This window comes from Cynocephalus volans, chromosome 2, assembly GCF_027409185.1.
Source record: "Cynocephalus volans isolate mCynVol1 chromosome 2, mCynVol1.pri, whole genome shotgun sequence".
NCBI classification, from domain to species: domain Eukaryota; kingdom Metazoa; phylum Chordata; class Mammalia; order Dermoptera; family Cynocephalidae; genus Cynocephalus; species Cynocephalus volans.
In genome coordinates, this window is record NC_084461.1 from 95587890 (window position 1) to 95732068 (window position 144179).

The 144179-nt window shown below is 36.2% G+C and overlaps 1 protein-coding gene and 1 pseudogene across 1 annotated transcript; one reads left to right on the plus strand and one right to left on the minus strand.

Annotated features, from left to right (window-relative positions):
* Nucleotides 1-3547: 3547 nt before the first annotated feature.
* On the minus strand, nt 3548-69775 carry PJA2 (praja ring finger ubiquitin ligase 2). Its single transcript, XM_063086763.1, has 10 exons — nt 69630-69775; nt 48271-48388; nt 46522-46722; nt 44061-45114; nt 34446-34631; nt 25498-25683; nt 19596-19707; nt 10646-10760; nt 9909-10030; nt 3548-6200 (listed from the first exon to the last, which is right to left on the minus strand). Exons 2-10 carry the CDS (start codon nt 48299-48301, stop codon nt 6075-6077), a joined length of 2133 nt encoding a protein of 710 aa, XP_062942833.1. The 5' UTR covers nt 48302-48388; nt 69630-69775; the 3' UTR covers nt 3548-6074.
* Nucleotides 69776-131008: 61233 nt separating this feature from the next.
* Nucleotides 131009-131119, plus strand: LOC134371240 (U2 spliceosomal RNA; annotated as a pseudogene).
* Nucleotides 131120-144179: the final 13060 nt, after the last annotated feature.

Sequence of the window (144179 nt, forward strand, 5' to 3'; positions counted from 1 at the left end):
CATTAAGCACTTGGATAGCAGCTCAGGTTATGCAAATATTTGTTGAGTTTGGTGAAGGTATTTTTTAGCAGATTCAGGGAGGATGCCAGTTTGACATGTCCTAATGTACTGTTTTCATAAGCTCACTAATTTATTTTTAAAAATTTAAACATTTTCTTTCAGGTGCTATTTACTCATTAAGATGTGGCTTGTAACCAAGGAGTTTACTTGTGAATAGCTTCATCACTATCCAGTCGAGGCTAGAGCTTGCTTTCCAGATAAGGTCGGTTTGTAAGCTCCCCATCCCCAACTTCATCTGCTTTAAATATTAATTTAAACTAAAATAAAAACGCTTACATTCTGGAATGGCAGCAAACCTAGTATGCTTCAATACCAGGGTTGGGGGATCCTTGGTCCAAGTCAAGAGGAGGAATTATTTGTTGAAGCTAAACACCAGTCAGTATAATGGTACATAGTGAAGCCCCTTATAACAATTGTCTCTAACACTTGCATTCTTTCAACAAGAAAATAGGACTAGACAAACAGAACTAGGGCATAGCTTAAATGGCTAGAAAGAACTTAAAATGGCATTTAAGGGCTGAAATCAAAAGGAAAGCCTCTGTCAAATCTATTACCACTGATGCAATAAGTTGGGGGTATAGGTTTTCTACTCTTTGGAACGCTGGCAAATGTGGAGGGCAAACATCCATGGCTTCTTGAGGAAGAAACTTTAGAAAAGGATAGTGCAAGTCTCTTGCAGTGTCTGCATTACTCACGTCTCACTGAAGAAACAATAAGATGCTACACACCCCTCAGGCCAGAGACAGCCTCTGCAGAATAATCTGAGGATCTCAGATTATCAGGCAAAGGTAGGAAGTTCTCATCAGATCTTATCCATGATTAAAAAACTTCACTAACCAGGACCACATTAGAATTTTGGTCAGTGGTACAAAAATGTCTCTTTATAAAACCTTAGCAAAATAATATGGCAAGGAAAGACAAAATTTTTTTAGAGTTTTGAACAGACCCCATTTTTTCCCATTTAAAAATTCAGACTGCATCTCAAACTACTTATATAACACTGATTGGATAGGCTGCTCCCACCCAGGAAATGGCATGAAGTAGAAAGAACCCTCAGGGTCTTAAGAACCAGAGCTCTTTTACCATCCCTGGGACTCAATTTTTTTTTTTTTTTTTGTAAAGTTGGGACAATACAACCAATACTGATTCATTACAAAGATTAGCTAAGACTGAGAATGTAACACAATGCCTAATATTTAGTAAACATTTCATAAATAGGAACCTATTGTTATTACGTAAAAATGCATTTTTTAAAATGAATCTTAAGAAGAAATGCTGTTTATAATCAAAGGAAAAGAAATCACGGTGGCTAGCAGAACTTCTCTTGCTGACAGTGAATGGCTAAGAGATAGTATTTTCCTAAAATAGTAAGATAAAGACCTCCTCCCCATCGATTTTCACTATAAAAACCGTATACTGACTATAACCTAAAAATATAACATGGAATAAATTGCCACCTATCTTTATTAGTGTGTTAGGCCTTTAGCCTTTTAGTAAAATTTTAAAAATTAAATTTTATTTTGATTTAATAAAGTTCCCCTGTCAAATTCTCTGCACTACTGAGAGGTGATTAAGACGCTTTTAAGATTTTTATCTGAAATGTTCACCAATCTCCAAAACATAGTGCTAAATACAATGATGGAAACCAAGCACAACGTATTTCCCCATGACTATGCACATCAACAAATTTTTTTTTCAAACCTTTACCCATGCACAAACAGTAATACTAAACCTGTAATTTAGATGAATTATTTTTAGAGGAAGCAGAAGCAGAGCGATTGACTTGTCAAAGTCAAGTTATTTCAAATACCACAATTTTTGAGAGGGTCAAGGGTAGATTCAAAAAATTATCCAAACGAGCTTGACATTGATTACTTATCAAATTCTAAGGCAGATAATTAAACAGATAGCATGTGAACAGTTAGAGAAGGAGATAGTATGGTTTTACTAAGAATGAGGCATTTCCAGCTGACTTCATTTCCTGTCTTCATTTACTATACTAGCAAATTAGACTGCTTCCAAAGACAGTATATCTGATTGTCTGCCAAACATGACAAAATTTTTAGGAAAGATAAAGAAATAGGGGCACGTGAAGTGATTGGTAGTTGCATCAACAACTGTACCCAAAGTACTAATTAATGGATCAGTCACCTGGAGGGCAGTCCACAGTGGCATTCTGAAAATGGTCTGTATTCCATCCTGTTTGAGTCAATATTTACAATAACTTGGACAAAGCCACTCAATACCAAAGGTATGCTTTATCAAAATTGGAACACAGGCTAAAAGGAAGAATCAGATTCACAAGAACCTTTACAAGTTAAATTTAGTAAGAATGAATGTTGTCTTTCAATGAGGTTAAGAAGAAATTGTATAAATAAAGATCAGGAGTGGACTTGGCTTATCAACAATGCCTGTGAAGTTCAGCAAGACAAAACAATGTGTTACACTTGCCTAACAATGAGGGTAGTAATAACAACATATACCAATCACATGGGAATTATACCAGCTGTATGAGAGTCACATTGAAATTGGTAATAATGTCCCTGAACCCTGCTCTAATTAGACAACAGAACTGTGCTTAGTTCTGAGCAATGTACTTTAAGAGAGGGATCAAGAGCCAACCCCAGGATGGTCTGGAATAGATATCATGTAAGACTTCAGAAAACTGTCATGCCTGATAGAAGATATGAAGAGATGGCCACACAGAAGAGTTAGGACTTACCTGTCTAGTTTCACATGTGTGCTATTTACAGAAAAATCTGGGTGACACTCTTCTAACAATGAAATCCATCCCTTGAAGGAGTGCCAAGTGGCTTCACCCAGTAGTGGTTGAAAACTATGATGCAATTATAAAAGGATTTTGATACTGCAGTAGAGGTGTTACCACTGCTGTTTCTAGCTCTAAGACTGTATGTTTCTAGTATATGCTTAATCTATTAGGGGAGAATCAGTATTCTAAACTTTCTAAAGCATCTAAACAAAACATTAGTTTTTGTCTAATTTAATGTGAGCATAATAATCTATCAGCACCCAACTGACCCCTCTGAAATGAATGAGGTCTGTGAACTCTGGAAACCACAGGAATCTTCCTAAGCAGTTAGATTTGATAATAGTGCCAGGCCTGATTTGGAGAAAGCCACTGAAGTGAAGTGGGCCCCCTTCCTGGAACTTTGAGGGTTTCTTCAGTCCTGAGTCAGTATGGAAGCCAGGCTCTGCTGAAACTACAAGATTGTTAAGAGAGGGCAACAAGGACTAACTACTCCTTCGGAGCCCCATCAGCAGCATAAGTCCATTAGCAGAAGTCCATAACTTCTATATGGCTCTCTGTAGGGCCTGCTTAGATCACAGTTCAAAGACTATAAAATCATATGCTCAGGAGCCTATTCTAGACTTCCTTAATAGCTGTTTCCTTTGCCATTACCTCTAAATCCTTTAGGGGTTACATTACAGAAGTGATATGATTATATAATTAAATATTAGAAATGACCACCGAGTATATCCTGTTTATTGTTTATGATTTACATGGAAAATGATGGGCTGAGGTTGTAAAACAATAAACCAATCATTACATTTAGACCTGGGCTTTTGAAAACTTGCATTCCATTCCAACAGTTTATATATTCAACAGCTTATATATAACAGATCACAAATAATCTTAAGAATTAGTTAGCTTAGAGATAAACAATTAAGAAACACAAAAGAAAACCATGTGGATCTATCTTTAAATATCAGCATTCATATAACACAAAATAGGAAAATGTTTAAAAAAATAAAATTATTAGGTCATCGCAACATAAAATAGAGAAATAAGGTAAATGACATTTATTAATATTCATACTTATGTCTAATTTACCTTCATATATTCTTAACTTTTTCAAAATGATCCAAGATATGATCAAATAATATTTTGGTGTCTGAACTTGTCAGCCTCAGCTTCTACCAGCTTGTAACCATGAAAATCCTAAAACCTCAATTTTCTTTTTTGTTTAAGCTGACTTTTTAATTCTGCTTCTCTCCTTTATAGCAGCTGTTTAAGATAGTAGGGAGCCAAGAATGAAGGACAATAACAGATGGAAAGCAAAAAGTACAACAGCTATCTTAAGTTCAGCTCTCAACATTGCTGGTTAAGTTTGGAACCAAAGCCTCTTAACAACTGGCAGAGATAATAAGCTACATTTTAACAGGCAAGGAAGAAATATTTTCTTTGGGACAGCTGCTATCCAGGAGGAAAAAAACCAAGGTCTAATACTGTCTAAATATAATGTGTGGCTGATTACAGAAAAACCTGTAGCAATGTGAATTTAACCAGTGTCACAACTGATCAATATTACTTAAGAGGAAACAAAAAAAATCACACTAGCCACGAATATCCACAATATACACATGAGAATTAATTTTAATCTGATCTGACTCCTCGACACTAACTGATCATCAGTGAAATATGGTATGGAAAGATCACAGAGTAGAAAACAAGCAAAGATTAGTTTATACAACAGTGACTATATACATCAGAAGGAAAACATGCTAGTTAATGCAACATTAAGGCCTGAATGTAAGCATTTCCAAAGTCACAGAAGCCCCAAAGAACCCCTAAATTACAAGTTCTTCACATTACATGCATGCAATGTTCACTTTTGTTTTACCCATAAAAGGATACACAGTATTTTGCTGTAAATACCAGACACATTTACAATATATGCAAAAATTAGAATGCAAGTGTTATGTTCCTTATATTTAAGCCTCAAATGTGCCAACAGTGAAAATTAATTTAATTTTAAGGATGGAAAAAAGAGAATATAAATACTTAGAAAAATTACACAAATAAAATGTAATTCTGCATTTGGGCAGCCATATAAATATTCCTTTTGTGTGTCCAAACTAAATTACTGATGGACCACTTGGAGGGATGTACATTCACTATATGCTTTACAATTTTACTTGCTCAAATGTGATATTCTAACAGCCATCAGAACGATATCTAGTGCTGATATCAAATCACATCTGTAAGTGAACTATTACACCCCTGGTTCTACATATTTGTCTACCATGTGTGATCATCTAAAGGAGAAGCTGTGCAATCTTAGTTTGGCGTTATATAATTACAAAGATGACCCTGCACGAGTTTCCAGACTTTTCAAAATATTTCAGAACCAAAATTACCTTAAAGTAACTGTATCTGCTACTTATTAAACAAGAGTGCCATAAGTGTTCTGGACCTTCAAGTATAATTTTAACCAAGTAGAAACAGGTTTGATAAGAGCTCAGAAAAGGTTTCATAAGGCCATCTAATTCATCTAGTGTACCAAGTACACCAGATTTTTCATATGCTTTTCAAACCTTACTTTAAGCACATTCACTGTTTTATTAAATAATTTATTTACTACCTATTTCAGGGGCATGAAATTTAAGATTTAAAAATTTTGTTATGTTCTGGCCAAAATTTTAGCTTTTGTTTGGCATTCCAAAAAGTCCTAATCATAAACAAGATGGAAAACTAGACACCTTTCTCAATAACTTCTCGGTATTATGAACCAAGAGGTTATTTGATGTAGCAAAAGCAAAGGGACCAGTGAAGAAGCATGCTTTAGAATTCATTTTATTTCCAATGAAACCAAATTTTACTACTGTTGTGACCACAGTCTTCACATTTGATGCAAATAGGTAAGCTTAATTATAATCACTTAGTGGCAGTACTTTAGACAAAACCAATATGTGTGCCACAAAGGTGATTATGTCTTCTGGAGAGAGTTAACTGATAAGCTTGATTTTACAATTAATGCCAACATATTCAACTAAAGAAAATGGATGCACTGCTTCAACATTCAGCTTGAAAATGTTTAGTACTTTCTGCAAACCTAAATTTAGTTTAGAAAGGTTAATATCCTCTTTCTAAACTATGGAATATACTACATATAGCATTTTTAATATATTTATATATAATTATTTGCACATCAGAGTTAGAAGGAATTTTCAGATTTACTTTGATAGACTGATCTCATTTCAGCTGTTAAGGTTTAGGGGGCTTCTGCAGTAGTGTCATCTGAAGGTGGGGCATCAGGATCAGGCTCGGAGGAAGCAGCTGCAGAAGCTTCGATAACTGCAGGTGGGAAATGACGGCGGCACACAGGGCATGTTCCCGACTGGAGGGAGAAAGGCATGTTAATAGCCTTAATAGCCACCAGACACATCTTAACTACCATACACCATACAACTGTCTTAATAAAGAAAAAACAGTATCGTTATCCTAGTAACAAATCAAGTATCTTAAAAACAAAAACCAAATAAAATTCCAAACCCATACAACACAGAAAGATAAAGTTTAGTGCTCTTTCCTCTGCATCCCAATCAGACTCTAATTTCTATAAGGGTAAACAATGCCTCTTAATCCTGTTTGTACCCTTAAAGTCATTCATCTTTCATTGAGTGAGTGTTAATTAAGAGCCTCCACATTTGGCACTGGTCCTGCGGGAGAGGATGAGCAAACAATCAAGGTGCATGTCCTCATGGAGGTCAGAGTTTAGCACAACAATGACCTGACTTGAATTACTGTTATTTAATCTCTCATGCACATATCAGAGAAACCAGAGACCTACTTAATTGACATACTTATTTCACCAAATTTCCCCCTGCCCAGGACCTTCCTCATATAAGCTAAAGCCTCACTTTAGTGTAGCACAGATATGTCAAAGCAGGTGGACCTCAGACCTTCTTTACAAGGAAAGTGATTCCTTTCCAAAGAGAGATGGACAGTTAGGTGCCTTCTAAATGACAAAACAAATCAACCACAGACCTGGGAAGGAAGGTGGGAAGGGGGAAGCAGTTATATTGGGAGTTCAATATTTTAGGACCAATGGAAGATGATAGAGATATGTCATGAGAAGATAGATTATCCCCTTGCAAATCTGGTCTTTTTCTCAAGGAGATTTCCTTGACAGAAAGGAGGCTGAAGAGATCATGCTGGTGAAGCTTACAAAAAACTATATCTTGGGAACCTTTTCCCTAGAGAAAACCAGCTTACACTAAGCTGTTTCCTGACAGGAAAGAGACTGAAGAGATTGTTACTTTGGGTTATAGCAAAGTCAAGTACAATTCAAGGCTGTACAACATATATAACATTTACAATTACAGAACTCAATTCAGCATTTACTGTACACTCACCATACCGATTAGGTATGAGGGCAGCCTTAGTCAACCACATACTTGCTGTGTATCAATCGTTGGGAAATAGGAATAAGGACAGCAATATGTTCTAGAGTTATTGTAAGGATTAAATGGGAAAGTACATATGAATCATCCAGCAAGTGCCTGACACACAGCAGGGACACAAAACACTGGATCCTTCTTAAGTCCCTGAAACTATTGTTAAGAATTTAAAGAAAGGCCACATTAAGGACAGAAAAGGGAGAATTTAAACTGGATCTATTTAGGTAATTGAATCTTACAGATAGTATAGGAAAAGATTACACCAGGCTTCATAAGCAGATGCACAGAAACAAGAGTAAATATACAGAAGAGCGAATCTGAAGCGATAGGTCAGGGACTAGATCACAGAAGGCCCGGAAAGCCAAGGTAGAAACTTCAAACTATTCCACAGATGACTGGAAGTGTCTCTTTTTCTTGTGTAAGAAGGGAAGTAACATGATCAGAGCTACATTTTAGAAAAAACCTTTACAGGAGGTAAGGAGATGAAGTAGGTAACTACTATGGTAGTTAAGTCAACAAGGGTTGAAGGCCTGATGTAAAGAAGTGGAAATGAAATGAGGGAATAAACCTCAGAACAGGTATAAACAAAAATTGTAGTAACCCCTACATCTACTACTACCACCACCACCACCATCACCATGTATAGGCACTGAAACTTCTTTTCTACTTAATTCTAACTTAACTGCTACTTTTCCTGCACTATGTGTTTATTATGTGTGAGGCACTATATTAAATTCATTATGGATTATCTACTTCAACCTTTACAAAAACCCTAGAGGTGGATATATTGTATGGTACAGCCATCTAGGATGAGCAACATAATGCCAAATAAACAGCTTAAGAAAAATCACCTAGAATACTATTACCCAAATCATGTTTTGTGAAAGGGGAGAGATCAAATAACTCAGAATCCAGAATTACACCTTAATCCAGAATGACAGGGAGTCTCAGGAGACTTGAGACACACATGATCTCTATGCAGGCAATACTCATCAAACAGCAATTGTGTGGGTACATGTTGTTTATTGAAGACTGCTGGCTGGTCTTTATAACTCGTATCATAAATTAAGTCTGTATTTGTGATTTCATTATTAATAAAATAAAAACCTCTCTAATTTCTAATAACAGCTTTGATCTGATAAGATTTTCTTAACATGCACTGGGTACTCACTATCTGCCATGCACTGTGGGTTATCTCATTTAATTTTCATGTTATGTGATACATATATGATCACCAGTATCATTTAACAAATGACATAAAGTTAAAAAGAAAAACAACAAAAAAAATCCAGCAGTAATCAACTACACAACTTTAGACCTTAACTCAAATGAGCATTTTATCTCATAAATATTTTTATGTGTTCTACTAACTAATTCTAAAAGTATTCTAGAATAGTTCACTAAAAATAATGGATAAGTTTAACGTAGTCACAATTAGAATCCTAAAGTATATTCTTTCTTGGGAAGGAAGCAAATAGATAAAATAATTTTAAAGTTGAAAAAGAAATAAACCGCCCAAGAATAAGTATGAAAAATAACAGGCAAAGAAAAAATATAGCATAGTCCTCTTAAAAAAAAAAAATTAAAAAAAACCTCAATCTCACAAATGCAAATGGGAAAAAGTGTGATGTATACACTCCTAGACAGAAATCCTGGTTATGGGAGGAGGGCAGGAGGAGTAGTGAGAAAGAAAGAGGAATTGAGAAGAAGTACGGAAACAAAAGATTGCAGTAAATGGAAAAATATGCAAGTAATGTTTTGTAAAAGTAGACTATAAAACTACATGCAAATTGAATATGCATACAGACATAAAATAGAAGCTAAATCAAAAACTAAATGATGTATTTGATTTCATAAAGAAAATGACCTATTCTACATTGGATTTTAGAGATTTTAAATAGAGTTTTGAGAAGGATGTAATGGCTGTAGGGGAGGAGGAACAGTAAAGAAAGGAAAGGAAAGAAGGGTGGAGGAAAAGGGAGTAGGTTATAGGGAAAAAAGGAAGCTGTAATCACAAGTACATTAGTTGGGAAAGTGATGAGTGAATTCCTACCGACCTGGATGGTAAATATTCTTTATGCAAAAATAAAGTTCACAGAGAAGATTTAACTAAAACTCTTTCTTTTATTTAAATAACTCAAATATACTTAAAAATTATGGGGTAAATATTTAAGGACAGTATACATGTATAAAAACTGGAATAAGAGGTACTAAATATCTCTCATATGCATTTTCAGGAGCACCAACCCATGGTAGTAGAATACCTGTACACTGTTTCAGTACTCTGAGTAGTGCCAAAGGCCTCTGCTTGAGATACTTTTGAAAAACAACAGATTTCAGGGTTGTGATTAAAGATCTAATTGGCTTTATTATAAAATAATTTTTCAGACATTTAGTCATTTCCAAGAATGATTAGAAGTATGTTAAATAGTTATCGTTCTCTATGTTTAGACAATGTTAGTAAAGTAAAATAGTTCCATATTATCCCTAATCTGTAATCATTAAAGGCAACCAGTTTTTAATGCTAAATTACCAAGTGTTACAGATATGTAGCTAAATAAAATAGGCTTAAATGACACTATTATTGTTAACTTGTAGGAGAATCTATTAAGTATTAATTTAAAAAATGTAAATCTAAAACTCACCTTTTGTAACCAAATTGATACGCAAGGTTTGTGAAAGAAATGGTGACAGGGCAACTCTGTTGCTATATCATCCTTAATATACTCACTGCAACAAATTGGACAGCACTGCTCCTGACCAATAGCTGAAAAGAACAAATATTTAGATCTATAAATCACATAAAACTCAACTTTGATAAAATTGAAAATCAACATATTAACTCCTAGGTGATACCTATTAAAGACAAAAGAACTAGACTTTTTTTTTGGTAACTACATCAGAGATAAGTTAGTATTTATTTTAATATGCAAAAGGTTTGCTAAGCAAATCTGGGGACTACAGAGGAATGTTTAACTTAGAGAATGAGCTTTCTAAAAACAATTAGCAGGTGCCATTTGTGAATTAAGGTGCCATTCAATTGGGCCATACCCCCAGGCTTAGTCCTCACCTCCTGCTCTTCTCTAAAGAACCAGACTTTTAATCAACTACCTGACAAGCACGTTTCTGTCTAATACACAACTTGGAATTTAACAGACACTGCTTTTTGTAGAAAAGCTGACTGGGGAAACTGATTGTTGTTTCAGCCTATCACTTGATAAATTAAAAATATTCTACTAGGTGAAAGTTCGTCAGCTCTCTGGTTTCTATGGAAAATCTAACGAATTTCTAGTAGTCAAATACTTCACCCTTCTAGGTATGTTGATGATATACTTAAATATGAAACGTGTCATTTGACATTTGAGATCAACTTTGCCCTTACCAGTGTGATCTTCAAGAACAAGGGTCTCTGGAAGACCATCAATGCTTTCCTTACTGGCTGGTGGATTCGCCACCTCAACATCCACTGCAAGAGACTCTAAATGTGCCAGGGCAGTCTGAAAATGAAAAGTTACAGTTCTTTGTTAGTTAATAATTTAAAACAGTAACAGCAAACTATTTTTAAGATACTTCCAAAGTTATATCCACCATTATACTTTCCTGTTAGTTTCTTTTGCTTCAGTCCTTTCCCCCTTTTGCCCCCTTCCAAAAGGAACCACACCATCACCATGAGACCAAAACATCAAGCACGCATGCACGTGCACACACACACACGCACACACACAAAGCCCTACTTCTCACAAGTAAAACAAAAATCTATCTTGTCTCAATTATCAACTACTTGCCCATCATATATATATTTTCAGAGGAGTGGTTACCTCTTCCAACTTATGAGTTCCAACTGAGTTCATATTGTGGGATCAACAATATGAAATAAAGTAAACACCTTACAAACGTTCACTTCATGGGAGAGAAAGTGTAGCTAGGGTCACTAGATGTTCAAGGTATGGAAGCAAATAATGCACTCCTGAATGGCTATATCTACTACTGGCACAGAATCAGAACACCCACACTACCAGCTCACCAGTACGGTCATGCGCCACATAATGACATTTAGGTCAACAACAGACTGCATATACTAGTAGTGGCCCAGGTGTGCAGTAGGCTATACCACCTACGTTTGTGTAAGTTTACTCTACGCTGTTTGCACAACAGCGAAATCCCCAACAATTCATTCCTCAGAACATATCCCTGTCGTTATGTGATACACTGTACTAGGTTATCTGAGTTGTGAACTTCACTTAGGGGTTCAAATGTTTGCATAAAGTTAGTTCTAACAAGGATTGAAAGAACATCAGATCACATGACTATCTATAGTATGAGCCATTCTCATCCCTTCTGGTTCCTCTTAGACTAGAACAGCAGGGAGGACTTTCATCTTTTTGTCTGCCACTTGCACAATTACATGCTCTTAGTGTACACGCTGCTTCCTCTGAGTGCCACTTTCTGTCCATCCTTTAGGTCCTATCAGTTCCTCAGGGATGGGGTAAGTCCCGTCTCTTCCATGAAGCCTCTGTCAGTGGTCTCAGACCACACTGGTATCTTCCTTCTGGACTGCTACTGTACTCAAATAATTAGTATTATATGGTTTAATAATTACTGGTTATTATTATATTCAAATTATAACATCATAAGACCACAGAGCTATGAAAAACCTTAGCATTATGCTTCTTTGTTGAGAAGAAAAAGTTGAAACAGATTTGACAGCTATCAGAACTGGGCCTCCCCTCCTGGTGGGAATGCAAAATGGTATAGCTCCTGTATGGCAATTCCTCAAAAAATTAAAAATAGAATTATCATGTACTCCAACAACTCCACTTCTGGGTATATACCCAAAAGAACTGAAAAAAGGAACTCAAATGGACATCTGTACATCCATGTTCACTGCAGCATTATTCACAAAAGCCAAAAGTTGGGAGCAACCCAAGTGTTCATTGACGGATGAATGAATAAACAAAATGTGGTATACACATAAAATGAAGTATTATTCAGCCTTGAAAAGGAAGGAAATTGAAACACATGCTACAAAATGGATGAACCTTGAAGATATTATGCTAAGGAAAATAAGTCAGTCACAGAAGAATAAATACCATATAATTCCTCTTATATGAGGTACCTAAAGCAGTCAAATTCGTAGAGACAGAAAGTAGAATGGTGGTTGCCAGGGGTAGGGGAGAGGGGAAAACGAGGAGTTATCGCTCCTAACAGTGTGAATATACTACACTTAATGATACTGAACTGTACATTTAAAAATGGTTAAAACAGTAAATTTTACATTATGTTTATCTTGCTACAATAAAAACCAAACAAACAAGCTGGGCTTCCCATGTAGGAGAATTCTGCATGACAGCTAACATGGTGTTCTTCTGGATGGCAAACATAATCTTTAATATATGCCTACGGTTCTAGTATAGTTATTTCCAAAAAGGGTTTGAGATGACTTACAATAGAGGACAGGGCCAAGTCCAAAGTAAAATCAAGACTAAAAAAGGAAAAAGCAAACAGGTTCACCATAAGTTTTTTTTTTTTTCACCATAAGTTAATAAACATAGTTAATAATATTGAAAATCAAATTTGACTCTAGATTTGTAGAGAGACATATTTTTCAAAAAGAGGAAAAATAACTGAATTATTGCCTCTCAGCTCCAAATCCACATTTTATTTTTGCTCTGTGAAAACAGATCTGGGCCTTTTAAATATTTTTCCTTTGTCAGCTAGCATGATCTTAAGCTTTCTCAGTCGAGGGTACTGGAGAGACATTGCAGGAAGAAAGGACTTTACTTCATAGTTCCCTTGGGCTTGCTCAGCGGGCCCCTACAGTATGTGAGGCTTCCCTAAGCACAGATGGCTTTTCCAGCACCAGGCTCTTTCAGTGTGGGTCGCTTCTCCAGTGCCTGGCTCCTCCAGTGTGGCGCCTTCTCCAGCATCAGGCTCCTCCAGTGTGGGTGGCTTCTAGTGCCTAGCTCCTATACTGTGGGTTGGCTTCTCTAGCACCTGACTCCTCCCTTGTGGGTGGCTTCTCCACCGCCTGGCTCCTGAAGCATACGCAGCTTCTCCAGTGCCTGGCAACTGCAGTTCAACGTGGCCAGCAGCTTCTTCTGGCATTCATCTTGGATGGTTTTGTAGCAGAATGCTTCCAGTTGGTCCTCCCTGTGAACAGTTTCTCTGGTCCCCCAGAGGGCAGATTTCCAGCAAGTCCTGCCAGCATAGTGCCATAAACACTTCTCTATGAGCCACAGCTGTGTCTTTCCTAACAAGGTCAGGATCTCAGCCCTGGGTGGGGAAGTGGAGTACTCTATCTCAGCCCTAAAGCTGTTCCTTAAATCTGCTATTCCTATATTCTTTAGAGGTTCCCTTTACTTCCTACTAGCCAAACCTTTGTTATTCTAATCTCCTGTTGTAGTTAATATTTTTATTAAACTCTCCCTTTTCAAATTATTGTGATTGAGCCCAGACTGATGCAGAATTGGTATGAGTGGTCCCTGGAGTGGACCTGCAAGAATAGGATTTGGGGATTGCTTTGGTTGGACCTCTGGGCTTGAGCTCAGTGCTAAGGTCCTTGTCAATGGGAATGGGATGCTATTAATCCATGCCTGCAGTGGCATCACAATTACTCAAGCTATCCCTGTGGTTGACTGTGATCAAGTGCTAACTAAAGCACATGTCTTGGGAGCCCAGGTAGCTGCTGCACTTGACCTTAAGATAGTAATGATCTGACTATAAAAACTGTGGTGTGGGATGGATTATTTTGAGTGCCCTTGTGCACTTACAGAGAAAATTACAAACTCAGGTCTGTTAACTTTCGGCTCAAGACACCAGTATGAGAACGAGAGAGCTTTCATGACAGCCTTAAAAGTAGCTCTTATTTCTACAAATCAAACAAAGTTTAATGGTGTGGACTGCTAAATTAAAATGTGAATTGAATTCTCAGTCTTGTCAAATTTCTCGAAAGTTATAGCACTGATTGGTTAAAGAATGAGATTATGAAACTTGAAATGGGGACATCTGGTTTAAATAGTATGAAACTGATGATCTTGAATCCCCAAGTCTCTCTGAGCCTCCTCTGACCACTGGAAGTAGTTTGCCCTCCACAGACTAGGGTCCCACTGCTTGAAAACCCTGTGATAATCTCACTTGCAGTGTGCATCTCTTAATACTTCCATGCCTACCACTATATTTACCAGAAAACTATAGCAGCCAAAAAAAGGAAGGACAATTAAGGACACAAACTCTTCAGTAATGTAGGTTTGGGTTACTCTACCATGTAAAGAATCCTAACCAGCTGAGGTTCTGGCTGAGAGCAAAGAAAATATGGAATGGATCATGAAAGAAGGAAGGCAGAGCTGTCAGTTACAGCCTTGTGACCAAATACATAAAAAAGAACTAGCAGCTTTGCATATTTTCTATTTGCTTGTTTTATGTATGTGTTTATGAGTACATGTTAACCATTTTCTTTTTCTCTCGCCTTCCCACTTCCATTTCATATAACAGTTGCTAGAAGTTAACTTCATAATCTAGTCTTTACATAAGAGAATATTCAGTGTGACTGTGACTGAATTTGTGGAATAATTTGTGAAGCTAGTGATAGATACAATGATTCTTGGGAATATACATCTGCTCATTCAGGAGAAATGGTGAAAACTTCATTTGTAACAATAGCTATATCTTATTAGGTAGAAATGTAGTTGTATTGTTGGATGGGAGTTCAAATGTGGGTAGAAAGGTGTATATGGAAGCCAAGTCGTTAAAGGCATGGACTGTTCCAGTTATTGAGCTCAACTCCAAATTCAATATTTTTGTCTGCTCTGTGAAAATCTGGGCCATTTAAACATTTCCCCTTCTAACAGCTGGCAAGATGTTATAAGCTTTGTTCACAAGGATGCTAAAGAGACTCTGCAGGATGAAAAGAGTTTTGCTTCTGATCCCAGTGTGCTTGCTTGACAGGCTTCTGTGCATTCCATGGCTTCCTCTAGCACTAGACTCCCACAGCACACACCGCTTCTTCAGAGGCCAGCTCTTGTAATGCAAGCGGCCAGCATCACAACTGTCCAGGATCCGCCTTGGACAGTTCTGTAGCAGAGTACTTCCAGTTACATATCTCTCTATGAATAGCTTTCCCTGGTACCCTGGAGGGCTGATTTCCAGCAAGTTCTGCCAGCATAGCATCACAGTGACTTCTCTGGCATCTAGTGAGCCACAGCTGTGCCACTTCTATCAAGGTCTGGATCTCAGCCCTGGGGATGAGTGGGGACTCTTCCTTGGGTGTTCTATCTTGGGTAGCTGCTCCTTATATGTGCTTTTCCTATACTCTTCAGAATTATCTTTATTTCTTACTAGTTAATCCCTTGCTACTCTAATCTCTCATTATAGTTAATAATTCTTTATATTAGACTTTCCCATCAGGAGACAGGAAATGGAAGGTAAGATCCTGTTACCTGTCCTTTTCTTTCTCACATAAGTATAATCATGAATCTCTTCCAATTCCCTATGTACTTCTCAAGATACACCCTGCTTGCAAGAACTCATCTGTGCTACACATAAACAAAAAAGAAGGGATACTATTTATAATAACTTCCATTTGGGGAGGTTATTCCAGGCCAACTATGTTTTGATACATATTTGTCTCAATGGGTTCATTATCCCTTTCTGTATGATTACTTGTACATTTGCAGTGCTAATAGATCCTGAAATTTCATGTATGTAAAAATAATTTATTGCCTTGTAAGATGATCTGGGATACTTAAAAGCAACAAGAGAAAAAAGAGACCATTTTATAGCCACTGCTATGAAAATATATAAAACTATAAAATCTATTTATACTTTTAAGCAGTACAATATATTCTCAAGTCAGTACAAGTATCAGAAAGACAACTAAATAAATAGTCTAAATAACTCAATCTGGAATATATCTAGGTTTAAAATAGTATAATCCTTTGTCAGCACAAAATTTAGTTTCTAAAGAATGAAACAGAATTTAGTTTCTCAAGAATGAAGATTTATAACAAATGATCTAATACTGATCTTGAATGATGACCACTGAATCCAGATTTGCTGGATGATTGCCACTTGGCTGACTGCTGATGTGAGAATAACTAAGAATATAGCCATTTACTTAGAGCCACTACACCAGATATTTTGTTAAATGCTTCAACAATAATCCAGGAGGTAGATGTTATTATTCCCACTTTGTAGATGAGGAACCTGAAGCACAGAGAGGTTAAGTGAATCATCCAAGGTCACACAGCCTAACTATCTAATTTAGAGCCCATTCTCTTAACCTCCATGTATTACCTTTCTAGTGTCTACATCTCAATGTATATGAGGTGATCTTGTGAATATGTAAAGACTTTTCAAGGGGCTCATGGGTGTGGACACTCTTAGGGGAATAAATTTCAATTAACTTTCTTAATTAATAATTCCTCAAATTGTTCTACGTAAGAATGTACCTGCAGTCAAAATATCATGTGGTTTTCTGTTCCCACTTTTTTTTTATACTCACTTGTCTCCCACTTTATAAATGAAAGCATACATTTTACCCATTCAGAGGGGCAATCTGAAGTACTGGTGTAAACTGAACTCTAATGACTGAATAACAAATCTTTTTCGGTGGCTTCCAATCCTTTGCTTTCGAAAAAATTGAAGGAAGATATAAACAACTTGTTAAGTTGATGTAATTTTTGGCAAATATCTCAGAAGAACTGAGTGACAATGCTACGATAAACTCCTATCCCTATCAATTTATTTATGTGAACAAGGTTTCTCAAGCTTACATTCAAAAAGATGAAAAACAGAAATAAAATTTATGCTGAAATGTGTCTCATTCTAGGAATAAATAAAATTCACTCATGAAGTAACTGGGAAGGGAAAAAGCCTCCATCTCATTGAGATGATTTACAGTAAAATTTTATTTTATGAATACTTATCAAAATTTATAATAATTTATCTTTGATCAATCGAATACTATTAATTGTAACAATTTAAACCAATTTTTTACATTAGAAATTTTAAATATTTTTCTTAAAAAAAAGTATGATAAGGTAAGCAATACCACTTAGATTTGTGTTAAAGCATTTTATTTTGTCAACATAAACATGTACAAGAGAATATGTTTTTCAAAATTTAGGAGAAAGAAAACTTTAGTATTACTGTTTTAAAAAGTTAAAGATGTTCTATATTTTACCCTGTCCTCACTCAAATTTGAGACTCAGATGTGAGGCAAATGCGTATCACAGATATTTGCACCAAAAGTCATTACCTGAAAAGAAAGATCAGTCTAGTATTGAACAAGTAACAGAAATGAAAGCAACTACTTCCAAAAAGGTACAGGGCTGCTTGAGAAACAAACAATAAAAGCACACAGTTATTATTTGCTTTTGTTTCAGTAACATATGTTAGTGTTAAATCTAAAAAGAAAAACCATAAATTATGTCAGTTTCATTTTTCAAAATGATTAAATACAAGTAAATGCATACTAGACATGAAAAAATAAAGATTTTTGGACAGTAATAGGAAGATGGAACTGTATGGATTCTCTAGGGATGAAAAGTCTCAATCAAATTCAAATAAAATAAAGCAGAGCACTAAAATATGAGGAAGCTATTAAGCTGTGAAGAAAGGAGACCCAAAGCCATTAATCAGAGGCAGAAGGATAGATGGATGAGAATAATTTTAAAAGTGGTAGTGGTACTGGGTTCCCTCTTAGCAAAAGCAAACAAGTCATGGGACTGTAAGTTCCCTGGATGTACTGTGATCTTGCCTCTTGTCTTTGTTCATTCTGCTAGTGCGTTTACCTGGCATAACCTCCCATGACCAATCTTTCTGGCTCTTCTTTCAAGATGCCAATCAAATGTCACATTACCTATTAGTAATGAGTAATAAAACTTATTTTATTCAGCACTTCTTTTTTAAGGTATCTCCCTGTTGCAGGAAATCATAAACCACGAGCATAAAAATGGAAGACTGTTCAAGCATTGTGAAACCAGACTGAGAACAGATGTACTCCACTGTAGTCACTCAAAAGTTATTTACCTCAGGAAGTCAGTGATCCTTAATCTTTCCATATTATGTCTCTGATGCAAGTTATCATGCTGTACCATTATTTTGTATGTATCAGGGTTTGGCAAGGCAGGTTAAATAATCTGGCAAAAATCCTAAGTGTATCCTGTCTCTTGATGTTCTTTCTGATTTTTTTCCTACTATATAGTATTTCTGCTATGGTCACGTTGAGTAAAACATGTATCATAAAGCATAATTGAGAGCAATGATCTCCACGGAAGATTACCCACATATAAAAAAGTAATGTCAAAGCAGAACTAACGTTAAGTGTGTGCGTACATGTGTAAATGGATAGGCATCTATCTTCTATCTACTGTCTATTTTATCAATCTAAACTGGACTTTCTAATCTCAGAAAATTTTAACATAAAATGCTCCTGAACATTCTCTTGATTAATTTTTGTTCTCTCACCTTTCACTCACTCATTAGTTATTATTGTTCCTGTACTTTGAAAATCATCTTGGAAATGGGGATTTAAAAGAAAGACTTCTGGAGCTGGCCTGTGGCTCACTTGGGAGAGTGTGGTGCTGATAACAACAAGGCCACGGGTTTGGATCCCTATATAGGGATGGTTGGTTAGCTCACTTGGGAGAGCGTGGTGCTGACAACACCAAGCCAAGGGTTAAGATCCCCTTACCAGACATCTTTAAAAAAAAAAAGACTTCTTATAATAAAATCCACTAGGTGCAGTGGAAGTTCCCAAACTTGCAAATACTAGGGCTTTTGACCTCAGGCAAATACATTTAAGAACAAGTGTTTCTGTTTTAGTAAAATAATGAAAAGAAGTCAAGAAAAAGTTAGGCAACAAATGTGCCACATTTATTAAAGTGTGTATGTGTGTGAGGAAGAGAGGGAGCAAAATTCCTAACTGTATTAGGCAGCAAGATAGTATTTAGAAGCCATGAGAACAAAAGAAAGTGACTTGTAAGATACCCTTATAGATTTTCAATTTCATTTCACAGAGATGCTTACCTGTGTATGTGTGTGTGTATAAACTATTTAGACTCTCATACCTACATAATTCAATAGAGGGAAAAAGAGTATTTTCCAAATGTAACCAAATTTTTTTCCATTCTGAAGTAAAAAGTGAGTCAAACTGGCAGGACGAAAAGTAACATATACACATACTGGTGACAATCACTATTCAGTAATTTATGAAAAAACTATTCAACTTTTCTTAAGAGTACAGTAATTTAAAAAACACTTTAAACCTTTAAATTATATAATTTTGTATCCCATCAACTTATATATGAGCATTATTAGCATTAATAACATACCTCCATAGCCTGGGCTAAGCGTTCTTCTAGTGCCATGTAGGTGAGGAACTGAGGATCCACATAAGAAATAGCTTCAGCAACTCCTAGTCCATCTGCAAAGCCATCAAACAGGCTGGGGAAAAAAAACCACACACACACACACACACACACAACAACAACAACAACAACAACGATTTGAAAAATCACAACCATGATTTGGGAAATCTTATGCTGAGGACATAAGTATATTAGCATACTGATAAGCCAAGAAACATACTGTGAGCAGAAAAGTTTTAAAACGTTTTAACATAAACCTTGCAGGGTGAGGGGCAGGAGGAACCCAACAGAAATGATAAGTTGAAATACCACCACCTAACCCGATATGCTGCCACACTCCGCACAAAGTTTGTAGAAAAATTCTCTTCTGTCTTTAGTTCTAACTCTGAGGACTGCTTAAAGGTAATACTTTTTTCCCACCCAATTCTTTTCCATATATTTGCTCTTTTGTTTATTTTAGTTTCCATCTGAATATAGATGAGAATACAATTCAAAAATTACTACACTTATTTTAATTTTATCATTAGTCAAAACCTCTTTTTCTTCTCTCACTTTGTATTACTTAATTACTTTCGGTTTAAACATATTTTATTTTCTTAAGCCTTTCTAATTAATCTCTCTTCTCTTCTGAGAATTAGGCCTCCTCCATTATTATAAAGCTTGAAATCTATTTAGCTCCTAACTGCTCACTTTTATTATTTTTTTTCCTAAAGGACTGTAAGCCCTTTGAAGAAAAATATGTCTCACTTGGGTCCTAACCTCCTTCCTCCATCCCTAGACATAGACAGATTCCTCCTTTTCCTCTAGTCTTGGAAATACTAAGCATTTGAAAATTTGGAAACCCTAAGTACGTCCCCAGTCTTATTCTCTCTAATCTTACTCCTTTGGAAATTACATTCAAGCCCATTTCTTCAATTATCCTCTCTGCAGGTAATTCCTAAATCTCCACTTAATTCCAAACTCTCCCTGGGGCTCTTAACCTACATTCCTAGTTGTCTGTGGGGCACTTTGCAGAGATGTACTCTCACTACTTCATAAATCCAAGATCTCCAAAGCTGAGCTTATTTTGTTTAAAGGCAAACTTCAGTTGACTTCCAAATCTTAGCAGAATTTGAGTATCACACTCAGAAATATCCATAGTTATACAAGCTAGCTCAAAAATTGTTTTGATGTCAACCCATGTGCCATCATTAAAATTACAAATCTATTGCCAAAAGACACACAAGTGATTCTTATGAAATATGTATCACAGCTTAGTATGTATTTGGAAATCAGCAAACATCACATGGTACACAGGAACAGACATTCTCATACAACCATAGATTTTAGAATTAGAATTAATACTAAGAATTACTGAATCCACCCACTCTTGCAATACTGGGACTCCTTCATCTAGCAGTGAGATGTGCTGTAAAGAGGAAGAGCCCTGTTGGTGGGATTGTAAATCAGTACATCCACTTTGGAAAACAGTATGGAAGTTTCTCAAACTACAGATTGATCTTCTATACGATCCAGCAATCCCACTTCTGGGTATATACCCAATGGAATGGAAATCATCATGTCAAAGGGATACCTGCACTCCCATGTTCATCACAGTTCTGTTTACAATAGCCAAGATATGGAACCAACTTAAATGTCCATCAATGGATGACTGGATAAGGAAAATATGGAATATATATAACCATGGAATACTACTCTGCTATAAAAAAGAATGAAATTCTCCCATTTGCAACAATATGGATGAGCTTGGAGAAACTTACATTGAATGAAATAAGCAAAGCACAGAGGGAAAAATACCACATGTACTCACTTATAAATGGGAGCTAAGAGAGAAAGAAGGAAGGAAAGACCACAGTGGTGTATTGGACTTCCAGGGAGAGAACATACCTAGGGATACAAAGTGGATGGGGGAAAGGGGCCGGGGAGGGAGGTCGGGGATAAGTGGGTGGGGGGTATGGGGTATAATCGCAATTTGTAGTAATGGGCATGCTGCCAGTATGGATCTGGCCATCACATCTTGGGCACGAGTGGTGACAATCAGCTTTGTATCTCATGAATATTCAAAATCAATAAAAAAAATTGTACTATGCAAAAAAAAAAAAAAAGGAAGAGCCCTGAGTCAGACAGGGATTTAACTGAGTCATACGTAGTCAAACAACTTGAAAAAATTATTTAACTGAGACTCTATTTCTTCATCTATAAAACAAATTAAATGAGCAGATGCACAAAAGTGCCTGGCACAGACAATAGCACCATAGTAATAAGTCGAGAAACAGTAAAAACATTCCCTCCATGCAGAAAATACACTGCTTTCTATGGTGGTATGTGCCAGTGTGGGACAGCTCTACTAGAAGCTTAAAACTTATGTAAAGTAAGCATTCCTACTTAGAACTTTACCCTGTTGCTGCAGTTCTGCCTGGTGAAGCAATACAAACTACGTCCACCTTCTCTTTGCAGAAAAACTCTTCAAACAGTTGAAGTCAGTTATCTCCTAGTAGTTCTTTTCCTTGGGCTAAACAAACCTAGACACTCAAAGTATGATATCTGGCTGTAATCTGGCCACTGCAGAATAATCAGTTAATGTTAAAAATTCTAATATTCATTTGGCAATCACCATGGCATTAATTGTTTCAGACAAGAAGCACTAATGGATGCTAAAACTAGTGGATGGAACTTTAATAGTTTGAGAACAGGTTATTTACAGTCTCAAAGTATCTTCCCATTAGATGACTATTGATTATAAAGGGAAAAATGGCAACCATACAGGGAAGAAATCTGAAAGATTAGCTGAATGATCAGAATCAATATCACCGATAGGATAATGTGACACTATGTGCCTTCTGATGTGTACTGAGAAGGACAAAACATCACTTCTATGATGTTTCTGTTAAAAATTCGTAACTTAAATCTATTTATGATATCAGACAAATACAACTTAAGGGCTATTCTACAGAATAAATGGCATGTACTTTTAAAAGATGTCAGAGTTACAAAAGATGAAAAAAGACTGAGGAAATATCCAGATTAAAAGAGAGTAAAGAAACATGTTAACTAAATGCAATGAGTGGTCCTGGATTGGACCAGAAAAAAATTTCTCTAAAGGCAGTGGTGAGACAACTATAGACATTTGAATAAGGTCTGTAGATTAGATAACAGTACTAAATCAGTGTTAATTTCCTGACTTCAACAATTTTACTGTGTTACATAAGAAAATGTCCTTGCTTTTAGAAGTTCATACTAGAACATTTACAGGTAAAGGGGCATCAGTATCTGCAACTTACTCTTAAGTGGGTCAGGAAAAACCTCAGCATAAATACAGGGAGAGAAAGAAAGAAAGACGCAAACAAAAAGAAGAAGGGATTTTAAAATGTTAACATTCAAGGATTCTTAATGAAGAATATATGAGAATTCTTTGTGCTATTTTTGCCACTTTTCTGTAAGTCTGAAATTATTTCACAATAATTCTATTATTAAGCCATAATTATGTCCACATGTAATTAACTTCTCACAACCTTATTAGGCTAAGAATTATAACCCTAATTTCTTTTAGGAAGAGAGAGAGGTTAAGGAGTTATCAAAGAATAAATAAATGGTAGAGTTGGGATTTGTCTAAATCTAAAAGCCACGTTTTCTCTATATCGCTTCCTACCACCCCAACTTGACACTCTCTGGGTATTTTGCAACACTTCTACAACTTCAATCAATATGAACAAACAAACAAGATTAATAGAGGACTTTTCCCCATTTTCCTTTAAACTAAAGTAAGGAACCAAAAGACTATTTTTTTTCTAAGTAGTGGCGAAACAAATACCATGTGCTAAAGTTTGACTTGACAGACAAGAATTGCTGCTGTTCGCCATGGCTTTTCTCTTTAGTTGTCAAGATGACATGCTATTTTAATATGAAAATGAAACCATATTTTCATCTTATCAACATTTAGCCACTACCACATAAATAAATATAGTATCACACAAGCAAATAAGGAGGTGCTGACCTATCTAGATTCAAAAGAACAACACTCAAAAATTGTCTTAAAAATCAATGCTAAAATGCTTTCCATATTAAACTAATTTGAAGCTCCACAAATTTGGGGACCATCAATAATGTCTCTAAAACCTAACACAACAGTCACATCCAGAAAGATAATCAGTGAATTAGAACCTAAAAGTTTTCAATTTTAAGTTAAAAGTATATTCAATAAAGACTTCTATTATTCCTTCAAAATTTTTATGCTGAACAATTTTTTTAAAAGTTCTTTGGAAATATGTATCAAGATCCTAAAATACCACATATTTCACCAATGCCACCTCTAATAATCTGTCCTAAAGGAATAGCCAGAAGTACAGAACAAGTTTTATGGGGAGGAAAAATAGTTCACCACACTATTTCAATAGGTAAATAATCTGTTAAATCTTAGTAATGGAGCTGAAAAAAAATTACTTTTACAGAATCTTGAAAACTTACAACAGAAAAATTCCCTCATAAGAAACCATAATTGCCACCCAACATGCATAAATAATGCTAAACAGATGACTCTTTCATCTGCTGATCATTTCGAGAAATTATTTTGCACAATGGAGACAGAAAACTTTAGAATTAATAAAGAGCACAGTAAGAAGGTAACTGGGAGACACAAGAGAAGGAGCATCAAGAAGGAAAAAAAGAAAGCATCTAGGTCAGCAAGACTGGGATGAGGTGGAGCCACTGATCCTCCATAATGTTCGGGAAACCATGAAATGGGATTTGCAGAACAGGAATGCTTAAGGTGGAATTATAAATTGCGTGGCTGTGATGAAACCGCACTTCTAATTCCACAAAATGACTGATGAAAGTCTGCTCTGTAGACATGATTTTTTCCCCCCTAGGGAATAAGAACAGAAAAGCGTAAGGAAGATTTCAAGAAGATGCTGAGTTTCTTGTCTGGAACAATCTGGAGGAGTACAATGAAGTAGCTAGCACACACAGAACGAGAAACTGAAGACACAAAGGAGGCCTTAAAAGCATAAGCTAGAAACCTGCAGAAATATCAGGGGATATGAATGAGTTTTCCTTATCTTTATTGTTCTAAATTTTCTGTAATAGAATTTTAACTGGAAAAACAAGACAAATTCTTATAAATATATTTGTGCAGAGAAGGAAACAAAGGTAAATACATCAACCCATTTATTCCCAGAAAATGTAACAAAAAGGGATCAGTTAGGCAAACACGCTTTCTACATCTCAATAATTAGCTGCTTCCAAAGCTCTACTGTATCCTTGAAAGATAAGCTCAACTTTATAAACCAAAATAGTTAAATTCTGAGCACTGTTTCATAAGGTGTAACAATGCTATAATCCACTTCATTTATATACCTCTTTTATTTGAGGCTCACTATTCTGTCAGCATAAAATAAATTTAGTACTTCCAACATCTCTGGAAAGGTAGAATTTTATCCTCTGTATTTTACGTAGAGAAAAGAAAAAGGAAGGATAGTGAAGGAAAACTGTATTCCTATGATTCTTCTGATTCAATCACGGTTTTTTTAATTCTTGAAGTAGTATTCATTAAGTGCTACATAGCATATAAAGCAAAAAAAAAAAAAAAAAAAAAAATCAGAAAAAAAACCCCAAAAGTGTATAAATAACTAGGATATAAGGTGAGCTTCAAGAGAGCAAAAGGTCAAAGAAGGAAGAGGTCACTAACTAGAATTAGGAAAGCGTCCACATAGGAAGTGACACCTGAAATGAGCTTTGAAGAAGAGGAAGACTAACAGGTGGGAAAATCAGAAAATTTCTTAGATATCAGATTTAATTTTCATAACCTAGAATCATAAATGAATTCTGTTCAATGAGCAATTAAACACTCTAATAACATTGCGCTACATACCTCCAGTCCACATCTAAGTCTTCACTGACACTGGAGTCATCCTCAAGGTTATTGTTACCATCCAACATGAAAGCTTCTGGCTGTGCAAATTCATTGGCAGGTTCATTTCCCTCATCACTGCTGCTCTCGTTGACTTCATTGTACTGTAACCAAGGTATTTCTCCCTCTTCCAAGGATGTCTGTTCCCTAATATACACAGTTTAAAGGAAGAAAAAACATTATTTTAAAACACATCATAACATTTTTCTTTAAAAAATTCTATTTATTGCACGTAGACTCTGTACTCCTTGAGTTCTAAGCTCTTGGTACTTTTATGATTCTAAAAAAAACTGCTTTCCTTAACTGAAAAATTATTTTAAAAGGAAGTAAATAGGGAGATATGTACATACAAATAGTTCTTAATTACATAGGAACATATTTTTTTGATTAATAAATTACCTATGCTCCTATTATTTCCTCTTTTTGCAAGAGAAAAATAAGAAAAATCCACCCTAGACAATTTGAATTTTTAAAGACCGCTCTTGAGTAACTTCCCTTCACAGTTAAAATAAAATCCAAATTCCTCAACCTGGCCTACAAATCCCTGTGTATTAACTGCTTTCTCTTCATCCCACTCCTCCAACATCATCTCTCACCACTCTTACCCTTGTCTACTATGCTCCCACTCTTCTTTCTATTTTTGGAACACATGGAAATCATTTCCACTCTGGGGCCATTTCTTCTATCTAAAATGTTCTTTCACCAGATTTTTACAATGCTACACCCTTCTTGATACTCATGTCAGATTACAAGTCACCTCCTCAGTTTAAGCAGATTTCCAGTTATTGACTACCACATCACTCTGCTTATTAAATTATAGAACTTATTTTTATTTAATGTTTTCTTATTTGTTTATTGTCAGTCTACTCCCACTAGAACATAAGCTCACAGGAACAGGGATAGACAAATCAATGGTACAGATCAATACAATGAAGAGCTAAAGGAAGTATTTCAAAACAGGAGGAAAAGGACGAGTCAATAAATGGCACTGGGACAAGTGGGTATCCACCTGGAGGCAGGCAAGTGAAATCCTTATGTCATTATTTGAGCTTAAATAAATTAAATAAATTTCAGCTATACTTTTTTGAAATGTATGTGCACATGCACCCCATGCCCCCAAAACAATAAAAGTACTGGAAAAATCATGAGAGAAAATTTTACAGAAATCTCAGTGTCATTTTAAGCATGATGCAAAACCTTAAAGCCATAGACAAACAGACTGATAAATTTCACAACGTACAAATTAAACAAAACATTCATAAAAATGCCAAAACACCAAAAAATTTGAACACAAAGCTAAAATTCAAAAAAATTAATTATAACGAGTGACAAAAGGCATTTTCTTAAAAAAACCCAGAAGCTTAAAATATAAAAGGCAAACCAGTAAGAAAAATATCAACACATAGCAATGGAAAGAAGCAAATGATACAATTAGTTGACAGAAAAGGAAATTCAAATAGCTCTTAAAAAGAGATGCTCTACCTCATTTATAATAAATTAAAACAGTCAAATACCACTTTTCAACTATTGACAAAAATTTTAAGAATCTGGTAATACTCTACTGTGTTGGTGAAGCTTTGGAGAAAGGTAATTCATATGGTATTGGTAAGAAAGTAAATGATATAACTTTAGCAGAGAATCTTGGCAATATCTATAGAATAAGTATGTGCACATTCACTGACCTAGTGATTCTGCTTCTAGATATTTTTCCTAAAAATGTATGTACAAATGTACAATGTTTTCTTCACAGCATTGCTTATCATAGCCAAAACTGTAAAACAATTTAAATGTTCACCAAAAGAAATTGACCTATGTAGTATTATATAGATTTTTCAAAAAATGAAGAAACTACATAAATGAATATGAAACAATCTTAAAAAATAGATCTATAAGCAAAAAAACCCAAAACCACACAACAAAACCACAACAAAACACCAAAAACAAAGGCAACATATACACAGTATATCTGTATAATTTGCTACAAATTGTATTTTAAAAAGTGAAGAGAAATGTATAAGCATATATAACTTTATATGCATAGACTATCTTTAAAAGCCCACAAAAGAAATTGGTTACAAAGATTTTTAGCCAGTCTTTTCATACCGTCTCAGGTCACTTTTCATCATGTGTATGAATCCCTATCTTGAATATGTTTGTAATTTTATCTGTTTATCAAGAGAAGTTCAAACAGAAATAGCTATCCCAGCAAAAATTTTCTGGCAATTTATTAAATATTTCTAAAGCATTAAAACCTGTATCATTAAAAAGTAAATCTGCATTCACTCTTACTAATATTTAAGAAATCATCTCTTTAATGCAAAGAACAACAATGAAATGAATTCTTTCAGTTATGTAAGTCATGTGACCAATCATTAAGAAGTCACACAGTTGTTTGCACATTTAGCCTAAATATAACTAAAGCAAATAAATGTTTAACAGAATTTTAACAAATGTTAAAACCTTGAAGATTTTCTTACTTTCCTTGGTTCTTTTCTACCTTTGGTAAAAGCTCTATTTGTAGTATCTGGACAACTCAAGAATTTTGAAAATGTACTAATTTGTTCTTATTTTTTATTCTTATTTCTGCTCCATCCCAGATATTAGGAATTTTTTCCTGCTAGATTTAATTAGCCTGTCGGCATTATGCTTTTGACATCCAGTGTACCCCATCATTCTGAACAGAATACATTATTCTGCATCATTCTGAATGCAAAATATACCAACTGGAAGGAGATTTGTGGATCTCCACATATCTTGGCAATATGAAAACTACCTTATTAAATAAATAGTCTCAGTCGCTGTTGGAAAATAACATCTACGTTGGAGAAATGTATATGTAATCACAGATTTACCAAAACAAGACTGCTAGCTCTAAGAACACGTCTAAGGAGAAAAAAATATGAGAGTAAAACTATAATTTGGCATTACAGTAATGCAAAGGACTAATTTTGAAAAATTTGACTTCTTAAATTATCAACTTTCTAAACTGCAATGAATTGAACCAAAATTAATTTAGGAATTTATCAATAAGAATAAAATACCTTTTAATATATTAAAAAGGTTAATATTAGAGCATAGTCTTGGCAAAGTTGAATTTTAGTTTAAGTCTTAAGATAAAGATCTGTTATATAACAATTTACATATTTCAACTTTAAGAGCAGCTCTAAATAGAATTCTATTTATATTTGTTAAAATTAAACTTTGAAGGGTAAAAAACATGCATATGTGAAAAAGATGTAGACAATGTCCACATGTAAGAATGAATGAATTCTTAATAATAAATTACTAAATCAATGAATTCTAATAAAATTAACAGTATCTTCTTATACTAAACCCATAAATGTTTAAGTAATTTCTGGTCCTAAACTATACTTAGGAATAACAGGTTTATAAGACTTCACATCTAGTATGGCCAGTATAGTAAAATCAGAGAAAGAAGCACAACAAAATATGAGTATTTTGATAAATTTTAATTTCTAATACTGGTATATAAAGAGAGTGGATGTTTTCCTTTTGTGCCTAATTAGATAGAAAGAAATATTAAGCCCAAAATGGAGTAAAAACATAAAATCAAATAAAAATTCCTATGGAAAAGGTCTTTGTTCACACGTTAATGAGACACTGGTGCACTGTATTGTAACTCATCTGGTAACTCACTTGTCTCTCCCACTAAACTGGGAACTCTACAGGGCATACAGTGGTGTCACTGTAGCCCTACCTTCTATAACAGTGCTTGGCACATAATATGTACCTTCTGTACATGTGTTGTAAATGTAATAATAAATCCTGGAAAAATAGCTTTTAAAAAGCAAGTAATTTACTGATGAAGCCTAGAAAAGTCGCTGGAAATTTTTATTTCTAACAAAACATACTTTACATTTGTTTTTTTCCATTATTTAGAAAACACAACTCAGTTACTCTGTACTTCAGATACATTAACATAAAACTCGATTAAATCTATTGATGGAAAAATTGGGTAACAAATATATCTTAACTTTTTTTAATCTCAAAAAAGAATAAAACTAAAATAAAAAATCATTCTGAGTCTAAACAATTTATAACGTATCTTTAATACTCCTTTACTACATAAGAAATTCTTGATTATATATTTCACTTAAGCATTTGATTCAGTCTGTAACGATTCATTATAAGTTATAGAAAGAGAAAATAAGTAGGATATGGCATATGCTTTCAACATGTTACATAAAGTACCTGCATATTCCTACCATTTAACACAAAATTTACTAGGCTAGAAGAATGATACTGTGTGGGATCAGAGTTGGCTTGACAGTATAAAATATCTTTTACTTCGGGTAGCTAACAACAGAAAACAAACATCCTTATGGGAATGGAAGGCTATAATTTAGGTTTAAATGCTTCAAAAACCTCAAAAATATTTAGAGCAACTTGCTTCTCTTCCTTTTGTATCTTTTTTGCCTTTTATTATTTTCCTATTGTGCCATGCTAAGACCTCCACTACAATGGTATAGAAATGATATTTTTATCATATATGAGTTTTTATCACATATATGAGGTCTTGAATATTACTGAATGATTTTTTAAAATGCATCTATAGAATCTATAACATGGATTTTCTCCTGTATTCTGCTAATGTGGTGAATGACGTTTACAGATGTTCTATGTGAAACTACCTTCACATTTCTGGAATACTCACACCAGTAACCAAGTTTTCTCTTTTTAAAAAAAATACACCTAACAAATTCAGATTTCCAACAATTTCATTTAACATTCTGACACCTATTTTAATGAATGAAATAGGCTCCTAATTTTCTTCACATACTCTTTTGGAAACAGGGTTATATTGGCCTTATAGAATGACCTGGAGAAATAGCTCTTTTTCTTTTCTCTGGAAGAATTTATGTAAGAGTGGTATGACTCTTGAAAGTTTACTGAAATAGAATTCAGCTCTAAAACCATCTGGATCAGTTGATTCTTCCATGGGAAAATCTTAAAACATTGATTCCATATCTGTAATAGTTATAGGATTATTAAAACTTCCTACTTGTTCTTGAATGAGTTTTGGTAAATTCTATTTTTCTAGAAATTTGTCAATTTCTTATAAGTTTTCAAATTTATCAGCACAAAGTTTATAGTACACTTTTTAGCCTACCCAATCTTTGTATTTGTAGTTGTATCTATCTTTGTATTTCAGTATTATTTACTTGTGCCTTGTCTTTATCTTCTTTTTTCCTATCCAAATGGATTGTCTATTTTTTTAATCTTTTCTAAGTATCAACTTCTGTCTTCTTTGCTCTTCTCTATTTTAACTGTTTTCTAATTCACTGATTTTCACTCTTATCTGTCCAAATTCTAATTTTTATCTCCTTTTATTTTCTGTTTATTCTAATATTCCTTTTCTATCTTAAGTTAAATTTATAGCTTCTCCATTTTCAGCTTTTCTTCTTTCCTAACATAAATATTTATGACCATAAATTTCCCTTTAAATACCAATTTCATGGTACCCCACAGACTGTGACTGGTGGTACTTTCATTACCATTGGGTTGTAAGCTTTTAAAAATTTCTACTATGATTTGTCCTACTGGCTATTTACAAGGATGGCTAATTTAAAGTGCATGCTTTTGTTAAAAACTTATATTTTTGCTATTTATTTCTAACTTAATTGCATTATGGTTAGAGAATACAGTCTGCAGGATATCAATTCTTTGAAAGGTGTTAATCTGTGCTTTGTAATCTAGTACATGTTTAGTTTTTGTAACTGTTCCTTATGTACTTGTGTATTATACAGGAGGCAGTCTTTATTAAACTATGCTTCACTGAGCTCAAATCAACTAAAGACAGACTAATTTTTTAATTCCATGAATTATTAGTAATTGAGATAGGTATATACAAATTTCCTAATATGACAGTAAATTTGTCAATTTTCTCAAATTTTGATTTATATATTTTGAGTCTATTGCATTAGGTGCATTCAAGTTTAGAACTGCTATATTTCACTGGTAAATTAGACTTGTTACCATTACATACTGACTCTTTCTGCCTAATAATGTCTTTTAGTTTAATGTTAATATAACTGTTCCAGTTTTCTTTTAGTTAATAATTGCCTGAAATATCATTTTCTAACATTTTATTTTCAACCTTTCTGTATACTTACGCTTTAACTGCTTTTTGCAAACAGCATTTTTTTTTTTTTTTTTTTTTTTAAAAGATGACCGGTAAGGGGATCTCAACCCTTGGCTTGGTGTTGTCAGCACCACGCTCAGCCAGTGAGCAAACCGGCCATCCCTATATAGGATCCGAACCCGTGGCCTTGGTGTTATCAGCACCGCACTCTACCGAGTGAGCCATGGGCCGGCCTGCAAACAGCATTTTTAAAAAAAAAAAAAAATCCAACTGATAAGCTTTGTCTTTCATAAGCCAAGATTACTCAATCTATATTTGTTGTGATTATTAACATATAAGACTTGTTCCTATATCCTACCTTTTTAATCTTCATTTTTTCCCTCTTTTTCTGTGCTTTCTTCCTTTCTCACCTTTTTCAGGGGGGATTGATTTTAAATGCTCTTTTTCCATGTCTTAATTCCTGTTTTCCACTGCACATATTTCTAGTACACATATTTTATATTTATTCTTGTAGTGGTTATCTTTGAAATATCACCACACAAATTTAACTTAGATCAAGAGTTAATTAACATTCCAATCCTCTTCAAAACAATACACTTCAACTCTGATCTTCCTCCGTCAATGTAAATGCTATTGCTGTCCAGTGTTTTAGTTCTATTTCCCTACCCCTCACTTTTTTTTTTTTAAACAAATTACCAGGTTGTACTACTGTAAGGTATCAATGCAAGTAGTTGATTACATACCAAATGTGTTTTGTTTATTCTCCTGTATCTCTGTATCTAAGTATAAGCAGGGACATTTCCCTTACACTTGCAAGTCATATTCAAGTGCCTACTGACCATCTATATTGCACATCTAACTGGCATGTAAAACTTCCAAAATGAGTTTCTACTTCCCATTCCTCTCCCCAGACTTCCCCATCTCAGCAAATGACATTAACATCCACGCAATGCTTAAGCCAAAAACCCAAGTCATGATTGATTTCTCAGTCTCCTTCATCTCACACCCAATCTATCCTATTATTTATATTTTCAAAATATTCTCAAACCTGTTTACTTTTCTTAATCCTTACTACTACCCACTAGTCCAACAGCCTTACTTCCCCCACTTTTTTAAACTTTTGTCCCTTTCCAATTCAATCTCCACAAAGCATCCAGAGCCATCCTTCAAAAATGTGTATCAGAACAGTTATTTCTACACGTAAAAATCTGCTTTCTGAATAAATTTCAGATGTTCTCATATGGCCTGCATAGTCTGGTTCCTGCCTACTGTCTCACATCACTCTTCATTCTTTATGTTTCAACCCCGCCACCTTCATATAATGCCAAACCCTTTCCTTTTTAATACCTCTGCTCTTACCTTTCCTTTTGCCTATTAAGCTCCTCTTCAACCATTAATTTTTATCTTTTAGATCTCAGCTCAAGTGTCAATTTCTAAGAGACATCCTCCCTGACCATTCTCATTAATGTAGGTCTCTCAGTTACTTCTATCACATTACTGTTTTATTCCCTTTGTAGTAATTATCCCAGTATGTAATTTATTGTTTATATCTTATTTATTATTTGCCTTTCTTACTACAATTAAGCTTCGTGAGGGAATCTTATTTGTCTTGTTCACTGATATAATCCCAAGATCTAACACAATACCTGACACACAGTAAATGCTCAATAAGTATCTGCTGAATGAAGACTTACTATCACAAATGACATATAAAATATTTATTAATACACAGTAAACTAAGTAATAATCATTACAGGCAATCGAACATAAAATTATGGAGAGGGGAAAAAGAGCCAACTCAACCTACTACTGTCAGAAAACAATTATGTTTGTGAATTTCTTTCTTTATAGATTTTCTATATATCTTATTACTAGATTTTTTTATAGAATTAATCTCAAGCTGGAAATGTCTATACTTTGAGAAATACAAATTTTAATATTAGTCAAGGCTGAAAGTTTTTTTCTCTAAAAAGGGACAAATCATTATGATCATTTCCACTGATGCTGAAAAGACTTTAATAAAACGCAACAAACATTCTTGTTAGAAACACATAAAATAATAAAAGGTAGATATTTACTTAGCGTGATTTAAAAAAAAAATTGTGTGTGTGTGTGTGTGTGTGAAATCACCGAAAAGTCAGAATCATTCTCACTGGGGAAATCAGAATAAGGGTCAGTAAACTACAAGCCACAGGTTATTTCCAGCCTGCCACCATGTTTGTAAATAAAATTTTGTAACAGTGATTGGCACACAAAGCTTAAAATATTTATTATCTGGCCCTTAACAGTGTAAGTTTGACAACCCCTATACTAGAGCATTCCCACTGAAGTCAGAAAAAGACAAAGATGTTTACCATTAATCACTGATGTTCTGGTGATATCATCTAATGCAATTAGACGAGAATACTAAAACTACTTTTGCAACTAACTGCCTCCATTTCTATGAATGATACTGATTTCCCTCTTGAGGCTGCCATTTCTCCTTTATTATTATCTCACTGTACAGCAATGTCAGCTCTAATACACTCATTCCCAACTCAACAAAAATGACATTTTAATGCCCAAGTTTTCTTTATAAAGCAAAGTGGAAGAATGCATTGTATCTCAATACAAGACAATGAAATTATCAGTATTTTCAATGTAATTGTTCTTTTAAAAATACTAAAAGCATAATGAAAAAATCAGTGGGGCCAAGTGGTCCTACACAGGGCTTACAAATGCAATTAATAGCATACCCAACATCTGAATGTATACCATTCCTGTACAATACACATTAAAATAAAATAAATTTCACTGTTAAACATACCCTTCCTGAAGAGATAATTCCTGGTTTTCTTCTTCAGGGCCACTGCTATCACTCTGTAGCTCAGGTTCATTCTCATCTTTTCCTGGCAGAGTCTCCCAGCTTTCATCACTGGAGGACTGATCTTTTTCTGTACCAGAAAATCGATGCGCTAAAGAAGCAGACCATTCCCCATCACTGCATTCTGAACTGCAAATTAGAACAGAAATAAAAGAAACCATCTTAATGTTGTCATTTTTATCATTTGGAACGTTAACCAGTCATCATAGTACAGAACAGACTGCTGGTATGTTCACATGCTTTGTCAGTTGATAAACATTTTTAAAAAAAAATACAGAAATAAATAGACCCAGCAGAATTAACTCTTTCAAATGAATATGGCATATGGTAAATTATGGAATACTATTTTTTCTTTCACTAAAGTACATAATTCCATGGTATCTAGAAATAGTCTTGTCATATTTTAGACATATTTCTAAATACAGTTTGGTAATCATAAATGCTATCTGGAATAACAGATTTATTGCTCACCTGACCTGATTAAAACAACTTTATAATTACATATTGACAACTAATGTCATATCCTATATGAATAAATTTCCACCATTACCATGTAGTAAAAGCTTAACTGTTTTTCTCCTTCCCTTTTCACACAAAAAAACTTTTATAAGAGGAATATCCAAATTCATAAAATGCAGCATTGACAAATCTTTGCTGAAGTCCTTAGGACTGTGAACACAAAATATGTATCAGTTCAAGAAAATATTTGGATAAGGGAACTTTTAAAAGATGGGATTAACTAAGAACTTCAAAAAATTACTTTTAGTTATTTAACTACTCTTACTTTTTAAAGAACTAGTCATTTTATACTACCAAAGGCTAAAACATGACTTGTCAATGTTGAAAGTAAGTTTAAATGCCCTTCCCAACCATATCAACCATTCTGGTCAAGAATCTCCTTAAAGATTTCCCTTCGTTCACTTGATTTTGGGAAAAGAAAAATTAAGTAACTTTAGTTTACATTTTTCAAAAGAAGTGATAATTGGTAGGAAATTACATTTTCCCAATGATTATATTATGTTATTAATATCTAGTTAATGAGTCCCTTATATCATAGACAGATGAACTCAAGAAATGAAGATGCTATTAAACAGCAGCACAGCACTAATCTGAGTTCTGACAGATTTAATAGAAGCAAAAAAATAAAATCAACTTCCAATTTTTGGTAAACAATGGGCACAAATATCCAGAAGGAAAGCAATATCCAGAAGGAAAGCCGAGGCACAGCAACTAAAAGGTGCCTAAAAGTTGGGTATGAACCAAAGCTGCTTGTATTTTGTAAAATTTTCTGCGATCCAAAGAATAATCTAAGATCAAGTAAAACATTTCTGGACGTATACATAGGTGTCAAAACTTATATAGTGTATACTTTTGTAAGTAATACACGGGAGACAGTTTTAAAGGAGCTTATTGAGCTAAGTTTCCTTGGCTTGAAGGTTCTCAAATTGAAAGCTAAAATATCAACTTCTATTTTGATATGTCTATAACAATTAGGGTAAGACTTCTCTAAATTTGTGGCAATTTTTAATACATAAAAGACCACATTTTTAAAACATTTCACTCAGAGTATGATTCTGTCCAGAAAAATAACACGAACTGCACCTTTTCAAATTAATGAAGTAACTGATGAAATATCTCTAAATGTTGATATAAAAAGAATGTCTATGACCAACGGTCAATACATTTTGAGAGCCTATGTCAAGGATTGGCAAGCTACAGCCTTTGGGCCAAGCCTGACCCAGCGGCCTTTTTTTGTCTGTCTGTTTGTTTGTTTTGTGGTCTGTGAGCTAAAAAATGGTTTCCCCATGTCTATCTTTGATTTTGTCTCTCAGTTAGCAAAGCCTAAAATATTTACTATCTGGCCCTTTAAAAGTTTGCAGACCCCAGGCCTGTATCATTATTACTCATTATACACAACCCTCACCCTGTAAGGAGATAACTTTTAAATGTATATCCCCAGCCCTGACCAGCATAGTAAGCTTTTATAATCACTAAATGCCCAATGAACATTTTTAGATTTTTCACCTTCCTTTTCAAAAGTTATATTTTATTACAAAATTCATCTGCCAGATGAGTCTCTTTCTCGATTTTATATCTGCCAGTAGTACTACCATGCTCTCATTCTGGAAACCACTAATCTTAGACTCTTCACAAACTCCCCCCAAGTTCAAGTCCTTTCTTCTTGCTTTCCATTCTTTCCCAAGTGTGGCTCTTATTTCCTAGCTCCTCCCTTTCTCCTAAAAAATCCTGGTTCAAACGTTTTTCTTCAAACCTAGGCCTACACAATTATTAATTGGTGTTCCTAAATTTGATCCCATTCCTTCAATTCACTTAAAAAATGCATTCTGAATATCGCCATCACTTCAATTTATATCAAAAAGTATGTATTACTCCCCAAACCTTCAACAGCTCTTTTTTTCCCCTAATTTAAGCCATTTGCCTACCTCCCTCACAATTTTTGTTTCATCTGCATATTAACACTGTGTCAACTGGTACAATAGTTGAGAACACAGGTTCTGGAGTCAGCTTGTCTGGATTTAAATCCACCACTCATTAGCTGTGGATTTAACCTCTCTGTGCTTTAGCAGCCTCACATATCAGGTGAACATAATAATAGTATCTTATAGCTCACTGAGTTCATGTGAGGGGTAAATGGATTACTACATATAAAATATCTTAACAGTGCCTGATAAATAAAAAGCCATCAATAACTGCTGGCAAATCTTTTTTTTTTTTTTTAAACTCAAATACACTTAGTTACTTCCTGAGCAACATCCATTAAGTCCCAGATTTGATGTGCCAGCTGTAAGTTTAAATTCCCATTAAATAAATACATAATGATTAAAATTAGAAGCACTCATCTATGTACCACTTAATATGTATTTCACCCACTTTAGATATACTGGCCTACAGAATAAAAGGTTAAACTTCTTTAAATAGCATTTACAACTTACTACAATCTGATCCCAGTATACTCTTATATCCAACTCTTCCTGTATATAAATGCTCTACTCCAAACACTGTCCCCAAAGTGCAAACTTCTGCCACAATCACTCCTCTCACCATCAAGAATGTCCTCCCAATTATTTCACCTTTTCCCCTCCTTTTAGGACCAGATCAGATTCCTCTTCTGTCAAAACCCTTGTGTATAAAATTGCTTCTTTTGTTTTTCAGTTATTTCATGAACTAGACTTTTTGTTTATTCAGTCCAACTCACTTTAGCACACTGCATTTATTTTTCATAAAGGCAAAATCAGTTTCTTTAATATTTACCAGTAAAATTTCCAAGGAGCCTGAATGGTAAAGAGGTCATAAGCTCTTGAAAGGTCCTAAAGACTGTGCAATTACATGATTTTAAGTAGAGAACTTTTAGTGATTATTAATTTATTTGAAAAGGGCCAGTAATTGATACTTTCAAGTATGTTCAAGAAATTAATACATATTTGTGATATGGGTGACGCAAAGTAATATGTGAACAATTTCCTGTTAATACTTCACTCTGTGGTGGTGGGCATGCTGATAGTATTGATCTTACAGTCACATCTTGGGCACAGGTGTTGACGGTCAGCTCTATGCCCCATGAATATGTATAAGCAATAAAAAAAAAAAAGGATAACTAAGTGAGCCCAGACCAGAACCACTACCCAGATGAACCACAGAATCAAGGACAAATATGTGATTAATGTTTTTGCCACTAAGCTTTGGAGTAGTTTTCCACAAAACAAAATGCAACTAATACAACTACCATTATATTTGCAATAAAACAAAAACTACAGAAAAAGAAAAAAATCATTCTGAACATTATTATCTATGACAATCTCCAAAACTAACATCTATACTAATTTGTAGCTCTAAACGTGCATACTGGCTCAGAGGGCTAGTCAGAAGAGACTATGCAAATATGATTAAGATTTTCTAGGGGGGGTGGCGGGAAAAAAGATTTTCTAATATTTAAAAAACAAAATAAAAAACCTACCATGGGCAATTTTTTTACTGAAGAAACAAAGTACTATATTTAATATCAGGTGAAAGTTCCATCCACTACTACCTTTTTCTTATCCCTGGTGGTGGAATACCACATTGGTAACAGCAAGCTTGGAAGTGAGAGAGATTTGGATTAGGATCCTGGCTCAGTTACTTACTAGTGGTGCAAGCTTAGGCAATCAATTTCTCTAAGCTCACTTTTTCTCATTTGTACAATGAGGCTAATACCTTCTTTCCAGGTCTATACCTTCTTTCCAGGTCTACACTGATGTTTAAATGAATACTGAAGATCAAATGCTTTGTACAACTTTTGGAAAATGGTGAACACTTAATAAAGGCATTAGTTATTCCTTTCATAATATAACCTGTCCTCTTAGATATTTCAATTGGATTTCCTACCCGTACACCACAGTATCAGCCTCCCGGTCACCCAATCAATTTTAGTCTTTCTTTACACCATAGGTCAGCAAATTATACCCTGGCCCATTGGCCAAATCAGAGCACCTGCCCATTTTTTAATGACCTGGAAAATAAGAATGGTTTTTTGCACTTTTAAGTGTTCATATTTTAAATGGTTAAGTAAGTTCCTACATAATATTCTTGATTTTGTTTTGGCCCACAAAGCCTAAAATATTTACTATGTGGCCATCTTTGAAAAACAGTTTGCAGACCCCTGGGGTCCAGAGAATAGGTAGCAAAGAAGAAACCAACATAGGTCAACGGAAGACTAACTGTGGGGAAAAAAAGGGTGAGCAGACAGACTGAGTAACAGCAGAGAAGTCAAGGAAAATGGATACCAAGAAAAGATAAATGAATGTGGAAATTAGGAGGACACTGCTGACATTACAGGATATAGAAGTAATACTAGGAACTGGAATTCAAGGTATTAAGAAGAGTGGGTAGAAGAAAAACCACAAGCAAGGTGCTAATGGAGGGAGCAAGATCAAGTGAAGGTTTTCAGCAGGGTTCAGAACAATTCAAGGGTGAGAGGTAGAGGGAAGCAACCTAGTATAACAGACTTTTTAAAGAAAGGCATCAGAAATGACTATAGGCACAGAATGAGAAGAGCTACCTCTCTTCATTGAAGAAATTAAAAACAGGAATAAATGATAGCATATTCTAATATGGGAGAAGGAAAACAAGAAAGTTCACATTTAGTTATTTCATTATTTCCAGGAAAGCGAGAAACAAAAGATATCTACTAAGAGTGATAGAACTTTTCCAGGAGAGTAAGCAAATAGGACACAAAATGTGGAATAGTAAGGACCTGTTTGTTATTGATTTTGAAAGCAGCTGAATTAAGCGTTTTAAAGTTCTCAAAGTAAAAACTAAATTAAGTACTACTTTGATCTTCATATAGCTCTTCATTGGTATTTGTTCCTGTTAGCATTTAGCATTATATTCAAAATTAGGCAACTATAACTTACTCAAGTGTTTAACTTACTCTTTACTCATTCAATTGTGAGCCAAAAAATTTTATTCACACATGGAATGAAATTATATGTGATTTATAAACAAATAAAATAATTTATGTTAAAATCCTAGGTAGAAATAAGACAGAAGCAAAACCAACCAAAAGCAATCTCATATTCCCTAACTCCCCAAGGAACTGGTCGGTTTGTCTTTTCTGGCATATATCACATCTATAAGAACATCAACTACATAGAAGTCTAGGGAAAGTTAAATTTTAGATAATTTTGTTATCTGACACAGTCTAAGCATTCTGTGACATTTGAACTGTGATGTAATACAGTAATGCAAATGGAATACGTGCAAATATATAACGCTGTTTAATTTAGTTCATAAGGCCCAGATGGCTGTGCCTTTATATTGTACCTGTCTTTTACCACTTTCTAGTCTTTTCCCTTAATATCAGGATACTGTAATCACTCGAACTCCGTAGCATTCCTGAGAAACAAATTCATTTATCCCTAATTTACTTCTTCTAAACTTCTACGAACTTGAAGACAATATAAAAAGTCTGCTAAGTTAGAGCGTGTGCTTTCAGATCTTTGTTTTGGCTGCTCATAGATGTTTTATTTGTTGGGGTAGTACCAGGATGTTGGGGGAGCTCTTTCTTCATGGCTCTCAGATAACTTATACAGAACAGGAAAGAAGCTTTAATTCAGCCTCACAATAATAAATCTGTATATTCTGTCTCCTTAAAGCTGGTGAACACTGTGGCAACAGGAAACATTATTATTTGCAGTATTATTTGCATTTACAGAGCACATGGAACAAAGTCTGGCACTTAGGATTTCAATAAACACTTTTTCAATATATCAAACTGAAATCAACTAAATGGTTAATATTCATTTTATTCTCCCAACAAAATCAACAAGAAATATTATCCTGATGTTTTACCTTAAGTAAGATGTTTTATCTTTTAAGTAAAGTTAAGTCCTATGGACAGAAAAACTCTGAAAGAAACCTCAAGTACTATAAGAAATGATGAGCAGATGGCAGTTAGACCCAAGGATAAACTATGCTAGTATTGCTGAAAGGTTTTTTTAAACTCAAGATCTTGTCCTCAAACAGTTACTAAAGTTCTCAGGGTATATTCCGAAAGAGCAGGGTACTAACCTTAGCTCTTTGGTCTAATTCCAAGTCTGGTAATTATATGCTGCCTATTAAAATTCTCCTTACAGTTCTAATTTAATAAGGTGGTGTTCAGTTCCTGTCAAACAGCTCAGAGCAATGCTACCAGCTGCAATCCTTATTCCATACAGTGCAATGTTTTAGATGTGATTAAGTCATCATTTAGCATTTTTTAGGGAAGGAGATCATGCATTCATTAAAATATTTTTCCACTTATAAAGAACATATAATCAATTAAAAAATAGTAGCCAAAGTTCCTATATCTAAAAATGTCCTGGTGAATTTTAGTTATGTTCTTAATAAGAGTATAAACATAACAAAAAAACTTTTCAAGCATGTCACTTTTAAGTTTTACAAAGAGAAAAACAACTAAAAAAAAAAAAAAACCTCACAGACTCAATTTAAGCAGAAGCTCTTTATACTTTCCTTCTCAAAAAACTTAGAAGACTAGAGTCAGCATTTCCCCATTTCTCCAATCTGCTAATATCATAACTGAGCAGGACAACCACAAAACATCAGGTGGGTGAACAAGCGACAAAACTAAACTAAATAGAAGTGTATGGCTATTAAATTATATACCTTCAGCTGGCACCATATTAAAAGGCATTCTGGCAGCTACAGTACTTTGAAGGGACTTAGGGTAGAACAGAAAACAGTAGCACAGAAATGGAATTATTCATTACAATTGTACAGACTATTGAAGTAAGGTCCTAAAACATAACTTAAGGCTTATAGATGCAAATATTAAGTATAGTCCTAGGGAGAACCATTACCCTCCAGAACCTATTCTGTGATTCTTCAAAAAAACAAAACAAAAAAAACCCTACGTGTTTCTAACATTTCAATGTGTCTTAAAGAATGTTCCAAAATTAGTTCCATAATTTTGGCATACCCCAACTACAGGTTCTGCAAGTCAATACACTACTAACAAGTTGAAAGGAAAAAGTTTCTATTAGCTATAAGTGTTTTCCCACCTGTATATTCAGTTTGTAAAATATCTATCATTGTCTGGAATACTGACATATTTCTTACTTAAGAAGAAAATTAAAAATAAATGTACTAAGAACACACCCTATAACCATTAGAAGTCCACAGTCCTTCCAGGCAAAGAAAACACTTCTACCACTGACCTAAACAAAAAAAAAAGAAACTTAAAAACCAGGAGCCAAGAAAACTAGCCTTTCTCTTGGGGGCCAAACAACTTAAAGATTTCATCAACTTCATTACACAACATTAGACATGACCATAACAGAAAGCAAGCAAAAGTACGAAGTTTTTATTTTTGATTAGTGTGTTTGCAATGGTGAAGACACACCCAGCTAAATAATTTTCTTTAAAAATATAAGTGGGGTAGAAAATGTAACAACCTTATACTTTCAAAATGATAAATTATGAAAGACTATAAGTTTTGTTTTTTTTCCCAACAGTAACACAGAAGTATAATAATAGAGGTCCACAATCCAATCCAAAAATCTTACGGCCAAATATGTCCTGGAATTCAGGTATTTTCCCCTTATATTTAGAAATACTGCTTAACAACCCTCAGTGGGGTCCAGGCCAGGACATGGTAATCAAATGTATTCATATTTCTGCAGGAAAACATATGAATATTTTAAAAAGGAGCCTCATTTTAGTCAAGATCTACCATCAAGGAAGTTAACATCAGGTCAGGTTTTGTGGCCAATTTCTGTTTTTAGAACTTTATGGATTTTGAATAAAAGACTGTGCAGTTGAACTTAAAAAATAGAGATAAATTAGGCAAAAATTCTTAACTAACTTTATCCTTAGCTTAAAACACACTACATAATACAGAACTATCTGCTAATCCTTAAAGTTTACAAATTTCAAGATAGCAGTAGAAATTATATTTCAAGTTTTTTTTCTACAATATGTTACACATACTATACTACGGTAGCTTAATTCATACATCCAAAGAAAATCGAATGTTTATTTATGACATGAAATAAAATATACAAAGTCCATTCATACTCAAAATGGTAAATGTCTTCCTTTATAGTACTTTCTAGTTTTTAAAAAAAGATCAATTATCTCTACTAGTTAATAAAATCTTCCAATTGCAGTGTTGGATTTGCAACTAGCTTAAAAGGTTATGTAAAAGTCTAGACTCTGGGGTAATGAAAATTCTGCAATTGTACAAAGAAACTCTCCATTTCTTTCTTCTTTCTGTTGTCTATGGTTTGGAAAAAAAGGAATCTATGTCTGTAAGAGGAACAGAAATGTTTATTATAAGAAAAGTTATATGTTCTCTTGAAAACAGCACAGTAGAATGGTGAAGAACACCGCCTCTGGAGTTAAGCAAAGAGTAGGCACTCAAATTCCATCTCTACCACTCAGATGCTTTGTGACCTTAGGAAGGTAGTTAATGCTGTGCCTCAGTTTCCTCATCTAAAAATGGGGGAAATAATAATACCTACCACGTGGAGATGTTAATGAGAATTAAATGCTAAACAAAAATGAGTAAAAAATATACTCAGTCATAGGTAGAGCAACAGGAAGAATAGATAAGAGGCAAACGAGTGATATTAATAACAACTGGCAAAGTTAATGCAGTATTACCGATCAGTAATTTCTGTGATCTTAATCACTTTTTAAAGCCCAGAATAGCTTAACATAGATTTTTTTTTAAACACAATACTTACTTATTTTGTGTTTCATTACTTGAAATACTATAAATTGAAATAATTTAGCATCTCTATCCTTTTATGATGAAAATAATCATTATCTGAACTTATTATTTCCATAATCTACTACAATGCCTCAAAGAAAGTTTCTGTAAAAAGCTCTAAACATAGTTTACATGTATCTTTAGCACTCAGGAAATAAGAATATTTGATACATCAAAGTATCTAATTCCCTGATCATATCAGATAGCTGATCCATCAAACATCATGGTACTAGAAATACACCACTTGCTTCACCACACAATCTGACAAAGTACTGCATGAGAGACCTTACCTATCTTCATCTTTGTCATAGAGTTGGTAATAATCTCCACAGCCATTCCAGAAGCTGTTATCCACAACTTCTTGCCTTCCTGCTGTGGCTCCACTTACTGGTGCTATTCGGTCATTTTCTGTTTCGCTTTCTGTAACTCTTGCAAAAGGTAGATCCAAGAACATACAGTCATGTTCTCCATCATATTCTTCACATTTTATTAAGAGGTCATCTGAGCCGCTTTCCTCGACTTCCAAAGCCTCCCTCCATCTCTGAACACTTCTTTGTTTGGCATCATGCCTATTAAAACCTGTTTCTTGGTCCACCTGGCTTGAACTTATCAGTTTTCTAACTTTTGGCCTCACTACCTGTTCAGGAGAACTTCCACGGTTGTTGTCCCTACCACTGGCACTTTGTTCACTACACTTATGCTCCAGAACACAGACTGCATTTTCTGCTGAATTTTCTGTCTGTCTTTCCTGGCTAGTATTATTTTGTTGCTTCTTTCTAACAACTTCATCTTCGGAAGAAGACCTCTGAAATTCCTGGTTGTTCTGATGGATACACTCAGTATTATCAGTAGCATTTTTCATTAAAGGTGCTGAATCTAACTCTTCAAACTCATCTCTTATTTCACAGTTAAAAGAGGGAACTGGTGGTGAAAGACCAGTGTATGCCTCTGCCTCTCCATTTTCCAACTCAAATACTGTATTGCCTAATGCTTCCGGATATCTACCACCTTCTACAACTTCTGCAGAAAGTTGAAGACGGTCATTCTCCTCTCCATGTTTGCCATCTGGATCAAAAGAGTCAGTATGAGCCAATGCAATTCCATTTTGGACACTTGAAGCATTACAAGCTCCTGGAGTATACTCTCCCTCAGAGTGATTATGAAGATTCATATTGCTTCCTAATGTCTCCCTGCCTTCCTCACTATGATGTACTGCAGCAAAGGAAGGACTGCTCTCAATGGTTTGATTCAATGCTGTATCACAAGCAGGAATTTCTGTTTCACTTTTTTCAAATATAGGTTCACTGGGTAAAGAAAAATGAACTTGATCCAATGGACTGGAACCTTCACAGAGAACAAAAGAAAATACATTTGGAGAGATTAATTTAGATATAATTTTATGTAATAACTATCACTTAAGTGGAAATTATACCAATTATTACCTTGAAAGTATGAACGAATTTGTTTTGCAGTACTTCTATGCTCCCTAACTTAATCAGGAGTGCAGATTCGTTACCCTATGAGTTCATCTATGTTACGTAGCTTCTCTATATCCTCTCCCTCACATGTCTTTTGCCTAAATTGTTCACCTCAATCTTGATACCTAAAATTTTCTGTAAGACATATATACAAAGGCTAGTGAGAAGCTAGACAATGGGAAGTATAAATGGAATAATAATGTAACCAACATGCCCTTCCAGTGATCTCCAAACACACCTTCTCTGACTACATGTGGGTAAAAAATGCACAAAACTTCACAAGTACTTATGACAGCTACATTAACAATAGGTTACAGATCTAAGAGAAGGGAGACTGTACTGCATTTTGACGTCAATTCAAAATATTATAGCTCAGTTTCTAGACATATATTCGATTTCTTTCCCAAAAATGAATTGTTGTAGTACATTTTTCATGAATTAACTTGAGATGTGTTATAGCTATCACTGAAAAACAAAGTCAAGATTCTCTTTGCCATAGTTTATGAGAATCCTGAGACATAAGTAAAATCACATCTATAAATTACTTAAAGCATGACTGTCTTTCATCACCATTAATTTAACAATAAAAAGGAAGACATTTGAGTTTTGTTGAAACAAAAAATGTATGTTATAAAATAACAAGCTCAGCCTTGTCATATTGCAAAAAGCTTTTTTAACAAAATTACCTTAGCTAGCAATTCAGATTCTTATACATAAATGACAGTAAAAATAATCTAGAAGTATCAGATTTGCTCAGGACAAGAAGAAGGTACATCCAGTCCAAAAATGTACAATTCTAGTACATGGGTATCTGCAAAATACTTTTAAAGCACTAAATAATTAAGAAATTTTAATTTAATAACTAAGCATTACTTGACATTTATATTTAATAAAATGATAAAAAAAAATAAACTAGCCAAGCTAAATTATTTAGAGATAAAATCAAAAGAAAAGTTGAAAAATAAACTCAGGTCACATTAAAAAGATGTTTTTTTGACTGAAAGATGATTTCCTCTGGCTGAAGGATGTGACAGTGTAATCACTGTCATGACAATGTAGTTATACTTAACGACTGGAAGTATTTTATTCTCTTCTATGTTTAAATATATATTAATATTAAATTTAATGAAAATTTCAAAATTGAATTTCTTGATAGGAAATGCACTACATTTGCACTCACAGACACACATAAAATCCACTCATATTTAAAAATATTACAAGATCAATTCCTATAGAAGTATTAATAACCCCTAAATAATTACATGTTACATACCAGAGGAATTTTCCTTTGGAACATCATCTAGTTCCAACACTTCATAGTCATCACCAGCCCGACCTAAGCTTCTTTCATGCCTGGTCATACACGGTTTAAAACTGACATATGCATGTCTTCTTCCATATCTCCTGCCTGTAATTGTCTGATATCCTCCTGCTGGTTTGGGCCAAGCAGCCTTGCTGGATTCTTGATCCATTGCTGAAAAAAAAAATAGTTAAAAAAATAAAAGAGGGACAGTAATGACCTCAATCTAGTTACCAGTGGGGGGGGGGGGGGGAATTGTACATAAATGTTATTATTTACCAAATCATATGGTACTGAACATCAAGTGCACCTAACTAGTACTATAAAACATGATCCTTCTTCACACACTAGAAAATTAAACATAAAATACTATGTAATGAGAATCAGTGGACTCTTCCCCCAAAAACCCAACCTTTTAAAATTTGGCTCCTTTAAGTTATTTCAGATTTTTATAATAAAATCTACCAGAAAAGATTTTTCATATGCTAAATTACTGTACTGTGAAAGCCCTCTATGGACTGGAGAAAGATCTTCCAAATTACCTAAGTAAAGTACCGTACATATCAGTGTTCAATTACTAGCACACGATAAGATGGTTTCAACTACTTTAAGAGTGAATATGTTCCTGTCAAATGTAACAGATAAGTTCTTTAAATGGTATCTGTATCTAAAGAATCAACTAGACCACAATAAAATATGTCCCAAAGCCTAGAGTCAGATAAAATTCCCCAAAAGAAAACAGTCATGGGCCAAGTCAAACACATACTACCACACACACCTTTTGAAAACTACCAATGAATGGTATATATTATGATAAGAAAAGCTACCAACATTTAAACAACGTGAATATTAAATTTTGATGACTGAGGGATATATAGTAATAAACAGTAGCATCTTTTACTAGGTAAATAGAACCTTATTTTATATATAAATTAAGTATAAGTTTGCTTGGTCAATTATATATTGTGTATATTAAGCAGGAACTAAACAAAATATTTTCTCACAGTATATGGTATAGTGCATAAATGGAAGTTACATATTTTTGTTTTACTACATTAGAATAATATATAATCTCTTCCAAGCACAAAAGAGAAACAAACATATACAACCAAGCTTTGCTTAACAATGGGGATATGTTCTGAGAAATGCAATGTTAAGTAACTTTGTCATTATAAGATCAGAGTATACTTATACAAACCTAAATGGTACGGCCCACTACACGCCTACACTATAGCCTCTTGCTCTACCATTGTATATGTGGTCTACTGTTGACCAAAACTTCATTATGCAGCCCATGACTGTATTTATAACACGCAATATCAAGTGTTACATTCTTATTTAATCCTCTCAATCACCTTATAAGGTGGACACTGTATTCCATTTTAAAAATCAAAATATTAGAGTTAAAATTAGGTGTTTAAGTAACTTGTCCAATAGTATGATTCCAGAACCAATGCCCTTAACAACTCCTCCAAAGTTAGTCTCCAAAGTGGAAAGCACAAGAAACCAAGGGGGTATGAAAAAAAAATATCAGAATTTCTATTCATACTTATTTTCATATCAAAAAGTAGAAATTGAGCTTCACAAATATTCAGTACATGAATTGAAACCAGCTTTTAGTAAGACCTTTTGTCAGATGATCACATGTCACATATGGCACTCAACATACCCAGAGGGAAAAACAAGAAGTCCTCAATATAGAAGAATCGGCACCTTCCTTACCTGCTGGCTCTTTTTCAGTGTACTGTGACATATGTGGCAGCTTCAGTATGCCCAGTTCAGTAGAATTATGGATGTGATTTAGTTTTTACTCACACAATGGATAAGCTGCAGAAGATTCCTAAAAAGAAACAATTGAACAAGATACTAATAATAAAAGCACAAAACAAAAATAACAAAACCGGCATTTCTCCTTCTAGTGAAGCTCTTTATTAGTCTTATAATAACTCAGAAAAATAAAATCTGATTGGACAAGTCAATTAAAAAACTTCACAACTGTCAAAATGGCTATTTGAAATACAGATTTACATCTGCTCTTGATAAACCTTGTCCTAAGTATATACCATCCTTATGATTCCTTAAGATTACCAATGACAACAACAGAAGTATAATTTACAAGTAAATAAGCAAATATATTGGGAGAAGTGCTAACTGGGGTATGTGACCAAACTATTCAGGAGCTTACTAAACTGTGCTAGCTTTTCTTCTCTGTTAAGCACTATATAGTTCCTTTAGCCCTGGAATTGTTAAAAGTAGTTAACCTTAAGAATACACACTTCATGTTAAAAATGTAGAATGGCTATGACAATAATTAATGTGTATAAATAATGAAATATTATTCTTTACAATAGTCAATTGATCAGATAATTTATTTCCAAATAAGAACCTAGTCTATCAGGAAAAACTACAATTTACCATGTAACAAATACAAAAAGACCTTCTGTTTTGAAATTAATTAACTAATTTATTATTATTTGAGAAGTTGCAACCTGTTGTTTTTTTTTTTTTTTTTGAAAGTTTGCTAAGGACTTGGTTTTTTATTTAAACACCTGATTTACCTAAATGCTTGAGTTACTGTTAATTACCTATCATTAACGCAAATTTATTTGAAGATGAGAGCTCTGCAAATGAGTTTAACTGTATTTGTTATCTGTCTCATAGTGAAGAGCTACATATTAACATACATATGAGTATACACACACCTTCACCCATGTAAACTGTAAATTCAGGAACAGGTTGTGATCCTCTATATATCTGAATCAAGTCAGATTGTTAAAGAGAAAAGGAATATAAAAAAAAAAAATCTTAACATACTGGCAAAAACACAGGCTCCAATTAACATTGTTTTTATAAGAAAAATAATCTGAAATAACTTTAATCACTGGAGGTGACAGTACAGTACATGGCAATTGTAAAAGATGATCATGGATTTAAATTCAGTATGAAGCGTAGATACTAAACAAAACAAATAACTAATAAATAAATAAATACTATTTTAGATAATACATACTATGGAACAAAATAAAGCAGGGAATAAAGAGCTGTTGAGGGTATATACAAAATAGGGTGGTTAGAGCAGGCCTCAACGAGAAGGAATCATTTGAGCAAACACCTGAAGTGAGAGAAAGAAACATGTATAAATCCAGGGAAAGGGCACTCCAAGCACAATAAACAGAAGATCTTGAAGTGAGAACTTCCAGAAGTGATTAAGTAATAGCAAGAAGTCTGCAATGAAACGAGCAAGGCAGTAATAGATGAAGTTAGAAAATTAAAAAGGGAAAACGTGGGGGGAGTAAAGCGGAACAGATCACACTGGCCTTTATAGACAAATGTAAAAAATGTGGATTTTATTCTGAGTGAGATGGAAAGCTGCTGAACAATGCTGAGCAGAGCAGAGCAGAGACATTATTTGACATCTGTTTTAATAGGAACATTCTCGGTACTTCATTGAATAGCCTGAAAGGGAACAAGGTCAAAGGCAGGTAGCCCAGTTACAAAGCTATCAAAATAATATTGGCAAGAGATCACAATGATTTAGACTAGCATAAAAATAAAGGTAGTGAGAAATGGCCAGATTCTGGATATATTGTGAAAACAGAGCCAACAAAATTTACTGATATAGGATATGTATGAAAAAAGGTAAGGAGTTGAGGTTGACTCCAAGTTTTATAGGCTGGGCAACTGAAAAAAGGAGTTGCCATTAATTGATGTAGGAAAATTTGTAGAGGCAGATTTGAGGAACATGTCTTGAATTCAGTTACAGATGTATTAAGTTTGAGATACCTATGAGATATTCAAGAGCAAATATTAAATAGAAGTATGAAGTTAACTGGAGAATTCTGAGCTGTTAGTGTAATTTAGGATTTGTCAGTGTATAGAAAATACTCAAAAAGACATGAACTTGGATGAGACCTCCAAGTGTACATGAAGAAATAAAGAAATTCAAAGTCTGAGCCCTGAGACAATCCAACATTAAGAGGCCAGGGAAGAAGTACCAGAAAAACTAACAGAGAGAGGCCAGTAACAGAACAGAAAAATCCTGGAATGTAGATGCCACGTGAGGGAAGTATTTCAGGAAGAAGAACTGATCCACTGTGCCAGAAGATAAAGTACAATGAGGCACTATAGCTGACCACTAGACTTAGCAACATGGAGGATACTGGCGATCTTGAAAAGGGCACCTTTGGTAGAATGGTGGGTGCAAAAGCCTGACTGAAATGTTGTTGAGACAGAGCAAAGGAATTGGAAAGAGTACAGAAATCATGAAAATCACCCTGTTTCTTAAACTTCTCTTTAATTAGATTCTATTTTCTTCTTAAACATACTGTTTTTGGAGCTCTCCAACATCCTGATCTAAATTTAGTCTACTTATTTTCAAGGCCTATTATCCAGCTATTTTTGTGGTATCTTTTGATTGTACTACTGAGCTAAGACATGTGATTTGAGTATCTTGTTTTCTTCATTTTTTTTCCTAAAACTGTTCATTGTTATTATTGTTTTACATTCTAAGGTATTGTTGCAGAGCAGTGAGAGGAGGAGAGGGGAGGGAGGGAGGGACTGGTCCATGGCCGGTTCCTTCACTGGCGTGACTGAGGAGGGCAGGGGTGCATGGCTGAAGCCCTCGGCACCCCCCACCCCCACCCGGCTTGGGGACCTGGGAGGCTTCTGGCGGCAGCGCAGTCATCGCCAGGCTGGATGCGGATGTCAGGGAAGTGTGGCTGAGGCTCTCGGATCCCCCTCATCCTGGCTTAAGAGCCCAGGGGGCTTCTGGCTCTTCTAGGTTTTGTAGGTGTTCTTTGGTGGTGTTAGACCTTTACCGGTTAATATCAGAACTCTGTCTCTGATCTGTGGGTGTTTTGAGTTTTCCTTCACTTCTGTATTGGAATATTGGTTACCCCCACCACTTAAATTCTGCACTGGAACTAATTTGTTGCCCTTGACTTACTTCTAAAATGGAGAAACTTCCTGTTGGGACCAGCACTTGAGCCCTGCATTGAGCTAAATTGCTGCTTTGTTGCTGATTCTCTGGGGAAGACTTTTTGTGCAGCTCAGGTTTTAATTGTTGGCCTTGTAAGCACTTTCAGGTCTTGTGAGGTCCTGTACACCTGGGTTGTATGGAAACTCTGGTCTGGGCCTGAGTGTTTTCAGCAAACTGCACCCCCTACAGTTCTACATTTCTGATCAGTTTCCACTGAGTGGGCCTGTGCTGACTGAAGGGCAGATCAGCTGTCCATGCCGTGCCCCAGTGTTCCCCCATTGGACCCATCTCCCTCACCCTGCACACTCCAAACACATCTCATGGGGTGGGCCATGCGCTGGTCCCTTGCAATGACTCACCGGCCTTTGAGTGGCTCCTTCAGTTGTCTGTTGCCCCTCACTCATATGTGGGTCCATGGGAACCATGTCTGTGGTTTTGCTGGCCTGGGGGCCATCAAAGCCCTGCAGTCTCCAAACAACTTTACACAAAGTGCACAGCTGCGGTTTTTGCCAGCTTTTGCTCCATCTGCTCGCTAGGGCCAGCTTTGAAATGGCTGGGGATCAAAATGCTCAGAGCAGTCCCTTCTTTCTCTCATCGCAGCTTCTCCCACCTTCATGAACTTTGTAGGTCTCTCCTCCTCTTCCCCTGAGTAGCCCCAGCTTGGCAGTCTTTATTTTTTAATAGTTGTGAATTGGTTGATTGTGGGAGACAGTGACACTGGGGACACTAGAGACCATCTATCTCATTTTTTTTCTTTACTAGAAGATCCTCAAATAATTGTTTCAGGAAATATACATAGCACGTGCACTTTGAGTACTCGTATGTCTGAAAATATTTTTATCTTTCTCTCACACTTTGGTACGGTTTAAGACAAAATCATTTTTTTCTAAACTCTGAAAGGCACTGTTTTATAGTATCCTTTGTTACTGTTAAGAAAGTGTCCTACTAATTTATTTCTCCTATTGTAGAAAAACCAAATATTTCTCTCTGGAATGTTTAGAATCTTGTCTTAATAACTGGCATTCTGCAATTTCACAAGGACTTATTTAGGGGCATTTAGGGGCAGGCCATTTAAAAATTTATCCTACACAGCAATGGATGGGCTGTTTTAATTTAAAGACTCCTGTCAGTCTCCCAAAGATGCCCCCCTCCCTGTTCATATTTCTCTTTATTTGACCCACATGAATTAATCCTGTCTCTAAACTTTTCTTTCATATTTTCACTCTATGGACTGAGAGATTTCATTCACTTTTACTTCTGGCCGTCCATAATTATCTGTAATAATCTTTTAAATTTTTTATATTTTCTTGTTCTCTGATTATTATTATTTTCAGTAGTGGTTCTTGTTTTATGAATAAAACGTAGATGGCTCTCTGTAGATACTAATTATCTCTATTTCATCTAAGGTCACTATATTCAAATGTCTATGACAATATTATCTCCTTCCTATCTCTGAAGCATAAAAAAGCAGAATAGGGAGGAAAGGGGATGAATAGGGAATAAAGACCATAGTTGTGTGTCAAGATTAGAATGACTAATTCATCAGTTCCAAATTTGTATGTACAGTAAACTGGAAACATTCAGTCTCTGAGTTTTCTCTAAACAGATGTTTCCTTCACTGAATTAGTCACTTGTTCCTTGTACTATTCACCTAACAAACGGCATATAGTTCCTCTCTACTTGTGACAATTATTCATTTCAAATGCTTTGGGGTTTGTACATACTGACCAATTGTAAAAAAAAAAAAAATATATATATATATATGTATATATATATATATTGGTTAGCTCTGTTGGTTAAAGTGCAGCCTTATAACACCAAGGTCACCGGTTCAGATCCCCATATCGGCCAGACACACACACACACACACACACACACACACACACACACACACACACACACACACACACACACACACACACACACACACACACACACACACACACACACTATATAAAACATGTTGTTTAAAAGTTAAAGGAATGAATCAGGAAAGCATTAACTTTAGAGCTTCCAATTATTAACCTAGAAATCATCACTTTATTATTTTAACTAGGATATTATGCCAGCAGCTCTAGACAAGCAATAGAGACAATCTTTAAAAGAATACAAGAAAAAGCATGGACATAGGATGTAAACCCCCTGTAATAAACTGGTGAATTTAAAGAACAAGGGCCTTGTTTTATTTTTATTTGAATGCACTGTACCTAACATAGTATGTATTAAAACAGCTGCTGAATGAATGAATGAATGAGACAATTTTGTGCTCCTTTCTCTAATGGAAATGTAATAATACAATGGTAAGAGAGGGCTATGTATTTGGGCATACCTAGGTTCAAACTCCATCTCTGATACTTTAGGCAAGTTAATAAACTGCTCTCATTATTAAAGCCCTCACTTATGACTCCCTTCTAATGAAGACTGTGATAGATGTGACGGTGTGTGATATGCAAGATTACGGTATAAAATGTACTATGGCTTCCTCCTTCTACCTCGCTATGCTCACTCTCTCTGGGAGAAACCAGCTGCCACATCATGAGATCACTCAAGTTGTTCCATGGAAAGGTCAATACATAGTGAAATATTGACAGTTCCTGCCCAAAGCCATAAGAAACAGGTCTTCTGGCAATAGCTACACGAATGAGCCACCTACGAAGCAGATCCTTCAGCTCCAGTCAAGCCTTCAGATGACTCCAGTCCCAGCCTACATTTTGACTGCAACTTCATGAGAGACCCTGAGCCCAAACCATCCAGATAGGCTGCTCTTGAATTTCTGCCCCACAGAAACTGTGAGATAATTAGTGTCTGGGCTGCTAAGTCTATTGCAGAATAAAAAGTTACCTTGCTATCCTGCATTAGATAACAAATACAAGATGTAAATTACATGTGCTTATATACTGGATTTTCTTATTCCACCTATTACGAGAACAAACGTTTTCTAAAACCATCTCATTAAAAACCTATTTATTATCAACATGAAAAGTGACACTGAAGTTGGCAATATCATTATATTACTCTTTTGCTTGCTGTCAATGTAAGAAGTGCTGCCCTGCACATACAACCCACCTATCACCTAGTAGATAATCATTAAATAGCTACTGGACTGGAACACTTACTTTTAGAACGTAAATTTAATTGATCTAAATAAAGTTTTAGCTTAATTCCATAGTGGTCAGAAAACATGCACCATATTAATTTCAGTCCTTTGAAAATTAGTGACACTTCTTTGTGGCCCGGAATATTGTGACAAAGGTCCCATACACACTTGAAAATAATGTACATTCTCGAGTTGTTAGATATAATGTTCTATAAATATCAATTAGGTCAAGTTGATTAATAGTGCCATTCAAATTTTCTATTCCCTTCCTAGTATTTTAATCTAATTGTTTTATCAGTTATTTCAAATGTATGTTTTAAATTTCTAGCTATGAATGTATGTCTCTTTCCTTGTGTTACTAGCTGAACATATACTTAGAATAATTACGTCTTCTCGATGAATCGATTCACTTATTTTGTTATTTTCCTCCTTATTTTTCATATTTCTTTCCTTACATGTATTTTTTCTGGTGTTAATATAGCCACATCAGCTTTCTTTTGGTATTTGTCAAGAATATTTACCCCATCTTTTTATTTTCATCTTATCTGAGCCTTTACATTTAAAGTGCTTTTCTTATAAACAGAACATAGATGGGTCTTGCTCATTTATATATAGTCTGATAATCTTTGTCATTTCATTGGAGTGTTTAATCAATTTGCATTTAATGCAATTACCAGTATAGTTTTGCTTAAGTCTTCCACCTTGCTAAAAGTTTTATTTGTCTCATCTTTATTCTACTATTCCTCCTTTCTTGATTTCTTTGGTATCGATCATACCTTTTTTATATCATTCTATTTTATTTCATCTACTAGCTTTTTTGATATACTCTTTAGTATCATACTTTAAATGATTTCCCTAAAAATGAGAAAATGCATCCTTACTGTATATGCTGTATGTTATTTCCCAGAAATTCTCGATAGCTTACCTCCCTCTATGCAAGTTTTCTTCTGGCAGGCAATTATAATGCAGGTAGATTGCCTTGATACCACAGAAGTTTGGTTTTGATCTATGTTAGGGCAAGTCCATTTCAGCTTGTCCTTAATTGAAAGTATGATCTACATTCCTGTCTATTCAAATTAGTTCTTTTACCATGCTCCAAACAATCCAAGAACTTCTTAACAGTTTAACTCCATCTACTCCCTCAGGCCTTTTGTCATTTTCATATAGCTCACTCTACATATATTATAAGCTCCACTGAACATTATCATGACTGCTTCAAACACCCAATAATCTCTGATATACCTTTCTGAAGATGTCTATTTCTTGTTCAATTTCCATGCCTCCATTTGTCTGATGTTCCTTCAGCCTAAATATCCTTTAACATTTGTTGTAATATAAGTCTACTGGTGACAACTTCCCTCTCTGCTTCTGTTTATCCAAAACTGCCTTTATTTTTGAAGGGTATTTTCAATGGGAATAGAATTCTAGATTGGCAGTTTCTGTGTTTTTTTTTTTTTTCTTTTTCTTTCCTTTTTGTTTTTCTCTTCTGGTGCTGTAAAGACATAATTCACTGTTTTCTGGCTTCCACAGTTTCAGTTAAGAATTCTATGTCATCTGAGCTGAACTCATGTATTCAAACACCTACCAACCCAGTTTGCTTGTCAGTACAACAAATAAGATTAGGAAGGGGAGGAAAAAAATCTCATAATTCACAGACAACATGACTGTGTACAGCAAAACTGGAACAGACTACCTATGGATAAACTTTTACAATGATAAATAAGTTTTAGTAGGTTGATAGATTTTTTAAAAAGCAACATAAAAAGTGTATTACCATATTCCACACATGGCTAGAAAACTAAATTTATTATAAATTTTATATAATTAAGATATACATTAAAATTATATACAAAATTATAAATTTCATAATAAGTTTTATCTAAATAGGATATAATTTACAATAGTAACCAAAAATATCAAATTTCTAGAAATAAACTTAATGAAAGACATAGCACATTAATGAAAGAAACAAAAAGAAATAAATAATGAAATGAAGAAAAATGCCATGCTCACTGGCTTGGAAGCCAATTTTCTGAACATCAGCTCTCCTAAAATAATCTATAGATTATATGTAATACTAATAAAATCCCAGCATGCATTTTTCTGTGTGTGAAAATTGATGAAGTCATGCTAAAATTTAAATGAGACTGCAAATAGCTAAAACCAGCTGAAGTAATCTTTAAAAAGAACAAGGTAGAAAGGTTTAACTCTTCCAGAAAGCAACCCTGAACAACCTATGATAATTTATATAGAGGATCATTAGGGAATGACCAGACAAATAGACCAATAGAATATAATAGTAAAGTGTTGCCCAGCAGAACTTTGTGTGATGATGAAACTCTGAAGTGTTTAAACCCAAATTAATGTTAATTTTGAACAACCACATGTAATTAGTACCATATGGACAGCATAAAAATGGAGTCCAGAAACAGATACACACTATGTACACTTAACTTATGACAATGCTATACTACACAGTTCTGGAAACAGGATATGTTTTTCACTAAATACACAAAGTTAATTAGATACTGATGCAGAAACCAAATTTAGCCTATGTTTCACAAAATGCAGAAGTTAACTTTAAAAGGACTGCATATGTAAATGTAAAAGGTAAAGCAACAAATCCTTTCAGAAGAGAGGAAATCTTTATGATGCTGGAGAAGGAAAATATTTTTTTTAACTAGGGCACAAAAAGGAAAATTGCCTAAAAAAGAAAAGGGCCAATAAACTATAACATAATAGGATTAAAAACTTGTGTTCATAAAAAGATACCATTCAGAGACTGAAAAGGAAAGTCACAAAATGAGAGACGAAATTTGCATTACATTTAAGTAATAAAGAGCTCATATCCAGACTATATGAAGAACTCCTCAAAATAAAAATAAAAAAATATTACCCAAAAGAAATGTGATAACCTGAAGAAGCACACCCCAGAAAAGGATACCCAAATGGCTAAGAAATATATTAAAAAGTGTTACTTTTATAAATTGGCTGAAAATATAAACTAAACTAATAATACAATAATAAATTACCATTACACACCAGAGAACAAAATTAGAAGATTAACCATTTCACATACTGGTGTGACTTTAAGCTATACTACAAAGCTATAATAACCAAAACAGTATGGTACTGGCATAAAAACAGACACACTGACCAATGGAATAGAATAGAGAATCCAGAAATCAACCCACACACTTACTTCCATCTGATCTTTGACAAAGGCACCAAGCCTATTCACTGGGGAAGGGACTGCCTCTTCAGCAAATGGTGCTGGGATAACTGGATATCCATATGCAGGAGAATGAAACTAGATCCATACCTCTCACCGCATACTAAAATCAACTCAAAATGGATTAAGGATTTAAATATACACCCTGAAACAATAAAACTTCTTAAAGAAAACATAGGAGAAACACTTCAGGAAATAGGACTGGACACAGACTTCATGAATACGACCCCAAAAGCACGGGCAACCAAAGGAAAAATAAACAAATGGGATTATATCAAACTAAAAAGCTTCTGCACAGCAAAAGAAACAATTAACAGAGTTAAAAGACAACCAACAGAGTGGGAGAAAATATTTGCAAAATATACATCTGACAAAGGATTAATATCCAGAATATATAAGGAACTCAAACAACTTTACAAGAAGAAAACAAGGAACCCAATTAAAAAATAGGCAAAAGAGCTAAGTAGGCATTTCTCTAAGGAAGATATCCAAATGGCCAACAGACATATGAAAATATGCTCAACATCACTCAGCATCCGAGAAATGCAAATCAAAACCACATTGAGATACCATCTAACCCCAGTTAGGATGGCTAAAATCCAAAAGACTCTGAATGATAAATGCTGGCAAGGTTGCGGAGAAAAAGGAACTCTCATACATTGTTGGTGGGACTGCAAAATGGCGCAGCCTCTATGGAAAATGGTATGGAGGTTCCTCAAACAATTGCAGATAGATCTACCATATGACCCAGCTATCCCACTGTTGGGAATATACCCAGAGGAATGGAAATCATCAAGTCAAAGGTATACCTGTTCCCCAATGTTCATTGCAGCACTCTTTACAATAGCCAAGAGTTGGAACCAGCCCAAATGCCCATCATCAGATGAGTGGATACGGAAAATGTGGTACATCTACACAATGGAATACTACTCAGCTATAAAAACGAATGAAATAATGCCATTTGCAACAACATGGATGGACCTCGAGAGAATTATATTAAGTGAAACAAGTCAGGCACAGAAAGAGAAATACCACATGTTCTCACTTATTGGTGGGAGCTAAAAATTAATATATAAATTCACACACACACACACACACACACACACACACACAAACCGGGGGGGGGGGGGAAGAAGATATAACAACCACAACTAGTTGAAGTTGATACGACAAGCAAACAGAAAGGACATTTTTGGGGGGAGGGGGGGAGGGAGAAGGGAGGGAGGTTTTGGTGATGGGGAGCAATAATCAGCCACAATGTATATCGACAAAATAAAACTTAAAAAAAAAAAAAAAAAAAAAGATAATGGCAGAAGCCAAAAAAAAAAAAAAAAAAGACCAAAAAGAAACTCAAAGGAAAAATTTGAAACAAAAAAGAGACATCAGTGATATTGCCACTGTTATGGTTTGAATGCTTCTATCCCCTTCCAAAATTCATTTTGAAACTCAACGCACATTGTGGTGGTATCAAGAAATGGGGCCTTTTAGGAAGTTATTAACTCATGAGTGCAGAATGGATTAGTGCCTTATACAGGGCAGGAAGGAACTAGCTAGGCCATTTTTGCCCTTCCACCACGTGAGGACACAACAACAAGGTGCCATCTTGAAAGCAGAAAGCAGCCCTCACCAAACACCAAAAATGCCTACACCGTGATTTTGGACTTCCAGGCTCCAGAATTGTAAGAAATAAATTTCTTTTCTTTATAAATTACCTAGTCTCAGGTATTTTGTTATGGCAGCAGGAATGTTCAAAGATAGCCAGCTATAGTATCAAGATACAAAAATCACTATTAAATATCAGCTTAAACATCAACTATAAGAAGGAATTTTAGAAATATACCACTTGTAGGAATTCCACTTTCACCCAGGATGTAGAAAGGTGGAATGTCATTTCCACCCTAACAATAAGAAAATGCCAGGTAAACAACAAAACCACAACTTGTTTTAAAGCCACCAGATTTGAGGTAGCAAGGCAATCAAACAGCCTGAAACATAAGGAAAGACAGACCTGCCCCTCCAAGGACAGAAAGTACAAGAACACTGGCTCAATTATGAAAGAATAAAGAAGTAAAAGATATCTCAGACACCACACAAGCAAAATCATCTAAATTTTTTAAACAAATTGCTAAAGACAAAGTATGGGCTAGATAAGAGTATAGGACCTCTGAGAATTGCAGAAACTCAAGAAGCTGGCACCCATTCACAGACTCTGTTCCATGGATATCTACTGGGTGCTCATGACAAAGACTGGGAAAAGGCTGGGAGACTAAAGAGGTCATTTTCAATGACAGAAGAGTAACTGCCAATAAGGGAAAGGAATGAAACTCTACCTAAACCTCTTTCCCTTGCAGGGGGGGAAAAAAAAAAGCCTTAAACCACCAGAAAAGGTGTACCAAACAGCGTGCTCTATTGTGGCTAGAATATGGGTAAAAGAAAAAAGACCTTTATTCTTGGAGTAGGGTAGGAAAATGGTTCGTGGCCCACACTCCAATACTGATAATATTAGAGATTTACTACCGCTGGGTAAGGGGCAGAAAATCTCTCTTGCACAAAACCCAAATAAAGATACGAGGCAGAGTGTTGCTACCATGGAGAGAAAGAACAGGGTCACTGCCTTATCTCAAAGGCTAAGAGACACAAAGCTTGCACAAATTAGGAAGACAGAGAGTCCTCTGCCTCCATCCCCAAGTAACAACAGTCTACTGCTGGGGAAAACAGCATATGGAGAGACTCCAGTCATAGGAGTCACAGGTACTGGCACATAGAAAAAGCTGAAAGCTGAAAATAGAACAGAAAAATTTAGAAAAAAAATCAGGCATTCCAACTGTTACACTAAGCACAAGGTAACTGGTGAACTGAAAGTGATCGAACAGCAAAATCCAAACCTAGCTCAATCCATGATTAGACTGAATCAACCCCATCAAACGAAAAACCTAGCAGATGAAGAAGCAGACTCACATCCAGACTTAAGAAGTGTTTTACCACAATCTCTACTATTCTTTATACTATGTCCACCATTCAATCAAAAATTGCAAAACAAAAAAGCTAAGGAACAAGATCAAAAACAAAAACCAATGTCAAGAGACAAAGCAATACCAGAACTATCAGAAAAGGAAATTAAAATAAGTTAAAGAAATCGAGAGAGGCCATAAGAAATTACCCAAACTTAAATACTAAATGATTTTTTAAAGACATTAAAAAGAACACACATGCATAAAAACAGAACAGACCCTCCAAGAGTTGGGGGACTATATTAAATGAACTACCAAGCGTGCAACTGGAATCCCACAAAGAAGAGAGGAAATGGTGCAGAAAAAGTATTAGAAAAAGAGAATTTTCCAGACATTAAGCAAAAGATGAAACCACAAATCCAAGAAGCTCAGCAATGCCCACACCAGAAACAGGATAAATATAAAACACATGCAGAAGCACACAAATCCCAAGACATATCATACTCAACAAGCTATAAAAATCCAATAATTAAAAGAAAATGACTGATGCAGAAGGCAGAGGGAACAAAAGAATGAGAAGATAATTACAGCTGACTTCTTGTCAGAAACTATGCAAATCAAAAAACAATACAATGGCATTCTTAATGTAAAACAAACACTGAGCAAAAAATTCTATACCCAGCAAATTATCTTTCAACAGAAAAAGTGAAACAAAATTATTATTTGGGAGGCAATCTGAGAGACTTTGCTGCTAGCAGAGCTGAACTGCAAGAAATGTGAAAGCAAATTGTTCAGGCATAAGGGATAAGCACTTGAGAAGTAGCTAGCAAAAGAGGAAATGAATTTTAATTTAATTTATATTAACTTCTTTAAATTCTGATTTCAACAGCTATACTGGCTATTGACTACCATACTAGATAGTGCAGGTCTAAAACAAACAGTAATAAGGTACTATGGGTTTATAGCATACAAAAAGTAAAATACAGAACAGTAACAGCACAAAAGATAGTAAGGAGACACAGGAAATACACTATTGTAGAGCTCTGACACTATATAAAGAGTGGTATAATATTGTTTGAATATAGTCTGTAATTAAATATGTATAATGTAAGTCACAGATAAACCAATATAATCTTTTTTAAAAGAGAGGCAACACAAAAGAGCCAACAGTAAAGATAAAATGGACTCAAAAATAGGGAGAGAGAAGGTAAGTTAAGTGGAAAACTACTAAGATGATAGATTTAAATCTAACCACATCAATAATTACAGTAAATGAAAATGGTCTAAACCTCAATTAAAAGAGATTATCAGGATGAATTTAAAAAGTGGGTTGCCAGAGGCTGGGAAGGGTGAGGAGTGGGGGGATCAGGAGAGTTTGATTAACAGATACAGAATTACACCTAGATAGGAAGAGATGTTTATAATTAACAATAATTTATTGTATATTGTGAAATGGCTAGATAAGAGGAGTTCAAATGTTCTAATCACACCAAAAAAATGACAAATGTTTGTGGTAAGGTATACACTAATAGCCTGATTTGATTACCACAGTGTATACAGGTATTGAAATATTCCTCTGCATTCAATAAATATGTTCAATTATGCATCAATTAAGAAATAATTTTTTTAAAAAGTGGCTCTCTAGAGCAAACCCACTTTAATTAAAAAGGCATGATTAAAAGTAAAAGGATAAAAGAGGATATATCATGCAAACATTAATTTTAAAAAGCTGGATAGGCTGTATTAGTATTGGATAAAGGAGACTTTGGAATAAGGAACATTATCAGAAATAAAAGGGGATATTATATAATGATAAAAGGGTCAATTCATCAAGAGACAATGTAACAATCCAAAACATATATCCACCTATAACAGAAGTTCAAAATACTTGAAGCAAAAACTGATAGAACAGAAAGAGACAAATGTACAATTATACTTGGAAAATTTAACTCTCCTTTCAATGATCAATAAAACAAGTAAACAAAAACTGAGTAAGGAAATAGAAGACCTAAAATGCACTATCAATCAACCTGACCTAACTAAAATTTACAGAATACTCTACCCCAAAATAGCAGAATACACATGATTTTGAAATGTATATCAAACATTTACCAAGATTGACCATATTTTTCACCATAAAACAAATAATGCAGTGGACTGTATGGTCCCCTCAAAGTCAATGAAGTCAAATCCCAATTCTAACTGTTGAGATGAGAAACCCTATTATGGTCACTGAAAGGTGGGGCCCTGAAGAGGTGATTAGATTGTGAGGGCCCTGTCATAGTGAATGGTTTTAAGAGTGGTCATAGGCATGGTTCTGAGGGCTTTAAAGAGAGAGAACATGAGGATCTCTCTCTCTGCCATTCTATCATGTGAGACCCATGTCACTGTCACTACCAAGGCCATCACCAGATGTGTTCCCTGGACTTTGGACTTCCCAACCTCTGAAACTGTAAGCAATAAATTTCATTTTCTTACAAATTACCGAACTCCAAGTATTTTGTCATAAGCAATAAAAATGGACTAATACAAACATCAAATAATTTAAAGAAATTACACAAAGTATGTTATCCGTCTACAGCAAAAGTAAACAGAAACCAATTACAGAAAGAGATACGCAAAATAATCAAATATTTGGAAATTAAACAACATACTTCTAAATAATCCATGGGTTTAAGTGGAAGTCACATAAGAACTTAGAAAATATCAGCATATCAAATTTGTGTGAATATCTAAAGCAGTGCTTTGAAGAAGAAAGGTCTCAAATCAATGACCTTAGCTTACGCCTTAAGAAATAAACATGGAGAAATTTAAACCCAAAGCATACGGAAAGAAATAGTAAAGATAAGAGCAGAAATCAATGAAATTGAAACATTAAAAAAATAGAAAAGCAACCAAATAAAAAAGTTGGCTCTTTGGAAAGATTAATAATACTGATAAACCCAGAACCAAACTAATAAAGACAAGAGAGAACACATTGCTAATATCAGGAACGAAAGAAGAGACATCACTACAGATGCTACAGACATTAAAAGGATAATTAAGAAACAACTTTATGAAAATGAACAGATAAAACAGAAAAATTCCTTGAAAGACAAAAACTACCAAAGCTCGTAAGTGAATGGAAGTGACTCATATAGCTAAAGACTGAAAGCTTTCAAGAAAAAATAGGTAACCCTAATAATCCTGTATTTATTAAAATTTAATTTATTCTTTAAAACATTCCAACAAAGAAAACTCTAGACTCAGAGTTAGCCTGCAAACACTAATAAACATTTACAAAACAAACAATACTAATCCTGTATAAGATTTTTCAGAAAATATGTGGAAGAAACACTTTCCAACTCTATGAGGCCAGCATTACCCTGATACAAATAATTACACGAAAAAGTATTGATGGAGTTTTGATTATTGTCCTCCCAGAATTCATGTGCAAATCTGATCCCCAATGTGCTGGAAGCTATTTGAGTCATGGCGGCGGGTCCCTCATGAATGGATTAATGCTCTCCCTGGGGGGTATGGGTTGTGAGTGAGTTCTCGCTCTATTAGTTCCCATGAGAGCTGGTTGTTTAAAAGACACTGGCACCTCCCTCTCTGTTTCTCTCACTTGCTCTCACCATGTGACCTGCTTGTACCTACCAGCTGCCCGCCATTTTCCGCCATGAGTAGAAGCAGCCTGAGGCCCGTGCCAGATGCAGCTGTCCCAGAATCATAAGCAAATAAACCTCTGTTCTTTATAAATTACCCAGTCTCAGGTATTCTGTTGTAGCAACACAAAATGAACTAATACGGGTATCCTTCATGGACATAGATGCAAAAAAAAAAAAAAAAAAAACCCCAAGAAAATATTAGCAAATATAATCCACCAATTTATGAAAATGATAATACACCATCAGCACATGAGGTTTAACCAGAGAATGCAAAGTAATTCAACATTTGAAAATAAATCAATGTAATTCATTATATTAACAGACTAAAAAAGATAAACCACACGATCACATTAATACAGTAAAAACATTTGACCAAAGTCAATGTCCACTCATGATTAAAACTCTCAGCAATGTAAAAATATGATAAGAATGCCCTGAACACGATAAAAAGCCACTTTTCTTAGTCCACTAGAGCTGCTATAGCAAACTACCATAGATTGGGTGGCTTATACACAACAGAATTTATTTCTCTCAGTTCTCGAGCTGGGAAGTCTAAGATCAAGGCACTGGCAGATCTGGTGTCAGGTGAGGGGCTACTTCCTAGTTTACAGACTGCAGCACTTTCACTGTGTCCTCACATGGTGAGAGGGGGGCAGTGAGCTCTGTGGGGCCTCTTTTTGAAGGGCACGAATCACCTCCCAAAGACCCCACCTCCAAATACCCTCACAATGGGGATTAGATTCCAACATATGAATGGGGGGGGGCAGGGAACACAAACATGCTGTCTATAGTACTACTCTACCATAATGAAAGACTGAAAGCTTTCCTCCTAAGATCAGGAACAAGACAAGGGGATATCTGCTCTCACTATTCCTATTCAACATCATACTGGAGGTCCTAGCCAGTGCAAAAAGAAAAAAGTGTGTTGGGGAGGGGGAGGTTACATACAAATTTTAAAAGAATAAAACCAGTCTGTATTTGCAAATAACACGACTGTCCACATAGGAAAATCCCAAAGAATGTACAAAAAGAGTTACTAGAAGAAGTGAATTTAGCAAGACTGCAAGATTCAAAGTCAACAGGCAAAAAAATTACATTTGTACATATTAGCAGTGAACAATTACAAACTGAAATTTTTAAAAATTATCGTTTACAGGAATATCAAAAATTATGAAGTACTTAGATATAAATCTAACAAAATGAGCAAAATCTGTATGCTGAAACTACAAAATGCTGACAAAAGAAATGAAAAAGCTCTAAATAAATGGAGATAATTTGTGTTCATGAATTGGAAGACTCAATATTAAGATGTCAATTCTTCCCAAACTGATTAACTCAATCCAAATTAAAATCCCCTCAGGACTTTTTGTAAAAAGCAACAAGCTGCCTCTAAAAGTATTATGAGAAAGCAAAGGAACTAGAGTAACCAGAATGATTTTGAAAAAGAAAAAAGTCTGAAGATTCACATTACCTGATTGAAGACTTACTATAAAGTAAGAATAACCACAACAATGTAGTATTGGCAGAACTGTAGGCACAAAGATCAAGGGGATAGTCCAGAAACAGATTCACATACAAGGTCAACTGATTTTTTGACAAAGTTAATTCAGTGGGAAAAGGAAAGTATTCCCAACAAATGGTGCTAGATGAACTACACATCCATTTGAAAAGAAAATAAGCCTTAACCCTTACCACACACCCTAAACAGAAACTAACTCAAAATGGGTAATACACCTAGACATAAAAGTCAAAACTATAAAACTTGTGGAAGAAAACATAAGAGGAAATCAACACAACTATGCATTGGGCAAAGAGTTCTTAAATAGAAGACAGAAGCACAAGCCATAAAAGAAAAAACTGATAAACTGAATTAATCAAATTTAAAAGCTTCTCTCTTACAGTTAGAAAAATTAAAAAAACAAGCTCCAGATTGCTGTATGTGTTTATGTGTCTACGTGTCAAAGAAACTGTATAAAGATGTATAAAAAATTCTTACAACTCAGTAAAACCCAAATTTTAAAATTAGGCAAAAGATCTGAACAGATACTTCACAAAGGAAGATATACACATGAGCAAACTGTCAGCATCATTAGTCATCAGGTAAATGGAAAGTGAAATCACAGTGTGATACTACTACATACCCACTAGAAGGGTCAAAATTTAATGGACTGAAATAACCACGTTGATGAGGATGTGGAGCAACTGGAATTGTCATACATTGTTGGTGGATATATAAAATGGGAAATCACTGTGGAAAACAACTTGACAGTTTCTTATCAGGTTAAAAATTCACTTAGCATACAACCTCACAAATTCCATTTCTAAGTATTTACTAAGAGAAATAAAAATATATGTTCACACAAAAAATTAACATCCATAGCAACATTATTAGTAACAGCTCCAAACTGGAAACAATCCGAATATCCATAAACAGATGAAATGAGCAACAAACTGTGGTAAATCAATACTAAGTACTACTACTCAGCAATAAAAAGAGGTGAACTAGTTAAACACACAAAAACAAGGATGATCCTCAAAAACATCATGCTAAAAATAAAAAGCCAGATGCAAAAAAGCATATATTACATAATTCCTTTTATAAAAATTCTAAAACAAATGAAACCGATTTATAGTGAGTGGTTTCTTGGGGCTGAGGGTGAAGTGTGATTTACTATAAAAGGACAGAAGAGAACGTTTGGTGAGATGAAAATATTTTCTTTCTTTGTTTTGTTTTGTTTTCTTGGTGGCTGGTTGGTAAGGGGATCCAAACCTTTGACCTTGGTGTTACTAGCACCATGCTCTCCCAATGAAGAGATGAAAATACTCCGCTCTTGATTGCAGTGGTGGTGACATGGGTGTACATATTTGTCAAAATAAAATGAACTGTATATTTTAAATAATTACATTTTATTGTACCTAAATTATCTTCAATAAAGTTGATTTTTTAAAAAGGTGCTCTCTTAGGAAAATGTTAACTAGGGAATGGTGGTGATGTCCACATATAACCATCTCAAAGATGTCAAAAAACATCTAAGAAAACAATCCATTTATGGTTTTTAAAATATCAACAAAAATGAAAACAAAAATAAAATGATATTGGAAAGCCAAGAATAAATAGAAATATTTTAACTTGATTTTGGCTATTTATCCTAAAAGCTTCAGCAAACATAATTAATGCTAAAACATCAGAAGCATTCCCTGAAAGTCAGAAACAACACCAAGTTCTGTTCCCTCCAAATTAATCTAAAATTTCAATATAACCTCATTCAAAATAGCTACAGATTTTTAATTTAAATTATAAGTAGCTGAGTCTAAAGTTCATGTAGAAGAAGAAATGCATAAGAAACAGTCAAGATTATTTTTGAAGAGTAATAAGGGGGGAGAAATGGTTATTTTAAATGGAGACATTTAAAATATGCATACCCTTTATTGAGCAATTCCGTTTCTAGGAATCCATGCTCCAGAAATAATCACACATAGACAAAGTTTACTGAATTGTTAACAGTGGTTGACTCTTGGGATACAGGTAGGACTAGAAGAGGAAGCGGGAGTTGCACCTTTTAGTTTACATTCTTCCATACTGTTTAAATTTTTAAAATCAAGGATGATTTAAAGTTTGTAATTAAACATCAATCAAATTAGAAAGCTGGCTTCATTATAAAGCATTATTTGTGATAGTAAAAAAGAAACTACAATTAATTTAAACGTCTGTCAATAAGGGAATGGTTACATAAATTACAGCCCATTCAAACTGATGAAATACCATTTAACCTTTAAAAAGTATTAGGGATGGTTATATATAACAAGGAAAAATGTGCCAGATAGATAATTAAATTAAAAGGCAAGTGATATAAAAATGTGTTTGGTATAACTCCCCTAAAAAAGAAAACTGCGTGTATGTTTGTGTGTTTTAATAGAGTGCATTTGTAAAAGGTTTTGAAAGATGAATACTAAATTCTCAACTCTGGACACTGGAGTGGAACTGGAGAATGAAAAGAAATGTTCAAATTTTGCCTAATAATCCTTTATTTATATTGTTGAATTTTATATCAAGTTTGCATGTCTGTAATTAATTTTAAAAATGGCTATTTCATAATAAATGACATGAATTCCAGAAAACAATTACAAAATTGAAAAAGGTAGTTTAAACGTTTACTTCTGTTACCTTCAGGTTTATTTACTAAATGATCTGTAGTCTTCAGCAAAGATGAATGCCATTTCAAAGAAAATGTAACCAAATATTTCACGATTAAAATAACAGAATATATCAAGCCTTAAAAAAAAAATTGTAAACTTCACAGAACTGGCAGACTCAAAGCAGTGTCTATGAGGATATACTTTTTTTTTTTTTTTTAACGCCAAGAGGGGGAAATCTCCCAGATTCTTCTTCCTGTCTTCAAAAAAGACTATTTACGTCCTCCCCTTTTCTTCAACTTGGTCTGTGCGGCTTTAAACACCATTTTGAATGTGCGCAAAATGACTAACAAGCAGTAATCTCGGGGAGGCCAAAACTGAAGGAGCATCTGCCAGAGGCGTGCTCTGACCTGACATGCTAACAGAGAGAAGCACTGATGGAATGGTGCTAATATCGGGAGTAGGACGATTGCTGTGGTTTACACAGGGTATCTGCGTGCCCGAGCCTCGGTGACAATCGGGAAAAATGCAAACACACCCAGCAGAGTGACGGCAACAGAAGGTTTTTCGGGGGAGGGGGTCCGCAGGCCTGCGGCGTAAGATGGATCAGCTCTTTGCGGGGTGGCTGGCAATGCGCAGAGAAGGCGGGGGTGAGGTGTGGGTGGGGGGCACACTCTTGTACCGCTGCGAGTGTGGGGAGAAAGGCAGCGGGGTCCTTGGCCAAGGACAGCAGAGGAGGCAGCAGGAAAAAGCGGCCAGCGGAGTCCCCCAATACCAACGCCATCCATCCGGGTGGCAGCAGGCGTGGTAGCCCCAGGTCCAGGCTGGACAGGGCCCAGGAGGCGAAGGCCTCTCACAGCCATCAACCCCACCCACCATGGCCGGCGCAGCGGGCCAGGGACAGGCCCGGTCCTTCTCGAGGAAAGAAACTAAGAAACTGAGGAGCCGCAGTAATTTCCTCGCCCCGACCCCCACACTCCCGACATCAGAACAAGCCAGGTTTTAAAAAAAAAAAAAAAAAAAAAAAAAATCCCCTCACCGAAATGTGCAGCGTCTCCGGAGCGAGAACAGCGCTAGATCCTCCACCCGCCACCACCGCCTTCTTCTCCGCCTCCGACTCCTCCCCCGCCTAACGCGCAGTCAGGCCCCAGCAGCGGCGGCGGCGGCGGCGGAAGCAGAGGCGGTGGCGGCGCGTCCCGCCCCTTGCGCCGCGGTGGAAGCTAATGAGGAGAGCACGCAAGCCCCGCCCCCACGACAGCGCTGGCCAATAGACTTAAAGGACCTCTACGCAGAAAAATGAGTGCACCCAATCGGAACCTGAGGAGTGAGCTTACGTCAGTGGTCGGGACGTGGCAGAAATTGGGATAAATACTTGGACTGTCTGTACGTCCTGCTCCCCCATCTTCTTCAGGGGGACTTCGCCAATTGGCCGAAGGGCGGAAGGACTAAGCGCGAAACCGCCGCACCCCCACTTCCGGGCCCACCTCTTTTCCCTGCAGCACTGCGACGTTTGCGAGGGGGCGGGGCACCGTGTTGGGGCTGTAGCTGCACGGCCTTTTGTGGTTTGGGCTGGGAGAAAAGGGCGGGGTTTCAAGGAAAAGGAAGGGAGTGTGGATAACTAAGGGAAGGATGGCGCAGTTAGACTTTTTCAGAAATTTCAACGGCAACCACAAAAATGGAGGCATTCAAATCGGTCCTAACTCGACTGGAAACCTGACTAACCAGGTTAAGGTTTCTTGGCATAAAGTTCAATCAGTTGCAATTCAGAGATCGGTAGGAGGAGAAATAACGCACTCTGGAGTGCTTCCTTCCCTCCCACCCGCAGTCAGACCCTTGCCTCTTCGTTTCTGATTCTACTCAGGCGGGATGCAGGGAAGGCCTGCCTTTCCTCTTTACAGCCTTCGCCTGACTGGAGCTTTCCGGTTTGCATCTTGAGGCTGCTCGGGATGTAACAGCTTCCATCACATGCAACCAAAATAAATACAACAGCTGTAGTCCCCGGACACCTTGCTTAATTTAATCCCGGGTAACAGTTTAGTTAATTATGTCAATGATGCAAAATTGTTCTTTCGTGCCGCACATGTTCTCTTTTTTCATCCTGAAACACGTCCGCTTCTCTGATGAGTCCCGCTCTCCTCTCTTATTCCCCGCCCCCATTCCTCGCCTGGAACCTAGTGCCCAGAGCTCAGTGCCCAGGATATATTTATCGTGTCTCCTCCCCCTCACGAATTAAGAGCCCTACATTTTCTTTTCTTTTCTTTTTTCCTGACCGGTAAGGGGATCCCAACCCTCGGCATGGTGTGGTCAGCACCACGCTCAGCCAGTGAGCACACCAGCCATCCCTATGTAGGAGCCGAACCCGCGGCCTCGGTGCTACCAGCGCCACACTCTCCCGAGTGAGCCACGGGGTTGGCCCAAGAGCCTTACATTTTGTGCTGTCTTGTGACAGCTGCTAAATCTCCTGCCAGTGAAGTGAGACTAATTTTTTTTTTGCTGTTGATGGAAACAAATTATCCAAAATTTACTATAGACACTTAGGTTATGAGAATTTGCCATTTTGTGAAACCAAGTCTAATTCCCAGCACACCCCTGTAGTACTCGTATATACCTTACCAAGAAACCATTTCCCACTTGATATTATTCTACACAGGTAGCTGCAGGAGTTGAGACTCTGTCCATCCAAGTCCCTCCCTCTTGGGAAAAGAATGCGTATTTTAATTATATTTCCCTAATTTCTTTTTAAGGTATTGCAGATTGGTCCAACTGGATACAATAATCTGTTTTGGGGGGCAGAGTTTCCCAAATTTCGATCTTTTTCATACCATATCTGTGTATACTACTCATTTTCTTTAAATAAATGTATTTTTTCTTCAGTTTCTTTCAGAGGCAAACTTTATAAAAGTATTGTAAATGGAAAACTAGCATCACCTATCCTAAATTGAGAGTAACTGTGATTAGAGTGAGCATAAAATAATGTATTAAAATTCTGGCTGGAAACAATTGCCCGCTAGAGGCTCCGAGCCTAAAACACACTCTCTCTGTTAAAAGGGTAGGTTAGGTTACCAAGCATTAGACACATATTAAAGACAGCACTCAAATGATATTTTGATCATGATGTAATCAAAGCATAAAAAAAGAACCAAAATAGCAAACACTTTCTCACTATGTGAGTCATTGTTTTTAATCCTGCATGCATGTCCCAACTACAGTCATCAAGGCATCATAAATTGTCTGTGTTATTCTTTGAGAAACACTGGTTTGGAGGCTTAAAGCATGAACTCTAGAATCAGACATATTCTCACACCAGCTCCTGCATTTATAGCTCTGTGCCTCTGGGCAATCTACTTACCTCTCTGGCTTCAACTTCCAATTTAAATATGAGAAAGTAATAATGCCTGTTCAAGGGCTGTTGTATAGATTAAATAACCTAATCAATATAAAGCATATCATGCTTAGAATGAAGTACTAAATACCTATTAGCTTATGTGTTGTATTATTATATGTATATATAGAAAATAATATGTATTATTGGCTTATCTGTATTATTATTGTTGATTCCAGAGTTGGGAAGCAATAGGTCGAAGGTACCACATGCTATAATGCAGTGGTTCTTAACTAGTAATCCACAGACCAACAGCATCAGCATTTCCTGGAAATTTTTTTAAAATGCAAATTCTCAGGTTCGACCTCAGACCTGAATCAGAAAGAAACTCCAGGTGTGGGGCCCAGCTGTATTTCCATAAGCCTTCAGGTAGTTGTGATGTACATAAAATTTGATAACCACATATAAATAAAAGGAGGATTGGTCAAGGAGAGGACCTGTGTTCTAATCATAGCCTTAGAGTGACATCAGCAAAAATAGAGGTGTAAGGGCCTCTGAAAATTCTCTTCTCCATAAAAGCAATGAGAACATTGTCAAAATGGTTAGAAACAACTTTTTTGGAACTCTGGAAATGAACCAAAGGCTTGCAACAATCCAGGGAGCAATTATTCAAGAAGAAACAGCTCAATCTCTGTAAGAACAGCAAGTTCTATGCCATTTTAACTTGCCCTACTCTAATACCCTCATCTCCAGTTCCACTGTAGCCTTGAAAACCAACAGCCCACAATTTTGGTGAAAACAAGCAGGCTGGAAGCACGCAGAGGAGGCACAACAGGTTTGGAAAGCCAAATTTTCAGAGAATTGTCTTTATTTGACCTATCTGGTGGTTCCCTAGAAGCTCTCACTTACAAAGCTGTCTTCATTTGATTTAATCCAAAGCTCACCCAGTTGAAAAAGCCCAGAGGCATTTGTTGAAAACAGTTAGAGGCAATTGATTAACTTTGTCACTGCTTTAGGCAGTGGAAACAGTTGGGAAAACGATAAGTAAACCAAAAAACTTAAAAGGAAAAGCTGGAGAATGAGATATCCATAGGAAATTTGAAAAGCTTCAACATATTCCCGGGAATCTAGAAACCCATACGCATGGCTAGAGCTGTGCTAAACGGTACATAAACTCAGGAAAGACCTGAGAAGTCCCTAAGCATTCACTTAGGCTGGCCTTGAGGCTCTGTACAAGCATGAAGTGATGACTAAGGAAGAGTTGTCAACTGCCTGGCTTAATGTTAAAGCCATGCCCCAACACACACACACAGGCCATCAGCAAACACTGGGAGAGATACTGGTTCTAGGCATTTAAGGAAATCTGTCTAATCAGTGGATGAACACTAAGCTAACAAAGCAGTGTCTGTAGCCACACAGGACAAACAATAGACTTTACAGAAGTAGTTCAGAAACGTCACTAAACAAACAACAACAATAATAGCAACAACAACAAAACTCATGGAAGAGAAAGAATCTGATTTCCACAGTTGCTGCATTATACTTTTCAAATGTCTGGTTTTCAAGAAAACCAAAAGTTGATTCTTCAAAAAGATAAAAAAAAAAAAAAAATTGATGAACCTTTAGCTAGACTGAAAAAGAAAAAAACAAGGAATATAAGAGGGAACATTCTACCAACTTTATGGAAATAAAAAGTTATAAGTAAATACTAAGAATATTTCAATGCTAACAGGTTAGAAAACCTAGGCAAAATGACAAATTTTTAGGAAGGCACAAACTACCAAACCTGACTCAAGAAGAAACAGAAAATCTAATCTTAGCCTTGTCATTTATGAACAGAATGACCTTGGGTTAATCATTTAATTTTCTTAAGCATTAGTTTCCTGAGCTAGAAAACAAAGATAATAAAATAATACCTATGTCATAGCATTTAAATGAGGTGATAACAGCAGAGAGGTTTTATTAGTTATAAATTAGCCACTGTAATAAACAAAACCCTCAAGTCTCAGTAGCACAACACAAGATTATTTATTATTCAAAGCCCTTTCAGCAGGATGGGCGGGATACTCTGCTTCACATTCAGGGACCTGAGTTCTATTATCTTTAATACATGTTGGCTGAGCATCGACATAGAGCCAACAAGATGAAGGAAGCATGGAGAAAGAGAGTGTGAAGGAGTTTTTAGGTTTTTATTGGCCTAGCATGCAAGTGGCCTAGTCATTGTCATTAATGATCATGATCTGCCAGCAGATCACCTTGAACCTGTGGAGGCTTTGTTTTAGGCTGTTAAGACTGGTCTATTTCAGTTTTGTCCTTATTACAAGGATATATGCCTTATTCCTAAGGTGTGGTCTTGACTCTTACAGTGTCGCCTTTCTGGGGTCTCAGCTGAAAGCCTGGGATATTTACCAAGGTGTCTCTCCTCCGCAGGACTTAAATTCTTATCTTTGTCTCCCAGGACACATGACTGCTGTAATCTTTGCTCAGTATATAAACTCTCAGTTACTGTCTTCTGCTGGATTTCTTGGAGTCTCACTGTTTTGCATGAGTCATTAGGGGAATCAACAACTTGAGGGGAATTTTTATGAAGATTTTGAGTATCGTTCTTTTAGTTCTCTCCTCTTGGGGATTTTTTTTCCCATTCAGGCATTTTGGCAACTTTGTACTCTGACATTTGTCTTCTCTGTGTGCTAAGGGTACTCGGTGTATGGCACTTTTTGCTGAACTCTTCCTGGACACCACAATTTGGTAAATGCTCTCAGGGAAAAAGCATGAATGTGAAACTTACCTCCTGTGTTTCCCTTCTCTCAAGGATCATAGGTTCTTAAGTCTCACCTGCATTACTGACTCTTCAATGCTTTCAAATGTTTGCTTTATACACTTTCCTAGTTTTTATATTTGCTTTCAGTGGGAAGGTTAGTCTAATAGAAGTTAGTCAGTAGTGGTTGCAACCAGAAGTTAACCAGACAGTTGTTTTACAGTTTTAATAGAGAAATAACATTTTTAAGTCTGGACCCATGGTTTTTTTTTAGCAAAAGAGTTCCTTCCAAATCTTAATAAACTTCAGATATTTTCTTTCCAGGCAGTTTTATGAGTCATAAACCATATTCAAAGTTATTTCCCATATTTAATTCTCATGTCTGGATTAATTCTTTGCTTCCTCACCTCCATGCCTCTCTCTTTCTATTTAATGGTGACTACCTTGAGGCCATCAGGCTTGGATAGAAAAGCCATACTCTTAAACTGAATTTTTCCATAAAGATTGGTCTTAATTGGGTCTCACTAGTCAAAACCTTTCTCAGTCTTTTATTTCACAATTTAGGGTCTAGTAGTGGAATCTACTTTTCTAATCATCTGCAGCCCCAAACTTGTGGAATTTCTGTTTCATTTCTATTTGCAAACAGCCATTTTTTGCCTGAGCTCATCTCTTTCATCTTATACGTTGCTAAACAGTAATAATTCCTCTACTATTTTGTTTTCAAACATTTTTCTGTAGAGTTACAGCTTCTGCAGGCACTGTTCTGCCTCCCAAACTACCACAGTGATAGTTATTTTTTTAACCAAATGCTTTGAGACTGCATAGGCTGGATCTCATGCTTCTGGCATCTGGTATCAGTTGCCTCACCATCCATTGATCAACCGCTAAGCCAGTGCTGTGTGTTTTCAATATTTTGTTATAAGAAATCTTGTAGTAATTAAGTAACAATAGTTAATGTAACAAATAAAGTCTAAAATATTATGGCTTAATTCAACGGAAGAATACAATAGACACCCCTTATCCAGGGGGGATATGTTCCAAGACCCAAGTGGAGGCCTGAAACCTTGTATAGTGCCAAGCCCTATGTACATTATATCTTTTCCTATACCTACATACCTATGATAAAGTTTAATTTATGTATTAGGCACTGTAAGAGATTAACAATAACTAATATAAAATAGATTATAACAATATACTGTAACAAAAGTTATGTGAATGTGGTCTCTCTCTTGCCAAATATCTTATTGCACTGTACTCACCTATTTTTGAACAGGGGTAACTGAAACTGTGGAAAGTGAAACCTCAGATAAGAGGGGACTCCTGTAGATAAAATTCCTCTAGTGGTGGGAGAAAGGGGGCTTGGAGGAGAGGTTCTTCTTTATGCCGTAATTCAAGGACCCTATGCTCGCAGAGGCTAGGCCATCTTCAACTCATGTGTTCCAAGTTTGTTCTGATAATTCCCCACCAAAGAGTTAACTTTGACCAGATGAATTGAGGGCAAAGGGAATGTGAAATAGGTAGTTGGAAAAACAGTTTATAAATACTCCGCAAATTACTGCCCATAACATGATTTATTCTGTAGGTTATGGATGTGGTTCTCAAACAGTTGTCCCCAAATAAGCAGCATCAGCACCACCTAGGAACGTATTATAAATGCAAATTTTGGTGTGCATCTCAGATCAACTGAATCAGAAACACTAGAGGTTGGGCCCAGTAATCTATCATTAAGAAACCCTCCAAGTGATTCTAATGCAGGCTAGGGTCTGAGAACCACTGGGTTACAGGACATCAACATTGGGCTGAGAAGTTGGAACAGTGACTGATAAGACTCTAATTCTCTCCTTTTGTAGAGGGTCTAAGTGTAGTCATATAGTAGCTGTTGTGTAAAAGTTTAAGTATGGGAAGAAGAGGGTGTCTGCGGTAGACTATGATAGACAGTACGGATTGGCTTCTTCAGTCTTCATTACAAACTTCTAACACATTTTTCCATTCTGGACACGCTGGAAAGCTAAGAACTCCACTTCTTAGATTCCAGATATAATTTAGGTTCTGCCCATTAGATGTACCCGCATGAGATTTGGAAGGTGAAAGTGAATGTCATAAGTGAAAGATACCATTCCATTGCTTTGGCTGTTTCTGTTGCAGAGAGAAGTTTGGAGGAACTGGAATTATTTCCTGTAGCAGAGATCCTAGTGTCTGGTCTTAAGTTCTGTGGAAGTCCAGAGTCAGGGATTGAGACATCCATTTTATCGGTGTGAGTTGTGCTGGAGATGGTGTGGCGCTGCGGCTGGGAACTATAGTGATGGTTTCCTTGAATTGCCAAGCAGCCATTGGTGCTTTATTCTGCCACTCATGGCAAGGGCAGAAGTTCTTTTGGTGGCCCAGTTTTGCAGTGTGACCTTGGGAGTAGTTCTTAGAAGCTCAGATTAGAACCTATTTCATCAGCCTTCCCAACAATAGTGTGAGCCACTTTATAGCAAATAATGAGTCTTTTTATGCTTAAACTTGCTAGAGTGGATTGAGTTCTCTACAACTGGTTCTAAATGATACAGTAGGTGACATGTTTTTTTCTCTGAAAGCTTTTAGTGCATTTCCTCTATCTTTGTGCTCTGAAATTTACAATTTGTTCTAAATGTGGGCCTTTTTTGAGTCATGTGTTAGGCATTAGGTAAATCCTCCCTGTGTAAAGACAAGTCTTTGAGCACAGGGAAATTTTCCTATGTTATTACATTGATAATTTCCTCTCTTCTCTTTTCTTTGATCCTATATCTTCCAATTCTTTTCTCTCACTCTTTCATCTTCTTTTTGTCCAGCTTTCTGGGAGAGTTCTTAAAATTTATCTTTTATTCCTTCTATTGAATTTTTTTATCATCATATTTTTAATTTCTGAGGGTTCTTCCTTTTCATGCCATAATTCTCTTATTTTATGGATATAATCTTTTATCTCCAAAGATTCTAATTAGAGGTTTCTTTTTATTTTATTTTATTTTATTTTTTTAAGTTTCCTTCTGTTCCCTGAACTACTCTGTTTCCTTCGGTGTCACTTAGAGTATTTTTCAATTTTAATATTCTTCTTTCTAATTGTAAGCTTTCTTCATATATATGATTATCCTTGGTTGTGTTTTGATTTGAAAATAATAAATTAATTGGAAGTTCTGTGAATATGATGGAGCTTGTTGACTGTCAGACTTTACTATAAGGGAAGCTAACTGTTTTGCTGGGAGAAACATAAATGCTAGAATGTCCAAATTTTGCTACAGGGCCATTAAATTTCTTAAGAGGGGAAAACACCTTTAAATTTCTGTTTGGGAGAATAGATACTTGACTGTTTTATTTTTCTGAGTGGAATTTCATACAGAGCTATGTTGTCCAATATAGCCGCCACAAGGCACAAGCCACATATGGCTACTGAGCACTTGAAATGTGCCTAGTTGTAATTAAGATGCATAGAAGTGTAAAATACACACTAGACGTTGAAGACTTAGTACCAAAAATATACATAAATATATATAGATATATATAAAATATCTCATTAAAATTTTTTATATTTATTACATATTGAAATATTAATGTCATGTTATAGGTTAAATAAAATATATTAAAATTAATTTCAACTGCTTCCTTTTACTTTTTTAATTGGGCTACTAGAAAATTTTAAACTATATATGTGACTCAGTATCCATTGCTCAGTCCTGATATAAAGCTTTCATTTATCTCTGTTTTCTTGTCTATAGCTTACTTCTGTCTTTTGTAGTACTAATACTTAGCATTCTGAAATCCTAAATATCTCGAGCATTCTTTAAGTTTGCTAGCTTCCCACCTCAGCTATAACTCCTTCCAACTATCCTTCAGTTTTCAGCTTTCTCTGCCTGGTTCCATCAGTTACACTCTTCCATTTGAATTGTTTTCTAAAAATTCGTTGAAATTGCTCATGTGCTGATGTCTTCCCTCCCACTATCTTTGTCATTTAAGGTTTATACTCTTAATTTTCTTTAATATTATTTTGTTGTAAATTCAGGAGGCAGAGAAGATAACATGCTGTCTTGAACAAACTCTTTGACAAATTGATGATTTAAGTCTAGAGGACATTCGCTGGGTTATGTGCCCAGGTATGTCTTCAGCACTGCCTAGCACAGAGCACTGTGTAAACAGTAGAGATTCATTTAACTTCTAATAAATCTCATACTTGTATGAGAGAGAGATTGTATAGTCAAACTGACAGTGACAAATTCTATCTCCTTATGATGGGAACATTGTCAGTCAGAGTTGCAATTAACTGAAACCAACTGATTAAAGAAGAAAAGGAAATTATTGAAAAAATGTTAGGTAGCTCGCAGAAGACTGAAGAAGCAAATTTGGGAAACTGGCAGGAACAAAGGGAGGCTGGATATGTAGAACCGTAGCCTGAGGCATACCACATAACCAGGCTGGTAAGGACACTGCTGCCACCCCGCTGAGCACGACTACACAGACTGCACCAAGGCGGGGTGGTGCTCCTGGCAGTTCTGTCCCTTAAACTTGGCTGCTGCTGCTGTTGCCAAAACAAATTCTTCCCTGACCTTGCTTCTTTACATCACTAGCTCCTGAGCCAAAGTCTCTGAAGGGGGTATCTGACTACCAGAGCCTGAGTCATGTGCCAGTAGAAGGAAGGAAAGCAGGCAGCTGACATCTTCTACTATAATGGGAAGCTCTGCCTCTCCTTGAAATTTGTATGGTAGGGAATTCCTCAAACAGGAAAGAATTTCAGATCTTAAGAAGCCAAAAGAAATGACATATGCTCACTGCAGGGCATCTAGCCAATATCAGAGCCAACATTCAGCATAATTTTTAAAAATGTAAATGTTTAGTATCTTTAAAATATATAGTCTAATTACAGTAATTGAAAAATATATAGATAAATAGGCTATGAGATCCATAACACTTTATCAGCTGATTAATAAGAAGATTTAAAAATTTGAAGAATTAGAAGGAAGAGTTAATATTGATTGGTCCATTTTCTTACCCAGTGCAGAAATTCTTCCCCAAGATACATTCAACACTTAGTATTCGGAGAACTCACTGAAATAAGGCTGCATTTCAACTCTGAATTGTTAGCAGTGGAATGTTAGAAATGTCCTCCTTAGATAAGTTAGGCAAAGTCTTTCTTCTTATATGATGGCTCTAATTATTCAGAATAGAACATAGTAGTTACAAGTTTTGTCCGGAGTCCACATTTGTTTATTACTAACTGGATGACCTAATTCTTGCTTTCTACATCTGGAACATGAGGATTATAATAGGACCTACCCCAAAGAGTTATTGTGAGGAATAATGAGATAATTAGTGGCTAGATCAGTAACCAGCACATAACATTCAATAATTATTGGGCCAGCCCCGTGGCTCACTTGGGAGAGTGCGGCGCTGGTGGCGCCAAGGCCGTGGGTTTGGATCCTATATAGGGATGGCCGGTGTGCTCACTGGCTGAGCGTGGTGCAGACAACACCAAGCTGAGGGTTGTGATCCCCTTACTGGTCAAAAAAAAAAAAAAAAATTATTGACAATGATCACTGATTGATTGAGAATGGTGATAATGATGATAGCACTTCCAAAATTAAAAGTCAGCTGCCATGGAAATGCAGAATGATACTGGAAAAAGAACACAAAGCTGAGGTTTCAGTTGTAATCTGATTATATGACTAACTCACTCCATAATCTAGAAGCATTTACCATATTATTCCTTTTGCAAAATGAAATATTTGGAGTACATTATCTTTCTAAGATCCCTTTCAGCTCTAGAATTTTGAGACTGTACACGTATGTCATCTGTTTTTCATACTGAACATTACCAGTTCTCTCAACTACATCTTCCATAACTTGTATAGGAAACTAAAAAGAAAAACTGTTTCTTCTACTACACTCAACATTTCCAACACTTCTGTGACCAAATGTGTGTGGGGTTCTCCAACATCGAGCAATTCTTCAACACCAGCTGGGTGTCCTATAATTCAGTTCAATTCTGATACTATCTACCTGGAGTTAGCGTCAGATTCCACAGGTTAAGAGCTCAGTCCCACGAGACTGCCCCAACTTCACATGCCAGTCAGAAGGAGTTGGGCCCCACCTTACCCACACTTCTGTCTGACTTGGTTGCAAATTAGGGTTCCCACAACTCTCTCCTCATGTTTGATAATTGCTATGATGGCTCATAGAACTCAAGGAAACATTTATCAGTTTATTTTACAGGATGTTTTAAAGGATGCAGATGAACAGTCATATGAAGAGGTACATAGGGCAAGGTTTGGAAAGGTCCTGGGTTCAGCAGCTTCCATCCCTATGGAGTTGGGCTGTACCACCCTCCTGCCACGTGAATATTTTCACCAACCTGGAAGCTTTCAAATGTCATACTTTAGGGATTTTTTTTCTTTTTCTTTTTCTTTTTTTCTTTTTGGTGGCTGTCTGGTACAGGGATTGAACCCCGGACCTTGGTGTTACCAGCACCACACTCTAATCAACTGATCTAACTGGCCAGCCTTTTGGGATTTTTATGGAGGTGTCATCATGTAGGCCTAATCAATTCTTAATGATATCAAGCCCCTCTCCTCTTCCAGATAATGGGATGGGGCTGAAAGTTCCAAGCTTTTCATGATGGCTTGGCCTTTCTGGTGACCAGCCCTTATCCTGAAGCTATTCAGAAGCCCATAAAAAGTTACCTCATTAGAACAAAAACACTATCATCCAGGAAATTCTAAGGGATTTAAGAGCTCCGAGTCAAGACTCAGAGTCAAAGACCAAATGATAGAACAAAAGATGCTTTCAGCACCCCTATCAGTTAGGAATTTACAAGCGTTTTAAGACCTGTGTGACAAGAACTGAGGAAAAAGACCAAACATACATTTTTTTATTATATCATGATATCACATAACTTGATTACCAGATTCATCATAGACTCTGTCACCTTTCCAAAGCTATGCTTGTCAGTGACACTCTTAGGATGTGGTCCTCATGCTATTATTGTATTAGAAGGCTTGTTTCTTCAAATAACTAAAATTCTTATCCACAAAATACAATAGTATAAAGCAATAAACAATATAGTTTGCATTAATTTTTTATGAAAGTAAGAACTCTAATCTTAGATAAACAAGAGTTGATTATATATATTATAATGTTTGTAATACAGGTCCCATAGTCCTAGAAATATATATGTATTTTACATTTAGTCTATATTTTTTATCCCAATCATCTCTAAACTTTGTGAGGGTAAGATGTATATCTATTTTCTTCACCATTGGATCCTGGTGTTTAGCAGAGTCTACACACACACACACACACACACACACACACACACACACACACACACACACACACACACACACACACACACACACAGAATTAAAAGCTTGCATCATTTGGGCAACCCTAATTCTACTTACAAGCAAGTGTTGGCCTTGCTTTTGAGGAGTGGTGTTATTTGGAATTTTGAATGGCACTTCAAAAAAAAAAAACATATGGTGCTGTATATTTTGCTAATTATTTTAATCCAACCTTCTCAGTCACTACCAAACCTTTGAAAAGTCAGTGTTGTCTGGAGTTTCTATTGCCAAAACTTTGAAAATGTTGACTTAGAGATGAGAATAAGTAGCCAGAAATTGCTTTTGTAGAATACCCCCTAATTTTGTTTTGGAGAGAGATTAAGTGTAGATGAGGACACTGAGAAAGAGATATTTTGGACTGTAGGGCCATCATTATGCAGATAATATTCAGCTTTATTCAGTCATACATCTCCTTTTCCTTTTGCCCAGATGGTGAAATGACTCATTTATTCCACTGGCCAGCAAAACAACGGAGACAGAAGAGGAGCTGTTATAATCCAGATAAAAATGGATGATGTTTCAGAAGCAAGGGGAAAATATTTCTAGGCAATGATGATGGTACATTGATAGTACTTGTTCATACTTTACATTCCTTTTCAGATTCACAGCTTGAGTTTCACATTGCTTCCAGGGATCCTGGGGAGTAGTTCTGACTAGGAATTCTTTTTATCTTTGTCCTGTATTTAAGTTGTAAACATTTTTGACCTTCAGATAATTTACTTTAGTGATTTCTTTTTGTGAAGACTAAAGATCACCCTTCAAATGTGTGACTTTTTTGTTACTTTCCTTGAAAATCACCTAGCAATTTTATGTCAAGCATATTTTAGTTAAGAATGTGGCTAGAATGAATGTACAAACTTTACTGAATAATTTAGGAAAATGCCTGCTTAATAGTAAAAACAATAAGATAGAAAATTATGGGGTCTGATAACAAAAATGAAGAAAATAGGATAGTTTCGTGTATACCTGTTTCTGTGATTGTCATTATGTGAGGTTATACAGATCTTATATTCCTAGAAATATATATAAGGAGGAAAGGATAAGCATAAAATAGTTTTGTTCTTTTTTGGCATGACTAGCAAGTGACATATCACAAAGCTGAGACTGTGTGTAGGGTTTTAGATATGGAGTCTCAGAAAGTCTTGAACTTCACCTCCTTCCCCAAAGATCTGAATAAATAATTGATTTCTAGGGAAGCAGACTAGTCTGCCACTACCCAGAAGTTCAGTTTCTAATACTAGGAGAGTAGAAATAACTAGGTAAAATTTGTTCTAAGCTATTAGTGGCATAACTGTATGTCTGAACTTAACTTCCTAATTTACTTGCTAATAAAGCCATTAACTTCAGTTTTGTGGATGACAGTTCCAATCACATTATTCCTCTATCCTAAAACATTTGATAGATGCCCATTCTCTCTGACACTGGGTAAAAATCTTTCACTTGGGCATACAGAGACAGTTCTACACAGTAGAACCTACTTTTCTGTTGTTATTATGTGATGGCTATTTACATGTTCCATGCTAACCAAACTAAACTTGTTCACAAAATATACAATTTAGTAGAATTCTGCTGTAAATTAGCTGGCACTGTTCTTATCACCCCAAATTCCCTTCTCTAGTGCAGTGGGGATTTCTGGCTTTGCCTGTTTAACATACCTTTCCTCTTCTGATAATAATACCTAGATTTTCCATTGAGGAAGAACCTCCTCACATTGCAAACTATCTTCGTGGGACCTTCAATCAAAGTGCTCATCCAATCTCTGGCTAAGGAGTGGATACATTACCCCATGTCGGCCAGACTGATTCTATCTTTCCCTGGAATTTGAATCTTGAGAAACCTAAGAATAAAAAAACGGTTGGAGCTGATTGTTGGGAAAATATAGGAAAATTGTCAGGGCCCTTCAGATGTTCAGAATCTTGCCGAGCATTTGACGTAAATAGCCACATGCACCCAGGTGTTCCTCAGTTATTATCTAGTGTAATTGCATATGGGCACCCAGGTATCCTGGGTTATGGACTTAAGTATAAAGGACTAATGGCTCTGATACACACTGCTGTCTGCGCTCCTCCAGACAATCTGGGAGGCTACTAGAGTGGCTGCTCCTAGCTCTGAATAAAGCCTATTAATTTTTTACCCATGGCTCCCAGGATCTTTTACTATTACCTAGCTCATGGACCTGGGTGTGAAGGGTTTTTGACCCAGCCTGTACAATGGGCTTGTGGCGTCTTTGAGTCCTAGCCCTAGCTTGACACTGATTCATCGAGATATTACTGTTTATTAAAGAAATTGCCAATTATCTTCTACTTTATAGATATCCAGATTTCACATCCTTTCCAACCCCAAATTATTCAGCTTTCCTGTAATTCCATGAGCTAAGCCTTTATCCATCTAGTACATTCTCTATCTGCTCAAGTTAGAGACAATTTCTATTGCTTGTAAACAAAGAATACTGATGGACCCTGTGGTAGGCAGAATAATGGCTCCAAAGATACCCACGTCCTAATCCCCAGAACCTGTGAATGTTATGCTTCTTGGCAAGGGAGTATTAAGGTTGCAGATGAAACTAAGGTCACTAATCAGCTGACTTTAAAGAGATGATCCTGGATTACTCAGGTGGGCCCAACATAATCACACAGCACTTAAATGGGGAAGACAGAAGAGTCAAAGCCAGAAATATGACATTGTGATAAAGGTGGCTTTGAAGACGGAAGGTATAAAGCTAGGGCTTACAGACCCCTCGAGTCTGTGACAGACTGGGTCACAAACCCTCCACGCGCAGGTCTGTGAGCTAAGTAATAGAAAAAAAAGGTCCTGGGAGCCGCAGGTACAGAAGAATGAATGGGTTTTATTCAGATCTAGGAGCAACTATCCTAGTGGCTTCTCTGAGAGTTCTGAGAAGCACTGTGGATCAGACCTGTTAGTCTTTTATACTGAAGTCCATGACCCTGGACACCTGGGTGCCCATATGCAATTACATTAAGCAGTAACAAGGAACACCTGAGGATATTTACAGCAAATGCTCAGCAAGATTCTGAACATCTGAGAGGCCCTGACCGTTTTCCTATTTTTTCCCAACAGAAGGGGATCATGATCCAAGGAATTTGGGCAGCTTCTAGAAGCTGGAACAGGTAAGAAAATGGATTCTCCCCTAGAGACTACAGAAGGTCTGCTGACACCTTGATTTTAGCATAGTGAAATCAACTTTGTCTTTCTGACCTCCAAAACTGTAAGATAATAAACTTGTGTTGTTTTAACCCACAAAGTTTATGGTAATTTGTTAAACCAGCAATAAGAAACTAATACAGATCCACAAAATATGACTGCATAAATTCTGAATATCCTTCAAGGCAAATGTCACTTTTTCCATGAAGGGGTTTTCTTTGAAATTATTTTAAATTGTGCAATATTTCAAACATTTATAAAAATTTACAGAAATTTACCATGAATATACATGTTTACCACCCAGTTTTGTCAAATTATAAAATTTGCTATATTTGCTTCAGTATTTAAAAAGTAAATAAAACATAACAGGTATAAAGTCCTCTGAGTACAGTTTTCTAGATCTCATTTCCTTCCCCACTTCCCAAAGTGTCTCCTAACCTGAATTTGTCATTCCTGTGCATACTTTTTATAATTTTATTATACATAAACAATATGCAGTATAATTTTTTCACATTTTCAAACTTATATAAATGATATAGTTTTATATAAATCATTCAGCAACTTATTTTCACTGAAAATTGTGTTTTTTGAATTTTATCCATTATGAAATATGTAAATCTAATTTATTACTTCTAATTTTGGTATATAGTAGCATATAAGCAAAGTAGTATTAACAAAACCCCTCAAAATAGAGAAGCTTAAAGCTAACGCAAAGTTTTCCTTCTTAAGAAAAGAAAGGTAAGAGTCCAGAAGGGGATAGCACAGGGCTGTCTGCCATCCTCAGCATGTGGGGGTGAGTATGGTTTTGCTCTAGCTCTTCCCATGTCCTGGCATGAAGGGGGAAAGGATAAGAATACAATAGTTTCATTCTTTTTTGGCATAACTAAGAAGTGACATATATCACTTCGGCTCACATCTGATTGCCAGAAACTTAATCACAAAATCACACCGAGATGCAAAGAAGCTAGAGAATGTGCTCTCTAGCAAGGCAGCCAAATGCCCAGCTATAATTTGTAAGTTCTGTTACAAAAGAAAGAAGGGGAAACTTTAACCTCCTCTCTCAGTACAATAGATCTTGCAGTAAGGAAGTCATCAAGGACAGAGAGAACCTGAATTCTATCAACCAACTGAATATGTTTGGCATTTAGAAACCTTTTCACCCAACAGAAATATACATTCTTGTGAAGTGCACAAACTTTAGCAAGATAGATCAGATCCTGGCTCATAAAATAACCTTATCAAGTGTAAAACAATTGAAATCATGGAAAATATATTTTCTGACCACAATGGAATTAAACTAAAAATCAATAAAAGAAAAATAACAACAGGAAAATCTTCAAACACTTGAAATTTAAAATATGCTTCTAAATAATTCATCAGTCAAAGAATAATTCTCAAGGGGAAGAAAAAATATTGAACTAAAAATGAAAATACAACTCAGCAAAATCTGTAGGATGCATCCAAAGTAGTACTTAGAAGGAGATTTATAGTAATAAAACTTACAGGAAAAAAAGAAGTTTAAAGCAAACAACCCAAACACCCACCTCAAAAAACAATAGAACAAAATAACCCAAGGCAAGCATGAAGAAATAAATAATACATTAACCCCAGGAGTTAATGAGATTAAATGCATTAAAAAATAAAATCAATTAAAATAAAAGCTTTTTTAAAAAAAAATTAATAAAAGTGATAAACTTCTAGAAAGAGTGATAAAGAAAAACAGAAGGGACACTAATTACCAATATCAGGTATTCAAGAGGGAATATCACCACAGACCCTGCAGAAATTAAAAGGAAAATAAAGGATCACTACAAAAAACTCTACACACATAAATTTAGCAATGTAGAGAAAATAGGAAAAATTCCTTGAAAGCCACAAGATGAAGTATGTAATCTGAATAGTTCTTTAACTACTATAGAAATTAAACAAGTAGTTAACCCCCTTCCCCAAAAACCTCCATGCTCAGATGTTTTTACTGGCAAAATCTGCTAAGCACTTAAACAAGATATAACACTAATTCTACACTATCTCTTCCAGAAAATAGAAGAGAAGGAAACACTTTTCAACATATTCTAAGAGACCAGTATTGCTTAGATACCAAAACCAGACAAAAACATCACAAGAAAAGAAAACTTTGTCAATGTTATTTATGAATATAGCCATAATAATCCTCAACAAAATACTAGTAAACCACATCCAGCAACATATAAAAAAAGGTTATATACCATGGCCAAATGGGATACATCCCAGGCATGCTGGGTTGGTTTAACATTCAAAAACCAATTGATGAGGGCCAGCCCGTGGCTCACTTGGGAGAGTGTGGTGCTGATAACACCAAGGCCACGGGCTCGGATCCCTGTGTAGGGGTGGCTGGTTGGCTCACTTGGGAGACCGTGGTGCTGACAACAAGTCAAGGGTTAGGATCCCCTTACCGGTCATCTTTAAAAAAAAAAAAAAACCGATTGATGTAATACATCTTAACAATAGAATAAAGCACATAAGTCACACAATCATCTCAAGAGATGCAGAAAACTCACAGATCCTCAAAAAAGAATGAAGAGAATCAGAAATTATAAATGTCCGGATGAAGCCAAAATACTATATTTGCTTCTTTTTTCTTGTCTCTATAAAACTGTTTAAAGATAGAATTTCAGGGTTTACAACTTATGCAGATTTAGTAAATACAACAACTTAGGTGAATGAGTGGGGAGTGTATATGGACCTATAAAGTTGCAAGATTTCTAGATTTTACATGAAATTGTACATTATTAACTGTGGGTGGACTATGAGAAGTTAAGGGTGTAATGCTAGACCCAAATTCATGTATATTAATAATTACATTAATCATTCATGGACTAAACCCATTATTAAAAAGGAAGGTTGTAATAATGAATAAAATAACAGGATCCAACTATGAACTGTCTACAAGAGATTCACTTTAAACATAAAGATACAGAAAAGTTGAAAGAAAATGAATGGGAAAGATGTATGCCAGGCTAGATCACAGACCCCTCTGCCCCATCCTGTGTAGGTCCTGAGCCAGGTAAGCAAAAGAAAAACCAAGTAGCCACTGGTAAAGTGGACATGCTTTATTCCAGATGCAAGTTCCTCAGGCCAGCAGTTCAGAGCTGCTGTCTTATATACAGAAAGCGCACAATAGTGGCCATGAGCCAAGGAGTATACATGGGCGCACATGTGCACTAACACTGTTCTTGCATAACTTGTTTACAATGGATGTGTTGAATCATACCCAGCCAGACATGAGGTGAGAAGGCCTGACTAAGATAACTCCACTTTCCTCACACTCCACACCTCCAGGGTCCCTCACCATACAATCTACACATCTGAGATCTTCTGCAATGTTCCATTAGTGAGGATGGCTGACCCCTGTATCCATATAACCTCTGTACTTATTGTATGTTTAATACACCTTGAGGCTTGTCCCTGTAGCTCTATCCTTTCAACTATTAGCCACGATAACCCCACCCATACGCATGTCTAGTTATTAGTCATCATTGGCGTGAATTCCACAGGAATCCTGCAGCCACACTGGTAGGAAACTTGGTGCATATTCAGCAAGCTGACACATTGACCACACGAGCATACGTATTTGTCCAGTCAACTCTGGTGCCTGCAGCCACAATACTATGGGCAAAAAGACAAAAAGTTATTGGCACCACCAGAAGGAGTTCTTGTCCCTCTGGCAGAACACAAGCCAGCTTACCATCCTGGAAAGAACGGTTGCAGGAACAGGTGCTGCAGCCCTATGCAACAGACCCTACACTGTAGAGGGCCCGCCCTTGTGGGGTCTCTCATTTAAGATCCTGACTGTCAGCCAAAATTGCCAAGTCCACCCCTTCAGGGAGGGGGGTTGGGCAGATAAACTTAGTCCCTTTTTCAGAAGACCATTGTACTGTTTAATCATTTCCATTGCTTAGGGGTGATATGGTACATGTAATTTCCACTGAATGGACAAGTGGGAAGCCCAATTCTGTACTTTATGTCCAGTAAAGTGGGTTCCATTATTACTCTCTATAACCAGGGGCCAACTGTACATGGCTATTTAATGCCTTAATAGTTATTACCCAGTTTGGGGCTTTGCAGGGCCACAGAAACAGAAGACCAGTAGCTGTATCAATGGCTGTGAAGATATATCTGAAATTCTCTGATGTGGGAAGCAATTCCACAAAATCTACTTGCCATTGACTCAGGGCACCTGTCCTTGAGTTATCTGCCCATAAGTATATGACATCCGTCAGGGGTGTGGATTCTCTTGAGTGCATACTGGACAAACGTGACATGCGTTTATTATATCTTCCCATTTTATGGGCAGGTTCCACTTTTGAGCCATCAACCATATGGTCTTGCAGCCAGCATGCTGCATTTGTTGATGTAACCACTGGGCCACATCAGTAGCTGGGGCTCTCTCCCGCCGTCTTACCTTAGCCAGTGCATCAGCTTCATCATTAACTGGCCTGGCTAAGGGAAAGTGTCCTATGACATGGAAAGGAGTTACTTCCTTTTTGTGTCCTAATTCACATAACTCTTGCCATATGGCTCATCCCCACAGGGGTCAGTGGCCTACCATCCACTGCTGATATTTTCAAGTAGATATCTAAAGGGTAAGACTCTTTGTCAAGCTAGGGCTAGGGCTCACAGACCCCCCTGAGCCTGTTGTCCAGACTAGGTCACAAACCCTCCACATGCAGGTCTAAGAGCTAGGTAATAGAAAAAGGTCCTTGGAGCCGTGAGTGAAAAATTAATAGGCTTTATTCAGAGCTAGGAGCAGCCGCCCTGGTGGCTTCCTGGAGTGTCCCGAAATGCTTTTGTGTATCAGAGCCGTTAGTCGTTTTTACTTAAGTCCATAACTCAAAACACCTGGGTGCACACGTGCAATCACATTTGACAATAACGAGGAATACCTGGGCACACATGTGTATTTACATCAGATGCTTGGCAAGATTCTGAACATCTGAGGGGCCCTGACCATTTTTCTACCTTTTCCTAACACCCTTATATATGGCTCACTCACATTGTTCCAAATGACCTAGCAGTGTTGCAGCCACCTTGGTTAAATCTGCAAGAAAATCAGAGGTTAGTAAGACATCATCTATATAATGAAACATGGTAAGCATGCTGGGCCTAGGCCATTTGGCCAGGTCCCCAGCCACTAAACCATGACAGATGGTTGGGCTATGCAGCTAGCCTTGGGTCAACACTTGAAAAGTCCATTGCTTTACTTCCCAGGTGAAGGCAAATTGATCTTGACTATCAGCTAAAATCAGGATAGAGAAAAAAGCATTTGCAAGGTCCAGTACATAATGATAGGTTCCTAGCTGAGTCATCAGCTGATCTGTCAAATCATGAACCGAAGGCACAGCCACGTGCAAAAGAGGCACAACTTTGTTCAGTTCCTGATAGTCCACAGTCATCCTCCAGGTACCATCAGGCTTTTTTGTTGGTCATACTGGGTGTTAAAGGAACTGTGTGTGGGACAAATGATGCCAACCTTTTCTAACTCTAATATAGTGGCACCTATCTCTGCATGTCCTCTGGCAGGTGATACTGTTTCACATTAACCACATGCCTTGGCTTGGGTAATACCTGTGGATCATGCTTGACATGTCCTTGCAGCACAGGCTTCACTGTCCAGATCCACAGCTGGTATCCCCCAATTGTTTGTAGGTGCAAACTCTAAAGTACATCTATGTCCAAGATGTATTTAGCCACTGGAGATACATACACAGTATATACATGAGGGGGCAATCATCCAGTGCTCAGCAGCAAAGACATAGCTTTGACTATAATAGTCTGTCTTCCATAACCATCAACATTCACTGTGGTCCCCAGAAGCTTATTTAGGTTGCCATGTATCAGGTTACGTTCTGCACTGGTGTCCACCAATGCCAATACATGCTGCACTTTTGTCCCTGACCAATGTACTGCCTGTTCAAAGTGAGGCCTCTGGTCTGCATCTGCCCCCAAAATACTCGCACCTCAGCCTGGTCCCTAGCTGAAAGAGAATCATCCCTCCACCTTTGCGGATGTAGCCATAAAATCCTTCAGACACATTGGGCGTACCTTGTTATGTGCCTCTTGGGGAAATTTGGTGTAATGCCATTCAGGGTGCAATTGTGGCTACAGGGCAAACAAGACCACATTTGTTTGCCAGTCATTTTTTTCCTATCAACTCCTGCTGTTAGCAAGTCAAGCCACATCTGCATACAGTTGATCTTGCTTGGTCACTTTGGGACAACACTCTGAGCATTTCTTGGGGACTTGGTCTTCATCACCTTTCAGACCCCCTTTACTTATCTCCTCCCCTCTACCTTGCCCAGACTGACCATCATGGTCATTACTTCATGTATAGGATGACCAATGTATGGGGCCAGTATGGCCATCAGTGACTCAAAGGACATTGATGGAGCATTTTGCAGCCCTACGTCTCTCATGCTGCCAGTAAAATATTCATGGTCCAGGCCATGGGTGTTCACATTAAACATGGACTGTCGCATCCCCAGCTCCCAAATTATTTGAACTAGCTTGGCATACGTTTGCCACCTACTCACAGTCTCAGTCAGTTCTCCAGCGTTTGCCCAGTCCATCATGGAGTGGTCATCCTGTCCTAGTGCATATCTGCAGCTGTTCTGTAGCTGCTGACGCTGGGACGGGTGCATGGTGATAGAAGCCAGCTTTTCCAACTCCTTGCCAGAGCACATTATGCCATCCACCCCAAGGTCCCACAGCCACAAAAGCCAAGCAGTTAGGGGTTTGCCCTGTTTCTGGTGAAACTGTTTCCCCAAGTCTAACAACTCAGCTTGAGTGTAGGGGACCTAAGTAGTGAATTAGGTCACTTGTGGGTTGCCTACCGGTTGTCTGCCTTGTCCTATGGCTGTTCATGCTTTAGTTTCTGATGCACAACAGGCCGTGCCAGGGGATACACAGTCTCCCCCAACTCACTGTCGGGTTTTTCATCATCCCTGGTGTGAAAAGCAGGAATGACCTGTCGCTGCACTTCAGCCTCCAGGAAAGTATCTGTGCTTCCAACAAGTCTGTTTTCTGCTGCAAGGCTCAAAGCCGCACCACTTCATGGACTGCCTGGTCCATGTTGACTTGTAGAACAGTGAGCAACAGCTAGACCCCTGTCAACAGGAAAGTGGCTGCTGGATATCCACATACTCGAGGGTAGCCACATTTCCTCCCCCTCCTGGGGGCTAGTGGCTCCCTTACCTGCTCAGAATCCTGCCACCAACTATGCCAATTGCTGGGCTAGATCACAAACCCTTCTGCCCCATCCTGTGCAGGTCATGAGCCAGGTAAGAGAAAGAAACACTGAGTAGCCACCAGCAAAGTGGTCATGATTTATTCCAGATACAAGCTCCTCTGGCCCAGCGGTTCAGAGCTGCTGTCTTATATACAGAAAGTACACAACAGTGGCTATGAGCCAAGGAGTATATATGGGCGCACATGTGCACTAACACTATTCTTATGTAACTTGTTTACAGTGGATGTGTTGAATCATACCCAGCCAGATATGAGGCGAGAGGGCCTGACTAAACTAACTCCATTTTCCTTACAATATACTAGGTAAAGAGAAAGTAAAGAAGAATGAGGTGGGTATATTGATGTCAGATTACATAGATTTGAAAATATAATATATTATTGGAGAAAACGAGGGAAATTTTATGAAATAAAAAATGTCAATTTATCAGGAGGACATATAGAGCATAGGTTTTATGTGCCCAATCATAGAACCTCAAACACATGAAGAAAAAGCTGCAAGAATTAAAAAGGGAAATGGACAATTCCACAATGATAGTTAGTGCTTATGACACCCCTCTCTCAAATTTATAGAACAACCACACAAAAATCAACAAAGATACCAGAGACCATTTCAACTTAATTGATATTTGAGAACACTATATATACTAAAAGTAGAATATACATTATTTTCAAATGCACATACTAAGTTTCACAGGATAGATCATATTCTAGTTCATAAAAGTAATCTTAATGTATTTTTAAAAATTATGCAATACTACTATGTTTTCTGACTGAGGTAGAATTAAATTAAATTCAATAAAAATATGTTGACAAACACCATACTTCTAAAGTACAAGAAAATTAGAGACATATTCTAAACTCAATATTAAGGAAAATAGAATATATCAAAAAGTGTGGGATTCATCCAAAGCTATGCTTAGAGGGAAATGTATAGCATCAAATGCTTATATCAGAAAAGGAGAAATGTCTCAAATCAGTTATCTGGAAAAAAAATCCACTTTCAGAAAGTAAAAAAAAAAAAAAAAAGAAGAAGAAGAAGAAGAAAATAAAAAGCAAGTAGAACAAAGAAAATAATAAAGGAGCAGAAATTAATAAAGTAGAAAACAAATAAGCAAAGAAGTAAAGCCAAAAACTAGTACTTCGAAAGAGTAATAAAATTGATAATGCTCTTGCCAGAATTACCAAGATGAAAAGAAAGACACAAATTACTGGTAGCAGGAATTAAGAGAGAGAGAGAGATCACTACACATCATTGATCCCATAGACATTTTGTACACATTAAGAGAATATTATGAAGAATAATATTTCAATAAGTTTGGCAACCTAGATGAAATATGCAAATCTCTTAAAAGATACACTAACTTTAAATTCAAATTACTTAAAATACAAAACCATCCCAGGAAGAAATAGAAAACTTCAACACCTTTGCGTCAATGAAAGAAATTGAATTCATAATTAAAAGCCTTACCACAAAGAAAGTTCCATGTCCAAATTCTTCACTGGTGTATTTTATCAAACATTTAAGGAAAAACTCATACCAATCCTACACAAAGTTTTTGAAAGTAGAAGAGGAAGGAACACTTCCCAATTAATTTTATGAAGCCAGAATTACCTTGATGCTAAAACCAGGCAAAGAAAAGAAATATGGAGAAAAATACCAGTGAACATGGAAATAAACATCCTCAACAAAATATTATCAAATCCAACAATGTTATCTAGTCCAACAAAATATTATCAAGTTCAACAACGTGTATGTAAAAAGAGTAATACGTTATGACCGTGAGGGTTTATCCTGGAAATGCAAGGTTGGTTAAATATCTGAAAATTAATGTAATTCACTGCATTAACAAAATAAGTGCGACATGATCATCCCAGTAGACACCAAAAAAGTTTTTAAAAATTCAGGACAATTTTATGATTTCAAACTTGCAGCAAATTGAGAATAGAAGGTAACTTCCGCAAACTCCCTCAAAACCAAGGGAATTTTTGAAAAAACATACAACTGACATTATTATCAGTGGCCGACAGCCCAATTCTTTGTATGTATGATCAGAAACAAAGTTATGTCCATTCTTCTTACTTTGATTTAACATTGTACTGGAGGGCCTAGCTGATATAATATGGAAAGAAAAACAGAACAAAAACTATTGAAATTAAAATTGAAGAAGTAAAACTGTCCTCATTTGCAGATGACATGATATGTCATGTTATGTAAAAAAAAACCCTAAGGAATTTACAAACAAGGTACTAGAACAATAGTTTATTATTCAACAGCAATTTTAGGTTTGCAGGATACAAAATCAATATTTATAAATTGGATTTCTATACACTAACAATAAATAATTAGAAATTGAGAAAGTTTTAAACTCCATTTACAATAGGATTTAAAATATTGTGGAATAAAGTTAATAATTAAGCTGTGTAATACTTGCACATTAAAACTACAAAACATTACAAAGGGAACCTAACCAGACCTAAGTAAATAGAGAGCTCTAGCTATGTTTATGGATTGGAAGATACAATATTTGTTAGGATGACAATTCTCTCCAATTGATCTATATCTTCAATGCCATCCCAATCATAAATCATGTGTTGAAAAAGCATTCTATCTATGACCCAAAATGCAATAAAAGATCAATATATTTTATTACAGTAATATAAAAAAGTTTGCATATCAAAAATATCATAAACCTCAAAAGATATCTGATGGACTGTGAGAAAGCATATATTAGAGATAAAAGACTTATATCATGACTATATAAAAAAATCTCTATATAAAATAGAAGGGAAAACACCCCAGTATCAAAGAGCATACTTAGCACACAGATTGTGATTTCTAATATTATTCTCCAATGAAAGAAATCAGGGCTCCTTGGAGAAATGGCTTATTCTGCGACTCGGTCAGGTAATATACAAGATGAGCCCGGAGCATCTTGTAATGCCAGAAAGTAAGGAAGTGCTAAAACACACATATGCACAAACACCACCGGCCCAAGAAAAAAACCTAAAAACCATATTGATAAGGGTGTGTCAAAGGAGCACAGGAGCTAAATGAAATAGTTTCTACTGATGGAAGCTGGAGCAATTCGAGCAACCAAATAAAGTGGTATTAGATAATAGCCCAAAGTATAAAATAAATACCCATCAGTCCTTACTGATATGAGTAAATGATTGAATAAAGTAATAAATAGGGGAGAAGAGATAAATCTCCTGTGCAGATTTCCCAATAATTTGTGTAACTACTCCACCCTCAAGGAATTGAAGTATAATTTCCTATTCCATAAATGTTGGCTGTGCAAAGTGACTTCCTTCCAAAAAGTACAGTATGGAGCTAGCCAGTTAGCTCAGTTGGTTAGAGAAAGGTGTTATAACACCAAGGTCAAGTGTTCAGATTCCTGTCCCAGCCAGCCAGAAAAAAAAAAAAAAAGAGAGAGAAGAAAAAAAAAAACATATATGTTAATTCATAAAATAGAATGCAATGCAAAGAATGCAGTATGAAAGGGGGGGAGAGAGTAATTTTATGATAGAGAAAATTGACAAACACTACCTCAGCCAGGTAATCAAAGTCAACATTGATGTTCATAAATCATTTGATGGTAGAATGTACCTTTGACATAATGTGATGAAAATGGTACTTTACCCATGTGGTCTTCCACCCCAAAACCTGTAACCCTAGTCTTATTATGAGAAAGATATCAGAAAAATTCCAACAGTGGAGCATAGTACAAAATACCTGACCAATGTCCCTAAAAATTGTCAAGGTCATCAAAAACAAGTAAAGTCTGAAAAACTGCACAGCCAAGAAGAGCCTAAGGAGATAAACAACTAAAAGTTATGTCGTATCCTGGATACGATCCTAGAGCAGTAAAACAGACATTGGGTAAAAACTAAGGAAATCTGGATAAACTATGGATTTTATTTAATAATAATGAATTAATATTGGCTTATTAATTGAGGGATATGTACCATACTAATGTAAGATATTAATAATAGGGAAAAGTAATAGGGTGTAGGGTATATGGGGGCTCTCTGTACTACCTTCTCAAGTTTTCCCTAATCCTAAAGTTGTTCTAGAACATCAAGCCTATTTTTAAAGATATTTAATTAATAAAATAGAAAATGGAGGGAGGAGGATAAAAAATCATTAGAAAAATGGGGGGAAACAGACAACTCACAAAAAAATATATAAAAATGGCTCTTAAATATATTAAAAGATATTCAATTTCACTCATATTTAGAGACATGCAAATTAAAACATTTATTTTGACTTTGTAAAACACCTTTTCCATTTTGGAGACAGCACCCCTTTTGTTGAATAAGTGCTCTTCCATCTCACTGTATAAGCCTGTGGTTCTAGTTAAAACTGTCATTCATAACCACTTGACACAAACTAAGCACTCAGTTATTGCTACCTAGTAACTCATTATCTGGCTTATGGGAAAACCCACATTTGAGATGAATAACTTGAAACACAGTCCAAGCGTATGTCTGGGAGATTGGAAAGAGGGTAATAGTCACACTAGTGTGCATAGTGGAGGCAGCCATGCTGGCAGGGGAGTTTATATGCATGTCAGGACATACTGGTGCTCTACTGGGTGAGGCCCAGGATGCATGCTGTGCAGCTAGATAGGAAGGTCCTCTGACTCTACTCCCGCTTTCCTTGCATAATCAATATCTATCTTATTGGCCACCACAGTGACATGTTTGGGCTGGTATTAGTTTGAATTTTAGGTCAGCCATCAAAAAAACCCATTAAGAGTCTCTCTCTCTCTCTCTCCTGTACCCTCCCTTTCTGTCTCCCCCACCCCACATTATTGATTAACCATAAAATTAAGAATGCACAGGGAAGAATATCTCATATCAAAGACTGCTTGAGCCATATTCACCTCTGTCCTTGGCTCTGAGAAGATAGTTATTCATAGGTTTCAGGTGATTGGGTCCTCTACACATTGGTGGTGGTTGAAATGCAGCTTGTGATATTAGTTGTTCCTCGGTTCTTTTATTCTTCGTAAACTGTGAGTTTTTACTTTGTTTATAGACCTTTTCTGGTTTCTAATAGTGTAGTCATGGTGGCTTAGTTTCTGATCCCAGTATAGAAATCCCCAGATAGACCAGCATTTGTAAGTGGGCTTAGGGAGAGGCCATTGATAATTGTCAATTTCTAAGAGTTCTGTAACACTGATTAAACCTAAACTTACCAGGAGACTGCAGGAGACATCAGAATGTGAATTTATTAGCTTAAAATGAAAAAATTAGTATCGTGGGAAGTAGAAGGCCTACAATCAGAGTGAAGAGTTTATTCTCTCCCTGTAGTCAAGGTACACGTGATTAGAAGGTTATCTGGTGAACATAGAAATCTCAACAACAGGCATTAGATAAATGTTTGTTACTGTCAAGGTTGGCGTATCCATATCTCCCTGGACATAGTCTTGCCATAGGGACCAGGGCACTCAAAATATGATACTCAAGATTCCCTCTTGTCAAGAGCCTGCTGAGATGGATACTGTTAACATGATCCTTTACACCTCTCCTTTGTGTTGCACATGGAGGGAAGGATACCAAACTATCCTACTTCTGTGACTTTCTTTTCCAGGTTTCCCTGGCTGACCTGATAGGTATACGTAAATATCGTCTTTACATTATGGTTCTGAAGGCCTAGGAAGTTTTCTCTTTTGCAGGAGAATTTGCCCACCAACTGTCCGGTCATTGTGCTTATATTACAGTTGAAGTCTAATAAAGCCATCTATTCCCTTCATTTCCAAGTTCTTGAGGAACTTTATACATAGTTCTCAATTCTTACCATATCTAGGCTCTGACCAGCACAGCATTTTCAATTTGTTGCTATTTTCAATTTGGAGAAAAACTTGTAAGAGACTGATAGACAATAGCCTTAGCAATTTGTCTATACATTATGAAATACAATTGACAGGTACAAAAATGTTGAGTTGCCAAGATAAATTAACTGTAAAAGATATATCCATAAAATAATCAAAGAAGGAATTTGTTCTTAGCCTAGATGGCATGCAATCATTTTGGACCATTCATCGTGTTTTCTGTGACTTAATTTATTTTTAATATTTGTTCCATCTTATCTTAATAACTGTACAGTAGTGATCAGCATTAGAAGAGGATAAATTTATTTATAGAATGAGCGACTAATGTTCTAAAACCCTTTTGTGAAGAACACAGCCATATTCAAGTGAAAGATCCAAACATAACGTTAAAAATACCAAAGGAATTATATCCTCATCTAAGAATTGTTCAGGCACAGTATCTGCAAATTTTTTTCCTTGGACTTTTCATTTAAGAAGTAATGATAAATTTCAATTATCTTTCAGTTAGGCAAAGTTTAAAATTATGAAATGTCATCAACTCATTGCAATTTTGTATTTTGACTATTTGCCAAGTAACTTCATTTTTAATATATATTTCAGAGCATTTTTTTAAGAGCTCACAACATGTAAGTTGCTATTGCTTGTCTGCTGGAAGGATTCTGGAAAGGAATGCATCCTTCTCCATTGTTATCAGCTCATATTGACCAATATTCTGATTCTGGAAAGGAATCAAGGCTAGAGTAGAAGTCATTCTCTGGGTGTGGATAATATGGCAATTGGCTCTGTATTCAGGCCAGTAACTCCTGGACAGTCACTATTGGGTCTCGTTCCATGTCTCATTCATATTCATTCCCAGGCCCATAATTAAATACTGTATGCAGACTAACCAATAACTCGTTTGTTAGTCCTGTAGCAAAAGACATAGAAGTTTATAAGACTTCTTGCTAACTCAAGTATGTTTCGCTTTTAGTTTTATTTTATTTTTAATTTTTTATAAAAATATGAAAGCTGACTTAGAAGTGACATGAATATCCACCCACATTATTAGGACTCACTGATGATATGTGCCTTTTATGATTAAGTAGAACAGGATTTCTGACACCAAAGTGAGAATTGAGTTCAACAATAACTTTTGCTTAATAAATGCATACACCTTGATCTAGCAATTCTATGTCTACAAATTTTGAAGGAAATAATTACGGTTGCCTTCAGAGTTTTAACTATACATGAATGTTTACCATATATAGGTAGACATTTCTTAAAAATGAAAGCAATTTAATAATAATAGATCATAATTATATAGTGCTTACAAGGTGTCTATGATAAGGTTTTTATGTATATTAACTCTGAAATCATAAAAAAAACTATGAATTGATACTATTATTTTCTCATCTTACATATAAGGAAAGTGAGGCAAAGAGAGGTAAGTACTTTGCCAAGGTCCTTGCTTCCCTTATGAAGCCTGTTATGACCTTGCCTTGGAAGTCATGCAAGTCACTTCTGCTGCCATCTCTTCATTAGAAGTGAGTCAATGAGGCAGCTAACATTCCAGGGGAAGGGAATTATACTCCACTGTCTGATGCAAGGACTGTCAAAAAATTTGTGGGTGTATTTTAAAACCACCAAAATCACACAGCTGGTCAGTGATAGAATTGGGATTCAACCCCAGGAAGTCTGAATCTTATCTACTATGTCAAAAGGGATCTATTAATTAGAATATGATACATATATATATGCCAAAAATTATATGTTAAAATAGAACAGTAATTGTCAGTCTTTCTTTTTAGCAGCAAAACCTTTAAACAAATAAGTAAAAAATACACGTACAGCTTATATTTTTTATAAGGCACTATTGATGAAGGTCGAGTTTGGGGTAGAGGTAGAGGGATGGAACTCTGTTCTCTCAGTCACACTCCAAATTCTGAAAACCCCTCGGGCCTCTCAGAGGAAGCCCTAGGTCTCCTCAGAATGGTGGTTTGATACTGACTGCTTATACAGGAAAATTCAGGGATGTGTGAAGATGTTCATTATAGGGCGTTGGAGAGAAAAGCAGTTTAAAAAACAGTATGTACACCATGGTCTCATTTTTGTTAGAAACAGGCATCCCCATATATACACGATAAAAAGAATATAAGGAAACACATGAAAATATTAACAGACTGCTGGGCTTGTGGGTGATTTTTACTTTATTTCTATTTTTTGTTTATCTGAATTTACTAAGATTATCTCTGCACAGAGAAAACCAAGACATTTTTTGTTAAATTCAACCTGACACCTTATCTCACTACCTTAAAATAATACATTGGCAAACGTTTTACTGATAGTGCATCAAATTATTTTTTTAAAGTTATGAGTAAACTGAGAGACATATCAGTGATGTCTGGGAAGTTATGCATGGAGCCTGTGTTTATTAATATGCTGATACTCAGGTATTTAGATCCTGAACTGAACTTAGAACTCCTGGTTCTTACCTTTCGTCCTATTGAATAGAAACCTCCAAATTGCTTCATAGCTTTTAAATTAGCCAAGGAATATTTGCCCCTTTCAAAAACATGGGATTTGAATAGAAACAGTGGCTTTTAGATGCAAACATGTTTTGTTCATTATAGACACTCATCCCCTCTCATCTTAACTCTCGTTGTTGACCCTTGCAGTCTCACTGAGATAGACTTTCAGGCATAGTTCATTGGAGCTTTTCTGGTTCAGTGGTGGATGAAATTGGCCTATATGCAGATAGCATCCTTCCACATTTGCATGAAAAAGAGAAAGCAAGCCTTTATTAGCACTACTAAAGATTTTGCCACTCTGATTTAAAAGTTTAGTTTTTAAAAGTCACCAAAAAAGATTGAGAGACTCACACTGTATTTTGTTCTACCCTCCAATAAGTTACATTAGGATTCATGTATTTGAAGACAGCTGTAATTAGAAAAATCATAGCATGTTGGACTTGTAAAGATCTTAGAGATCATACAGGCTCGCGTTGTGGTAAGGAAACAGATACTGCATGTGTTGTGACTTGTCAAGATTACACAGCACAAAGTGGGATAACCGGACTACGATCCAGCTCTTCTCACTTTGTGGAGGTTCTTTTCCAATCACAACACACTACTTCTTAGGAGAAAGCCTTCTTAAAAATTTCCAAATGGGCTGAAGATCTCTGGCATTCATAGGTTTTCCACATAATAATTTTTCTTCTCATTGGAACATGCGATGATTAGGTCACGACCATTCTTCTTCAGCAAAGTATGCCGGGGTCACTGTGCCCTTTTCTGAAAGAGGTGACACATCTGTAGTGAGGGTATGTGAGTAATATCTGTAAATCTCCTGCAATGAAGCTATAATTGCATTTCTCATTGAGGCCACAGTTTCACCTTGGGGAAAGAATAAAAGAGGTCAGAATATACTCTTCCTTACGTGGGGATTTAAAACTTGGACATGGATTTAAAACTGTAGAACAACATTTGTTATCTACTCCTTAATTGCCAACTAAGAGAGCTTAGTCCTGGGATGGATAAAGATTCTCACCTTTAGGGAGGGAACTGGAGGCAATCTAGCTATTGTTTATCATTGCACCATATAATGCGCTACCTATTCATAACCTGCTATCACCCCAAATAAGAGGCAAGTCCAAGTTTAGGAAATCCCTACAACTGTATGATAGCATTCTATGATTTGACATCAATTTTAGTTTATATGATTCTCTTACAAGTTTCGAGATGTTAGCACAGATGAGGAGAGTGGGGTCCAGAGAAATGAAATGACAGGACTGCAACCACAGTTCTAGTTCTGCATGAGGAACCAGCTCCTCAGGTTCCCAGTCCATTGTAGATAGAGCTATAGAAATCTTACAGACACAGAAATAGTCCATTTCAAACAATAAAGATTTAACAACAGAAAGTACTCTGTTAAAGGCAAAAATCTTGTGACCTAGATAGTCAAAACTCTGTCCTCACAGGAGCAGGAAGTTTCTTCAGCTAAAATACACTGACAGTCGCTTCTTTTCATTCTGGCTTTTGGACATAAATTTCTAACTTTAGGAGATTATTCCATTCTTTCAACTGAGAGAATGAGAAATCTAGAAAATGAAAATGTTTATTTTTTAAAGTGCATCCAAAAAGGGAGCTAATGCTTTTCATACTACTTAATGTGTCATTGCAGTGTTATGTTTAAGCAACCAGGTTTTGACATGCCCTTATTATAGCTGATAGACTTAAAAAGCCATGAAAAGAGAAAAGAGGTCTTTTACCCATGTGGCCAAGTGCACTTTGAAGTTCTGCGGCAGAATGTTTTATAGCATCTTGAAAGAGGGTTGCAGATTGTCAATCTGCAAAGCTGTCCAGATGATATTCCCACACATAGAAGTGACCTAAATAGAGCACTATGTTGGCAGTGACCAGCAGATTGAGGAATTATTTAGTAGTCAAGCATGTGACAGTTTTCACTTTTATTCACATTTCACATTGCTCACAGACTTAGTCCTTTTAGGTTTAGTTTCATTTCATTGTTTCCATAATTTGCATGGCTGATTTAGTAAAATAATTACCTTTTTTCTGGTAAAAAATTTCCTTGGATATAATTCATTTTTTCATTCAATATTCACAATAAATATTTTTAAGCTAGACATTCAGCTGGTCACTCATTTTGCAAAGTCAGGCCCCTCCCCCACCCCTCTATCTATTTGTGGATTTCTATGTGCTGTTCCCTCCGTCTAGAAATCCTCTTATGGTCTCTCTTTTCTATCTCCTCTTTATCCTGCAAAAATATCTCCTCTGAAAAGATTTTCTTAGCCCACAAATTACTTCAATGCCAAAACCTTTATTTATGCATGATGGCAATAGATGACATCACTTGGGAAAAATATGTCATGTGAAATGAAAAGAATTGGTTTGTAAGGGACACATGGAGGAAGCAATGCCTGAGAGAATGAGGAAGAGGAGTGCTAGACAGATAGGAGAAAAACCAGGGGAGAAGCCAAGGGACTTTCCACAGGCACAGCAGAGTGAGCCCCATTCAGAAGTGCTGCAGAGAAGACAAGTAAGGTGAGAAGTGAAATCATTGTTGGTTTTCATTACACTTGTTTTTTTTTTTTTTTTTGGCCAGGGGGCAGTGGCTGGCTGGTGTGGGAATCTGAACCCTTGACCTTGGTGTTATCAACAGCCTGCTCTAACCAACTGAGCCAACTGGCCAGCCCCTATTTGATAATATTTGTGTCTGCTTATTAAATTTATATCTGCTTGAATGCAGATAGAGTAACACTGGAATGATTCATACGAATCAAAGAATAGTGGTTACCTGCAGAGGAGAGTGGGCCCTGGGCAGACAAGGAACAGGTATGAAAGGTAGACTTTTACATTTTGCATACCTTCTAGAGTTTCTGAGGTTTGATCTATGTGAATGTATTCATATAGTTCAAAACGTATTCAAAAAATTAAATTTAAATTAATTTGTCTAGTCCTAACTCTGTTACTAATGTCTATATCAAATTAGCAAGATAATACAAAGTTCCAAAATTTTTGTGTGAAATTGAAATTGGATTTAATGGGCCAAATGATTTAAAGCAACATTTACATTAAACTCATGCAATAAATCTTTTTTAAAAATTATTATTGCATTTGTTAATTGCACTGTATTGGAAAATAGAGGATCTTTTCCAATCCATTTGGATTGGGAAACATTTTATTTGTATTTTAGTAGTTAACCATTTCTGGATCCAAGTCAAGCAATCAAAATATTCTTAAATCCTATAAAGTGTGTTTTTGTTGCTACAAAGCTTCTGAAATCCTTTCTTTTCTTTTCTTTTTTTAAGTATTGAAGTGCACCAGAAATACAAGATTTACATATACCTAACAAGGGATTAAATCTCTATGTTCATCATAGAATCTACCCAAGAATGTAATAATGTTTTAAAAAGAATTTTTCCTTTGGGGAAGGAAATGAAGTCAGGAAAATGATAGAATCATTCTGATTTTCAAGGAATATTTGTTAGTTTTGGTTTGTAAAAGATCCCATCAAAATCCCTTGGTAAACCAAGGATTTTTTTTTCTTGTTTTATATGTGATATTCTACATTATGGATACTTAGTACTGCCTACAGAAATACTTTTTAAAAATGTATTGGTTATATATGGTAATTTTTGTATCTTAAGACTTTGAAAAGTTTTCTATCATTTCTTGCAGTCTCCATCTCTTTCTGTATCAAAGCCCCATTGTGGGAAAAATTTAGCCTGTAGCAGACTTGGGATGACACCCAACCTGTCAGAGCCTCCTTTCTAGGTTTATTTGTAGCTAAACAAGAAATTGTTTTCCACTGGTTTTACCTAAACAGCCTGAAATAAATTCCGATTTATTTTTGTTTTTTAATAGCAATTCAGAATTATGATTTTTTTATTAACCCTCTGAACTTTAGTAAAAGTAATAGTACTACTCTTTTCAAGAAGTATATACAATATTTTTTATATATATATTAACTTTTCTTAAACTTCCAAAGGGTATTTAAGAATGTGAATTGTTTTAACCTTTTTAAATTAAGACTTTTTCTAAATATCCAATGATTAAGTTTCATACTTACACCTAACAGAAATCCTAAATGGATGTGTATTATATTTCAATTTAGTAATTCCAAAGATGAAAAAGAACCATACTCCACTCTTAGAGTAACTTGCGAAGCCTATTAGGCATATAAAAGCCTTAAAGAAAAAAACTAGACCCATTCTCTCACTATATACCAAAATCAACTCAAAATGGATTAAAGAATTAAATATACACCCTGAAACAATAAAAATCCTCAAAGAAAACATAGGGGAAACACTCCAGGAAGTAGGACTGGGCACAGACTTCATGAATACGACCCCAAAAGCACGGGCAACCAAAGGAAAAATAAACAAATGGGATTATATCAAGCTAAAAAGCATCTGCATAGCAAAAGAAACAATCAACAGAGTTAAACGACAACCAAAAATATATACATTTGCAAATGTATATATTTGCAAAATATATATCTGACAAAAGATTAATATCCAGAATATACAAGGAACGCAAACAACTTTACAGCAAAAAAACAAGTAACCCAATCAAAAAATGGGCGAAGGAGCTGAATGAGCACTTCTCAAAGGAAGATATACGAATGGCCAACAGACACATGAAAAAATGCTCAACCTCACTCAGCATTTGGGAAATACAAATCAAAACCACACTGAGGTACCATCTCACTCCAGTTAGGATGGCTAAAATCCAAAAGACAGAATGATAAATGCTGACGAAGTTGTGGAGAAAAAGGAACCCTCCTACACTGTTGGTGGGACTGCAAAATGGTGCAGCCTTTATGGAAAATGGTTTGGAGGTTCCTCAAACAAATACAGATAGATCTACCATACGACCCAGCTATTCCATTATTGGAAATTACCCAGAGGAATGGAAATCATCATGTTGAAGGGATACCTGTATGCCAATGTTTACTGCAGCACTATTTACAATAGCCAATAGTTGGAACCACCCCAAATGTCCATCATGAGATGAGTGGATACGGAAAATGTGGTACATCTACACAATGGAATTCTACTCTGCTATAAAAAAGAATGAAATACTACCATTCGCAGCAACATGGATGGACTTAGAAAAAATTATATAAAGTGAAATAAGTGAGGCACAGAAACAGAAATACCACATGTTCTCACTTATTTGTGGGAGCTAAAAATAAATAAAATACACAAACAAATGGTGGGGGCGGGGAAGAAGACACAACAATCACAATTCCTTGAACTTAAGACAAGCGAACAGATATGATGTTGATGGAGGGGGGAGATGGAAGGGGGAGGGAGGATTTGGTAAAGGGACACGAAAATCAACTACATTGTATATTGATAAACTAAAATTAAATTTAAAAAAACGCCTTTAAGAAAAAAAATGCCAAAGTCCAATATTTGATTCATTCTTAATTTTAAGCACAAATGCAATTATAAAACATCATAAATACATTTTATTAAATAAAAGAGAAAATAAACTTATTTTTCACAATCTTGTTTTTATTTTAAGATGAAGTCCCAATCAGATCATTTTTCCACTATTTATACTGAAAATTTATTTCTGGATTACAGGCTAGGCCAACCTGCAGTAACCAACTGATCCTGACATCTGTATGACTTAACACAACAAAGGTTCATTTCCTGCTCATAAAAACTCCAGTGCAAGAAGGATTCTATCTGCTACGTGGTGACTCAGGGATCTGGGCAGCTTCCACCTTGAGGTTCTGCTTTCTCAACACACGGCCTTGATTGCTGTGGCAAACGTGTTTCATTGGCCAGAATTAGTTGTATGGTCCCCAACCTAACTGCGAGGAAAGTTGTGAAATACTATCTTCTCTTGTGTTCAGAGAGAAAGAGAAAAGAGAATCAAACAGGAGTAGGTAAAAACTGAATAATGCCTTTGCCATAGTTTTATGTGTAGATCCTTTAAAGGACTTCTCACAGTATCAGTTATCTTGGGAAAAGGAGAACCTCTATGGTTGCAATCAAATTAGAACTGTTACTCATTCCTTCTGTTCACTGTGAAAAATGTTTTGACAAAGCATGTACTCACATACAGCTGATCATCCAATCATGGAATTTTTGAGCATCCCTAGTTTATTATTGTTTTCAAGATTTGACAGCATGATTTGTTTTATTTTGATTGAATTTTGTAAATGAGGAGAGACTAGAGATGTAAGAATACATCAGTTCATAGTATTGCCAAGCAGAGTGAAAGTCTCCCATTATGACTTCAGTTTAGTTTTTTGAAAATATTATAGTCATCAAAAATGGTTTGCATGTCTCTGATAATAAGTATGGTCTTACAACTTTTACTGAATTCGCATTTGATGGAATTGAGAACTTACATTAACAACGATGAAATTATATCTAATAAAAATACTCTATAAATGTCACAGAGATAAATGAGGTATTTTCATAACTTGGAATTGTGTCTCTTCTGTGAGCATTTTTAACCTAAAATAAGAACCAAAACTTTCCCCGAATTCTATAGCTTCAGGATATTTTGAATGCCAGTGGAATGATTTTTTTTAAAACAAAAGTTCTCCTTCCAAACTTTAAAGTATAGTCAGAGAAGGTTGAAATATTTACTGTTGGTTTTCTTTATTAATGTGAAGACATTCTGAGTCCAAGAGAGAATCAATGGCTATATATCTTACATACCAAGACTTTTCCTTGGCACACAGGACATTTGGAAGGGGCCATATAGCTGTCATTTGAGGTCTGTGGGTTGACCTACTGGGTACAGCATGAGGGTTATATATGGTAGCTGGCCTGGCAGGTCTGAGCATTGGTACAATATTTATGAATTCCACCTTTGCTCCTGGACTCTTTATAGTCTCAAGCAAGTAACAGGTAAAATCACGAAAAGTAGCTCTATTGTTAGAAGTTATATAGAGTCTTACTTTAGCTAAAATAATAAATAAACAAACAAGCAGCAAATAAAGCTTTAAAAAAAATCCACAAAAGAGATTTATCTCACATTGCTTTTAACAATGTTGTGGCAAAAACTAAGAATGAATAAGAAAAATGGAGCTCTTAGCTCCCATTGATTCAGAAACAGTGAGCTGAAAACATAAAGATTTTTGTCTAATTCCTGCTTGCAGCTTTTAGTTGCAAAGTCATAATAGTAAACCAGGGAGCTAAGGGGTAATTTTCAATGAATGAGAAAAAACTCAGAGAAAGCAGCTCTTTTCTGCAAGCTATTATTTCTTATCTCAAAACATGGGGCAGTAGACATAGCACTTTGCAATGTCCTGAGAAATAAACCACAGGAACCGCAAAACCCAGCGTTTGGAGGAGCCAAGAGAGAACCAGTCATGGAACATTGTGTGACCAATACCAGTCATGGGACTAACTTGGGTCAAGGCTTCCAGTGGCCAGCATAGCCACTGGAGTCAAGATGGGCAATATAATAAGAGAGATCTGGGAGAAGTCTGGAAATGTGTGTGTGTGTGTGTGTGTGTGTGTGTGTGTGTGTGTGTGTGTGTGTGTGTGTGTGTTGGGAACCGTGGGTATACATATGCCAAAATTAAAGATTTAATAAAAATGAATACCATTTACCCACATTTCTGCCTTATTTCTTCTTAGTCAACTACATGTTTTTAAAAGTTCTGAGTCAAAAAACCCACCTCAATTATTACAAAAAGAGAAATACCTCAGGATGAGTGACTACAGTATTGTCTTGAAAACCAGAAATACTGTACAGGAAAGGATCATATGAGAAGAGAAGGTAAGTCTAACACATGGTACTGTCACATGTAAGATGTCAGAGGAACACAGGAAACTAGGATACGTCAGCAGTCCTGCACCCAATTTTAGCAAATCTTGTAATTACAAATCTTGTAATTTTAGCAAATCAGGTGCTGAGCCAATGTGGAATGAGGTTCAAAAGCATTGAGGCAACTGGAAGGGGGCCGGCATGGGATTTAGGAAGGGGGAAAGGTGAAAAGCAGAAGAAAACACAATGAAGCTTAATTGAGCTCTTGAACCTAAGCACTCAAGGCTAGAGAGTTATAACTGCCAGGTAAAGTGGGATTAATAGTTAAAAAGACAGCAGTCATGTTAGTTGTTTTCATAAATATCCTAGGGATGATCATGAACATCCTAGGGAAAATTTGCAATGCATATATCTTTACATACCTAAGTTGGCTCTCCAGTAAACATTTTTATTATTTACCTGTCTGTTTTCTAAACTTATCAGTTAAATAACCCTTTTAAAAAGGTGCATACCCTTTGACTCAGGGATTCCATTTCTAAGGATGCTAGGATCAGTAGTCTCATATGTGCAAAATGATGACTTAGCAGCAAAGTTGTTCAGCACAACATTGTTTGTAAGAGCAAAAGATTAGAAACAACCCAAATGTGCAGTCAGTAGGTGTCTGGTTGAACAAACAATGGCATGATGTATAGTGGAATACTATGTAGCCATAAACAGAATGGCAGTGCTTTCTTTTTTGTGTGTTGGTGGAATAATACCTAAGATATGCTAAGAAAAGACAAAGGTACAGAAGAATATTAATTATGTTATCCTGAAAAAGGAAAAAAAGTGTGTGTGTGTGTGTTTGCATCTTTGGAAGAAAACAGAAGAAACTTGTAACATTGATTTGCCCGTGAGGGAGACAGCTGGTTGACTGAGAGAAAGGAATGGGAAAGAGAGTTTTCACGGAGTATTCTTTTACATTTTTGAAATGTAAAGCCTTATGACTACGTGGCCCATACAATAAATAAATAAAAATAAACATAGTAAAGAGATGCTGTGGGTCTTGGCAGGGAGCCATCATTGCCATGGTCACCTGCTGCAGCTGGTGTGGTCACCTACAGTGACATCTGCTGGTCCTTCTCAACAGCACTGTTAGGTCAGTGTTTTCAAACTGCTGGTTTGAAAGTCAGGTGTTAAATCAATTTAGTGAGTCCAACCAGCAACAAAAACAACAAAAGATATAGAATGAAATAGAATAAAAAATATCAGAGTACATGACAAGTAGTAAAGGTAAATAAGGGTGAATACGGTTGCATGAACTTTTGTTTTGATTTTTTTATATGTATATGTGTTCTGACATAACATGTCCTTCTTACTGTGTTCAAAAATGTTAGAAAGCCACCATCCTCGGTGGTGACCTTTCTCAGCTAATCTAGTTTTCCACAATTCTCTTGAGCAACCAAAATATGAATAGGGAAGACTTGAAGTTCTCATGCTGTTTGGGCCATGATTTTTGGTCTGTGGCTATGGGCTTCTTGCCTTTGGAGGTTTGTCCCTCTCCTTATGTCTGAAGTCTCTACTCATGCAGGCTCTAGGCTGCATGTTTCCAAACATGAAAGCGCATCCATTCTCCTCAGGAATATACCCCATCCCCTGGAGTACTGTGTAGTCAACAGGGCTGACTGGAGTCTAGATGCGGTGGCTGAGACCAGAGACCCAGCCTGGAGTCCTTCATGCATCCTGAGCTTCAGTGACCCTGCAGCCACTTTCCTTTTTAGGTTGACCCCAATGCTGAGGACAACACAGCCACACCATCAGCAATGCATCTCTCTCCATCCTGCTTACTCCAATCTAGCTTCTTTGAAGATCCTGCCCAGGGTTACATCTTCCATGGAGCCTTCTGTAATTTCCTCAGCCTAAAGTGATTTCTCACAGAGTCATCATGCTCTCTTGACTGCAAGTGAATGAAACTTAGCTCAAACCGGGCCTAACTAGAGAACATGGAGTGTGGGAAAGGGGTGGTTTCTCAAAGGTCTATACGACGGGTCTTCAAAAAGTTTATGGAAAGATTCCTATTATCTTTTAATTCGATCTGTCCCCAAACTTTTTGAAGAACCACAGTATTAAAAGTGCTGTCACCTGAAAGAGGGGAATGAATACTGTGCAGGCAAGAACAACAAATGTCTCTGTCAACTTGTAATGTGTATAGTGAAAGTGCCAATGTCCTCAATGTGCTTTCTTGTGTTAATACCTTACCTTTGTGAGAATGAATCATTTACAATAAAATTGTCAGACACGTAATAGTAACATTTCAATTCTCTAGTTATCTTATTCAATTGTTCCACATTTTTCAGGCTTTGCCTCAGAATTCTATTTAGAGCTCCCCCCTAACTAATTCTTATGGAGAACCGAGGAATTCGTCAATTTATAAAATCTGTAAAAATTATAAAAATATTGAATTCATTGTTTTTTGCCCCATTGATTTTGGCCAAATATTTTAATCACAATAGAAATTTAAAATTTATGAAAAGAAGGTCAAAGTACACTTTGAGGACATCTCTCACTTCTGCTTTTAAGCATTCTTTCTTCAGGAAACAGAACATGTTTATCAAGAGAAACATTTTAACACATCTGGTGTGATTTTCTAGTTATCCAGTTTAAGCCAAAAAAAAAGAAAAGTGGTGTCATCTGTTTTTCTTTTATATGTTTTGAAACACAAGTCTCCAAAAGCTATTTCCTAGCATATGTCGATTTAACATCTGCTGGTTCCTAACTGATAGCCAGAAACAGCCGCGCTGGCAGCCCCTGAGATACTGCCAAGGTATTTCCCATTAGAACTGTCTTCACTTTGGAGTTGTCAGTAATATTTTTACTCTAGGGGTAGTTTATTTCCCTAACTTGAAGCAGACATGTGAATGAAAGCACAGAGCAGGAGGAATAAATGTATTTACATTTATGTGGAGGTATAGAAAAAGAGAAAGATTTAGAAAAGAAATATTAGATAAGAAAGTCAGTGTCACAGGTTACGGATTAAACTTCTTCTCCTGGCAAAGCATGCTTCACTATACCACATCTTAATTTCTCCCTGTTATTCAATATCAAGAGTATTTTAAAGTAGAATTAAAATGTATTGACTATATCGTAAGGTACCCGACCATGTCCAAAGATTCTCTTACATTTCTTCTTTTTTTCTTAATCCTTTGATGGAATTTAAAACGCATCAGTGAACTTTAATTTCTGTCTGGGAATTCATTACAGAATGATATTTTGACATTTATTTTTGAAAGAACTTAAGTGTTTGTCCTGAGAGACAAGTATTTTTGCCTGCCCTGAGATAGTCAAGTGTTTAATAAACATTTAGCAATTCAACAATTTTCAGACCTAGTAATTTAGAGCCTCCAAATATTGGTGTAATTTGTTCCCTGTAACACATTCTCTCTGTTCCAATAGCATTATTGCATTTTGTTTCATTGGGCTTTAAAGTAAAGGTATCACTGTGGACTTGTCAAGATCAGGGCTACCTGCATGTCCTTACCACTATATCCTCAATGTCAAACCCAGTGCTTGATACGCAGTCAATGAGGAATGAATTAATCAATCCTGTGCCAAGATTCTGAGATACAACATTTACTGTCTGAGTCCTCAAACTGGAGTATCTTGATTAGTCTTACATAAATTATAAAAACCATCAGATTGACTTTGGTAAACAAGGAAATGAGTTCTTGGACTTGGATAGTAGGTCTCTCTAAATAAATTTGTGAACTCACTTACTATACACCACATACCATTTATGGTGATGGCCACTCAGTAACTTTTCAGTGAAGACTATGGTTCTGAATATAAGTGCAGGGGTTGTGGAAAGAGAAAGAACTTTGGAGACTGATGACTTGGAGTTAAAATCCTGGATCCACTTCCAACTAAATTAAATTAACCTCTTCTTCCTTATCTGCAAAGTAGGCACAGCAATACTGCTATGCAGGGCTGTTGAAATAAATTCAGTACAATTATAATGTGTACAAAAAGCTTAGCAAAGTATCTGGTACTTGTGACCAGTCACTAAGTAGTAGTTATTATGATCTTTATTATAACCACTCTTGATATAAGCTGTTCTAATATTGCATAGTACGGAGAACAGACTCAGTTACACATAATCCCAGACCATTATAGCTTTATTAGTTAAAGCTAAACTCTACCCAGTGCTGTGTTAGTCACTATAGCAGAATAGTGAAAGGGCATTCTATTTGCTGTCATATCTTCAGCAGCAGGACTTGGCAATATGTAGATTTTTGGCATGACTATTACAGGTGACCTTGATAAAAAGTGACGCTGTGAGACCCGTGAGGCAGTCCCAGATAGCATCATCAGTTGTGAGAGAAGAGACATGCTTAATATTTCAAACAGGTTTCCCCAGCTGAAATTACATTTTCCCAATCTACAACATATTACCCTACAGGCACTAGCATATATTTTCACAGCATTTTGTAAAGGAACTCTAAATCACAGAGACTGAGCAGAAAAAAGTCTCAGGTTAATTCTTAAGTGTCATGCAACAGATTTCTAAAAGAGCCCTCCCCTCCTCTCCTCCACTCCTGGCTTCCCTCCCTTTATTTCCCCTTTCTTTCTTAAGGTGTGCCAAGCATGGTACATATGAAGAATGTTTACAGTCGATGGGATGGCAGATGAAAGGGATTCCAGTATTTTTTCTGTGTTGACCTATTGTGAAAAAGGTGAAAGCCATTCCACGAGAAGTTAAGTGCTGTAAAAATACATTGACTTTTGGTTCACTGGAGAGATGCTATGAGCTATGTCCTTAAAACTTTTTGACACATAAAAAGATATTTAAAAACTACAATTTCAATTTTAGAGTATATTTACTGAAGCCTTTAAAAAAAAAAAAGTTGCAATCATCCTCCATAACAAAGTGGGTGGAGTACAAAGAACAAATCTTTCATACTGAATGGGTTGATATAAATCATTTATCGGAAACTATTTGGCAGTATACACTATAAGGGTGAAAGTTGCAGTTCTACCCAACTATTTATCTTCATGTTATTCCAGCAGTAGTTTCTCTCTAAAGTTATTGATTAAAGTGACAAATTACTTGGGAGTTTTGCCTATTTTTAGAGGAAAAAAGAGCCCAATGATTTTTATATTGCTACACTGTATGGCCAATTGGAACATTTAATTGAAATCTACATATATGCCAAATACCATCCAACACCTTTTAATAGCTATACTTGATTATAACAATGTATTTTTATTCCTCTGAAATACAAATATTCTCTTTTGAGACACATTTTTAGGATCACACATTCTCATAAGAATGATCTCTGCAGGACATTTGTTGGATATACAAAATCTGGAAGACTTCTTAATCCTGCCAGAAACAAAGAGAAAGTCAAGGTAGTTTTGAATGTTGCTATTTCATGTACTTTAAGATAATTTACTTCCTGGAAAGAATTTGAGACTGATGATGATCTTGTACATTATTTGCACATTTATATCCTGTACTATCCAATCAAATTATTTAATAATGGATCTAATATTTTCTTACCTTAAAGGCTTTCACTCTCTGCCATTTATATTCTCAAACTTGCAGTTCACTCTAGATTTAATTGGATTTCAGGTTTTTATAGAGATAGATATGATACCATTGCTAATAAAGTAAACAAGATTAAACCCAAATTATAAGTTTTGCTGGTGTCCAGTAATACACTTTATACACCCAGGGTTTTTCCACACTATTCCAATCAAATGTTCTATCTTCTCCCTCCTTTTCTTTGCTTTCTTTCCCGAAAAAAGTACTAGGCTATTGTTTATTCAGACCTGAAACATCAAATTGGTTTTTCTTCTCTGCCTTTCTCCCCCTTTTAGTTATCTATTGCTATGTAACAAACCATCCCAAAACTTGTTAGCTTAAAACAACTATCATTTATTAATCTTTTACTAATCTGTAATTCAGATAGGAACCAGCAGGGACAGTTTTCTCTGCTCCACATGGTATCAGCTGGATGATTCAATCACATCTGGCAGGATAGCACTGGCTGACGGCTGGGAGCTTAGCTGGGCTGTCAGTTGAGGGCCTCTGTTCCTCTTCATGTGGACCCCTCCACAGGGTTGGCTGGATTCCTTCACAGGTTGGAATCTGAGTAACATGGAAAAGTGTTCCAAGAGGCCCAGGAAGACGCTGCAGGACTTCTGAAGACCTAGCGTCAAGTCTCAGGATGCCCCCTTTGCCACGTTGAGTTGCTCAGACAGCTGAGATTTAAGGCAAGGGGAAGGAAACTCTCAATGGAAGGAGTAGCAAAGACTTTGAAGACGTTTTTAATCTACCATGTTCTGTCTTTATCCAAGTCCTGCTGAATCTACCATCACAATATCTTTCAAATCCATTCCTCAGGCCTTCATTCGTCCAAATCTTCTTGCGCAGAGCAGGCAAAGAAAACCTCATTGGCAGTGCTAACAGACAAGGGAAGAGATGACTTAAGACCTGTGCAGCAATGCACCGGTCTGACCAGAACAACCACAGAGGCAGCTTTGAATGTAGGCACTGGCAGAGGTTAAAAGGAAAAGATGCTTTCATGGAAGGTCCCCACCATTGTCACTGTCATCTTTTTTCTTATCACAATCCATAAAATCACTCACTAAACTCTCCCTTCTACTCTATGTAGTGATTTTGAATGACTGTATGGAAATTTATGGTTTTTTTTTTTAAAAAGAGGAGACACAATTGGGGATTCTTTGAGTTTCTTTTAAAAAGATCTGGGCCAACAAAAACAAAGTACCCTCTCCTTTGAAATCCTAAAAAGGAACAGAAAATTAAGCTAATTAAATTTATGAAATTTATTTATGGTCAATGTATTATAGCTGAATTTGATTTCTTTTATGTGCTATAAATATATTTGCGCATTGTATAATCAATGTAGAGGGAAGCCTCAGGGTCATTTTATAAGATGTTGATTATGATTTTTACTGTTTAAAATTATTATGGATGTATCTCATTGTGGAATCTTCATTTTTATAGAAAATTAACTGGAAATAGCTACAGTTTATTGTTTTTAGATCCTTTATTTAGAACCATGACCCTCAGTTATGACACTGGCCCTTGGGGGTTGGAGGGGTCAGGAAAGCGGTCTGTGTTAGCACAGATCCCTATATGGTATGGTTTCCAGGAATGCACTGTAGACACAGACAGGGACTGCCTGTACTGTTGTAGGAAACAGAAATGATACAAACCAGCATTTAAGTGAACACTGAAACCAACCACTGGATCAGGGTACAAGGCGAAGAATGGTTCTCATGGAACCTGGGAGAAGAACACTAAATAAAATTTATATATTGTTCCCTAACTTAACTCTATAGGTGGCTAATTGTTTTCCTCAATCATGTGACAAAAAAGAATTGGTGGAGACAGGAAGAGCAAGAATAATTTGGCTCCCTGTGAATTCTCATTAAACAATATACCACATCAAGACCAATTAAGTACTTTTTAATATAATAGCATTTTATTTAGACCAGGGATTTTTGAGAAGTACTTTCATACCTGAATTGAGTAGATACTTTTTTAGACTGATCACCTTATATACAACTGTTCCAGTAAAACATGACTGGAACACATTTATTGATTTTATTTAAAATTTTATTTTCATTTGGGTCAGTTTTCAAACCCAAAAACTTTTAAACATTTACTTTTATTTAATATGCTATGCTTACAATGCAATGCTAAATGAAAACATTTAACTCTATTTTCCAAATTTTCTACAATAATCAGAAAAACATTGCATAGAAATAATTCCACAAGCAACTCTTAGAGTACATATAAGTGACAGACTTGATTCACCATTAATTGTAACTTAGCATATCATGTTACCAGAAGCTGGGAGGATATCCATCTCATTTTCCTAAATCTCAGCCTCAGTCAAACAACTGACATCGGTGTGCTTCCCCAGCAAGTGAATATTTCCTAAAAGCAATTTTTAAAAGAAAAGGAAAATGTCTCTTTTACATAAGCACCTTCTCCCTTAGCAATTCTCATATTGGCCTCTTTTGATGAGGTGGAGGAATTTCTAAGACGGGGACAAAGTTGGAATTGACAACTTGCCTTGACGAAAAGTCTTGTGAATGCCAAGGTTTTGAGGGACAACACCACAGAGGATAGTTGATTTAGGGTGTGAGTAATATGAAAGGATGAAAATGTCTGTCAGTCTTGTTTCTCATGAAATAAAAATGAATCACTAAAACTTCTCCCATTACTTCAGGTAACCAGGGTATAATTTATGGGAAGTTGAAAGCAAAAGTCTCTTGCAAGTTAGTTTTGTTTGGGGAAGACCAAAAACAGCATGAATAAAGTAGCTCTTGTCCTTTGCTCCAAGTTATTGGAGAGCTGTGGCTTAGATTTTATTTTCTCACTCAATAATTCAGTATGATCACTTGTATACTGGAGCCCTAATTTATTACATAAACATGGCAAGTAGTGGGTGTGAAAGAGAAAGAAGCATGATGTGAGGGAATCGGGTGAGCAGAGCTGTAGCTCTGCTGTGCAAAGGGGAGAATTATAATTTCTTTTTCTTGGCTAGCCTAGGGTAGCTGCAAGAGGAGTGGGTCAAAAAACCAACACATAACAGAAAACATACTTTTAAGAAACTTCCAATGATTTTATAGGACTTTGGAAACATGATTTTAATAGTCTGCATGTCTCTAAAAGTATCGCTGTTTCTCAAATGGAAAAACCAAAATGAAAATTCTGGTTTCTGTGAGAAAGTACTAGAAGTCATCATTAAAAAGCAAAACAAAACAAACAGAAAAAGATCCCACGGTTCTATTTTCTATAAATGCTTCTCCCTAAATATAAAAATAAGATACCTTTGTAAAAGTGAGTATAAAAGCATCCATCTGTGAGGCTGCTAGGGACAGCTGAACTGCCAGGTCGGAAGATGTTCTTTATGTTTTTAAAAATAAAACTTGACTGTTGGAGTAAAAAGTTTTCTTTAAGTTAAGACATACTTTATATATATATAATTAATACCCATGTTCTGGGTACTTTATCAAATACTAACATATTATGCATTTTGCCTATTTGTTTTAGATTTTTTTTTTTTTTGTAAAAGAGATGAAATAAAGTTTCCTGTGTCCCCTTCTCATCCTCCCCAGAAATGACCACTAACATGAATTTGATACTTATCATTTCCAAAAATTTCTTCACAGTTCAGACCTTGTCTTTCCCCCTTATTTGTGTATCTTTTGATCACAGAAGTTTTAATTTGATATAGGAAAATTTATCTCTTTTCTTTTTGTTCTGTGCTTTCGGTGTCTTACATAAGAAATCCTTCCCTATCCTGAGATGAAATAAACTTCTACATTTTCTTCTTATAGGTTTAGATGGTTTAAAATATCTAGGTTCCTAGTCGTCCTGGAATTCATTTTTCATTTATATGAAATAAAGATTTAGTTTTATTTACATTTAACTTTATCCCACATGAATTATAATTCTCTGTCTTTTCTCTGATTTGGGGGATGCCATTATGGACTTTTTTTTCCTTGGGTTTATATTCTGTTTCATTGGCCAAGTAAGGCAAGTTACTCTCATATTGTTCTTAAATTGAACAGACTATTTTAAATCCTGTGTTATTATATATGGATTTAGTATCAGCTTGTTAATTTATATGAACAATTATATTGGTATTTTAGTTGGACTTTTATCTAATTTGTCTATTAATTTGGAGTACTGACATCTTTATGTTAGTCTTTCCATCTATGAACATTGTATATCTCTTCATTTTTTTCAGGACTTTTTGGTGCTATTTAAAAATACTTGACAATTTTCTGTATAAAGGTCTTGAATACTTTTGTTAGAATTATTCCTGGGTACTTTATATGTTTTGTATGTATTATGAATGGGATCATTTTATATATTATGTTTCCAGTTGGTTATTGTGAGTATATATTGTGAGTAAATATATTATTAATTTTTGTGTGCTCATCTTGAGAAGAAAGATAAGAAAGCCAATTTGCAATGTTTGCTAGCACACATTTTCATTAAATAAATAAATCTGACATTCATTCCAATTCAGCTAAAGTCATATTGTCTAGAGATAATAGTTAACTACATAAGAGTGCTGACTTAAACATTACAGATCTTTTGTTGTAAAGTCATTACATTGTATATTGGACCCAGTTTGGCAAAGATTTAATGACCCCATCTAGTGGTAGTTTGAAGTTCTGAGTGAACTGGAAAATGCATTTCCAGGTTTTATTGGATTGCTCTTTGCATTTAAAAAATCATGATAGCAATCAATATCTTTGTTGGAAATGTCAAGAAACAGCAAGTATTAATTTGACACATCAAAATTAATTATACCTGTAGTCTTTAATGTTGCTGATTTCAAGATTAAAATGAGGTTATACTTATGGAGAAAATTATGTACAACCTCTCATGCTGGAGCTAAATTGTACATGTACAGATTGTTATTCAGGGAGTGATTATAGGTCATGTTCACATAACGTTTTAAAAAATGAAATTACCAACAGCTGGACCTTTATAATAACGTGATCCTCAGAGACTATATCATGAGGACTACATTATAGTTGTGTACTCTTTAAAGTGAAGTCTATTTTTATATCTAATTAGAGTTCTTCCTTTGTGTGGGAATATCAAAATCTTATGCATAACTCTGCTTAATTTCAAAAAATATTAGGACAACTTCCTAATCACTTGGCAAAACTATATACTCAAGATGGATTAAAAATGTAAATGTACATAACAAGGCTTTAAAAGTGAAAAGTAAAATACATGTGAAAGCTTATTTAATTTTGTGGTAGGGAAGACTTTTCTAATGATAGAACTTCTAAGAATAAAAGTTGATTAAAAATTCCACAGAAGGTTAAAAAATTAAATTAAAACAAGTGTTATGTGTTTGGTAAAGTTTTTCAAATGACGATGCCCTAAGTTAAAATAAGTTAAGGGTGAAGACATCAAGAACAGGGATTCTTATATTGCTATTTGGGAATATACTTGGAATAAACTTTCTCAAGGGAAATTTGTTGATGCTATCAAAAGCCTTAAAATATGCATAGCCTTTGCCCCAGAAATTCCACTGTTCAGAATAATTATAGAAGTGCAACAAAGAAATGGTTACAAGAATGTTCTTCATAGCACTATTTAAAATATTTAAAAATTAGGAAAAATGCAAATGTCCATCAGTAGATGAATTGGGAAACTAATACCAACATATACTTACAGTATAATTCTACGCTGTTATTAACCTTAATATTACAGGATAATTTTTAAGATATTTAAAATACTTTTTATATATATAGTTATGTAATTATGAAATTAAGTGAAAAGATACTTTCAGAATAGTGTTAAAAGAAAAGGAGAAAGTGAGTTACAAATCAGTGTGCTTTCATTTTTTACATAACTTGTTTCTGTTCTTAAGCAAAATACAGAATGGACACATTCAACAGGTGTTATATCCTGAACATGATGTTATGAGCTGAATGTTGAGCTGTCCCCAAGTTCATATGTTGAAGCCCTAATGCCCAATGGGATGGTATTTAGAGATGAGACCTTTGGAAAGTAATTAAGGTTAAAAGAGGTCACAAAGGTGAGGATCTCATGATGGGACTAGTGCTTATAAGACACACAAGAGAGCTCTGGGCTCGCTCCCCACAACTTTGCTCTCTCCTTCTCTCTGTCCACCCTCTCTCCCTCCCTTCCTCTCTCTCTCTCCTTCCCTCTCTTCCTACCTGTTTCTCTCCCTCTTTCCCTCCCTCTCTCTCTGCTATGTGAGGATACAAAGAGAAGGTGGCCATCTACAAGACAGGAAGAAAGCCCTCACCAGGATGGAATTGGCTGGCACCTTGATCTGGGACTCTGAGCCTCCAGAATTGTGAGAAAATAAATGTCTGCTGGCATTTTGTTATGACCCCCTGAGCAAACTAACACACACGAGATAATGAGAGGATTTTTAAATCATTATTTCTAAATTTTCTGTAATGAACATGCTGCATTTGCAATTTTAAAAAGTATTTTAAAATATATTAAATAACATTAGAGAAACTCCCCAATGTATACAGACGATTCAGTGAGAAACTCATTATTAGTTAAATCAGTTATTTGAAACTAGTTTGTGATTACCTTGACAATCTTTATTAATTCTCTCTGTACCCTAATTATCTGGCCTACAATTAAATTTAACAAAACAGATGGAATCTTTCTTAGCTATGAATGGCAAAGATTGATAAAGTTTCTGAATATACCACTGAAGAACAGATTTATTTTCTCCCATGTAACTAATCCATAGTTATTATTTGGAAACATTGACCATTTTAATCATTATATTTCCAATTAGAGTAAGTAAGTAACATTTTGCCTTAGAATTGCATGCCTAATAATGGTGAAATATGATTTTCTTGCAATACAAGACATTTTATAATTATCTTACCCATGCACCCTATTTCCCTCTTAAGCCATCAACTTTCTAAAAAACAATTTACTCCCTTATCTCCTTTTATTCCTTTACAATTATATCTAAACATAAACCGGAGGTGAGGTCGTGAGTCCCCACTCCATGTCAATATGTGATGTTTAGTACATCTGCACACACATACACACACACACACACACTTATCAGTTTTATTTTCATCATCTCAATTTCCCCATGCTAATGCTGGGTATGTTGGTGAGGGGAGGAATGGAAGAATCGGGGCTACATGCTTCATGAATGGCAAGTTTTCTTTGTGACAAAAGGGTTTGAGCAATCCTGGGATCTGGGGGAATGTGGGGTCCATCATCAGCAAGCTGAAAAGTACTTGGTGAGAAATTTCTCCTCAGAGACAGAAATCCATAATCAATGGATACAGAACCCTCAACATAAGTGACCCTATAATGCCAGTTCATCACTTGGGCTACCTGACATCTTTGAACATTCTCCCTACATTGTGATAATTTCCCACATTATATGTCTCACCTTCCCAAAGTGGAACCCAGAAAATTTGCATTCCTGGACTCCCTGAATTAGGGTACAGGCATGTGAACTCACTTCCTCTAATTAGACTGTCCTTTAGAGACAAATTCTAAGGGACTATATGAGGACACAGATGTACCTAGGCATATTGGTCTTTTGGCAAGCCAGGTTTGTAGGAATCAAATTTTTTGGGGGGGGGGCAGTGCTTCTGGAATCCAGTCCTGAGCATCATAAGTGCCAAACCAGCATCCATGGTGTTTCTGCTGGATACAGAGTGATCAGCCATTGATTATGGATGCTCAGATTTGTCATCTGATCCTTTGGCCCTAACAGATATTCTGTGGACTATCTAATATCCTTCCATCAATGCCATCTCTGCTCAAATTTGCAAAAGTAGATTCTGTAGATTGCAGTTAAGAACTCTGCCCAATACATCACCCCAACGGTAACACTCCCTCCCTCCTCCAAACAAAACAAAGCAAACGCAATGAAACAAAACCCAACTCTGTTGCACTCTCTTTGTCACCTCTCTCCCCTGGGTGATGGAGACACAAAGGATTACTCAAAGCCCATTTCTTCTGAGCAGTGAGACACCCCGAAGGGGTTAATTTCCAGGGGTTTCAACAACTGGTAATTACACCCCAATTCACAGCACCAGGAATGATGCGGATGCAACAACTCTGAGAAATGATGACATCATCAGTCCCCACCTGGAATAAATTAAAAGGACTTGCCATGCTAAATGATACTAACTTTACTTTAACAAAATGCTTTTGTCTTAACAGTGAAAACTTGATCTATGGCTTTTTCTTTTTCTTTTAATTAAATAAATAAAATGGGGGAGATGTGGAGTATACTAACATTTATAAAGCAAATGTATTTCACAGGGCCTAGTTTCCAAAGCCCTGTAGTTTCAGGTATAACCTAACTTTTTAAAATTACATATAGAAATGTTAAGCTTGCAAAAGGCAGGAAAATTTCCCCAGGCTAAAGTCTCTGATGTAGATAAAGAATTGTAATACAGCAAAATTGCAGGCTCAGGGACAGACGTCCTTAGAGCAGGTTAACCTAAAGTTACTTTATTGTTATGTTAAATACTGAGGAAACTGCTGTAGGAAAAGACAGTACTTGCTTAGAACAAGCTTTTGTTGATGTATCAACTTAACCTTTTGCAAATGGCATTATGGAGTGTCACTTTGTTATTTCACTGATGTTACCAGCCTCTATTGTTAAACTATACTTAGCCATAACTCCACCTATGTCCCTTTTCTGTAACTTTCTGGCCTGGAGAATAAATACTGAGACTGAACCCTAGTCCAGTGTTAATTTCCCAAGGAGGGATGCCTCCCTCTTGAGGGTTTCTGGAAATTAACCCCTTTGGGCTGTCTCACTGCTCAGAAGAAATGGGATTTGAGTAATCCTTTGCATCTCCATCACCCAGGGGGAGAGAGGTGACAAAGAGAGTGCAACACAACTCTAGTAAAATTTACTGCTCACTGTTTACCACCAGGACAAACCATATTTAAAGATACTGACAAGAAAATTTAATGTAAATCAGCGCTATTTATTTACTTACAGAGCTTTAGTAATTTAAAAACAAAAACAAAAACAAAACAAAACTTTCTAGCCCAATCTCCTCCTCTCCCTCTAGAGTGATCAGCAGAATTCACTCTTCTTGTTTCCTTGGTTTCACAAATAATCCAAGGATTCAAGCAGAATCTGTGAAGTCGACATCCTCCTCATTAACACGTTTGGTCTTTGCAAAGCCTTCTATTCATTTATTGAGTTCTTAACCACTTATTTCCCTGATATGTAAACATCCTGAAATTCTACTATATATTGCACGCAGTGTTGATTATCACACGAAAAACCTATCGGTCATCCCATGAATATCCTAAATGAAAACATTAATGCCAGCAAAATATTTTTATTAGCTCTACTGGGGAGAAGTATGTATCCAGAATGAAGGAAGGAAAGGACACAGGGGGAATAAACTGAAATACATTCCCACATGAAAGGGCTGTGATTAGACAGAGAGGCCAATACACTCAGGGACCATAAGTAAGCATCAGACTCAAGTGCCTGAAATAGGAATTTAAAGAGATTGTGTGTGCATAATAAGCATTTCATCATATATTAGAATTATTGTGTGTCAAAAATAACTTGTATTTTCCACTTGATGGACTACTATACCACTGTAGTGTATTGAATTATATCCCCCCAAAACTCACTGAAGCTTGAATTGTGTCACCCAAGTCTTGTGTATTAGAAACTTAGCCCCCACTGTCACTGTTAACAAGGTGGGAAATCCTATTATGGTAATTGAAACGTGAAGCCTTGAAGAAGTGATTGGACTGTAGGATCATGCCTTAGTGAATGGATTAAAAATGGTGGTCAGGGGCATGGTTCTGAGGGCTTTAAAAGAAGAGGAGAGTCTGTCTCTCTGTTCTCTCTGCTTCCACCATCTTGCAATATGAGACCCCTGGGTCACTGTCCCCACCACCAGATCAACTTTGGACTTCTCAGCCTCAGAAACTGAAAGAAATAAATTTCATTTTCTTTATGAATTACCCAGTTCTGTGTATTCTGTTATAAGCAACCACAATAAACATTTATATTTGATGAAGGTTATTATTTTTAGCCAACATTTGTTGGATGTTTTGTGTATGCCAGCATTAAGACTGCATCCTGTACCTCACTTATTACTCCTGACAGGATGAGGCATCTGTTGTCAACCCTATTTTAGAGATAAAGTAATTCCCAGAGTGGTTAATTAATTGTCCAAGGTAACACAGCTACTAAATGACAGAGGTGAGACTGATCTCAGGTCTGTTAAATACAAAAAATTCCTACACTGAATTATGAAGGCTATGCAGCAACATTGAAATATTGCTTATAATTTTATGTTAGCTGCCAAAGAAGAGTAGAAAATTGTATGCATACTGTGATGCAACTATGTGAAAATTTTATACACATATGGACAAAGTATTGGAGAGGAACTTGTGTCATGTGCCACTTGCTTTTGTGTTCAAAAGGCTAAGAAAATCAGGAAATGATCCATAAAAGCAAAAAAATAAAAATAAAAAAAGGTTGAGTATGGGTGTGTCTATGTGTGTGTGCACAACTATAGTTTTAATGGACAAACAAAAGAAGTTAGGGAACTTGAACTTATTTACTGAACAAATAGAACACACAGGATCAGAACTCACAGACTCTGTTCTCTATACGCAGTTGGGTAATGGGATTATTAGTTTTTTTTTTTTCTTAAATGTTCGTGAAAACTGCTACATTGTTTTTATTATGAAAAGAGAGATAAGGAATAATCCATATGCCGAAACAGACAGGTTTAGGATTTCAGCCCCTGAGAAGTGCTGAGCAAGTAAAGGTTGAAGAAACTAGGGTTAGTACTACTCCCAGTGCCTGCCTCCAGGGTAATGATTAGGCTTTACTTGTTGCAACCAAGGCCAAGGTTGGATTGAGTCCATAAGGTCACTGAGCAAACAGATTTAAAAAATCACCCTTTCCCATTGGCAGACAGGGACTGCAGGAAGGTAAACATTTACTCATTCCAGGATAGGAAGCATATTATGTTAATATCCTAGGGATAAACTCTTATATAAATGTTGCAAAATTGGCATTACTTTTTCTTTCTTTTTTTTAATGAGTGATTTAGGAATATCTTCACCTGTGAGGTTTCTTACCATGCCTCACCATCCAATAGATGGGTTTCTAGTAGTATCCCTTTTCTTCGGTGAAACAAGCCTAGACAGAGTTCTATCATATGAACAGTGGCCTTCCTACTCTCCAAAGGGTAAACAATGGTAAGAGAGAAGCACAGATGAAATGTAAATGCATCTCAGAGAAGGGAGGGATGATACATCAGGAGAGGCTCCTTGAAGGAGGTGTCACATAGTTAGGCCACGTAAAAGGACGTGCGTACTTGGCGAAAGGGGTAGAAAGCTGTTCTGAATTAATAGACACACTTAAACAAAGACCCAGAGGAAAGAAAAGTTCAAGGCAAGTATTTCTCTGAAGTGTAATCTATTGGTGATAATCATAATTATTTTCAACTTCTCAAAAACCAAGATGACATGATGGGTTCTGCATAGTCAGTTATATACATGTGATCCTTGAGTTCTAGTAGCTAAGGCTCTTCAAGAATCATATTCAGAGGAGTGATGTCATCATGATGGTGGAAGAGATGATCCCAGCATTGCTCACAACTGATCAACTTACAACTACTAAATACACAAACTGCCATCCTGATATTGCTGGAGCCTGAAGGAAGAGGAAGAGAGATCCAAGGAGTTCATGAAGGTGTGAAAGGCTGTGACAAGAAGGAGAGCACACTCCGACCATTCCAAGCCCTAGCTGCTTCCAGGGCTGACATGGTACAAAGCAAGGAGCAGCTGCCCACATGGAGCAGAAAGCAGGAGATGTCAAAGCCACAGCAGTGACTTGTGCATGAAGCTACTTGAATCTGCAGGGGAGAAGCATGCTTCAGAGTGCACCATTCTATATACCAGGCTGGAGAAGCCACCAGCAAGCATCTCCTGGACCTCCACAGGAGGAAGGAGCTTCAGATGATGGGAGAAAGGAACAACCCATAGGTTGGTGAGTCTTTGCAGCAGACTTGTGCATGACCTGACCCATGGGAAATGTCTGGAGTGCAGGGAATGGAAGGAGGCTGACCCACCAGGGGAGTATTCGGGCACAGTGTGGGTAGCTAATCTGCTTTCTTATCAGCACAGGCACCACACATTGGAGACCAGTCAGGATGATGGAGCTACAGGAGTGCAGTTTGTGGGAAAGTCTCAGTCCTGGGCCAAAATTTCCACACTTTCCAGTTGTGTCCATGGTGACCCTGTAAGACCCCAGAGTGACTAAAAGGCCAATAATTAAAATCTGAGCCACACAAAAAGCTTTACCCAGTCTGAAAAACAGCAGCAAATCAGCAATCCAGCTCAAGCACGGAGCTCAAGTTCTGGTCTTCACTGGAAGCTTCCCCCAATTTGGGAATTAACCACAGGACAGCAAATTAGTTCTAGTGCAGAGTTTAAGTAGTGGTGGTAGCTATTAATCTACCACAGAACAGAAGAAAAGAGAGAGAAAGAGAGAGAGAGAGAGAAAGAGGGAAAGAGAGAGAGAGAAAGAGAGAAACCCACAGACTACAGACAAACCTCTGATATTAACCAGTAAAGGTTGAACACCACCAAAGAACACCTTTGAAACCTGGAAGAGGTAGCTGTCTCCTCAAATGCCTAGGCATCAACATAAAAGCACAAAGATTGAGAAAGAACAGAGAAATATGACACCACCAAAGGAAACAAAGCATCTACAATGTACCCAGAAGAATAGTGGACTTATGAAATGTCTGACAGAGAATTCAGAATAATTTTCTTAAGGATGTTTAGAGAGTCACAAGAAAATACAGATAAAAAATTAAATGATATCTGGAAAAGAATTCAAAAGCAGAACTAGAGACCTGACAAAGGAATAGAATCAATTAAAACAAACAAACAAACAAACAAATAGAAATTCTAGAAATAAAGAATACATTATCTGAACTGAAAAACTTGATAGAAAGCTCCAACATCAAACTTGATCAAACAGATGACAGAATCAATGAGCTCAAAGACAGAACATATAAAATTATCCAATCAGAGGAAGAAAAAGAAAAAAGAAAAAAAAAATGAAACAGAAATGCAGCAATATGGCACTCCCTCAAGCAGAATATCCTCCGCATAACTGCCATACCCGAAGGAAACAAAAAGGGAATAGACCTAGAAAGCATATTCAAGGATATAAGGACTGAAAATTTCCCAAATATGGAGAAAGTTGACAACATCCAGGTAGAGGAAGCTCCGAGGTCACCAACCAAATTCAATCCAAAGAGGAACACCCCAAGGTACATAATTATCAAATTATTAAAAACCAAAGACAAAGGAAGTATACTGAAAGCAGCAAGAGAAAAGAAACACATGACGTTCAATGAAGCCCCAATATGTCTCTCAGTGGATTTCTCAGTAGAAGTCCTGCAGGACAGAATACAATGGAATGATACATTCAAAGTGCTGAAGAAAAAAACCTGTCAACCAAAAATTTTGTATCCAGCAAAAACTTCAGATATAGTGGGGAAATAAAGTCTTTTCCAGACAAACAAAAGCTAAGGAAATTCATCAATGCTAGACCTTCCTTACAAGAAATGCTAAAGGGACTTCTTCAGTTTGAAAGAAGACAACACAAAGCCTTGCAAGAAAACATTTGAAAGTACATAACTCATTAGTAAAGTAAGTTCACAGATAACCTCAGAATACTCCAGTGCTGTAAAGATAGTGAACATACCACTTACATCATTAGTACGAAGACAAAAGAAGAAATCTAACCAGACAATAACAAATACAACACTTGTATAAGAGACAGGCAATATTAAAAGATGTGTCTCGAAACAACAAATTGTCAAAAAGAGGGGGGAATGATGCCATAGTGAAGGGTTGTCTTTGTTTTTTCTTTTTTCTTAGAGATCAAAGTTAAGCTGTTATTAGTCTAAAATAATCTGTTGTAAATATAACATGTTTTCTGTAAGCCTCATGGTAACCATAACACAAAAACTTATAAGAAACACACTAAAAATGAATAGCAGGAAATCAAAATGTACTGCTAGAGAAAACTACTCAACCATGAAGAAAGAGAGTAAGACTGGAAAAAAGAAAAAAAAAAAAAAAAGGATCTACAAAACAACCACAAAAAAAGAAACAGAATGGCAGTAACAAGTTACTGTAAATCAATAATAACCCTAAGTGTTCATGAATTAGATTCCCCAATTAAAAGAAACAGAATGGCTCCGTGGATTATTAAACAAGTACCAATAATATGCTGCCTACTGGAAACTAATTTCACCTATAAAGTCACACATCCACTGAAAGTGAAGGGATGGAAAAAGATATTTATGCAAATGGAAACCAAAAAAGAGCAGGAGTAGCATATCAGATAAAATAGACTTCAAGACAAGAAAAGAAAAAAAAGATAAGGAAGGTCATTATATAATAATAAAGGGATCAATTCAACAAGAGGATTTAACAATACTAAATACATATACATCTCAAACTGGATCAACAAGATATATAAAGCAATTAATATTAGAACTAAGGGGAGAGATAGACTCCAACACTACAATAAGTGGGGAGTTTAATACCCCACTTTAGGCAAAGGACAGATCATCCAGACAGAAAATTAACCAAGAACATCAGAATTAATCCCTACTCTAGGCTGATTGGATCTAATGAACATTTATAGAATGTTTCATCAACAACAATAGAATACACATTCTTCTCAGCAGCACATGGAACATTCTTTAGAATAGACCATATGTTAGGTGAAAACAAGTCTCAACAAATTTTAAAAAATTAAATTGTATCAACTATCTTGTCTGACCCCAACAGAATAAACTAGAAATCAACAAAAAAAGGGGAGCCTGTAAAAACATGTGGAAATTAAACAACATACTCCTAAACAATGAATGGGTCAAAGAAGAAATCAAAAAGGAAATTTAAAAACTTCTAGAAACAATGAAAATGAAAACACAACATACCAGAACCTATGGGATATAGCAAAAGTAGTTCTAAGAAGGAAGTTTATAGCAATAAATGTCTACATCAAAAAAGAAGAAAAACTTCAAATAAACAACCTAATATTACCCCTCAAGGAACTAGAAAAATAAGAACAAACCAAACCCCAAATCAGTAGAAGGAGAGAAATAACAAAGATCAGGACAGAAATAAATGAGTTAGAGATTAAAGAGAATATAAAAGATCAATGAAAGAGAGTTGGTTTTTTAAAAAGATAAACAAATTGACAAACCTTTAGGTAAAATACTGAAGAAAAAAAAAGAGAACACTCAAAGAAATGAAATCAGAAATGAAAAAAGAGACATTACAACTAATACCACAGAAATATAAAAGATCATGAGAGACTACTATGAACAATTTTATGTGAACAAACTGGGAAACCTAGAAGAAATGGATAAATTCCTGGACACATACAACTTACCAAGGTTGAATCATGAAGAACTTAGAAAACTTAAACAGATCAATAATGAGTAATGAGATTGAAGCAGTAATAAATTATCCCAGCAGAGAAAATCCCAGGACCAGATGGCTTCACCACCAAAATCTACCAAACAATTAAAGAAGAACTAATATCAATTCTTCTCAAACTCTTCCAAGAAATTCAACCCCTTCCATGAGGCAGCATTACCCTACTACCGAAACCAGAAAAAGACACAACAAAAAAAGAAAACTACAGAACAATATCTGAAATGAACACAGATGCACAGATCCTCAACAAAACACTAGCAGACTGAATCCAACAACACATTAAAAAGATCATACACAATGAGCAAATGGGATTCAACCCAGGAATGCAAGGATGATTCAACATATGCAAATCTATAAACCTGATACATCACATCAACAGAATGAAGGAAAAAACCATATAAGCATTTCAATAGATACAGAAAAAGCATTTGATAAAATCCTACACCCCTTAATGATAAACCACTTAACAAATTGGGTATAAAAGGAATGTACCTCAACACACTAAAGGCCATATATGAGGAACCCAAAGCTAATATCAAACTGAATGAACAAACATCGGAGGCCTTTTTTCTAAGATATGGACCAAGACAAGGATGCCCACTTTCCTTGCTCTTATTAAATATAGTACCGAAGTTCCAGCCAACACAGTAAAGCAAGAGAAAGCAATAAAGGACATCCAAGTCAGATAGAGGAAGTCAAACCATCCCTATCTGCAGATGACATGATCATAGATGTAGAAAATCCTAAAGACTCCACCAATAAATTACTAGAAGTAATAAATAAATTCAATGCAGTAGCAGGATACAAAATCAACACACAAAAACTAATAGCATTTCTATATACCAGAAATAAAACAGCTAAATAAGAAATCAAGAAAGTAATCACATTCACAATGACTACCAAAAAAAAATGAAATACCTAGGAGTAAATTTAACCAAGGAGGTGAAAGACTTCTACAATGAAAACTATAAAACATTGGTGAAAAAAACTGAAGAGGACACAAATAAATGGGAACAAACCCCTTGTTCATGGGTTGGAAGAATTAACATCATCAAAATGTCCACATTACCCAAAGCTATCTATAATTTTGCTGCATTCCCCATCAAAAAACCAATGACATTCTTCACAGAAATAGAAAAAACAGACTTAAAATTTGTATGGAACCACAAAAGACCTCATATATCTAAAGCCATCTTGAACAAAAGGAACAAAGTTGGAGACATCACACTTTCTGACTTTAAAATATACTATAAAGCTCCAGTAACCAAAATAGCATGGTACTGGCATAAAAATAGACAAATAGACCAGTGGAACAGAACAGAGAGTCCAGAAACAAACTCAGCTTACAGCCAACCAATTTTCAATGAAGGAGCCAAGAATACAAAGTGGGTAAAGGAGAGCCTCTTCAATAAATGGTGCTGGGGAATCGCTTCTCGGCCTTTTGGCTAAGATCAAGTGTAGTATCTGTTCTTATCAGTTTAATGGTGCTGGGAAAACTAGATATCCACATGCAGAAGATTGAAACTAGAACCCTACTTCTCACCTTACACAAAAATCAACTCAAAATGGATTAAAGACCTAAATTTAAGACCCTTAACTATAAAATAGTAGAAGAAAACATAGAGGAAATGCTACAAGAAATAGGATTGGACAGTGCTTTTTTGAACAAGACCAGAAAGACACAGGCAACTAAAGCAAAACTATACAGATGGGTCTACATCAAACTAAAAAGCCTCTTCACAGCAAGGGAAACTATCAACAAACTGAAGAGACAACCTCAGAATGGGAGAAAATGTTTGCAAACTACAAGAGGTGCTAATATCCAGAATATATAAGGAACTCAAACAACTCTACAGCAAAAAATAAACAAACAAACAAATAAATAAAACCCAATTCAAAAGTGGGCAAAGGACCTGAATAGATATTTCTCAAAAGAAGACATACAAATGGCCAATAGGCACATGAAAAAATGCTCAACATCTGCTGTGGATTGAGTGTCCCCCCAAACTCATTGAAATTTAATCCCCACTTCAACAGTGTTGGGGGTGGGAAATCCTATCATGGTAATTAAAAGGCGGGGCCTTAAAGAGGTGACTGAAGAGTGAGGACTGTGTCCTCATGAACTGGTTGACCCATTTGTGAAGTAATGGGCAAGATTCTGATGGCTTTAAAAGGACAGTAACTGAAAAGTTTAGCTCTCTCTTGCTAAGCCATTTTGCCATGTGATGCCCCGAGTCACTGTAGAGCCACCCCCCCAAGGCCATCACCAGATGTGTTCCCTCGACTTTGGATTTCCCGGCCACCAAAACTGTAAGAAATAAATGTTATTTCTTTATAAATTACCCAGTTTCAGGTATTGTTAAAAGCCACAGAAACTGTCTAATAAAACATCACTAATCATCAGGCAAATACAAATTAAAACAACAATGAGATCTCATCTCACTCCATGTAGAATGGCTGTTATCAAGACAGAAAAGAACAAATGCTGGTGAGGATGTGAAGAAAAGGAATTCCTCTACATTGCTGGTGGGGGTGTAAATTGATAAAGCCACTGTGAAAAACAGTGCAGAGGTTCCCTAGAGAACTAAAAATGGCTCTACCTTATGACCCAGCTGTCTCACTACTGAGTATATACCAAAAGGAAATGAAATCAATATATCAAAAAGACACTCGCACTCCCATGTTCATCACAGCACTATTTACAATGGCCAAGAGATTGAATCAACCTAATGCCCATCAATGGATAAATGGATTAAAAAAACCAGTGACACACACACACACACACACACACACACACACAAAATGGAATACTATTCAGCTATATAAAAACAAAAAAGAAAAAGAAACCCTATCATTTGCAGCAACACAAATGGAACTGGAAACCATCATGTTAAGTGAAGTAAGCCAGGCACAGAAAAACAAATATCACATGATCTCACTCACGTGGAATCTTAAAAAAAAAAAGTGATTCTCATAGAAATAGAAAGTAGAATAACAGTTTCCAGAGGGGTGGGGGGCGAGGGCAGGCAGTGGTGGACAAAACTACACACATACGTGCAGTATGTGTATGTATTGGAACAACACACTGTACTTCACAAATACGTACAAGTAAATGATAAAATACGAATTTAAATTAAAAGAAAAACAGAAATATATTCAGGTTTACCTGGAGGAACAACAGATTAAAGCCTTAAAGTACTTATGTTATATATAATAGGGTAAATGCTTTGGTTTGTGCTTTGAGAAAGGAAAACTTCAGCATCATACAGTAGTTCAACCATAGTTTAGTCTGGAATGAACAGAAAAATATAGACAAACTGGACTATAGTCATCAATAGGCTAAAAACGTCCAGGAGTGGCCAGGGCAGAAGAATAGCTAACAGCAAGGGGGTCTGTAGCCAGCCTCTAAGATGGGCCCCAATGTGTCCTGCCTCCTGGTACTCACACTCTTGTGTAGTACTTGTCCACATTGTACCAGGCTGGACTGTGCGAGCAACAGAATATGGCAGAAACAATGGTATGCCACTTCTGAGATCAGGTCATGGAAGATGCTGTGGCTAATGCTCGATTCTCTCTTACTTTCTTCGATCACTCGTTCTGTGGAAAGTCAGCTCACATTTCATGAGCTTCCCTATGAAGAGGCCCACCTGGTGAGGAGCTGAAGTCTGCTGCCATCATGAGTGAACTGGAAAACATCCTGCGGTCCTGGCTGGCAGCTGAACTTTGCAGAGACTTCATGAGAAACTCTGAGGCAGAACCACAAAGCTAAGCCACTCCTGGATTCCTGGCCCTCAGAAATTGTGTGATAGAGAATGTTTGTTGTCTTAAGGTGCTGAGTCTGGGACTAATTTGTTACCCAGCAATATGTAACTAATACCAGGGGAGTGGTGGACACTGTGGGTCCCCTCAGAGGGTCTTTGCATGGAAGTCATCTAAGACAGGAATAGGCAAGGCCACACAGCCGAGCTATGGTCTAAGGACTGAGCTGGCATATCCTAACCTCCCTCATGGACCTCTTAACAAAAGATCTATTCTGGATCTTCCCCTAGAGTTTAAGGAGTGTCAGTCTTCTGTTGTTTCAGATTTTTTGTTACAAAAGTAAAAGTCGTGTGACATCAGAGATTTGTAACCTTGAATGCCTGGACTCTACAGCGGCACCCCTGGTAACAGGTGTGTGAGTGAGTGCCTGTAAGTGAATCCTGACTGACTACTTTATCTGAACACTACTGGGCTTTGACAAACCTGGAGGTCCTCACTGGTGGTTCCAGACTTCCCATGGGGACTAAGACCACATCTTCACAGCTAACATTTGAAATGGCTGTGCTACTGACCATGTGCTAAACATCTTGTATGAATTTTGTTATTTAATCTTTATGACTGTCTTATTACCTAGGTATTATTGTAATTCTCATATGAGAAATGAAGAGACTGAGGCAAAGAGAGGTCATACAGTGTCTAGGGCCTTACCGTTCTTAAGTGACAGAGTTCACGCATGCATCTAATTGGTCTTATTACAATGCTCGTGCTGTAAACTACTCTGCTATAAATGACTGTAAGAGGATTTTTGCCACCTGTCGATTTGACACTTCCAGGAGATCAGCCCATTTTGGGGAGGAGTTAGATTATTTACACAGAACCACTCATTCTTTCTGGTTGAGTGTAATATTCAAGCCTAAAGGACTCTAAAATTCAGCTTTACCAGATACACAGCTTACTGCATTCTACTAAAAGAAAATGGTAAATACTTCTTTTTAAAAACATGGATGGGGAGAAAAATGGCTTTCTTATAAATGTTGTAAGTTTCTTACAACCCATCTAAAATCGTACAGTTTGCTGTCCCTCTTCACGTTTTCTCCCACCGCTCTTGGCTTTATGATGGAATGCTTCAATTTGTCCACATATAATATCCTTGCACCACTGTTTTCTGTAATTTATACCACATACCGTCCACCTTTTTTGTACTTTTTTATTTGATAAAGCACTTTGTATACCAGTTTATATGAAAGATGTTATTTGAAATGAAGTTTTATTGCAAGCTACATTATTATAATTTCCTTCTTGCTTTGGTCTTACTTCATCTTACACAGTTGCCTGATGTTTGATGCAGTGCTGAAATTTAAATGGAAAGGGTGTTTGGAATCAATGCTCATGTATTACTCATTTAATCTGCTGCCAAAATTCTCAGTCTTCAACACATTACAAAGCCTGCTCTGACATCCATCTTATTCGTTTCATAGAGAAAACCTGCACTGGGTACGCTGTTACAAGTGAAGTGGACAACATGTTTTGGCTTTGGGTAACAACACAAGGTACAACTTAATAAGGCCATGCAATTATTACGGGTAGTAGAAAAGTTTGTCAGTTCTCAATTTTTCAGTGACTAATTGCCTTGGTCTTTTGTTTTTGTCATTTTTCCATTCTGCCTTTATTCATTGCAATGCTCTTTAATACTTCTGGAAGTTAGACAAAGAGGAAGAAAAATTTAAACTGATCATTTGAAGGACTTTTTGACAGGTCTTGATAATGACACAACAAAACAAGAAAACATTACTTTGAAGACAAAGGTGAAGTTGGTGTCTAAAATTTGCATGCATTACGGATTTGTGATTCTCAATGGATTTGAATATATATATTAGTCATATTTCAGGTATTGTATAAAAATCCCTAACTTTTTATTTTTCTAGTGGTACATTGATAGTTAATAATAATCAAGATAACAATTATGTTGTTATTATTATCATTTACAAGAAAACGCATTCTAATGTCTTTTTGGTACAGAAGAGATATGCTAATAAGGTAGATGGCACGTGAGATTTTTTTCTGGGTTATCTTTCTTCTGCTACCTTGCTTCAATCTCTGAGTGTTTAAACCCATCCTGTGGTTTAAAGCTTAAGATCACTTCCCTTCTCTGACGCACAGAGCACTTTGTCTGTGCTGCTTTTCTGACTTTCTTCAAAAAGTTCATGGAAAGATTTGTATTATCTTTTAGTTCTATTTTTCCATGAACTTTTGAAGTACCCTTATTATACTATGTCCAAAACTTGAGCATACATTCTTTGAGGGTAGAGATAGGTTTTGGTTCATTTCCTGTTCTTTCCACCACACTTGACACAATTTCTTTCAAAAAGGAGGTGTCAGAAAGTACTTTAATAACTAGTCAATAAAATATTTTATTTTATTTTTGTTCCCTGTATTATACAATCTACCAGTAAAATACTATTCACATGCAAATAGCAATAGATTCTCCCAGTCAGTCTTTGAAATCAGGGAAGACAGAACTGAAAGAGATCTTAGAAAGCATCTGACCCAGTCCCAGAGTTCACAGTAAGGCAGTGGGTTAGACATCTTGAGTAGAGACCTGGACCTAACATTTATTGCTAGCATGATCTTAGACAAGCCATTTACCCACTCTGAGTTTAAATTTACTCTTTTTTTTTTTTTAAAAAAAAGAACTATTTTTAGTTTCTGTGGACATTAATGTGATGACGAATGCAAAAGTGCTTTGTAAACATTTAACTATCAACGTTAATCCAGGAAACTGATGCCTAGAGAAATTAAGGAATGACTCCAGGGTATATTTTTCAGTCCATGGTAGAGCCAGATTTCTTTAGGAGGCATAAAGTAATTAAATAAAAGCTGAATTTGAAGTCAGAGGGGAGGTACATTTCAAGCAGATCGTAGATTTGCTTGGAACACACGCAGAATATCCTTGCCACTTTGGTTAGTGCTAAGTTGAAATATAACAATTAAAGTTGAGAGTTTTGAAAAGTAAAACAGACCTCAAGGTACTGTCAGTCAGCAGCTGAACTTGTTTGATATGAAGAATGGGGATGAAAATATCAGCTCTACTCACTTTATACAGAGCGTTGCTGTGTCTATCAAAGGGGATAATGCGTATGAAAGTATTTTGGTAAACAGTAAGGAGCTATGTAAATGTCATTATTGTCTCCTACTTTCTCCATATAACTTTATATTGAATTCCTCAGATCAGGAAGAAAAGAATTCTCATGCAAATTTCACATGAAGTCACTGGAATAGCTTGGTATAAAACTTTTGAGGAGATAACATTGATCGATTTTTTTCCCCAAGCATAATGAGCCCATTAAATCTTCCTTTCATGATACCTGTTTCATTTATTCAAAAATTCTTCATCTTATTCTCTTATTTTTCTCCCAAAGACCATGAATGAATATTTATAATTATTTTTGGTCTTGCCCTGTCTTCTACCATAAATCATTTTTGTTTGTTTCCTATCATTAATCTTTATCATACACTCTTTTTTTCCTATTACCTGAGTGATTCTTTCCCTCCTTTTACATGCATCGACCTCATGAAGTCTTACAAATAAGTGCTTGGAATTGAGACAAACTCTCTAAGGAGTTCTTCAGTTGCCCCTTTGGGAAAATGGCTGTGATTTTAATACTCGTACTTCCCTTTAAGAGAATTACTATAAAAGAAAATTGTCCTGAATCATGACTCTTACTCCTCCCCCAGTTTATGGGGCTCCTTTTGCATAGGGAAAGAATACATACAGAAATAAACACCTAATAAAAGAAATTCAGCTCACATTAGAATACTAGAATACCAGATGGTGGAGTTTAAGTATTATTCAACTACTGTTTATCCTACCCAGCGCTCATTTTAAATTCAACATTTTTGAGAATTATTCACAGAGCCACAGTTGTATTTCATGCAGATAACAAGCTTAGTTTGGAGTGAATTACCAGAATGCAGCCATAATTTCCATCCTTCCTTGGTTATTGTTGATTTGGATTGCAACTATTAGTTAAAGTTGAGAGGCTTTCGAAAGTAAATTGACATCCAAATATTGTGGACAATAATTTGTTAAGCAATCTGCGGGGAGGGCAAATCATTAAATTTTACAGAGTAGAAGAACTCACCAAAGAATATGATGCTCCATCTGCCAGAGCTGAAAAACACAACTGTTTGATGACAGTGTTTCTTCCTCTGTAGCTGCCTGCCCACTGAGCAGGCAATTATTCTTGCTTTTATCTAATGGCTGTGGAGTAACTTTTAAGTGAATGTAAAAAACAATTTCATCTTCCAACACCTCTCCATGTGAATGGACAAAAGACCCACAGAGCTGTCTCTGATACAGCACAATTTCCTATGGAAAGTCACGGGGCATTTTGAATTGATCACTAGGACCCATGTTATGGCAAATGTAGATTTCTGAGCTCCTCCTAACTCTGGTTCCCACCATACATTTGTATTTTATTCACATTGTGTTAGGGTAAATGACAAGCTTTCCAAGTCATTAAAAGAAATATTAGGAGACCTTTAAAAGAACAACATCCATTCTATTACTAAAAGCTAATGCTTTGACAACTTGAAGAGTTTTTCACCCCATGTTTAAAATTAATCTTTGAATGAAAGAAGTTAAATACAATATGACACATCCCCAATGCCTAAAATAGCTTTCACACAGAAAAACAGGACTTAAAATCTCCTGATTTTATTCTTGAATTTTCTAAGTTTTAAAAGCAACAGACGCTGTTTCATGTAATAAATTAAATGAACTTGTAAATATTAAAATGCTCCCATAAGAGAGCAAGTACCTTGGACCTTTATTGAATGTCTCCTTAAATTCATGTAGTTCTCTCTCAGCTTAAAGTTCTTCATTCGTAAGAGAAATAATGATCGTACCGAATCATGTTGGAAGATAATTCTCCGTGGATGTGTCTTGCAGTTCTGCCTATGTTGTGAGCAGAGCCACTGATGGCCTTTATTCTGGACTATTCGTCCAAGGATGTTTGTACATTTAGTATCCTTGGGAGATGGTGATAATGTCTCCCTCTGATGCGAATAATAGCATGCGCATTGTCCGTTTTTAAAGATTCGCATTTCCTCAATTTGGGATTCCTCTCCTGTAATGCAACTCATTTTGTGTAGGTGTCACCTGACCCTCTGTGGAAGTTGGAGCTTGGAGAAATGGTGCACGCAATGCTGATACTTTGGTTACCACCATTTCTATGAGTAATAAATGTCCTTTGTCTGTGGACCAAAGAACAAAGACTTCTGCCAGCACCCATAAAACTACAGCAAGCTAATTTGTTAGGTTGCAAGTAGGGTAAAATCTTAGCCCTTCCATGATTCTTGACACCTCATATAGCTTTGCCAATTAAATATGATAATCTGTGTAAAGAACTTAAGGACTGGCACACGGAAAAGTACTAAATATATATTGGCTATTGATGCTATTACATTCACAGATAAAACCAATATATAACTGGTTCATTAATGGTATAGGTATTTTGGTTTTTTACATGAATTAACTTAAATTGCTTTTTTTTTTCCAAGTGATAAATTATCTAATAGTGACATTGCTTTGCATATGCTCCAGTTAGTTCACTTGGAATTCTTGGAGGGTCAAGTAAACTCTGTTAAGATTGGGCTCATGAATATTTTGCCTCTTCTGGCAAGGACATGTGGTATAGAAATAATTCTGAAGGCATATTTTACAATGTAACTTGAATATGGACTTTACAATATTGTAATTCAGTGTTCAGGGAAAATTAATAAACCAATCTAACAAGTGGCATTCAATAGTCTGCCAAAATTTAATGACTCAAAAGCCCCAAAGCCTATAGTTCTTTATGTACTTGATCTGAAGAACACTGGAAATGAGATTTTTAAACCATCTGTGAGCCATATAACTTACTGATACAAAAATGAGTTAAGAAATACAAATGATAATGTAGCTCTGATAATTGTGGAATCCGTCTGGAATTCCTTCTGTTTCTCTTTGAATCTTATCTGTTTTATTTTAGCTCTTCCCTCAAATTATCAAAAAGAGGAGGGTTTTGTGGTATAATGACAAATTGCTTGACTCTTTATGCCCTTTTGAGGGTGCTTTTTGTTTCACATGCTCTGCCTTTAGCAATTCTAAAATTGTCTACTTTAGGATTACCATAATAGCCACCAATCACTTGGGCTTCTGGTATCACTGATAGATTTCTTATATCTATAAATTAGGTTTACCTTTTCTCCAAAAGTGAGTTGCTCGGTGGATAAAATTTAAGGGAAATAGGACATTTGCATAATATCAAGGTATTTCTTATTATAAGTAAATAAATACTTATTAACTATAAAGAAAAATAGTAAATTTACAGTGGAGAAATCTGGCAGATATCTGGTGGTGACCAAGATTAACATTGTCAATCATAAAACATATCTGCATCGTGTACCCCTGATATGACAGAATGATGAGGGACATATCGCTTCTGTGGAATTCTTTCTAGTAATGCATAGTCTCAGGCTAAGCATGAGAAAATATCAAACAAACCCAAATAGAGGAACATTCTACAAAATAATTGACAAGTACTCTTTAAAAGCCTCAAGGTAATGAAAGACAATAAAAGACTGAGGAACTGTCAAAGACTGGATAAGACTAAGAACGCATGACAAGCCAAATGTGAAGTAGAATATTGAAATATTAATTTTAAAATGGCCATCAGTAGAAAAACTAAGTCAAAGTCCGAACAAAGTCTGTAGTTTAATAGCATCATACCAATGGTGATTTCTTAGTTGAGAGACAAGGGTTTTGGTTATGTAAGATATTAATATTAGGGGTAGCTGTAAGTCTGCACTATTTTTGTAACTCTTTCTTAAGCCTAATACTATTGCAAAATAAAAATACTTTTTTTTAAAAAGAAAGAAGTGAGTTATTTATTAGCCATTGTGATAAAACTTTGGTTTTATTTTCCATGCTATGAAATAAAGTGAAAAAGTGAAAGAATACACCAGATTACTCTTCATAAGCAAGAATAATTATGTAACATCCTGGAGAGAAAGGGTAAAGGGAGGTCACTCATGGAAGACATTCAACACAATAGCATCCACTTTGCTCTTTTTTAATGTGTAGCTGGGCGGATCGGCATAGTTTGTCTCTCAAAATAGATTTTAAAACCCTCTACCTTTCATTTTTACACTATCTCAGAGTTTTATACATACTAGATGTTCTGAATGTTTGTTTTGGTTGCTGAGGATAACCAAGTGCTCCCTGCTGGGCTCGGATGTCACACATTTTATTTCTGGGTGCTGAATATCTGCTCCACAGACTATTAAGTTGCATATTTTATATAATATCTGAGCTGACATTTTTCTATATAAACTTAGGGGAAAAAAACATTTGTCTTTTACTTCTAATTCACAATTTCTTCCAGCATTACCAGAATGAATACTTAGGAGAATTGCATAACACATTTTCTTTATAGTGACAAGAAAAATGTTCTATTTTCTCCCACTCAATTACATTGAGTGCTCAGGTTAACGAATTAAGGATTGAAAGGGATAGGTGAGGTTTTACGTTTATAGTGATTTTTTTGAGAGGCTGGAAAAAAGATGCAAATTATATTGATATTCATACGAAGGAATTCTTATTTTGCTCCTATCTTCTCCTTCAGGTGTATGTTTTTCCTTGAAATGCCAATGCAGTTTTTCATCATTCTTATCAAAAGTATTTTTCAAGCATGTTCTGTCCACGTCACTAAAACATATGGACAGAAACATATGGCCCCTGCCTCAGGATCTTCTAGAATTAAGGCTACCAGATGTCCCACTAGAGACCCTGGCCTCTTCTGAGACTATCATCTTGTAATATATCTTGTATCAAACTAATACCTAAATTTCACCACTGGAATTTCATTACATAGATGCTTCCTATTCAAATGCAATCAAAACTTTTAAAAGGTAATACACTGTGAATTGTATTATTAAATCCCTTCTAACATGGTAGCTGGCTAAAATCAATTTGAATAGGAAAAGCTCAGAAAAGAAGGGGCACCAAGAAGCAAGTGGAAAGTGGGGAGGGTATATTAAAAGGGATTTTAGAATTTGTAAGACCCAAGGTTACATTTTGGCTTTTTTATTTATGAACTGGTTAACTTTGGAAACATACTTACTCTCTTTTAGCTCAGTTTCTTCATCTGTTAAAGTGAGAATAGTTAGGTCACCTCCCTGGAATGCTGTCAGATTTAAATGAGCTGAGAAATGTGAAAACACCTAGGATGGCATCTGAATTGGGTGCTGAAGGATGCCTTTTTTTTTTTTTTTTTTAACTAAAGATATATTGTCCTCGCTACAGTTTTGACTATAGGACAAAATTTTAATAACTCAGCGACCTCAATACTATTCAAAGGTACTTAAATAAAGTATGGGAGACATGCTTCAACCCCATCTCTTCACACTTGCAGACTGAGTTCTAGTTGTGCAGGCTGCATGGCTCAGCCCGTGCAGAAGACAGGAAAAACAGCTGCTTTCTCCCCTTCACCAAGGTGTGAGTACAGTTTCTTCCAATAGCACCTTCAGCTGGCGTGATCTAGGAGGCAGGCAAATTAGATGAAGGAAAGAAAGTGCCAATGACAGAAGAAAGTAGCGGCTGCCACCTAGTACTGAGGGAGGTGCCTCAGGAGAGTTACCGATGATGACCTCAGCTGGAGAGGCCAGGCAAGGTGAAACTCCAGGGCTTTCCGGAAGCTGGACAGATCTGTGAGGAGCAGACCCTATTGCCAGTGTGTCTAAGGTAAATAGCTCTTCTGTAACAGCTGTATCTCACTACTAACCGCCTCTTCCCTGACCTGGAAAGGTATAGCTCAGGTTTCTGATTGACCTGCCTTGGTGCAAACATCCAGTGTTATGAAGAAACTCTGAATAGCTCTTACAGCAGCTGAAGAAGCTATTTTTTTTTTTGTCTTTTTTGTGACCGGTAAGGGGATCGCAACCCTTGGCTTGGTGTCGTCAGTACCACGCTCAGCCATTGAGTGCACTGGCCAGCCCTATATAGGATCCGAACCTGCGGCGGGAGCACCGCTGAACGCCCAAGCACCGCACTCTCCCGAGTGCACCACGGGGCCAGCCCTGAAGAAGCTATTTTTGCAAACTACTTTTAGAATCCAATTGAGCTCTTCTTTCCTTCTTTGTTTTAGTTAGAGGACAACTAAAAACAACAACAACAAAAGCAAAGCTTATTTTTCCCTCAGGCTTTTCATTGGGGTTTACTTTATTTGCCTATATTTATATATTTACTTCAGTTTTGTTCCATTATGTAAAACAACACTAGCCAGAATGCACTACTGTCATTATCTGCATGTTTTATTCTCTGAGGATTTCTTTTAATGAGTACCACATCTGAATAATCTGAAAAAATAACTGCCAATTCGAAGACACCACCAGAGGAAATAGGTAAATCCCATGTATCTGAGGCTTCTGGGATGATGGCAGCCTAGAGGTGCCCAGGGTGTGTTCCTCTCACAGAAGATCAAAACGGGCCCACTGCCACTGCTGCCACAGTCTCCAGAGCCATTGTCCAGGCCCAGAACTGTCGCCCATTATAAAACAGCTCCCCAAAGAGTAACAGTCCTGCAGGTGATGTCACTCCAGCTGTGGACTCTGTAGACATGAGGGAGATGGCTGTAGCCACTGCCACCAATGCTGCCTCAGCAAGTTAGCCCTGCTGCCACCAAGGACACGATAGACGTAAGGGAGGCAGTTGCAGCTGCTGGTACTGCTGCTGCCCCCATGAGGTAACCCTGCTGCTGCCAAGGAGACAGCCAAGGACACCGCAGACATGAGGGAGGTAGTTGCAGCCACTGACATCTCTGCCACCTACATGAGGTAACCTTGCTGGTGCTGTGGACACAGCAGACTCCCAGGAGGCAGTGACAGCTGCCAGTGCTACTGCCATCCCCATGAAGTAACCTTGCTGCCACTGCAGACATCACTGACACAAAGGAGACAGTTGCAGCCACTGGTGCTGTTGCCGCCCCCACAAGGTAACCCCACTGCTGCTGCAGACACCGTAGACATGAGGAAGGCACTTGCAGCCACCAATGCTTCTGCCATCCTCACGAGGTAATCTGCTGCTGCCAAGGACACCACAGACTATAGGGAGGCAGTTGCAGCCACTGAAGCTGCTGCCACCACTGCAAGATAACCCCTACAGCTCCAGATACTATAACTGTCGACACTGCAGCCAAGTGGGCAGATGCTGCAACTGCCACTGCTGCAGTCACCGCCACCACTGGCACCTCCAGGCAGCCACCATTGTCATGTGAGCAGCCTGCCACCCCTGAACCTTCAGATTCAGGAGGCTCAAAGATCCCCCAAAACAGATTCAACCCAAAAAGATCCTCTCTGGGGCACATTATAGTCAAACTAGAAAAACTCAAAGACAAAGAGAATTCTAAAAACAGCATAAGAGAAGTGTCACATCACCTATAAGGGAGTCCCAATCAGACTAACAGCAGACTTCACAACAGAAACTCTACAGACCAGAAGAGAATGGGATGATATATTCAAAATACTAAGTGAAAAAAAAAAAAAAAACCCTGCCAGCCAAGAATACTATACCCAGCAAGACTATCCTTCAGAAATGAAGGAGAAATAGTGTATTTCCCAGACAAACAAAAACTACAAGAATTTACCACCACACAACCAGCCCTACAAGAAATCCTCAAAGGAGTCCTACATCTAGAATCCAAAAAACAACAATGACTACCATGAATACATAAAAAAGAACAAAACTCACTTGTAGAACAAAAATGCAAACAAGAAAGAGAAAGAAACTATATCTTAC

Bases quoted from the DNA above. Each gene is read 5' to 3' on its own strand.
- PJA2 (XM_063086763.1), bottom strand. From the start codon at position 48,301: ATGTCACAGTACACTGAAAAAGAGCCAGCAG. The intron at 45,115-46,521 runs GTATGTAACATG...TTCTCTGTGAAG, and splicing joins TCCAAAGGAAAATTCCTCTG to GTTCCAGTCCATTGGATCAA. The intron at 25,684-34,445 runs GTATGTTTAACA...TGTGTATATTAG, and splicing joins GAATTATCTCTTCAGGAAGG to GGAACAGACATCCTTGGAAG.